Source organism: Eubalaena glacialis, chromosome 6 (genome assembly GCF_028564815.1).
Source record: "Eubalaena glacialis isolate mEubGla1 chromosome 6, mEubGla1.1.hap2.+ XY, whole genome shotgun sequence".
Classification (NCBI taxonomy): Eukaryota; Metazoa; Chordata; class Mammalia; order Artiodactyla; family Balaenidae; genus Eubalaena; species Eubalaena glacialis.
In genome coordinates, this window is record NC_083721.1 from 91,216,899 (window position 1) to 91,361,077 (window position 144,179).

Sequence of the window (144,179 nt, forward strand, 5' to 3'; positions counted from 1 at the left end):
TCTTCCAATACAAGAACATGGTATATCTCTCCATCTGTTTGTATCATCTTTAATTTCTTTCATCAGTGTCTTATAGTGTTCTGCATACAGGTCTTTTGTCTCCTTAGGTAGGTTTATTCCTAGGTATTTTATTCTTTTTGTTGCATTGGTAAATGGTAGTGTTTCCTTAATTTCTCTTTCAGATTTTTCACCATTAGTGTATAGGAATGCAAGAGATTTCTGTGCATTAATTTTGTATCCTGCTACTTTACCAGATTCACTGATTAGCTCTAGTAGTTTCCTGGTAGCATCTTCAGGATTCTCTATGTCTAGTATCATGTCATCTGCAAACAGTGACAGTTTTACTTCTTCTTTTCCAATTTGTATCCCTTTTATTTCTTTTTCTTCTCTGATTGCTGTGGCTAAAACTTCCAAAACTATGTTGAATAATAGTGGTGAGAGTGGGGAACCTTGTCTTGTTCCTGATCTTAGTGCAAATGGTTTCAGTTTTTCGCCATTGAGAATGATGTTGGCTGTCAGTGTGTCATATATGGCCTTTATTATGTTGAGGTAGGTTCCCTCTGTGCCTATTTTCTGGAGAGTTTTTATCATAAATTGGTGTTGAATTTTGTCAAAAGCATTTTCTACATCTATTGAGATTATCATATGGTTTTTATCCTTCAATTTGTTAACATGGTGTATCACATTGATTGATTTTGTATATTGAAGAATCCTTGCATCCCTGGGATAAACCCCACTTGATCGTGGTATATGATCCTTTTAATGTGTGGTTGGATTCTGTCTGCTAGTATTTTGTTGAGGATTTTTGCATCTATGTTCATCAGTGATATTGGGCTGTAATTTTCTTTTTTTGTGACATCTGTGTCTGGTTTTTGTATCAGAGTGATGGTGGCCTCATAGAATAATTTTGGGAGTGTTCCTCCCTCTGCTATATTTTGGAAGAGCTTGAGAAGGATAGGTGTTAGCTCTTCTCTAAATATTTGATAGAATTCACCTGTGAAGCCAGCTGGTCCTGGGCTTTTGTTTGTTGGAAGATTTTTAATCACAGTTTCAATATCAGTGCTTACGGTTGGTCTGTTTATATTTTCTATTTCTTCCTGGTTCAGTCTCTGAAGGTTGTGCTTTTCTAAGGATTTGTCCATTTCTTCCAGGTTGTCCATTTTATTGGCATATAGTTGCTTGTAGTAATCTCTCATGATCCTTTGTATTTCTGCAGTGTCAGTTGTTACTTCTCCTTTTTCATTTCTAATTCTATTGATATGAGTCCTCTCCCTTTTTTTCTTGATGAGTCTGGCTAATGGTTTATCAATTTTGTTTATCTTCTCAAAGAACCAGCTTTTAGTTTTATTGATCTTTGCTATAGTTTCCTTCATTTCTTTTTTATTTATTTTTGATCTGATCTTTATGATTTCTTTCCTTCTGCTAACTTTGGGGTTTTTTTCTTCTTCTTTCCCTAATTGCTTTAGGTGTAAGGTTAGGTTGTTTATTTGAGACTTTTCTTGTTTCTTAAGGTAGGATTGTATTACTATAAACTTACCTCTCAGAACTGCTTTTGCTGCATCTCATAGGTTTTGAGTCGTTGTGTTTTCCTTGTCATTTGTTTCCAGGTATTTTTTGATTTCCTCTTTGATTTCTTCAGTGATCTCTTGGTTATTTAATAGCGTATTGTTTAACCTCCATGTGTTTGTATTTTTTACAAATTTTTTCCTGTAATTGATGTCTAGTCTCATAGCATTGTGGTCGGAAAAGATACTTGATACGATTTCAATTTTCTTAAATTTACCATGGCTTCATTTGTGACCCAAGATATCTATCCTGGAGAATATTCCATGAGCACTTCAGAGGAAAGTGTATACTGTTGTTTTTGGATGGAATGTCCTATAAATATCAGTTAAGTGCATCTTGTTTAGGGTGTCATTAAAGTGTGTGTTTCCTTATTTCTTTTCATTTTGGATGATCTAACCATTGGTGAAAGTGGGGTGTTAACGTTTGCTAGTATTATTGTGTTACTGTCGATTTCCCTTTTTATGGCTATTAGCATTTGCCTTATGTATTGAAGTGCTCCTATGTTGGGTGCATAAATATTTACAATTGTTATATCTTCTTCTTGGATTGATCCCTTGATCATTATGTGGTGTCCTTCTTTGTCTCTTGTAATAGTCTTTATTTTAAAGTGTATTTTGTTTGATATGAGAATTGCTACTCCATCTTTCTTTTGCTTTCCATTTGCATGGAATATCTTTTTCCATCCCCTCAGTTTCAGTCTGTATGTGTCCCTAGGTCTGAAGTTGGTCTCTTGTAGACAGCATGTATATCGGTCTTGTTTTTGTATCCGTTCAGGCAGTCTGTGTCTTTTGGTTGGAACATTTAATCCATTTACATTTAAGATAATTATTGATATGTATGTTCCTATTACCAATTTCTTAATTGTTTTGGGTTTGTTTTTGTAGGTCTTTTCTTTCTCTTGTGTTTTCTGCCTAGAGAAGTTCCTTTAGCATTTGTTGTAAAGCTGCTTTGGTGGTGCTGAATTCTCTTAACTTTTGCTTGTCTGTGAAGGTTTCAATTTCTTAGTCGAATCTGAATGAGATCCTTGCTGGGTAGAGTAATCTTGGTTGTACCCTTTCCCTTTCATCACTTTAAATATGTCCTGCCACTCCCTTCTGGCTTGCAGAGTTTCTGCTGAAAGATCAGCTGTTAACCTTATGGGGATTCCCTTGTATGTTTTTTGTTGTTTTTCCCTTGCTGCTTTTAATATTAGTTTCTTTGTATTTAATCTTTGATAGTTTGGTTAATATGTGTCTTGGCTTGTTTCTCCTTGGATTTATCCTGTATGGGACTCTCTGCACTTCCTGGGCTTGATTGACTATTTCCTTTCCCATGTTAGGGAAGTTTTCAACTATAATCTCTCCAGTAATTTCTCAGACCCTTTCTTTTTTTTTTTTTCTGAGACCTCTATAATTCGAATGTTGGTGAGTTTAATGTTGTCCCAGAGGTCTCTGAGACTGTCCTCAATTCTTTTCATTCTTTTATCTTTATTCTGCTCTGCAGTAGTTATTTCCACTCTTTTATCTTCCAGATCACTTATCCATTCTTCTGCCTTAGTTTTTCTGCTATTGATTCCTTCTAGAGAATTTTTAATTTCATTTATTGTGTTGTTCATCACTGTTTGTTTGCTCCTTAGTTCTTCTAGGTCCTTGTTAAATGTTTCATGTATTTTCTCCATTCTATTTCCAAGATTTTGAATCATCTTTACTGTCATTACTTTGAATTCTCTTTCAGGTAGACTGCCAGTTTCTTCTTCATTTGCTTGGTCTGGTGGGCTTTTGCCTTGCTCCTTCATCTGCTGCTTATTTCTCTGTCTTCTCATTTTTTTTAACTTACTGTGTTTGGGGTCTCGTTTTTGCAGGCTGCAGGTTCGTAGTTTCTGTTGTTTTTGGTGTCTGCCCCCACTGGGTAAAGTTGGTTCGGTGGGTTATGTACGCTCCCTGGTGGAGGGGACTGGTGCCTGTGTTGGTGGTTGGGACTGGATGTTGCCTTTCTGGTGGGCAGGGCTGCGTCTGGTGTTGTGTTTTGGGGTGTCTGTGAACTTATTATGATTTTAGGCAGCCTCTCTGCTAATGGGTGGGGTTGTGTTCCTGTCTTGCTAGTTGTTTGGCTTGGGGCATCCAGCATTGGAGCTTAATGGCCGTTGGGTGGAGCTAGGTCTTAGTGTTGAGACGGAGATATCTGGGAGAGCTCTCACTGATTGATATTACATGGGGCTGGGAGGTCTGTGCTGGTCCAGTGTCTTGAACTCGGCTCTCCCACCTCGGAGGCTCAGGCCTGAGACCAGTTCAGAGCAACAAGACCCTGTCAACCACATGGCTTTTAATCTAGCAATCTCACTTGTAGGAATCTTTCCCTGAAGATACACAACCACAGAGACTGAGAGTAATGAGGATTCGAGGCTGGCGGAAGGACCAGAGAGTAGGAAGAAGGCCGAAGCAACCAAAAACATTGCATGCACAAAATGAACACAGTGCCCGGCCACCTCCCATTGATTCTTAATACTAGATTTGGAGTTGAAATTTGGACTCCTAATTTATCTTTCTGCATCCAAGTGTACTACCTCCTCACCTATCCATTCATTCTCTGTCCATAAAGCAGCAGACAAATCACCTTGAAACAGAAATCCGATTATTTGATTTCCCAGGACTCTTAGGATAAAGACCAACATTCTTGTCTAACTATAGAGCCTAAGCTCTTAACTAGGACTGTTAACTTTTCTCCAGATAATAGTGTTTTTTTCACTATTGGGGAAGTTACAGATGGTTTTTATATTCTTTTTAATGTATTTCTATATTTCCCTAGTTAGTTAACATATATTGTTTATAATGGGAGACAGGGTGTGCCTGAAAGCAATGGTGGTGATGGTTTCTAAGAAATAATTTTTATTTTTTAAAGAAAGAAAACCGAGCACCACAGCTGTGCCCTAGGAGGTCCAGGAAGGTGGTGTTGAACCAACTACCAGTAGATGGGGGTACAAATTACAAACATTTCACTGGAGCTATAGCTGAGGCTTTACCTTTGAAGCAAAAAAAAACCCAGCATGAACTGCCTGTTCCAGTCCTCTTGCTCACTAGAACAGCAGCTTCAGGGAGGCCTTTGTAAGAGCATGCACTGGAAACCATGGATGGAAACACCCCTGAAAGAGCAAAAATTGCGTTAGATTAAGGACACCTCATTGCTGAGTTCACTGCTCTCACGTGCACTCTCTCTGGAAGAGGGTCCACTTCCATTAAGCTTAACTTCCTGGCAGTGTTGCAGTGTTCTCAGATGTGCAGGGATTTTAGTAATCACCCCAAATGACTCATCTTCTTCCAACACTTTACTCACTCGACACATATTTATTGAGTGAATTCAAGTCTGTCCCAAATACGCAGGTATTTACCTCTTCGGCATCTCTTGGATCCGTGCATTAGTCTCCATCCCATGGTCGCCATTCCAGCCCAAGTCACTTCTACTGGATGCTGCGGTCTTCTCCTCATCGATCTCCCCACATCCAAATGTATCACCTCCCCACCCAGCCACTCCTTCTCTGTCTGCACTGCAGCAGAGAAATCATCTTGAAACATCAGTTTGATATTTGATGATGTGTTTCCTAGTGATGTTAAGGTAAGGGATAAAATTCTTCGTTCTGCAGAGCCTCTTGCAGGATCTGGTCTCTGCTCTCTCTGTCCTCTGCTCATACTGTTCTCCCCTTGCTGGGTCTGCTCTGCTCGCTCAGCCTTTGTGGAAGACACATGCCATCCTCTCTCCCACCCCTGTGCTGGAGGTGTTCTTCTGCCTGGAACACGCTTCTGCATTCTTCCATCAGAACTTAGCTCAATGGCTGCTTCTTCAGGGAAACCCCCTGATTTTTTTCCCTAAAAAAGTGTGTCTTTATTTGATTTCAGTTTTCTCTATTATATACCCTGAGTACTACTTATTGTGACAGTCATCCTTGTTATATTTTGACATTGGCTCACTTTGCTGTGATTATTTGGTTGATCTGTGTTTTCCCCGCTAATTTATAAGCTCCATGAAGGCAGGGATCACGCACGGTTTTGTTCACCATGGTATACCCAGTCTAGCATAGCCCACAGCACTTTAGACACTCAGTACACGTGTGTTGGATGAAGAAACAAATGCCTACCATGTGGCAGGCACAGTATCCCGATCCCGGTAAGGAAACCTGAATAAGACGTGGGACCTGCTCTGGTGAGCTCAGAGTCTAGAGAGATGGCTGTAAGTCAGTGGGTTATTGGACGTGGACATGCTGGTTGCCGTGACTCAGGTGTGAACCAGTTCTGTAGGAGCTCCTAGGAGGTGCATCTCCGCTGCAATGATGGCTCAGGAGAAGGTGCTTGAGATGAGTTTTGAAGAACAAGGGGGGTGTCTAATGAGGGAAACAGCCTGGAAGGGGAGTGTCGGTGGGTGAGTGGCAGGCCCCTTAGAAGGAACTACACAGGAAACCTGTGTAGACCAGTCCTGAGAGGGGATGTGTATGGAGTAAGTGGCATCGGTGCCTATTATCAGGAGTAGAAGGCTCAACACTGCTGCCCACTGCATCTTAGTATCAGAGTCTGCAAAGAAAACACACTGCAGTCAAGCACTGGGTAGAACATATTTTACTCACGTAGAGAAGAGACAGAGCAAAATCAACTTCAGTGCATTGGTTTCCTGCAGCCAGCAGGTCCCTCTGGGTGGCCAGTGCAGTGCGGTTGGCCTGCCTGGACTCCTCTTGTGCTGCTGCACTAGGAGCTGTCCCCTCCTGAAGGGGACAGATAAAGCAGTGGGGTTGGCCACGTGCCATATGGTGTGCTTAAGCAGAACAAAAGAGCACAGGGAAAGGTCTTTCCACACAAGGTGACAAATTCAGCAAGGCTGTGAGGACTCATCTCTTGGTGAGGAAGGTCCCAGGCCCAAAGTCTATACTTATTTGGCCCAGTGGGGTCAGAAGACTGCAAGCAGAGGACTGCTTTTCCCAACAGAATGATGTATCCATCCCATATTGATCTGTTACATCATTCTTGAGGAGAATTCACTATCTTTCCAGGAAAACTCATATTTTTCAAGGAGCAACAATTCTGGGAAGATCTTGAATTCTGGCGAAATCTTTAATTCAACTGATTTCTAAGTGTTAGAAAAAGGTCTTTATGTATTTCTTCGGTGTAATTAAAGTTTCATTTTTATTCAGAAATACATGTTGGTATTCAAGTAAACAAATGTCATTCTCATAATTAACTGGCCCCCTCAAGCTTATAAATAATTGGAAGTAATTGGAAACTGAATCAAATCTCTATCCATTAAGCTTGGTGTTGGTGTACTGCAAAAAGCAGGGTCTACCGTCTCTAGTTTTGAACTCCCAGGTCCTGACCTCAGCTTTGCCATCATTCACAATTTCAAATAAACTAGTTTTTCCAGTGTTGATATCTGAGGTTCAGAAAACTTGACTCCTCCATCTGTGCCATGATTGAAAACATAGACTCTGAAGCCAGATATTCATGGTTCAAAGCTTGGCTCCGCTGCTTACGAGCAGCGAGAACTTTAGCAAATTAATCTCTCTGGGCATATGCATTGCATTATCTTTAAAGGGGGAGCAATAGTATTACCATAGAGGGTTTTTATGAGGATAAGTGAATGTATGTAAAGTTTTTACAACAAATCATGCACCAAATAAACTTTATTTATAAATATTTAAGTAAGCAAAACCTTTTGGTAAATTTTAAAAGTTGTAGACATCTCCACAATCCCAAATTAAAGGCTAGAGTGTCAGTTACGTGTCTGATATTTGAATGGATTTTAGGTTGGCAGTCCTCTAAAAGAAGTTAGTGACAAACTCACAGGATTGAATTGAAATGTCTCAGGTTACTAGAGGTAGCTGTGGGGATGGAGACTGGGTAGGGGCTGAGAGAATACCAGCCCTTCCTGGAAAAGGGAGTGCGAAGAGTCGCAGGCTAGTCTCATGCGTACATTGGTCAAGATCGCAGGGCTCCAAGTTGTGCACTGCCTGCGTTTGTATCATGTGTGTGGTTTGTAACCATAGCAACGGGCACTGTGCTCCATCAGCGTGCTCACCGCCCGGCACTCGGGATGAGTGAGGCCTGGCATCTGCCCTCACAACCCATAATTTGGTGGGGGGGCGCATCTGAACGTTTCCGCAAATAACAATTCTAAACCACGTACGCTGTGCTAAGTAGTTAAAAAGCAGTTTCCTGGAGAGATGGATTCCAAGTGGCAGAATATGAGAAAGCTCTTTGAGAACGTACCACTTGGGTTCACCTTTGCTCGGTTGAAGGAGGGAGATTTCAGTAGGTGCTTTCGTGACAGGAGGATCTGGCAGATAGAAGGGGCAGCTGAGAGAAAGGCCCGGTGGCAGGGAATTGAACAAATTAAGGGAACACAGGGCAGATATCGGCAACAAGACTGTAGGGTTGAATGGAGTTACAGTCGTTTGTATGTGAGGAGAGCCTGGGACCTTTGTTTACGTTTATTTATTCCCGGCACAGGAGTGCAAATCTAATTTGCAGAATGAAATATTGACTCATCTCCTCCTTCTTCTCAGCCACCCCATTCTGTTTGTCCTTTCTCTCCCCTCAAGTTTATGCTTTCCTGGTATAAAGACTGAATGTAATTCTCCTCTAATAGGAGACAACTGGGAACTGACAAGGAGGGACTAAAAGACTGTGTAATCAAAGGCAATAAAAAGATTAATTTGAATGGGTGTCTAGCTCAGAATTTCCAAAGTGTGCTCTTCTGCAAATACAAAATAATGTGTGGCTCCTCTAACGTGCTGGGTGATGTCCATTAATCCGGTCTTCCTTTATCACTTAAGTTCACTCCGTGGGTAAATCCATCTTTCTTTCCTAGAACATTTTCTCTTTAACTGGGACAAAGGAATCTAAGCTGATAGCTTCCTGTGAACTGCATGAAAACCTTTTAAGTTACACAGCGTTGATGGATTTTCACCCCTTCCTCTAAATACAATACATATGCTATCCCTGGGGTTCACTTAATGCTTCCTTCTGATGATAAAACTGCTGCCTTGTGCAGACGAGGGCCCGGCACACTGCATCGCTACGCACTCTTGTTCAGATTGCATTCTAACTGGTGAAGCCGGAATGGAAAGTCGAAGCTCCTGATCCTGGAGGCACAGAGCATATTAAATGTTGTGCTCGCTAATGCTTCTCCTCTTGAATGTGAAATACATTTGCTACAGCTTCCAGATCCCAGTGTCCTAAGTGGTCGGGTGATTCTGAATCGTGTACCATGAACAAGCCGCACAGGGCTCAGGGGAGAGGCTTTCAAAGAAAAAATGATGCGAATGCTCAACTTCTCCACCTCTGGGAGAGTCATGAACAAGAAAGGCTGCCTGCTTTGGGCTACAATGAAGTTACCATTCTTTGTTTGCCCTTTTGGAAAATAATCCTAGCAGCCAGCCTGCAGTTCTTGCGCTGGTTGCATATACAACTTTATGTATGAGAAGTTTGACAAGAAGTGTTATTAAATGAACATAAAGGACCTTGGATTGGATTGCTCAGAGCCAAGAAGATAAAACAAAACAGACTGAGCAAAATAATGTTTCATGCCACAGACTGTTATGTGTACCTGACTCGACCACTTCCTCTAGTGTTTTCACATCTGATAGTAGAGTGATTTATAATTTAGAAAATGCTTTACCCACTTTATCTTGACTTGAGTCTTGCAAATATGTGAGGGATAGAGGCCAGGCAGAGATATTATCTCCAGGGGACTGGTGCAGAAACTGGGGCATAGAAATAATTGAGTGGTCCAAAGTCACATGGCTAGTAAGAGGCAACACTATGCCTAAAACTTAGCTCTTCTGATTTAAGTCCAGTATCCATTTAGCACTTTGCCTCCTAGTTGAAACACTTCTTGCCCCATAGGATCCTCTGGGGAGAACGAACCCTTCCCAGGGGCTTCTGCAAAAACTCCCCTGACCATAGCAAGCTCCACGTCTGGCTCCTATATTCATTATGTGAACCACCAAATTTGGCAAATATTGTGGATTCTCTTATTCCTTATTTTTAAAATAGTTCTTTTTGTGTTGATTTATTAGAATGCAAGCTTCTCAATATGACATTGTTGGACACAGCAAGCATTTAACAGACACTGACTGACATATATTTCCGTTATTCTAATGAAAGCTGTGTATAAGTACATAAGGAATGTGACTTTACATTGAGTAAAGTGGTGCATTAAAGTGATCGTTATAATTTTCAACTATCACTTTGATTCTCTTAAATGTCATCAACATGATGGAATGCATTTCCTGGGATGTCGAAATCTAAAAAAAAATATTTGGATAGCGGTCTGTAATCTTTTTTGGGCTTTGAGCATCTCTGAGAATATGTTGCAAATTATGTGTTTGCAAGCAAATCCAGGATGGGGACAGAAAGAGATCCGTGGAAGCCCTTCTTGGACCGTAATCAGGGACTCCAAAATTAAAAAGATTAATGTTGTTATGTTGCCTGATAGTGGCCACTTCCAAGCATAATGCAACTGCAGCCAAAGAAAGGAAAAACTTCAGCTTTCCTGAAATTCCCATGGTGTTCAGTCAGATAGCTATTCCTCTACCTCCGCTTTCCTTCTTGTAAATTCTGCAATTCCCCCCTCCTGTGTTTTTGGTAAGAAGAGATAATAACATTTGTCTAAAAATTCTTCATCTGACAGTCCTTTATTATGTACCTACCCCATGCCAGACACTCTGATTACAATGGAGGTGCAAAGCTTTTGGGGTGTGTTTCCTGCCCTCAAGAGGCTTGCAGTCTAGAATGTGATTTTAAAAGTCTGTAAATTCTGCCTGGGGGAGAAGGGTAAGACTTCTAGGAAACCTTACAGTTGGGGGAATAAAACAAGTGAGCGTCCTCCAGGTGGATAAGAGAAGAATGGATGGCATTCTAGCAAAGCACGCACTGGCTCATGCTTAGGTTCAAAGAAACTGCAGAGTACAGCCCACTCAGGGCACAGTGACTGGTTCAGTGTGCACTTGGAGTCAAGTGCTGGGTGAGCAAGTGGGTCATGGAAGGGCAGTCAGGGCTCAGACGGTAAAGGGTCTTGAGACATAAGATGTGTGTTCTTTGTTCTACTGTTGCAAGTACCCAGATGGGGGAAGCTAAAATCTGTTTGGAGATCCTTTGTGTTATGGCTGGGTTAGACACACTGCCACTTGCTACCACTGCCTACACAAAAGGAATGATTGGCTTTTGTCATAACCCAGATGATAGAAACACAGCCATCTGAACAAAAAGACCTGCCTGTCCATTGCTAGATATATGAACTATAAAAGCTCTTCAGTGCAATAAGAACATTTCCTTAGAGTCTGAGGATGTTAACACAGCTGTTTATAAACACTGTCAATCCACAAGCAGCAGGGGAAAGCCACAGAGCGATTTATCTGGCTGCCTGAGCATTTTGAAAAAAATGTTGGTGATGCGGTAGACACACTGTTGATATTTTAAGTGGCAGCCAGAATCTGTTTCCAGCTGAATGGACATGTAGTCTCTGTCTCTGATTATTTATGCATCGTATAGCTCTATGCCGAATCCTTGCCATTTGCCTGTTTAATTCAGTGAATGTAGTGGAACTGTATTCTTTGCATTCATTTATTTATTCTCCAACATTGGTGGCAGGTCCAAAAGGCCAGTGCCTGCATATTAAAGTCTTGTGGGTATGTGGGTCGCACTTCACTGGAATCATCCTCGCCAGGGCTTCTCTGTAACCAGCTCTAGTACCAGCTCTAGTACCTGCTGTGTGTATTCAGAGAGTGAGCTGTATTCCCTCATCATTTAACTGCCTTAGGATTTGGGGGATGCACATTACAACTGTACCCCCTCTGCTTTGAGGACACAAGATTATTAAGTTGATTTACCATTGCTTCTTGGAGACTGTAAAAAATGTCCTGCAAAAATCAAGTCTCTTAGTCTTGTCAACTGATTCTGGGGTTACTAGAGATTTTATGGGTGAGGGAAATGATGAAATAAGATTAATGGTCTAGCTTCTTTGGGAAAGTATAAGAGTGAAACTTTTAAACTCGCTTTGCCTAAGAGCCTGAGAATGCTCTCTGTGGCAGATCCCCAAACAAGGGGCCATGGTAGAGAGACTGCTCTACATTATGTTTTGGATGAGTCTGTGCAGCCAAGGTAGCGCAGATGGCAGGGTAGACAGTGAGCACAGTCCGGGTCAAGCTGCCACTGTGATGCCTGTGCTATTTAAATCAGCCCTACCAAAAATTAAAAAAAAAGCCCTATGGTCAACCTGCAGGTGTCAGGACTTGGTTCAGCTGTCTGGGTGCAGCATAGGGAGGCATGCTGTCCTGCGTATCTGCTCTCGATTCGTTTGTCAGACTTATCTGTAGGATTGTAAGACTCGGAGGAACCTCAAAAATATTATCTATTCCATTTTTTCCCCCATCTTCCTCTTTTTTGGACCATATTTAAACCACATTAAAAAAATGGGATGCTCTTCTTTTCTGCAGCTCAACAGAAAACGGCCTGCCTTGGTAACTCATTCTAAAATCTCCCTAGCACATGAAATGTTTGCTTCGATAGTTTGTGAAAACTCCTCTTGCGGCTGCCCCTCCCTCCCCCAATATCTTGTTGAAGTTGGCCTAAGCCAAATTACTTTTAATTTTCATCTCAATTCTTGTTTTCATTCCTTTGGATAGATTTTTTAGAGTTTAATACTTACTAAGTACTTATTGTATGCTTTGCACTGTAGTAAATAATTTAACATGCATGATCTCTTCTACTCTCCCAACAGGTAGGAACTCATTTTTACCATTTTCAGTATGGGGACATTGAGGCTTAAGGAGGTTGAATAACTTGTTCAGGATTAGATAGCCAATGAACGGTGGAGCCTGAATTTAAATTCAGATGTGTCTTATTACAGACCCTGAATTCTAATCTTCATGCCGTATTACCTTCAGCCAGGTGATATGATACTTCACCAAGTATCCTTCACCAAATATCATTGCACGTATTTTGCTAATACTTTGTAGGTCTTTAAAAATTTTTTTTGAAGTAGTTTTATTCAAACCATGGGCTATAGCTCCATTAGAAGGTGATGACCAGCATATGTGTATGTATGTGTGTGTAGGTGTGTTTGTTTATTTAAATGAAATGGACTAGAATAGAATATTACAAAATAGAAAACACTAGAATATACTAATGTTGTAATGATAGGTATATTTTTATGAAACATTTGTTGTAGGTGTATATATAAGTATATATGTGTATATGTCATTGAATCAATGCAAAATGTATTTATTACTGTGAGTCATGGTAAATTTAAAGAAGCAGTGCATGATATAAAAGCAGTATAAGTTCCTTGCTATCTAGAAACTTAGATTTTGGCGGGAAGGGAATATATGTATATATAAATGTTGGCAAGATACACAGCAGTAGATTATTCAAAGCCCAAATATGCATCTGTAGATAATATTAAAGTCATAATCCTTTTCTGGTTCTCACCATCTACTGATTATCTCTAAGAATGTATGTGATGCTCTTTGAACATCTCAAGAAGCACAAGGACACGCCTTGTTGTTTGGAGTCCCCAGCACCTTGAGCAGAGAGGGTGCTTGTTGAATGAATGGAAGGAGGAACGAGGACAGCAGCCTCCTATGTAAAGGTCATTATTTTCAAGTAGCACATCTTGAGTTTAGAGGGACTTCTAACCAGCTCTCTCATTTTATGCTTATTTCTTCCTTTTAAAAATGAATCGCTTTCTACAATATGTGAAAGGACCTGAATAAGCCACAGAAATTTCCCGAGGAATCGTGTAAGATGGGAATTGTCATGGTGGCGCCTCGTCTATCTTGACTCAGCTGGGGCCCTCTTCCATCAGCTTCTCTTTTCTATACAATATAGAAAATGTATTTATAAGTGAACTGGGTCAAGTTTACCTAAAAGAAAATATGCTAGGCACATGTCCCTTGGTGTTTTAGTTATTTAACCTTACAGCTTTGTGTCAATCGCTGGAATTAATTTAAAAACAGAGCTAACACTTTATGAGTCAAAAGACTTTTTGAAAAAATGTCTATTTCCTCTTTAGCAGAGTTATATAAAGGTGTTTTTGTAATGTTCTCATAGTCTTCTCAGACAATATCTTATGCAGTTTTTGCCTTAATATCTGCTATTTAAATTTGTGTCAAGTGAATGATTTAATCAAAGTTGCATAAGAAAGAATTTAAATTTTAGTTTTTCAGGGGTCCAAAGGTTGCCTTTAAAAAACTAGTGTAAAAATAAGCAAGAAGAAGTGAGGTGTGACTCAAGAACCACAAAATCTGGGCATACTGAGAGATAGCACTGAGAAATTTGATTTGAGATTCTTTAGTTTGTTTCTTGATACCTAAAAATAATCTTTATTGACTTTATTTTTTTAAAGTAAACATATTCTCTGAACAAATACTTAATTGGTTGCCTGATGTTTACCAAACATTGAGCTGGATGCTGATGGGTCACTGGTACATGAGAGGCAAACCTGCCCTCATGGTGCTGAAGAGGAAGCAGACATAAGAGGTGGTCCTGGTACAGACGTGTGCACGTCACAGCAGGGGTGACACAGCATCATGAATACCTGGGTGGTGGAGGGGCACTCCCTGAGATTGAGCGTTGTCGGGGGGTGGGGGGGGCTGTTTCTCAGAGGAATTGGGGCTTAGGTTGAGAGCTGAAGAATGAGTAGGAGAGTTTGCTGCGGCAAGAGAAGGGGAACCCAAGGTGCAAGGAAGAGGGGAGAAAGGGCAACTTGTGTATGTTGCTTTCTGAGAATTTCTGAGTGGTTCCAAATGACCAGCACTCAAGAATGTAGGGGGAGGATGTGGAAAGATGTGGCTGAGAGAGGAGGGTAGGGATAAAGGGTTTTCTCAACCATGTTCTGGAGTTTTTACTAAATCCTGAGGGAAGTGGGGACGCTTTGAAGGGTTTTCATTAGAGGAATGACATGACAGTTAACCCAAAAGAAGGTAATGGTGCTTCGCAGCAGCCCGGAACCGCCTTTCCCCTTTTACTCTGTAGGAGGGAACAGAGCCACAATGTTTACCTCCACCTCCTTCTTCAGCTGCATTTTCCCGACAGTGGGCGGAAGGGAAGGATCAGACATCACATATGCTAGATCTGGAGCCTCTGTGGTGATAGGCAGAACGACAGTCACAACAACACTTCCAATTGGATCTCCTAGCGTTTTATAAAACTCTCTGACTACCTGGGAAAAATGTTTTTTTTCACTCTGATAGAAGAGGAAAAATGGTAACTGAGCAAAAATGTTTACAGTCCTGTATAACACATGGGGAGCATTAAGCCCACTGGCCTTTGCTTAAAAAAAAAAATAGTGCTGTGATTAACAAGTATTTTCTCCACCTTCACTGAAGGTGGAATAAAAAGAAATGAGTTTATACAGTGAGCTCTTTCTTTGTTATACATACCTGCCTAGTGTTTCTACTTATTTCTGCCTGTAGGTTTCGTATTAGTCATCCTAGACTTATGCCCCAAAGAGAAATATATAAAATCAGACTCCAGTACAGACTTTTTCATCTTCTGGCATCCCTGTTGTGGCTTTCTTTTGCTCTGTTCTGCCTTAATGCACCTCTGGATCACTTGGTTCTTAATTATTCTCATAGGCCTTTGCATTTCTGCTTTCATCCATCATTCTTTAAAGGTCTTAGAACTTTTCAGAAAATGATTTTCATGTTTATCTTAAGGGTGCTTGAAAAATCATTAGAAGACAACATTCTCTCTTGAGCAGTAAAATGCTCTTTCCCTTCTATCTTTCTGCACTTGTTTTTGTGAATCTGCTTGAAATCTTAGGCACATACAAACCACTATGTGTAGGTCAATGGATGTTACTCGAACAACAAAACAAAGAAACACTTCTCAACACATGTTAAGGCAAAAGTACAGCAATACATTATCTATCTGGGGAACAAGAAAAGGTCTGGGTATATCATTCTCGTAGAAACCATCACATAGCGACAAATATAGTATCTTAAGAAAAAAGAAACACTTTGTTGAATGAGTAAGTTACTAAAAATTTCTGGTTTGTCTTACCACTCAATGTCTGACCAGCTGCTTGCCATGTCTCCTGATACTTCTATTTGTCCTAACATCAACTGTCAACTTGCTTTTGACCTTTTGACTTGTAGAAGGTGGATATTTCTCCTAGAAGATGCTGAGGTCATCAGATTCTGGTTCTTGCCTTAGGTCTGGCCTGTGCCTGGGCTTACTTTTTATTCTTCATCTTCAGCTTTTCAAGCTCTCCATGACCTAGCTCCTAGCCCTCTGCCAAAGGTTTACTAGTACCTGTGGTTCTGGTGTTAATGTAGGAGATGGATCTTACCAAGATCATGGCTAGGCATTTGCCAGGCTCTTTCCGGATGCTATTAGTGCTGGCTCTTCCTCACTCTCACGTAGTCATGTGGCTAACTCCTTCCCATTATGCAGGCCTTATCTCCTAAATGCCATCTCCTGTGCTCATCCCAGTATTTCTGTCCCAAGCCCCCATTGCCTAGTTTGGGGAAGCTAAACTGCTACTTAAAAAGGACTCATGATGGTGCTTATTTTTTTACATAATAGTATTGATGTGCTTGGTCCAGGTTACAGGAAAATTCTACTCCATGAGGTCATTCTTGTATCCAGGATCCTTTCATTTTATTCTGTCTGTTATGCTCGAAGTACTGTCATCATCTGAATAATTACAGCTGGGTTGTTGCTGCATTCAGTTTCTAACCAATGAGAAGGGGTAAGGGAGCATGGAGGAGGTCTAGAACCCAAAGTGGTATACATTATTTCCTTCCCTATTTCATGGATGAGGACATAATCACATGACCACATTTGCTGCAAGGGAGGCTGGGAAGTGTACTTAGCTGGGCATCCGTGTGCTCAGTACAACTCTACTTTTATAGTTGGATGGGTTCTCTTGGAGAACTAGTAGTCCTTGCACCACTAAATCACTCTGTTGTCACATGACCCTGTTTTATTTTCTTCAAAGCACTAATATAATCAGAAATAATTTTTAAATTAATGAGTTAATTCATTTTTCTTGTTTACTCTCTCATTAACATATAAGATCTATAACAGCAGAACCCTGTTCCATTTTTGTGTTACTTCTGCATCTTTAGTGCATTGAACAATGTTTGGCATGTAGAAGGTATTCATAAAGGTTTGAGGTTCCTGAGACTAGGAGAACCACTTACTAAAGCTGAAAGCTACAGGTTTTCATAAGTAGTGTCTCCTGTTTTTACATCAGCTGAGAAGCTCACACATCAGGGCAGTCAGGGGGCCAAACTTGAGATTGTGTGCTGGAGCTGCATTTGACTGAGTTCTTGCCCTCTTAGAAATGACAGACCCCGTCTTGAGCTGGAAATGTTTGATCGCGGACTCCCCAAACGAGCAACATCTAGGTTGTTGGATTAATTCCATTTATCTTGCATTACTTAAATCAGGGGAGTGACTAGTGGCCCAGTGTATCGCATAATACTGATGTCATGTCTCTGAAAGATGGGGGCAGGATCCCAGTTTCCACCATGGTTCATTCTGCTTGCTAGGACATCCACCTTTTTAGCAATCAGATCATGCTATTTCTGTTTGAGGGCCGCCTCAGGCCTTGCCTGACAGGTACAGATCCTAAATAAATGAGAACCCTTTTTTAAGAGAGGGAGGAAAGTTTTAATCAGATCCTTTCTATTAGCATCTCCTCTGATTTCCATACTTCTGTCTCTTCAGCCTTACCGTGACCCCACCTAGGTCAGCACTTCTAGTTCCTTGCCTTATACTCACCTACATCTTGTCTTCTGGTTTGAACCGATTTCATCTGGTCTTAACTCTTCATTTTATATTCATTCTCTACTAGTGTTTATGATTCTGGTGTTGAAATAAAATTGCAAAAAGGAGATTAATCTAGACTCCAAGCTCTATGTGAGTAGGGAGACGGTCTATCTCAGGCATTATTGTACACCCATTACCTAGCAGTGCCTGTCATATAGCAGGTAAGCAAAAAGGTAACCGAACAACAACAATGAAAAAATATGCATTACTTTGAGAAAATTACTTTGAGAAAAGTACAATGAAGGAAACACTAAAATGCTCAGATGAAGTAGAAAGGGTACTCCGAGAAGACCTTGTCTAAAAGACTAATCTGAGCCTGCAGAAGAAAAGAATCCAAGGTGATACAGTACAGTTGCTTAAAGGGCAGTTTGGATTCAAAACCTGGTTCTATCAATTATGATATATACTAGTCTGCTCAGTCTGTTATAACAAAATACCATAGACTGGGTGGCTTAAAGAACAGACATTTATTTCTCATGGTTATGGAAGCTGGGAAGTCCAAGATCAGGGTGCATGGTGATCTGGCTCCTGTAGAGGGCCCTACTCCTGGCTTACAGATCACTGCCTTCTCGCTGTGTCCTCACATGGCAGGGAGAGAATTGACCCCCCCCGCCCCACCCTTATAAAGCCACTAATACCACCATGAGGACCCACACTCATGACCACATCTTAACCTTAATACCTCCGATAGCCCCATTCCAGATACCATCACATTTGGAATTAGGGCTTCAACATATGAATAAGGGACGACAGAATTCACTCTCTATAGCATGATCTACCTAAAATTGCTCAATCGTTCCACATGGTTAATACTCTTTTTTTCTCCTCTATTATAGGAAGATAATAACAGAACTTACCATAGAATTGTTGTGAGTATTAAATGAGTCAATATTCTTAAAGCTCTTTTAAAAAGAGCCCAGACACTTAGTAAGGTCGATCTGAGGATTTGTTAAATAAATAAAAATAAAGTGCCCGTCAAACAGATGAAAGAGGCAAGAGGGAAGAGATATGGGAACATATGTATATGTATAACTGATTCACTTTGTTATAAAGCAGAAAGTAACACACCATTGTAAAGCAATTATACTTCAATAAAGATGTTTTAAAAAAAAAAAAACAGATGAAAGAGTATGGACACAACTTCTGAGGAAATAATGGGTCAACAGTTTCTGAGCACAGAAAGGAAGCTGGTGTGAGCAGAACAATGAGTGAGGGTGGAGAGAAGCTTAAGGTGAAGTGGGAGAGGTGGCCAGGGGCGGGACCAGCTCGGACCTTGAGGTCCTGATAAGGGACATGTATTTTGTTGTAAATGAGATGGGAAGTCATTTTATTTTAATCAGAAAATTTACAGACTAGATTTATGTTTTTTTTAAAGAGTAGCTTGGATAATCTGTGGAGAGCAGATTGTAAAGGGGAAAGAAAGGAAGTACAGATAATGACCAGGAGGCTATTGTCCTAGCCCAGGCAAGAATAATTAAGTTGACTGGAGCAGAGTAGTGGTGACAATCTGGGGAAAAATCCAGAACCTTGATTTGTATTTTGGAGGTCAAAGCGGTAGAATTTATTAATTGAGTAGATGGAGGAAGAGGGTGATGTGAGAATCAAGGATGATATCCGGATTTCTGACTCAAGTTTTTGGCTGTAAAAAGGTGTTAAATAATTAGTTGAAGAATATGAGGAGGTGAATAGATTTATTGGGCAGTGGGAATCAGGACTTCACTTTTAGATCTGTCTAACGTGACATGCATATGAGATATCTAGGTGGAATGCTTAATTGGCTCTATTATCTATACAGGAGTTTGGTGGTGAGGTGTGAGCCAGAGACGATTTGGGGGCATGAACTATATGTGGCTGGTATTTAAAGTTAAGGAATGTATGAGGTCACCGAGAAAAAAATTTTGACGGGTTGAAGGTTTGGAGAGGATTGCGGGACAGGGGGTTAGAATGCCAAAAGATCGTCAACTTAAATGATTTTTTAAAACTTTTTTTCTATTTTTTATTATAAAACTTTTCAAACATACAAAAGTTTATGCAAGGTTACATGGTGCAATGAACAGCCACACATCTACTACCTGGATTTAACCATTGTTAACATTTTGCCATATTTTGTTCATCTATCTACCTATCTCTGTAAATACATCTACAGTTATATTTATGTCTATCTATACCTGTTTCTCTAAACTATTTCAAAATAGGCTGTAGATATCATAACACTTTACCCCTAAATATTTCAGCAGGCATCTCCTAAAACTAGACATGTTCTGGGTGACCACAATACCATTATCATATATAAGAAAATTGGCAAAAATTTACTAACATAATACAATACCTAATTCATATTCATATTTACTCATTGTTCCCCAAAATGTCTCTTATGCATTTAAGATTGCCAACATTTAAAGATCAGGTAGGCAAACAGAAGCTATGAAAGGGGATAGAAAAGTAAGGGTCTAGATAGAAAATAAGGCAGGAAAGCCTGGTTTCAGGGAGGCCAAATGAGGAGTGATTTCAAAGATGCTAAGTCTGTAAATACTAATGGCCTTCAGCAGTTAGCTCTTTGTTCTAGAAAAGTTGGGTCTAAGGCTATTTGAAAAACATTGAACAGCATGACTTACTGATATCCTTTCAGACTAATGATTTATGATAAATTATGAGTATTTGATTTGATAAATAATTAAAGATAAGAGAAGATAAAATCCAACGTTATTTAGTGAAGGACTGTAAATTGAACTTTGCCTATTGACTTGTACTTTATCATTCTATTCGGTAGTTTTATAATGCTTTTCTTCTGTCAACTGACCCAATTTCAGTGAGTCCTGTCCTCTGTAGATTTTTCACTCCCTGCATGTCCCATTAAATATGTCATTCATTTCATGTTATTTATAATCCCAGTTCTTTCCTCCTCTCACCAATTAGAATGGCCATGTAATTTACCTCTCAAATTGGAAAACTTTTTAAAGTAAAAGGGGGCACCATTAGTAGTTACGCAGAGCTAGAGGTATAAAGTAGACTTCTATACAAGCTAGTTTTTATGGTTGCCCTATCTGTGGATAAAGTGCCTTCTCCCTTTCTTTTTCCTTCCTCTCTCATTCTCTCCTTTATAACTGAGGCTTCTTAACATATCAAGAATGGAAGACCCCCAGGAACCCTTCATTGAAAAGCAAACTCTTCATATAGCTTTCAAGAAGTCCTAGACTAAAATGCATAATCATAACCTTTCAAAATTTTAAGCAATTTAAAATGGTTTCTAGCCATACCTTTCTTTTTCTAATATTTCTGATTTCCAAGGTTTTCCTCCATTACAAATTTCTATTTAGTACATCATTTACGGAATTTCTTTGTAGTTATTTTATTTAGACTAATGTGCAAGAGTCTCTACTAAGCCCTTGACTAAAAATACACAGGTTAAGGTATACTTTAAATATCTGTTACCCTATTTCATGTAATTGATGGATTACATGCTTGCAGTAAGGGGATTATATTCCTGTAGTAAAAAAGGAAGTCAAGTTAATGGAAGCACAATTGCCAAACGTATTTGAAAAAACCTTGTACATGATAAGCTACAGATAGCTACTTGCTGAATGAGCAAATAAATGAGTGAACCAAATTATACTGTTTTAGTTTTCTTAAGTTTGTAGAATACTAGGCTAAACTCTTTAATTTTCTTATAAGCAAAGTATCAGAAGGCAAAGTTGAACACAAAGGAGATTTATTCTTTCCTTCATCCCTTCTACTATGATTACTCCTTTGATTTGAAGCAAAATAAGTATATGGTAAGCATATACTAAGAGTTCCAAAAGCAGTGGATTTGGGGGTTTCTCCTCAAAGTAGGATTAAAAATGGATCATACATTCTGGTTTTTTTAATTAAAAAATAATTTTATTGGAATATAGTTGCTTTACAATATTGTGTTAGTTTATACTGTACAGCAAAGTGAATCAGTTATATGTATACATATATCCCCTCTGTTTTGGATTTCCTTCTCATTTAGGTCACCACAGAGCACTGAGTAGAGTTCCCTGTGCTATACAGTAGGTTCTCATTAGTTATCTATTTTATACATAGTATCAATAGTGTATATATGTCAATACTGATCTCCTAATTCATCCCACCTCCACTTTCCCCCTTGGTAACAATACATTTGTTCTCTACTTCTGTGTCTCTATTTCTGCTTTATAAATAAGATCGTCTATACCAATTTTTTCAGATTCCACATATATGCGTTAATATACAATATTTGTTTTTCTCTTTCTGACTTACTTCACTCTGTATGACAGTCTCTAGGTCCATCCATGTCTCTACAAATGACCCAATTTCGTTCCTTTTTATGGCTGAGTAATATTCCATTGTATATATTACCACATCTCCTTTATCCATTCCTCTGTTGATGGACACTTAGGTTGCTTCCATGTCCTGGCTATTGTAAATGGTGCTGCAATGAACATTGGGGTGTGTGTGTCTTTTTGAATTATGGTTTTCTCTGGGTATGTGCCCAGTAGTGGGATTGCTGGGTCATATGGTAGTTCTACTTTTAGTTTTTTAATGAACCTCCATACTGTTCTCCATAGTGGCTGTATCAATTTACATTCCCACCAACAGTGCAAGAGGGTTCCCTTTTCTCCACACCCTCTCCAGCATTTATTGTCTGTAGCTTTTTGATGATGGCCATTCTTACCGGTGTGAGGTGATACCTCATTGTAGTTTTGATTTGCATTTCTCTAATAATTAGTGATGTTGAGCATCTTTTCATTACATTCTGTTTTGAAACATGATTTTAGTAGGTCAGTATAACCTGAGGTTTTTTTTTTTAATTTTGTAGTTTTCATTTTCTTCTTTGTCTTTATAAAAAAGCTTTTATTTTTTAGAGCAGTTTTAGGCTTACAACAAAATTAGAGGAAGGTACAGAGATTTCCTACATACGCCCTGACCTCACATATGCACAGTCTCTCCCATTATCAACATCACTCACCAGAATGGTACATTTTTTACCAAGGATGAACATACATTGACACATTATAATAATTCAATGTCCATAGTTTACCTTAGGGTTCACTCTTGGTGTTGTACTCTATACATTTGGACAACAGTATAACTACATATACCCATCTTTATAACACCATACAGAGCATTTTCACTGCCCTAAACTCCTCTGTGCTCTGCCTGTTCATTTCCCCCCCACACCACCCGCCGTAACCACTTTGGTTGTCTCCATGGTTTTGCCTTCTGAGTGTTTTTAAAAAATTGTCAACAATAGTTCTTCTCCAAAATAATTTTGAAGGACTTTAGTTTTGAAGTCGTCTCCTCTCAGGACTCAGTATCCATCCCCATTGTCTTCTGTGTTCTTTTTTGTGTTACTGGGGCCAGTAAGCTACACACTACGTACCCTAAATTAGATTTCTATTAGCGTTCTGGGTATGATTTAGATTCTAGCAGTAAAATGGACACACATGAAATTTAGGAGACAGAAGGGAGGCGGAGGCCGTCTTCTTGCTGCTGTGGTGCCTGCAGCAAGTCAGATGGGTGTGTTTCCTGTGGCCAAACTCCATGTGCCAGTGGGGAGCTGCCATCTTTGTGATGTAGAGGTGGCAGCAGCAGCAGCAGCAACAGTTTTCTCATCCCTGGTTTCTAGCCAGGCTCGTGTGACCTTGGAGCTAGTGGTCCAATGGTGGCTCCTTGACCTCTCTGCTCCTTCCAACAATTTGTAGGCACTGAATTTCTATGTTATACCCCTTTCTGAATGAGATACTGAAAGGGTTTTTGTTTTCTTAAACTGAGTCTTGAATGATTATAGTATTCAGTTTTTGTATATAGCACGATTTAAAGAAGTACTTCTCTATTGAATATGTAAGTTGGTTATAAGGTTTATACACTTTTAGTTTATACATTTATAAACTATGCTGTGAGGACCATTTCTTATTGTTAAATGTTTCAGTTCATAATAGAAATTTTATACTTGGCCCTTAGGGTACATTTCTGGAAAAAGAGTGTGTATAATTTACAGCACACACACATATACACATATGCATATCTATATTCCTTTTGACTCTATTTCATATAGATATAATTTCCTAAATTACTCTCTAGGAGGGTTGTAGAAATGAATAATTGCAGCAACTTTATATGAGAGTTGAGACAGTTTTATTCTGATGGAGTAAGGGAGGTAAATAAATGGTGGATCACAGAGGAGTGGGTTGCTAAGTGGCATCCAGCGTAGGGCCAGTTAAACCCGTAACATCCTCAGACATTGAAAATAGGATGGCATCTCCTCCCGTTTTTATCTATCTATCCACCCATCCATCTGTCTGTTAATCTATCAATCATCTATCTACCTCTCTCTCTGAATATATGTATGTGTGTAATATATAGGTACATATATATGTCTAACTGTCTCTCTATATAGATAAATAGGTAAATATTTCTAAAAAATTTTGCTTTTCTCCCTCCGTGTTGACTGCTTTGATGCTTAAAAATATATCAAGGGACTTCCCTGGCAGTCCAGCGGTTAAGACTCCACGCTCCCAATGCAGGGGTCCCAGGTTCGATCCCGGTCAGGGGACTAGATACCGCATACCTCAACTAAGACACGGCACAGCCAAATAAATAAATAAAATTAAAAAAAAAATCAAAAATCAAATTCTTAACTTTTCTCTCTTTTAGGCCCCTGCTTTGCCAGTACGCTGAGCAGATGCGTCAGACTGGGAGTACTCAGTGCCTCGATTAAGGGTCTAATAAAACAACTTGTGTAGCTGATGTGAGGGAAGAATAATGGTATCTTGAAGAGAACTTTTTATCAGGTTCACATTTTGCCTGAGTCTAGCCTTGGCCAGCTGGGCGTGAGCACATGAGGAAAGAGGAGGAGGATCACAGATCAGCTCTATCAAAGCTCTGTTTGCATCAGCTGCTTCTGGAACAGTGGTCTGGCTGTCTTTTCCCTGTTAGTTAATTGTATGCATCCCTTTCTAACTTGTACTTTAGTGAGCTCTCTCTCTCTGCCTTGCTAGGTTCTCACAAAGTTCACCCCCAAGCAGTTGACAATATGCTGATATCTGTCTCTCAAAACGGGTTTATTGAATAAAGAGAGAAGGGATAACTGAAGTAATGGAGATAATAGACGCTACCCTAGCACCCTGAAATTCCTCCTCCCCCATCACACATGTATGTATGAGATAAAATATATTAGCTCAGTGTGTCCTGAACTAGGCTCAAAGATGTGTGTGTTCTATTCTGAAAAATGTCCTTTTCTGAATTTCCATTGTTTCATTTCTTGTTTTATGCAGGTGGAGTTGCAGATAGATAGGAGTGTATTTAGAAGGTAGCAAATACCAAAATTATGTAAGACATATCCATTTTCTCATTGTTTTAAAAAATCAGAAGTTGTTCTAGTTTCTTGGCATTCGTGAAAGCCGTTCCTTTGGGGTAATTTGATGTGATCTTCTAAAGCTTTTTCTTAGCCATTTATCTCCACGATTTTCTACTCCATCTTTTGTGAATTAAACTCAGCACATTGTTTTTCTTAGCTGAAAGGTCAGACTTTCGATCTGGTTATTTCACTGGAATTATTAGCCAATGACATCTCTATTTCCCTACAAATATTGATTTCTCTAATTTCCTTTTTCTCTAAATATATCTCAAAGCTAGTAACTTTTAAGGTAGTCTTTCTCTTAATGCCAGGATTGTATTTTGATGATTTTAAGGTATACTGGGAAGATTTAGTTGACTCACTATTTGCTCGTATTTATTTAACGAATGAAATTCTTTGAATGCTTATATAGTAAGAAACATTTACGATGTGTACTTCCAAAATATATTACAATATAAGTTTCTAAAAGATTTGTAGAACTGAAGGAGACACAGAGGCTATTTCTGCACATTTTCAAGTATCTGGATATGGAACAGAGACTTTGTTTAGTAGGTTTTAAAAAATATTTGCCAATTTAATCAGGAGGGAATCTGAAATTTCCACCAAATTACCATATAATTCAAGATTTGCTAATTGGTGCTTTGTAGTTCAAGGTTTTCCATGGTATGTTCTAAGGGACAGCAGTTTTGAGGAATGTTAATAGGTGCTACTCAAAGAGATGACTGTGGTCAAATAAACTTTTAGGCAGAACAAAACTAAGTGGGCTTCTTTACTTAAGAAGTCTCAGAAACTGAAACATGCTTCTGTGCTCTGCGTTTCTCCAGGAGGGGCATAAAGTTCACAGATTTTCTCAGGTATTTGACCTCAAAGGACACCCTATTTACACAGAGCAATTTTGTGGAATTACATTCTACTAGACATGTTTTACAAATAGTGTAGACCAAAAGATTGAGATGGACAAAATAAATTTTTGATTTTTAAATCATTTTTCAGGATAATAAATGAGTTGAACTGATGTTTCTCATCTTCTTTGAACCCTTTGAAAGATCAGTTGGATCACTCATACATACTCCTCCCAAGTAGCCACGGGCAGACAGCCACTTCCCTGAACCTCACAGAGGTTCTGAATCAATTTCCCAGTGACTTGTTGCTGCCTTCATTTCTTAGAGTCAATAGTGGGCAGGAAATTAATCTCTTATAATGTTGGACACTGTTAACAATATCAGAGAGCCTTTCTTACTGGGCTAGCATCCTGGAGAGTGGAATGTAGAGTACAGGGGTCTTTGTGGAATGAAGACCTCCCTAAATAAACTCTAAATTAAGTAAGCATCCATCGAGTGTGGGTGTTGTGTCAGTGCTTTGTGAAGTGGGTAAAAATGTGGATGTCGAGTCCTCTTTTTTATCACCTCCTTCACATGAGCCTTACTGTTCCGTAAGGAAATTCGGATTATATTTTCTACTACTGTGAAATTTCCCTAACCATATACTCAATCCTTCACTAATATTCTCTTAGTGTTAGTTAATTAAAAAAGAAGCAGGCATAGGGATGCAGGAGAATAAAAACTTCTGTTCTAAACATATCAAGCATCAGTGCTCTATTAGATGTTAAAATGGAGATGTTGAGTAGCTGTTGGACAGAGGTGTCTAGAGTTGAAGTAAAATTTGGGGCTGGTCATATACGTTTGGGAGCCATCAGTGTAAAGATGATGTTTAAAGCATGTGATGGGGGCTTCCCTGGTGGCGCAGTGGTTGAGAATCTGCCTGCCAATGCAGGGGACGCGGGTTCGAGCCCTGGTCTGGGAAGATCCCACATGCCGCGGAGCAAATGGACCCGTGAGCCACAATTACTGAGCCTGCGCGTCTGGGGCCTGTGCTCCGCAACAAGAGAGGCCGCGTTAGTGAGAGGCCCGCGCACTGTGATGAAGAGTGGCCCCCACTTGCCTCAACTAGAGAAAGCCCTCGCACAGAAACGAAGACCCAACACAGCCAAAAATAAATAAATAAATAAATAATTAAAACAATACAATTCCTGAGCTTCAAAGAAAAAACAACCTACATGTAAATGATAAAATATGAATATATAAAGCATGTGATGGATGAAATAACATAGATACGTAATATAGGTATAGGGCAGAGGAAAGGCTCAAGGGCTGATCCCTGAGGGCAAATCAGCATTCAGAGATTAGGAAGAAGAAGAGGATGCAGCAAAAGAGGCAGAGAGAAGTGACCAGAGTCTTGGAAGGAAGAATTAATAATATGCTATACTTGCGAAGCCAGGTGGAGACAGTGTTACAGGAAGGAAGAAAAAAGTCATGTCAAGTGCTCTGGAGTCAAGTAAGATGAGGTCTAAGAACTTTCCATTGGATTTGGCCATGTTGCGGTCATTAGGAACACTGAGGAAAGCAGTTTCCATGAAGGGGGTATCCTCTGTATATTGCCAGGTGTGGATGATATATAAATTGCTTTTCCAAGGGGGTCACTATATTGGCTTCAGCCATAGATTGACCCCTTATTTCATATAACTCTCTTTGGATCAGAAGCTACTCATTTAGTCCATATAAACATTTGGTTCCTTGTTTGGTGACTGCATGTATTGATAGATGGACTAGAGACAAAAGGAATTTATTTTTGTGGCTAAGATTTTTTTTTTCCTGTAATCTTTTAATTTAAACTTGGTTCATGTACCCAGAGGATATGCTGGGTATGTGATGAAAAGCTGTAAAGTAAACATTTGAAATGAAACCCTGATACTGAGTTTTTCAAATTATTTTTTCATTTTAATGAGGCCCTTCCTTTGGCACCAAAACACCACTATTTCTTCCTAGACTACTTTCTAGTTAGTATTGTGATAGCAAAGTAAACTTAATTTTGTAGAGTTTTATATGATTTTTTATATTGAGATGGCTTTAATTTATATTATTCTAATTCTTTATCCTGGGAGTTGATTTTAAAAAATCACAGGAAAGTAGGGTAATATGGATGCTATCATGTCCATCTCCTAGTATATTATAGATGAGCTACAATTAAGAAATTAGAGTGAGCTAATTATACATCGTAATATTAAAGATCTCCAGGAAAGGAGATTAGAAAGGTACTAGGAAATTGGGGTAGAGTCAAAATGGCGGTGTGGGAAGATGTGGAGTAGCGTCTCCCCATAACTAAGGTGCCTGCCGGCTGCTGTTGGGGGACTCTGACACCCAAGGAGATGGGAGGAACCCCAAAGCGAACCGGCTGTTTGCGGGATCTTGGTTCACGAGCCCGGGGTCGGGCCGAAGCTGCTGCGGTGGGAGCGCTGAGTCTGAACCACTGGACTAGCAGAGAACCTCAGACCCCAGGGAATATTCATCAGAGTGAGGTCTCCTGGAGGTCCTCATCTCAGCACCAAGACCCAGCTCTACCCAATAGCCTACAAACCCCAGTGTTGGAAACCTCAGGCCAAACAACCAGTAAGGCAGGAACACAATCCCATTCATTAAAAAAAAAAAAAAAAAGAGACAGCAAAAAAATATGTCACAGATGAAGGAGCAAGTAAAAACCTACAAGACCAAATAAATGAAGAGGAAATAGGCAATCTACCTGCAAAAGAATTCAGAGTAATGATAGTAAAATAAAGATGATCCAGAATCTCGGAAATAGAATGGAAGCATGGATTGAGAAAATACAAGAAATGTTTAACAAAGATCTAGAAGAACTAAAGAACAAACAAACAGAGATGAAAAACACAACAACTGAAATGAAAAATACACTAGAAGGAATCAATAACAGAATAACTGAGGCAGAAGAACGAATAAGTGAGCTGGAAGACAAAATGGTGGAAATAACTGCCAAGGAGCAGAATAAAGAAAAAAGAATGAAAAGAATTGAAGACAATCTCAGAGACCTCTGGGACAACATTAAACACACCAACATTTGAATTATAGGGGTCCCAGAAGAAGAAGAGAAAAAGAAAGGGTCTGAGAAAATATTTGAAGAGATTATAGTGGAAAACTTCCCTAACATGGGAAAGGAAATAGTCACCCAAGTCCAGGAAGCACAGAGAATCCCATACAGGAGAAGTGTACTAGGAAATTGTAATAGCTTTTCCTGAAACATTCAAGCTTTTTCTAATAAATATTGTAATTCCAATCTCAACACAGTTGAGTGCCACAGTTGTGGCACAGTAGTTGAGTTCACACTGAGCAGTCAGGAATAGCTTCTCAATACCGTTTGTATATTTTATATTTTTCCTACCTCATATTTTAGTCTGTGTGTCAAATGGAGAAAATGAGTTATGATGTTTCTCCCTTTCTCTCATTTTTTTGAAAATAAGACAGCCTGAAAATGAACTAAGCTTTTCAAAGTCACCACTGTCTATGCCTGTTTCTTCATTTGCAAAGTAGGCTAAGAGTTTCCCCTTGGTCCTGTCCTCTGAGTGTTAGGAAGTCTGACTAGATTATTAGAATCAGTAGGTACCCTCCCTGTCAGTTGTCTCCTTGTATTAGGAGAAAGTCAGTTTGCTCTATTTGTGATTTGAAATCTGTAAAAGAAAGCCTGTTTGTTGTATCTGTTATTTGAATTTGTGAGGAAGTTTAGGCAACTTATATCCAGCTAACTTCAAGAGAATTTCATATTAGATGCAAAGCTTGATCCTTAATGTAACCAACTAAAACCCTCATACTGATACTAGCTTTTCTTGCTCCTTAACATTTATCATGGTAGAGCCTTTGAGCAAACTTCTAATGCCATTTCCAAAGCTCTTTATTGCTTCAAAGTCGACTTGATGCACATTTTTTTTTTTTTTTTTGGTGAGTTGTAAGATAATTTGCAAAATAGCAGTGCCTGGCAGGATAATCAAATAGGACTGATTTTGGACACATACATTTTCAAACTCAGTGATTTCTAGTTTTGATTACAAACATGTTTTTAAAGGAGTGGTCGAATTTTGTCATTTCATATCCTGTAGATGGCAATATTGCACTTGAAAAATAAACAGATAAATGCGTAAAGAAAGTCTAAGTTTCCCAGATGCAGCATTACTTAATAACCAGTGAAAGGGAGCTTTGATGCCAACTCAAGGTATACTGTTCAGAAAATATATTTCAAATGTAGAGTATATATGGAATAGATAAATATCTATAAGTGCCAGTATTTACATTTTAAATTGTGTGTGGTTTTAGAGAATGTTTTGTTTAACTGTGTTATTTTTTCTAAGCTGTTTCACTTTTCTTTAACAACGCTTTATTTCAGGGCTCACATTTAGGTTGCTTTCACATTGCTGAAAGATGAATAGGAATCATCATTTCCAAAACCTACAGACTTTAAAAATATACACGATTCAGTGAGCCGCTGTGCAACCAGGCGGACAAAGAACCTGGGGATAAACATGTGTGGCCTTCTCCTGGGGTTCAAGGGTAGTACCACTTGCCCTGGGCCCTGAGGAGTCGGCAGGCGGTGAGGTGGTAGGGGAATGCTTTCTCAAGCACCTCATTTTGTTATTCTCATTCAGTGGATTTGATTTCAAAAGCAGCTAAGAGAGAGCCAGATGAGAATGTTTTAATTAAAATATAAACCCTCAATAAGGCAGATATGCTAAATCACTTGCGTTTAAATGGAGATGAAAAATTCAAATGTATGTAAAGGCATACTGCAAACTTAGAGCTGGAAAATGTAAACTGAGAATATCATCTCTAGAAACCTAATTTCTTGCCACTTGGACCCAAAGGTACCTTTTTTCATGACCATAGACTGAAGGCACATGAACAAACAGAATCATGGTCTTGTTCTGGACCATTTTCGTCCTTAAACCATGAAATTCTCAACACTATTATTGTTGCTCACAATATAAATTTCTTGGTAAATTTAATCCAGACAAAGGAGCAATTATATACTCTTTGATAAGAATGGGAGAGGAATAAAAGTAGACTGGGATTGTGGAAAGATTTTGAAAATGTGATTTAAAAATTTTGATATAGTATCAGATTGAATGAGAATGACCTTCTTTAGGAGTAGAATATAGGCTAGCCTAATTTTTTTTCTAAAACATGTCTTTGGTTACTGAATATGAATTTGAACTGTTAGGAATTTCTGGTCATATTCCATTTTATTGTGCATTTATGCTCCAGCTTCCCTTCTTTTATAAATTCATTGCCAGCGCATGAGAAGTTATGCAGAGCACAGGTGTCGAGTTTGGGCAACCGTGAGGTGACAGACACTTGGCTGTTCCCACCTCAGCCTGGTGACTTGGTGTAAGTCACTTGATTGTGATGAACTCAATCTTAATCAATAAAATAGTAAAAATATCTGTACCCATCTCTTAGGTATTTTGGCTCATAATACCTATTCAATAAACAATGGTTTTTATAGTTTTTCTTTTCCTCTGAGAAATAATCTTTTCTCTCATCATTTTCCCTCCTTTTGGCAACAGAAACATTGCATAGAAAGTATTCAATAAATATTTGTTAAAATGAATAGCTGAAAGAGTGAATTAATTAATTATTGAAGAACGTTTTTTCCGTGACATTCATGTCAGAAAATTCCCTTCAGCTTCTCTCTCTAGACTCAAGCTTAAGCAAGGAGTAACCATATCACAAAGGTCTGTGATTAAATCATACAAAGAGGGGAAGCAAAGCAAAAGAAAATCAATATATTTAAAATTTTATTATGGCATGTCAAGTGGAATCATAGAATTTCCTATTCAGGAGAATTTCTAATGAAGTTCATACAGGACTCTGAACTTTTCAGTTTATGAATGGGAGCCCATTCTGGCTTTTGCATTATAACCAGGAAAATAAGCGAGACCTCAAATTCCACATCAAAAGAAAGGTTAATGATTTGTTGTTTGCTCGCTTACTGTATGTATATGTATGCTTTCACTTTAAAGCAAAGAGACTACTGGGGTTCTGTTCTATACACAAGTAAGTTCAGAGAGCTTTACAAAACACATAGAAAACACTGCTGAAGTCTCTCAAGGCAAAACATTTGGGTCTAATAAGATTTTAGAGGATGCAACTCCTTGTAAACTAGTTTTTTACTATGAAGTGAATGCTTCAGCTAATGATCACAAATAAATCTAATCCTACAAAAAGTGTGGCCCATCTGAGAAGTCTGTGATTAAAAACTGGATTCTGGATATAAACTCCTCTTCTTTTCCTGGGTTCAATGTGTTTTGTGAAACAGCCTGCCAATAAATAATAATGCATTTGGATGACTTGCTTTTAAGTCAAAACCAGAAGGCAGGCTTTCAACTTTTGAAATAAAACACTGTCTCAGGTACATGCTTGATATCTAGAACGCATTAATTTCTATCAATGAAGAACATCAAATGTCCCTAATATTGAGGGAATCTCAATACCCATATCTGGTATTATGTTAGACAACTTACATGGTTGGTCTTTCCACGGTTACCTTACCCTAATAGGTGAATGCCATTGTCATCAACCTTATTTTAGAGAGGAATAGACTGCTGGTGAGGTTAAATAAGGAGTCTGCTGCTTCCCAGAAGGAAGTGATGTGCTTGGACCCTGAACCCAGGCAGTTTGACCACAGCTGTAGTCTAGAGACTGGACTCTTGATGATCCTATCTCTCTAGCAAACACGTTTCTGTGGAATACTTGTCAAAACTCTAGTTGAAAGAGAGAATCTTAAACTGAAGCAGTATAAGTCTATGTTTCTTAGTCTGGGGTATGTTTGTTTCTCTGGCTATGTCTCTTTTCTCTCTGGTCCTCTGTTCCTTAGTCTGGGATGTGTTATGTTTCTCTGGAGGTTCTATTATGACACAGAATGAATATAACATGCCTCCAGCATGAATCATTTTACTTTCATATAGTGGCTCATAACATTATTACCATTGCATGTTTGTGGCATGAAATTATTTCCAGTGGAAATGATTGAAAAACACTTGTAATTTAAAAAGTTTTCATCTTATTCTCTATGTTAACATAAGCTTGAAGGCCAAAAAGTAGCACAGCTTAGCTATATTCCTCTGGTTCTTTTTAGAATTTTTATTATTGAATTCTGTTGGAGTATTGCATGGTCAGCTTTCATGGTGGTCAGATATAACAGGAAGTTTCTGTAGCATTAAAAAATACCAAAACTGCCGTGAGGTCTTCATACATTACCTGTTCAAAACCGCTTGTAAAAAAAAATTCTTATGACAAATTCCTCCAAGAGCTGGGAACTTTCCCATTGAGTTCAGTGTCTACTTGATGACGTTGTGCTGTCTTTGACCTGGATTGCTAGGAATTTAGTATTAAGGTTTGAAATCATTCTTATTTTTCATCCAGTCAAGACTTCACATAATTTTTCTCCTTAGTTCTCCTGCTACAGTTTTTTAAAAATATTTTTTCATGAGGTAATAGTCTTGGGTCTCCTTATATGCTTTTATTTCTAATTGCCCCATATTCTGTTTGGCAATGAAAAGGCTACAAAATAAATACACATAGAAAGAAACATTGTAAGGTGTACATTTGTTTTGCCAGTGCATGTGAGTAGAATTTTCTTCAATAGGGTAAACAATATAATAAAATTTCAGTGTATGCCTGGCAACTTCTTTCTTGCTCTTTTTTTATTTTTGATGCATGGATATTATGGTTGTGAAATGACCTTCTACAAACCATACTTTAAAACAATTTTTATCTGATTCTATTAAGATTCTGACTGATGTTTTTTATGATCATGTAGATGATACTGAATGTTTGAACAAAGTAAGCATTAACTAGACATAGTGATCCTAACAAATATTGTAAAACTATGGTAAAAGGAAGAGAGATTGAGTATTTTGTATTCTTTATTAATTGTGAAGACCATGTCTCATTCTATTAAATGTTCTGTCTTTTTAAAAAAAATTTATTAATTTATTAATTTATTTTTGGCTGTGTTGGGTCTTCGTTGCTGCGTGCAGGGTTTCTCTAGTTGTGGCGAGTGGGGGCTACTCTTCATTGCAGTGTGCGGGCTTCTCACTGCAGTGGCTTCTCTTGTTGCAGAGCATGGACTCTGGGCACGCTGGCTTCAGTAGTTGTGGCACACGGGCTTAGTAGTTGTGGCTCGCGGGCTCTAGAGTGCAGGCTCGGTAGTTGTGACTCATGGGCTTAGTTGCTCTGCGGAATGTGGGATCTTCCCAGACCAGGGCTCAAACCCATGTCCCCTGCATTGGCAGGTGGATTCTTAACCACTGCGCTACCAGGGAAGTCCCTAAATGTTTTGTCTTAAGAAGAAAGTATTCACAACTCAAGGGGGTAACTTAGCTTTCTATGTGTTTTCTTTAATTAAAATTTGCATTTTCCCACTCAAGCTATGGAAAATATAACATTTTTACAGTAGTATGCAGATCAGTTTCTACAACTATGTGTGAGATAAAGGGAAAAGCTTTTTGCCTTTAGCCAAGTTCCATTCTAAACTCCTCATGATTCAGTTATTATTTTCCCTTTATTTATTTATATGTATATGTATTCAATTTGTAATTAAATCCTACTGATTTTCCAAAACTCTTAAAGGTAGTGATGTCCCACCTGTTGCTCAAATTGTATAAGTGTACCTTGTTTAGAAAAAAGTTATACATATGCAAAGCAAGATAATTTCAAAAGGTGCAACAGAAACCAATTCTAAAAGGATCATGACACTGAGGATGCTTGAAATAAGTTGGTATGTGTCTGGGTCATCAATGCTTCATGAAACTCTCATTTCATTAGTAGAAATATCTATCCAGAAAGTCAATAAAGAGTGCTGAGAGCATTTGTGAAATGCCATTGACTTTTGCAATTGGAAAACATCCACCTCCCTAAACATGAATTGTGCTATGTATGTGTGTCTTCCAATAAACATCTCCCTATCAAATAATTTCAATGTCAGTAAATAGAATGGGACATGAAAATCCCTTGTGTCTGTTCTTCCTTTCAGAACAAAAACTCTGACCTTGCCACATCTATAGAAAGTTAATATACCTGGGAAAATTCAATACAGCTCTTTTGGCTAGAACTGTAGCTTTAGTTTACATTTTGGAAACTATTGAAAGGTAATTTGACCCCTTTATGTAAAAAAACACATTATATTAATAATTGCAGGAACCATGTGAATAAAGTAATCCTTTTCAATCAAATTCTTGTGCTTTTATGGAATGACTATTGTGTCTTTAATGACTTGGAACCATTTTCCTCTGCCTGGAGAGGGCATTATGCTTTTGTTAGACTGTGATTTTTTCCCCCTCAGTTGTTTCTTCCTCTCCTAAGTGCCAGAAATCTTCTGAAAAGAGGAAACAGGGCACACTGAAGCAATTTTCTCAGAATTATATTGTCTAGAGCATTTTTGTCATTTTTTTGTTATTATCTTTACTTAGGACAATATTCTTTTATGTTTATTATGTATTATTCCTTTCAGTACCTTTGGAAATTGGGGGTGTTATTTTCTTTATTTTACAAAGAGAGGATGTGAAGTTACAGAAAAAGTGTTTAGAATTGTCTCCTATTACCTCAAAGAACACATGGGCAAAAGCTTCAGAGGATCATTGGTTCATTGTAAGAAAAGATTTTGGACTTGACTCTTGGCATTTCCAGTCTTCGAAAGGACACAGTGTAGGGAATCCAAGTATCAGATTGGTGATATGGAATGTTCTACTCCTATGCCTAGAAGACTCTTTCACAAATTTACGTTATAGCTAACTCGTATTTTTCCTTTACGGATCAGCTTGAATTTCACTCCCACTGGAAAGTTTTTTTTCTTGGAATGACTTCTCTCCCACCCGCGGTAATATCTCTGTGCTGCAGTAGTACTGTGTGCTTGTCTCTATCACAACATGTGTTACTCTTCATCCTTACTGTTAAATTACTTGCTCATATTTGCCACTAGTCTTAAGTGGCTTGAAAGTAGGGATCATCACTTATTTGATTTTGTATCTCTAGCATCCAGCACAGTTCCTGACATTAGTCAAGTTGAATGAAGGTATAAATATTTTTGGACTCTTTCAAATATGTGATTTGGAAAGATATTTGAAGGAAATCTATTTGTGATATTTTAGTTTCTTCGGCTTCATTTTTATACCTTCTCCAAACTCGTACAGAATATCATGTTACATGGTATAATATGTGTACAATTGCTGTAAAAGATAATTTATTTGAAAATCCTTTATTGACTATAATAAATGCATCTCTTAGGATCACAGGAAAGATACTTTGCAAGTTTATTGTTGTTGAAAAATTATTGAATGTCAGTTTCTACATCCATTTTATTTCTTGTAGTACCAAATGGTACTTGAGTGGTAGTAATATTTATTTTTTTCACTTTACTGTTTCCATGGAGGTTGTAGATAAGAGCCTGACAATCGATTGAGCTAAAATGAAAAAGATAGAAAATGCCAAGTGTTGTTGAGGGTGTGGACAACTGGAACACTCAGGCACTGTTGATAGGAGTGTAAATTGTTATAAAATATTTTGGAAACCTGTTTGCTAATATCTCTAAAGCTGAATATAGGCATACCCAATGACCCAGCAATGTCGCCGTTAGGTATGTGACACATTGAAACGAATACATATATTCATCAAAATATATACATATGAATGTTCATAGCAGCCCTGTCTGTGATAGCTCTAAATTAGAAGTAAGCCAAATGTCCTCAATAGTAGAATGGATGACTGCTGTATATAAATACAGTGAAATGCCCATATAGCAATTAAAATGAATGAAATGAGCCTACATGCAACAACATGGATGACTCTCACACACACAACAATAACAGTGTTGAATGAAAGCATCCAGAACTGAATGAGTACATATTATATGATTCCATTTATATAAATTTCAAACACCAACAAATCTGTGGTGGTGGAAGCCACCGTAATAAGAAGGGGGACATGAAGGGGCTTTTAGGGGGTTGTCAATGTTCTATTTAATAAATTGGCTAGTGACTATCCAGGTGTGTCTAATTTGTTAAAAGCTTTTGAATTACACAACTATAATCTGTGCACTTTTCTGTGTTTATTGTATACCATTAAAAGCTTAAAAATGACATAAAGTCAGAATAAAACATCAAAATCATGATCTAGCAATCAGTATACTCCAAATGGATATTTTGTCTTGAATAAAAATTTCAGAATTCCATCATTCTTTTATTAAATGGGAAAAATTTGGCCATGTTAATGAAGCCAGGGTTTCCTAAACTTTAGGCTTTTGGTATATTGCTATTCTATTGACTGGCATGCAGAACCCCTTGGATAGTCATGTTAAAAACAAAACAGGCCCTGGGACGTCCCTGGCAGTCCAGTGGTTAAGACTCTGCACTTCCAATGCAAGGGCCGCAGGTTCCATCCCTGGTCGGGGAACTAAGATACCACATGCCGTGTGGTGCGGCCAAGAAAATATTAAATAGATAGACAGACAGATAGACAGATAGATAAATAAATAAATAAATAAACAGCTGTTTAAAAAAAACAAACAAAACAGGCCCAAAATAGAATAACTTATGCTAAGCCCCACATCACCAAACTGAGACTTAATTTGATTACAGTTTCAGCTTTTCCAGAAATGGAGTCTTAAACCAATTAATTAGGAATCACCTGATCAGCACTAGTTAGGTCATCTGCCTGAGAGACCCCTGCCATCCCCTAAAAGAAGATAACCTTGCCATAATCAACCTACTTTTTTGCCTATTATAACTTCCTTGTTCTCATTCCCTTCTGCCTATAAAAGCCTTTCATTTTGTACAGCTCCTCAGAGATCCTTTCTACGTGCTAGATTGGATGCTACCCGATTCATAAAGCCAGTAATATCTTTAAAATTTACTCAGTTGAATTTTGATTTTTAACAGTAGTGATAAAGTTTCCCCTCCCACCACTCTAAAAAATTAACAGAGTAGGCATGCATCATTGGACTATCAAATAATTTCTGATCTTTTTGACTCACCATTCCTTCAGGAACTCTTCAAGATGCTACACAAGTGATATACTATTTAGGCCATGCTAATAAAATGGCTTCATTAGTGATGACACTTTAACATGAAAAACCATGGAACTTTGTGTACATTGTAAATTGATTTTTTTTGAGAATGTGCATATTATTTATAGGGTTTCTTTTTTAAAAAATAAGAAATTATTCCTAGTTAAATAGAGAAATGCAGGTAGTTTTTCCTAAATAAATTCAAATTTCTGTGTTCATATTTTATGGCTAGGTAGCAACTAAGAAAAATTTGTAAAAGACTGACCACCTGCAGAGAAATTTATAATATTTGTACTTATTAGCTATAAAAAAAGAAAAATAGATAATAAATCTGTTACTTCTTTAGGGTCCAAGGAAAGAAGTGTTTTCATTAGCCTACTTGTAGGTAGACGTGAAATGAGGCAGAAAACACTACTATAGAGCAATCTAGAATATGAAGTTCTGACAGGAACTTGGATGGCTTCTAACTATGAAAAGTTTTGAAAAGCAACTTCTGACAAAGAAAACAACAAAAAAACAAGTTAGGGAAAACTATGAAAGTGGTAGTGTGAAAAATGATGATACAATCTTTGCAATTTAGCTAGGCCTTTGAGATGTGCTATATTGCATAGTTTAATTTTGAAAGGTCATTTAAGTAGAGTTAATCACCTCTTTTAAATTGGTTGGCCAACAAGTTTTGTTCAAATTTTTGGTGTACTTTGGGCCTCAGAAATAAAACAAAGAATTTAATCCTCCTTACAACTGGCCTAATAGGCAAGAGTCATAAGTGTTTCCAAGTATTACAATACCAGATAGAATAAAAATCTAACAACCTGACCAGATAAATATTGTCAAGGGATGTGAGTTAGAAATACCTAGCATTATAGTAATTTGTAAAGGGAGGAAGAGAAAAAATAATTACAAGTATGGGTTCAGACATCAACACAAAGTATTAGATATACATAGTATTATGTTAGTATTACTTAAAGAAATTCTCTGTTCAATTTAGGTTAAATTGTTGGAACTATTATTTTGATGGCTATTGTGTCAACGACATGACCCTTGAGTGGAAGGTACATGCTCAGCCCTGTCATTGGTTAGCAACACAGCAATTTATATATTTGCCTATATTAGGGACAGTTAGGATGCCTAATGTGCATTAAACACATTAAATGTATTCATAAAAATCCTTAGTGATGGTAATATGGAAATTTCCAAAATCAGTTATAGGAAAATGTGGGCTGAATAGAGACCACTTTCCATTATCTGTGATAATGAGGATTTGGTATAACATAAAATTCATGTTTTAGTCTATGGTCCCAGTCTCTTTACTAATAAATTTTTACTACAGGCACTAACAAGTGACAGATGTGGTTGACTTGCCTCCTTCCTCTTTCCACTCTCTAAAGAGCAATTAAATAGCCTGAAGCAGAACAATCAAACGTCTGGAAAATTCACACGCCAGGTAATCGGTTTCTAAAAAATGAGGGTTAATGGTATTTAGCTCTGTGGTTAGTCAAGAATTCCCCAAGCATCTTTCTCAGAATGGCTTTGAAAAAAGGGACACCCCATAACAGCATAATTTTTAGTAGTGGTACCATCTACCCAGTCTATAATTTACCAGCATCTTTTCAAATAGTATTTTAAATGAAGGTAAGAGGAAGACATGCAATCATCCATGCTGTGCTATTTGGGAGAACCTGGTGAAATTTTGATATGCCAAGGTAGCTTTCCTACTCAAGTATTACAGTATTACAGTTTCTCCCTCCCTCCTTCCCTTCTTTCCATTTTCCCTTCACTCTCTCCTTTCCTCTACACATATTCATTGAGTGCTTGGTATGTGTCATACACTGTGCGCCTCAACTAGAGAGCCTGTGTGCCGCAAGCTACAAAGCCCACACGCTCTGGAACCTGCGCACCACAACTAGAGAGCCCACGCACCCTGAAGCCTGTGCACCACAACTAGAGAAGAGAAAACCTGCACACCACAACTAGAGAGAAGCCCGCACGCCCAATGAAGATCCTCAGTGCCGCAACTAAGACCTGACACAGCCAGAAACAAATAAAATGAATAAATAAATAATAAATAAATCTTAAAAAAAAAAAAACCCAAAACAAAAAAAATCCCAAGCAGTCCAATGTTTCTGGACTATGAAGTGCAAGGTAAGGTATGGTGAGTACTAAGATGGGAAAATGAGGTAAGTGACATGATACATGCTAATGAAATTAGGGTTTTTCTTAAAGATTTCAGGGACTTGCTGAAGGTTTTAAAGCAGGGTAAGAATATGATCACCTTTACATTTCAGAGTAGCACTCTGGCAGTATTGAGAAACTATAACCAAAACAAGAATGGTTGCTGGATTGAGGTTACTGATGCAGGAGTGCAGGTTCTGACAGACTCTGACATAGAGCCATGGGAGTAGGGATAGAGGACTGGGCTGCTATAACGCAGGTTTAGGAGCTCAAATGAAAGGCACTTGGTGATAGATGAAGCATGAGAATGAGAAAGGTGCAAAGAATAATACTCATGTTTCCGTGCAGACTTTGATGTCGCCAATTGAGTTAAAATAAGAGGAGGGTAGCTTAAGGATGATATGGACTGAGGTGTGAAGGTACTGCTTGCAAGTTGCATTTAGGATAAACCAGTGGAATGTTTAGCAGAGAAGAAGCTTTACAAGTCTGTACTTTTAGGGGGATATTTGTGCAGAAAACATACATTTGGGAATAGGGAGTGTTTTCATTTCAGGTGAAACAATGTGAGTGGATGAAGTTTCCCAGGGATTGAAAGGTAGTGGTGTCAAGACACATGAGTCCAGGAATCTCCTAAACACCAACATTTTGAGGGCAGACAAAGGAAGAGCTACACAAAGAAAAGAGAAGGTAGGCAGAGAGGAGTCAGAAAAAGTACACTTAGGCACTAGTTACTTTTTAAAAATGAAGAGAAGTGGGCATCAAGAGAATGGAGAACTTCAAAGATAGTGCTTAGTGGGATCAAGTATTGCAGGAAGTCATTTTATAGGGGACATTTGGTTGAGACCAAGGATGCTGAGCAAGTTGGATTCTGCTCTGTTACAACAACCTAAAGAAGTTCTGGAAGAATAAGTATGAAAGACAAGACCAGGCCATACCAAACCCAAACAAAACCTTTTATTTCCAGGTGGAGAATTGGTTTCAAACTGCAGTGTAGGAGTCTAATTTAGGAGTTTGTCCATGCTTACAAGAGCCTTGAAGACTCATATCCTTAGAATAGACAGGCCCAAGGCAGGATTTTTTTAGTCTTTTTTTTTTTTTTTTTTTTTTTTTTTGAGTCTTAGACCCAGTTTCGTCCTTCTGTGTTTTATCATTCAGATAATGAAGAAATGTGCATCCAGGGAAAATAAGTAAAGAAAAGGAAAATTTCAGTTCTTCCTTAGGCCTAGGCTTCCTGTGTCTCACTCCAGGTCTTCCAGATGAAGACTTTGTAAACTAGAGGTAGTTGCAGATAATCTTAAAAATTTTTGAAAGAGAATTCCAACTAAATCTAATGTCTGAGAAAAAGAGAGTAGAATTCACCATGGCTCATCATGAATGTACACTCTGTGCTCTAAATAAATGCACTAGATTTAGATGCACTGAGCCAGGAGTATCTCCTATTGAATGACATCTTTCCAGTAAGAAAACCTCTGAAATATATATATTAAAATTTATAAAAATTGGACTGTCATAGAATTTTTAAAATAAAGTTTTAATTTTAGATGAGTTTTAGAATTGCAGAATTATTATGAAGATGATACAGGAAGTTTGTTAACTAAAATCCATGCTTTATTCAGATTTCTTCAGTTTTCCCCTACTGTTCTTTTCCTATTCCAGGATCCCACCCAGGATACCACATTACATTTAGTTGTTAGGAATCCTTAGCTCCTCTTAGCTATGAGAGTTATTCAGAATTTCCTTTGTTCTGATGATCTGGAGAGTTTGAGGTGTATTGGTAAGGTCTTTTGTAGAATGTCCCACGGTTGGGATTTGTCTGATGTTTTTCTTCTGGTTAAACTGGGGTAATATGTTTTTGGAACATTGGAAGCCACAGAGGTAAAGGGCCATTCTCATCACATCACATCAATATAACTTATCACCATTGATGTTAACCTTGATCACCTCACTTGCAGTAATGTTTGTCAGGTTTCTCTACTGTATAGTCACTCCTTTTTTCTCTCTTTCCATACTATACTCTTTGGAAAAAGGTAACTGTGTGCAGCCCATACTTAAAGGATAGGGGGTTATTCTCCATCTCCTTAAGGGTGGAATATCTATATACATTATTTGGAATTCTGCTGCACAGAAATTCCCTCCCTCCCTCCCTCCTCAGTTCCTTTTGCCTTTATTCTTTCTGAAGTTGGTTAGGTTAGCACTTTATTCCTCTACCCGCTTCAGTGAGGATGACTCCATCTGACCTAAATGAATTTTAAAAAATTTGAATACATTAAAGTTCACTCTTTATGCTGTAAAGTTCTTTGGGTTTTGACAGATGCTCAATGTCTTGTACTGAACGTTATAGTATCATACAGATAATTTCACCTCTCTAATAGAGAACCCCTGTGCTTCACTGCTTCAACCCCCTCTGCCCACCACCACCAAACACCTGACAAATGCTGATCTGTTTACTGTCTCCATAGTTTTGCTTTTTCCAGAATGTCCTAAAATTTGGATCATACAGTACAGTTGACCCTTGAACAATATGGGTTTGAGCTGCACACATCCACTTATACGCCTTTTTTTCCTTCAGTAAATATACAGTCTGGGTTTTGTGTCTACAAATCCAACCAATCTGCAGTTGGTTGAATCTGTGGATGTGAAACACGCAGATACGAAACTTGTTTTTATTCTTGGATCATGCTAATGATGGTGTTTCATTTAATTTCTTATCACCAAACCCAACGTTATATAGATTTTTCTGTTATGTTTTCTTCAAGAAATTCTATAGCTTTGAATTTTACATTTAGGTATATGATCCATTTGGAGTTAATTTTTGTGAAAGGTATAAGGTCAGTGTCTGTATTCGTTTTCTGGCTTGTGAATGTTCATTTGTTCCAGCACCATCTTTTATCCTTTTTCCCTTGAATTCTTTACCCCTTTGTAAAAAATCACTTGACTATATTTGTGTGGGTCTATTTCAGGGCTCTCTATTCTGCTCCACTGAACTACGTGCCTATTCCTTGGCCACCATCACACTCTCTTGACTGCTGTAGCCTTATGTAAGCCTTGAAATTTGATAGTGTGAGTCCTGTAGGTTTATTCTTCCTCTTCAGTATTGTGTTAGCTATTCTAGGTCTTTTGCTTTTTCATATAAACTTTAAAATCAGTTTGTTGATTTCTACAAAATACTTCCTGGGATTTTGATTGGGATTACATTGAATATACAGACCAAGTTAGGCTGGACTGATATCTTTTAAGATTGGATCTTCAAATCTGTAAATATGGAATGTCTTTCCATTTATTTAGATCTTCTTGTTTTTCTTTCATTAAAGTTTTGCAGTTTTGCATATATAGTTCTTACAATATTTTGTTAAACTTACACCTAATTTTAATTTTGGGGGATGCTATTGTAAATGCTATTGTTACTTTAACTTTAAATTATAATTATTCATTGCTGGTTGTGGTAGGCAGAATAATGGCTCCCTAAAGATATCGATGTTCTAACGTTCAGTTCAGACTTGTGAATATTTAACCTTACATTGCAAAATGGACTTTGAAGATATAATTAAGTTAAGGATCTTGAGATGTGGAAATTATCCCGGATTATCTGACAGGCCCAGTGTAATCATTAAGATTCTTTGATTCTTATGTTATTTAGAAGTATATTATTTAATCTCCATGTATTTTGTGATTTTCCAGTATCTATGTGTTATTGATTGCTACTGTTTATATTATAGAATTTAATTCCATTGTGGTCTGAGAACAGATGTTGTATGATTTCTTTATTTTTTTTAAAAAAATTATTAAGGTGTGTTTTATGGCCCAGAATGTGGTTTAACTTGGTGAATGTTTCATGTGAGCTTGAGAAGAATGTATATTCTGCTGTTATTGAATGAAGTAGTCTGTAGGTGTCCATTATATCCAGTTGATTATTGTTGTTGAGTTCGACTCTTGTCCTGACTGCTTTTTGCCTGCTGGATCTATTTCTAGTAGAGGGGTGTTGAAGTCTCCAACTGTGATAGTGGATTCATCTGTATCTCCTTGCAGTTTTAAGTTTTTGCTTCATGTAGTTTGATGCTCTGTTGTTAGGCATGTACATGGTAAGAATGTTTATGTCTTCTTATAGAATTAACCTTTTTATCATTATGTAATGCTCTTCTATATCTGTGATTGCTTTCCTTGCTTTGAAGTTTGCTTTGTCTGAAATGAATATATCTACTCCTGCTTTCTTTTGATTAGTGTTGTCATGGTATATTTTTCTCCATTTATTTTTAATCTATATGTGTCTTAATATTTAAAGTAAGTTTCTTGTAGCAACATACATTTGAGTCTTTTTCCTGATCCACTCTGACATTATCTGTCTTTTCATTGGTGCTACTAGAAACCTCTGCCATAGAAGTTTGAACTAAAGTATACTGGAAAAAAGATAAGAACTTAAGGATCCTTCTACTAGGAATTCTGGGGTTAAGATCCAGTTCTGTGGATTTGCAGGGGTGTACATATTTATTTTTACTAATCTCAAACTGAAATTTAGCATATCTTTCGATTGTAAACATAAGCAACAAACCACAATAGAACTAGCAGTACCTATGGCATTGTTACCTATAGAACTCACACATATTTTTATATCACATTTACAGTTTTTGCCAGTATTCGCAATATCATTTATGTGCAACACTTTGAAAAATACACTAGTTCGTAGACTCAAAACTTGATCCTGTTATTTACTGCATCAGTGAAGAAGCACATATGTAACCATATCAAAAATTTGTTTTAAAATTCTTTTAGAAACTATAGGTAAAATTGATTTCCTTTGAAAATCATATCTATTTTTATTTTATGGAACAAAAATTATTCTGAGGAGGCATGGTAGGCAGAATAATGGCCCCGAAAGATGTTCACACCCTAATTCCTTATACTCTTGAATTTGTTACATAGCAAAAGGGACTTTGCAGGTATGATTAAGGTTAAGGACCGTGAGATGGAGAGATATCCCAGATTATCCAGATGGGCCCAGTCTAATCATACAAGTCCTTAAAAGTGGAAGAGAAAGGAAGAATATTGGGTTAGAGAAGGACTGGACCTACTATTGCTGGCACTGAAAGTGGAGGAAGGCAACCATGAATGAAAGAATGTTGTGGGAAAGATCCTCAGCTACAGGCAGCAAAGAAAGGGGATCTTGTTCCTAAAACTGCAAGGAACTGAAATCTGTGAAACATCCAAATGAGGAGGAAACATTATCTCCTAGAATCTCCACAAATTGATTTTAGTCTAGTGAGACCCATACTGGACTTCAGACCTACAAAACTGTAATAAAATATATGTTGTTTTAAGTCATTAAGTTTGTGATAATTTGTTACAGCAGCATTAGGAAACGAATACAGAAAGAATCTCCATGCTTCATCAACATTCCAGTGGTGTTCATGTACAAGAAGGTTAAGAACTGTGCTGTAGTTTAACTCAATATCACGGTTCCAAAATCTTTTGAAAGGTGAAAATCATGGAATAAAATAACTGATGGTCATTAAGACTCCCCAAATTTTGGCACTGAAAATGATAATTCCATCTATGCTAATAAAGGCAAAATGGTTGTACTAACTTTCTTCTTTACCCCTTCCAATTTGGTTCCTTTATTTTCTAACTCCAGGTTTGTGCTTGATTATTACAGTTCAGTTTTTCCCCAGATGTTATGCTGTACATGTAAACTCAGGCATCCAACTTAAGAATAGCTTTTAAGAACTTGGTTGCCACAAGCAATCAATTGAATATAAACTTACATAATTGAAGAATGCATATGGGCGGGAAGGTTGTGCCAGCAGACTCTGAGGAGGAAAATTATGTATAAGAAATACAGAAGAGTAACGGCTTGTTCCCAGTATGCTTCTCAGGTTGGAATAAATTACATTTTGTTATAATCTCAATATCCCTTGGTAAGAGTAACTATAAAAATGTGTATTGGTGCTAAAACTGCATCACTGTGTATTCTTTGTGAGAATACATTTTTTTTAAAGCAATAATCACAGGACCATGAAACTCTTTAAGCACCCATTAAAATTAGGGAGTGGTAAAAATCTAAATTATAAGGCTGAGGGAATATTGCAATATTCCTACCAGATAACAGAAAGTCCATAGGCAGTTATGTGAAAGGAGACAATTCTTGAAAAACAGATTGCAGACTTTTTTTTTAATATACTTTTTAATTAGTTTTACTTTAGCACCTTTCTTTCTTATAGTTTGCCAAACTGTACTGTATCTTTTATTCATAGCTTCTTTTCCCAGGCTTGTTCAACTCAGCTCCTATAAGAAAACAATATTGCCTTGTTAAGTATTTGCTCCTAGAATTGGCAAGTTTTAGGTGAGAAGAGATGACATGCCATTAAAAGTGACAGTCTGTCATCTTTCAATCAGTTCTTATCTCAGGGTAAAATTCCATTCACTGTAGATGATCCAGATGAAGACCTGCTTCCTTAAGATACTTTACTGCTTTATCCCTCTGTGGTTCTCTTCTTTCTCTGAAAATCTGACAGTGTTTGGCATATATAAATGCTACCTTGTATCTCAAGCATTCATTCATTCATTCCTTCAGCCATCTACTCATTCAACACTATTTGAATATCTGCTGTGTGCCAGTCTCAGTGCTAAGCACTGCAGGTGTAATGGTGAATGGGACCCTGCCACATCCTGAATCTAACAGGGAAACTTATGTGAAAATAGATAATACACTGTGATAGCAGGTAATAGAACTAGTAAGATTCTATTACATATTGACAATTGACAAATAGAGATATGTCTTTTCTTTAGCTAAAGTGCTTTTTTGCTTTGTCTCCTAGTGTTTATTATACTGATCTGCACAAGATCCCTGTTCTTAATTAAGTCTTCTTGGGAAAAAGTTGTTTCTCTTACTTTGCTCTTATTTTTCTCTGTTCTTCCAGCTCCTTACCGTGCACAGTGTGAAGACATTTCTTATTAGTCAGCCCAGTACTATTATTTTGAGTAAGCAGAGGGTGATGGTTAAAAAATACAGGCTCTGGAGTCAGATATCTGGGTTTGAATCCTGACTTGGCTGCTGGATATCTTTGTAACACCGGGTAAGCTATGCAAATTCTCAGTGCTCACATGTCCTCATCTGCACATGAGCAATGTTTAGACATACTGTAGGCATTGTTAGTGTGAAATAGTCTAAGATGCTTGACTGTTGGGGAGACCATACTCAGTATTTGCTTTTAAATTATACTGTGCTGATATTCCACATTTATACTGTGGGAGTTTCATACAGTTTTGCTTTTTCCTCTCAATGTTGTGGTAGCACATTGTCTTAAGTTCAACTATGATACTGGTGTTTTAAAATAATAGCATGCTATTTAGTATTCACAGTAATGGAATTTGTTGTTGTTAAGGATCACACACAGGGATGTCAAGATAAGGCAGAATTCTACACAGTGCACTTTCTACACTGCTCGGGAGCCTTGGTACAGGTGTCACCTTTTTTTTTCTTTTTTTTCCACGAGAAAAATAAGTTTATTGTTTAAGCCACTATTTATGAAGTTTCTGGTAATCACAGATAAACATAATCTCAAATATAACATCCATACTGGTTTCTTTCTATCATGTCGCCTTCTTACAATTATTTTATAACATTTCTCTGGATCAGAAGAAGGTGTCACCTTGCACTCCCACGGGCTGGACTCTGAGAACCGCAGGACAGACAGACTTCCGTGTGGCCAAATTTAAGGAAAGTCAGACAGCCAGAGTTCTCAGTGTGATGAGACTTGTGTGATGGGTCGTAAAACCTAGATATGGAATATATGATTCTGTAGTTAAGGATGTGAGGGGGCTTTCGTTTAACTATTTTAATCCCTCAGAGAGGTTTGAAAATGAATCGAGTGCTGGTTTGTTATTTTTCCCTTATGGTTCTCTGTATGTCTTCCGTCTTGCATCTCCCTCCCTCCCACCCTCCCTATCCCACCCCTCTAGGTGGTCACAAAACACCGAGCTGATCTCCCTGTGCTATGTGGCTGCTTCCCACTAGCTTTCTATTTTACGTTTGGTAGTGTATATATGTCCATGCCACTCTCTCACTTTGTCCCAGCTTATCTGTATGTCTTTTTAACAAGCACAGTGGCTTTAGAAATCCTTTCTCTGGTGATGTTTATTTCTTTTCTATTTGAGAAACATCCTAAGTCTCACAGTGGTACTGTGGCATCCTGTCGCATCTCCCCTCTTCCCTGAATTAAAAAGAGAGAAAAACACCTGTGTGCACCTGAAGCTTTGTCAAGACTCTTTGGCACAATTAAGTGCCTGCAAATGTTACAGGATGGTGTGCAGAGAGACGCAAAACGGCATTTGTCAAAACGGGAATGCTATTCAACCGAGACTCTCATTTCCTGCTCTCTGCTGTGGAGTTGCCTTGAGAATCATCATGAGCGAGCACTGTTTGATCGGGTGGTGGCCTGGCCATGGGAAGAAGAGTCTGGGAATAAACAGCAGCTCAGTAGCACAAGTGCCAGCTGTCTGTTTAAATAATGCTCTGCAAATATCTGTAGGTAGCCTGACTAAACTTGAGGGTTTCATTTTATTCAGGGCTGCTTAGCACCTCTCTGTACCACTGAACTGTGGAGGAGAAGCCTTTGGGGTCTTGCTTTTTAAAGTCTGCTTCTCATCCCTCCCCAACCACCAAAGCTTTTAACTTATTATCTCTGGCTCGTTTACCATTTGTTATGTGATTAGATTTCTTTCATTATTTACGAGTCATAAATGAATCTGGAGTCTTTTAAATATTTATGTACATTATATAAATGCATATAAATACATTAGGTCTGTTTCCTAGACAAAGCTCTTATTTTTCAATCTGAGTAACTCCAGCTACCTTGTTCTTGCAGCACTCTAAATTCTAATCTCAATTTCCTATTTTTCTAATTGAACTCTTCTCCTTAAAGAAAAACAAAAAAGAGAGAGAAAACATTCTTTAGGTGTTCCCAGGGTAAGCTTGTACAGTAGGAAAGTGCAGGTGTTCACACATATTTGCCCAAATTAGAAAAATTTTTGACATACTCTTGTTTTTGAAGGAAAAGAAAGAATTAATATTTTTAACTTTCAGGAAGAGAGGACAGGAGTGACAAATCTTACTTGCTAATGGAAGATCTCCCTTATCACACACTCTGGGGATCTTGTCTGCCAGATTTCAGTGGTACATGGACCTTCACTCTCCATGGTCCTTGACTCTCTGTTCTCTTTCTTGGCTCTGGAAGATCGTGGAGTGGTTTTCCTCCTACTTCTCAGCGCTTTTCTGTCTTCCTGGATGGCTTCTCCACTTCTGTTCACTATCTTATTTTATGTACTCTTCAGTGTTCACTCTCAGGTGCTTCCTTTTCCAATATGTCATCAACTTTGAATGTACCTATATTGTGGCTTCAGAGATCAATTTTATATCTCCTGCCCTAACATCTCTCTTAAGCTCTGAGTGTGCATTTTCACGTACCTGATGGAATTTCCACCTCAGACCCACCCAGTCTAACACTGGGCTCACATCTCCCTGCTCCAGCCTTTGATATTTTTGCACCAAAGTTGTTATCCCATGTACTCAGGGTCCAGAGAGCTTTGCTAAGCTTCCTACAGTTTATCTTGACTTGTGCTCAATTAAAGAAAAATGATAAGAAAATCTTATTTTAATTCTTCCTGTGTAAGTTTGAGTACAAAGGGTTTTGTTGTTGTTGTTGAATTTTTTAAAAATTCAGTGTCAAAATTGCTTTGAACTTCTATGAAAAAACTGCAAAATACTTCAAAATACGCACTTTCTAAATGCCTGAAAAGATCTTGGAGGTCATTTAGTGAAATTATTTATTACATAGATCAAGAGTATGATGCAGATAGAAGTTACCTGTGTTTCCGGGCCTTTCATGAGGCTATGCTTCTGCTAAATATAATGAGAAAAGTATGGTTGTTAACTAATGATATATTCCACATCTTTCTAAGTATGTTCACATCCATTTCTCTATTCATAACATTTCAGACCTTCAGACCTGCAACAGTAACACCTGGGAATTGCATGCTTTATATTTGTAAAAGTCCATGTTCAAAAGTCTGCCTTAGTTTTATCTGACTCAGGTATATTGATTTCATCCAGGGAACTTGATTATGTGTCTTTGTGGTGCTTCACACTTTGTTTCCTTTGGATAGAGTTACGGTCTCAGACCTGTCACATGGCCAGTCTCAAATAATTAGCCAAGTCCAATTTTTGCAATAATCAACCCAAGAATAATGATGTGGTAATGGGAATTTGGCAGCAACATAAATTATCTTAGATTTAACACATCCCATACTATCAACATATTAAGGAAATGCTGTTCCATTTTTAGAACGACTTTATTATGTGACAAAAAAGGAACTGAAAAAATATGTAACTTGTAGAAGTAAGGGACGTACACTTAGATATAGGCATAGCTTTGGTGAAGGGAAGTTTCTGTCAGTAAACTAATAAAATGTGATTCATTTCTCTAGACAAACATCTCTAAATAGATCTATACAGTAGTAAATACCTACTGGCTTATGTGTCTGTAGTTCCTCATAGTCATCTGAAATGCACCTGTGGTGATGGTTTGCGGCTAATATAATTATTATTCTTCCACTATAGGCAAGGCATAGTTCCTTTAGGACTTCTGAAATGCCCTTTCATACTCCTTTCAGGGAGGTAAAGTGATTGCTTTATCAAATACATGTCCACAGGAAATGCATTCTCTTATTAGATCAAATAACACTTTCTATGGATCAACTTGTCTCGGTCTTTGCTTCTCCTAAAAGGAAGGAGTTATAAAGACCACAGTAGAGATTTTTCACTTGGTTTGCCCACTATTGATAAAGGATAAATGTTGAAAGAGGATAATCATATAATCATGACTCTCATACAAATATGAGATGAATATACATCAGACATTTTACTTAACTCATTAATTATTGAGGGAACTAGAAAAGATGGTAAAACTAATCAGGACAAAGGAGAATCTTTGCTTAATAGAAGCAAAACTGGCTTCTTCAATATGGGAGATGGAAGTCAGTTGAACCTCTAACTGGACAGAATTTATCTGTGTGCCTGGAACCAAGAATTACTTGTATTGCTATCAGTGTTCTGCAAGTTACTAAATATCTCTATGGAACTACCACAAATTATTATATGCCAGAATGCAGGCTAAGTACTTTGTACTTGTTATCTTATTTAATCCTTATAACCATGGAGTAGGTGAGAAGTTAGGGATTATGACTGCAATAATACAGCCAGTGGGTGGCAGGGTGAGGACAGAAATTGAGGTCTGCTTGCATTCAAAGGCCATACCCTTTGCCACTAAACTGTGTGGCCTCTGTATCTAGAACTGATGTGATGAAAATAGGGTGGAGTCTGTGATAAGTGTCTGTGGGTAAGTGGGTCTGTGTGTGTGTGTGTGTGTGTGTATGTATGGGAGCAGCTGGGTGAGGTTTCCCCTATATCATTGCACAATCAAGAAAAAAAGTGCATTTTCCATTTTTGCCCAGCTTGGATTTCTTCCATCTGTGCTTCTGTACGATAAAAAATTGCAGTGACTCTGACAACTAAATCAATACTTCTATTAACTGCAACATGCAATTTGAAGGTTCAGGAGGTGATTGGATTATGCTTTGTAGAATTATCATCCTCCACTGGTGGAGTCTGTGCTGCCATGGAGGGACCGAGGGGTTTCGGAAATGTGTCTTGACTGCAGAGAGGTCATTTAGCCTTTCACACAATGGCATTTTGGCCCTTTAACTTGCCCCTGGCCTGAAGAGTTCAGAAATAGGTGCTCTCCGCTCATTATCCTTCAGACCTTTGTGTTTGCGGGACAGCTTGGCATTTTTCTTTTCCTTACCTTTCAGAACTTCCAATACCCTTAACATTTGGTTTTTTCTCAGAAATTTTTCCTCCTAAAACGTCTACATCTCTACTTTAGTTTTGCTTCCAATTTTGAACTCAGTGTGCTCTTCTGAAGTCGTTTCCCTCCTTCTAATTAACCTGACTCTATTACACACACGTTCCCTATTCTTAGCTTCATTGTATCATCTACATAAATTATGAAAGGTATTTCAGCTTTATCTCAGACCTCCTTTAACACCTACTCTTCAGAGTTCTTGGTTTCTTGCCATTATCCCTGATTACTGTCACATCTCTTTTTTCTAGCAATGACCTGGCAAGAAAATAATTTTTTTTTAATGTTACTTTCATTTAATTTAATTCTTTTCACCAACGGACCAATATGCTCAGATCACAGTGCCACTCTGAATTCTTTTGATTGTCTTTCTCTAATATCCCACCAATGTGAACTGAAAGTAAAAGAAAATTCAAATGTGTAGGAAACTAAAATAAATGCTATAAAGATTTAGATGTTTATTTAGTTCTTAAAAATGTACTTCATCCAGTTTTGTTGGTCTAAGTTCTGAAAGGTATCTTTCTGGTAAGAAATAATTACACATATAGCATAGTACAGCAAAATAACTATTTTCAGGAATTTAATTTTTAATTTGTATTCATCTGTGATTACTCCAATAGAATAGTTTATGCCTTTCTTTTTGATTTTAACTTTTCTTTGTGGAAAATATCAAGCATTTGCAGAAGTGGTATAGTGTCATTAGCTCTCATGTAGCCATCACTCTGTTTTAGCCATTTTGAACTCATGACCAGTCTTGTTCTATCTGCACTCCCAACCACTTCATCATTCTCCTTGGAGTGTTTTGAAACAAAGTCTAGATGTCATGTCATTTTAAATGACTACTGGAAAAGACAATACAATACCATAACCACAACTAAAATTTTCTTAAAATCATGAATAATAGTCAGTGTTCCAGTTTCTTTATCTCATTTCTTTTACAGTTTGTTCATTCAATCAAATTGAAATAAGGTCCATAAATTGTATTGGTTGCTATACTTCATGTATTCTTAATATGTAGTTTCTCTCTCATCACTTTATTTCCACCAATTTATTTGTTGCAGAAACCAAGTCATTTGTCCTATAGATTTCCCACAGTCTGGATTTTGTGGGTTGCATTCATGTGGTGTATTTAAACATTTCTTTGGCATTTGTATTTTCTCTAAATTACTAATTAGATCTACAGTTTTGGACAGTTTCAGTTTTGATTTTTTCGGGAAGACTACTTCGTAGGTGGTATTGGGTCCTTCCATTGGGATGTAACACAATGACTGGTTATCTCTCTTTTTGTGATGTTAATGGCTATTGGTTGTCACAGTTGGATCCATCAATTCATAGTGGTTGCAACAGAATGATATTTTATTGTTTCTTCTTCATTTATTAGCTGACATTTTTGTAAAGAAAAACTTCCCCTCATCTACTGTTTGAAAACCCAAAGAGGAAAGTTTCCTATGATAACGCTCAATTTTTCCTTTTAGTTGCCACTTTCTAAATAAAGAAGTTGTTCCCTAGCATGATGTGGAAGTAACGTATGAGACTTTTTCTTTCTATTTAAAAAAATTATTATGAACTCGTGAATTTACATATATTTAATGTATATCAATTCATTGTAATTAATATTCTTATGGATATTATCAAATTTTCATATCTTCTGCCAATGGGAGCCTATTCCTGAGTCCTTTTGATTTGCCCCAAAAGTCTTTTATAGTTTCCTTAATTTCAGGTATAACAATATGTTCCATGTTCACGTTATACATTACCTTCACTGGGTCTGCAATCAGTCATTTCTCCAAAAGTCCAGGCTGCTTTTAGAGACAATGGTAATTAAAGACTACTTGTATTGGGTCTTCATTCATAAAAGCATATTTGTTGCGACATTTATTTCATACCTTTTCATTTGACCCTATCTATTTTAGATAAATCAACACCTACACAGTCAGAAGATATACCTAGTCATAGAAGCAAATTTTAACAACCGTTAGTGTCAGATTTCATCTGAACACACTTCTTTAGATTTCACCAACATTTAGATTTTTCTTTGATCTCTGTCTCTTATTCTAGATTTTCAGACTTGCTCAGAAACTTCTTGGGTTGTGGATTCATTTTAAACCCTTTCTATTGTATTTCAGTTTTGCTTACTCCTTGGGTCTTGGTAGCCCTGTTGCCTTAGCCTGAACCTCACAGAATCCCAACCCAATAGGTTGGGATAAATCTATATAAATTTTGTGAAGAGTCAGTTTGGACAGTATCAGAAGGAAATGTTTGGGGGGTGGTGGTATTTCTCTGTTCATTAATATCAAGCACAAGTTTTTCTATTTTTTCCAGGATATGCAAAGTAGAGCCTTCTTTGTCAGGAATTATTTATTAGATTTTAATATAGCTAAGTTAAGCAAATAGACATTTACTAACAAAGACAATTGTAGAATGACCAGTAAAATAAAGGGCCGACAGTGGATTCAACTCTCTTACTCCAGTTCAAAACAAGCACTTCTAATGTTTTTACTGCAAATCCAGGACCATTAATACTACTAGGAGTAAGAAGAAGCAACAAAAATTATTCTTGGCTATGAAATGAATTAATTATACATAGATAAAATCCTTACATAACCTGTAAATATGTATTATTGTTATTTACATTTTTTTACAAATAAGATAATGAGATCAGAGAGGTTGAGACAGATTCAGTGTCTCACATCTAGTAAGTGGCAGAGTAGGGAAACAAACCCAGGCTTGCCTTTTCACTATGCTGTGCTACTTCACAAGATTGGGAATTGGCTTCTAACTCAAAGCTTTGTAATTAAGTTAATTTTGGCTATGATTGTACAGTAACTGCCTATATATTTTCCTGGACAGATTCTCCTAATTCTAGTTCTCTCCCTTATTTCCTGTTACTCAGTCACACTGCCTGGGTGTCCCATTTCCCTGCCAGGTGATCTCTGTCCTGACCTGATCCACTGGATCCTCCACCACCTTCATGATCCCTCTCCATCTGGCAGGAGCTGTGTGCCATGGCTTATTCAGAGCCTGGATCGGCCCCAGCAACTCACCCTTAAACTTCATTTTGCTAACTCTTTTGGCATGATCTAACAACTTTGGCCAAATTGCCAAAAGTTCCTCCTTGACTTTATCAAGAGCCATGTCCTCTTTGAGTGGATGTTTTATTTGTAAAGGTAGAATGGAGTACTCTGAGCAGGGCTACTTATATGAGGGAAAAATCTTATTTTCTTAGCGTGGGGATTTTTAGTTGGCTTCCACTGCAGTGAGAGGGTAGGGAATTGGCAGATGGAAAGAAGAACATAGAAAACTCAGAATAGGCTTCAGTGGGGGGAACAGTGTTTTATCATTCATTTATCCTTGTCTACTGATCTATATAATTTTATAGCTTTATTATTTATTTATATATTTTTTGGAGGAACTAAAGCCATTTGCAATAAGAACATAAATAAAATAATGTTAGTGCAGAAATAATAAAGGCAAGTCCAGAAAAAACATAAAATAAAAGTAGAAAATCAAGTCAAGGGAAAAAAGAACATGCATATGCAAGTAATAAGGATTTATAAGGTTGTTATAAATTACCTTTAAATTTAGCTCTTGGTTTCTTAGAAGTAAATTTGGAAAGATGCAGTCAGTAGCACAATTCTTGTTATCAAAAAAGAGGATGTCTACCACTTGCTTAGGGGAAGTCATGTTTCTCCCAGCAATAAGTTAGAAAATGTATTTCTCAGTTCTTTATATGAGGAATGCTGAGTGATTTAGTGGATAGTATTCAAAACAATATTTTAATAAAAAGATAGATAAGATAACTATTTCCTTTAGCACTAAGATACACATTGACCTTGTGAGATTACAAAGCAACTAGATGAAGATGATTTAGTGAATGGTTAAGGCAATAAAAAAGCTCAAATCTGTAATCACCTCATGTCTTGCTTGATGTAAGCATAGAAATTAAGATTGCGCAAAGATGGTAATACATTTTACCTCCTCCAAACAAATATCCCTTTGTTCAACCAAAGTTTCAAGGACATGGATAATTTGGGATTGCTGTATTGTCCCATGAGGTCTTGAAATGCTTGTATTTGGAGTTATCGGTTGAGGGTGCATGTGCTTACTTTAGAAAGCTGATGAGCAAGTTGGCATTCTCTAGGTAAATCTCAAGAACCTAGCTAGATGTACAGCAAATTATTGTTGTTTTTTTGGGAGGGTGAGTATGGTCTGGATATAAACATAGTAAGCTGTTAACAATGATTAACGTTAGCAAGAGAGGGGAGGGAGGAAACTTTCTAATTTCATTTGATACCTTTGTCTACCTCTTGAATTTTCTCCATCGCTATCTAGGTGGTGGGATAGTGTTCACTTTTGTTTTCTTCTTTGTTTTTATGTAGTTAAAAGCCTAGTAAATGCTAAAATGAATGAATGAATAAATTGAATAAAATAATGAAGATATTTGACACTTATCTGGATGGCACCACTTCCCATTCTCAGTAGCAGACATGCTACATAGGCACCTGTCTGGTGGGGAGAAAACAAAACTAGGTCATAACACTTATAAAGCTGTTTCACCCTGGGAAAGTGACATAAGTGTACAGTAGAAACAATATAAACTTGAAGGGCATTGTCTCTAAAGAAAGTTCATTTCAGTTTACCACAATGATTGTGTGTTTACTAGGCACTGAGGGATACAAGAGAGATAATCATATTCCATTTTAAGATTTCCCACAGGGCTTTCGTGACTCCTATAGAGAAGGAGGGCCTCCATTCATGCCCCTGAGCACAGCACTTACAGGCTGTCAAAGCCCTGAGACCTCAAATGGCTTCTTGGAAGCTGTGAATCAGCGACCTCACACCCTAATCTAAGCTGAAGGTGTCCTGCTCTGTGATGCTCTCTCCTGTCACACTGTTCCCCTGCACTGCTCCCTTTGTTCTGAACTGTCTGCAAAATCTCTGGAACGTCTGAACGTTGCTTTTTACCTCTTGCCTTGATGAAGCCAATTCCCCCAACAATATGGCTCTTCTTTTTGGCCCCATCACGGGAGAGACTGCTCTTACTTCTTTGATAAAATTCCCCTTCAGAGAATGGAGGCTCCTTCTAACTCTGAACTTATAGGTAATGATTTTTCTTCTCTCTTGGAAAAAAAAATTTATAATAGTTCTGTTAATTATTCTTTTTAATAAGCTATACAAATATTTGTGTGTACCCTTCCGTGAAAGATACATTTTACATTATTGCAAAGAAGGAAACATATGTTTTCAAAGTTGCTACAAGAATTATCTATTCCCAGATTGTTCTAGCTGGATGTTTAATGTGGGGCCTGACCAAAGAACTCACTTCAAATGAAGTAGGTAGTTGTGACTCTCCTTACTGCACTCAGTAACTTATGCCCTGAGGAAGGAAAGGGCTAGAACAGCCCTTAAAGCTGGAGGAACCCATCCTCAGTGCTGCCCTCCGTAGGGTGTTGAGTGAGGAAAGGTGTGAATTTGCTCAGACAGTTGAAAAGAAAAAATAGAAAAAAAAAATCTAAAAATGTAGAGTGCTAAAATCAAGGTGACAAATGTGAGAAAATAATAAAAGTTGCATCACTTGTGAATGCATTTAGCTTCAAATAATAGAAAATCCACCTGAAAGACCTATATCAGTAGACATTTATTCTTTTCATAAAACATCCAGAGATGGGGTTTTTATGGTATGGGCTCAGTTGCTCAGGTTATCATCAGAGACCTGGATGCTTTCTCCTCTTCTGTTCTGCCATCTGACGGTGCAAGAATTGTCTCTCCTTCTTTGATCCTTCTTTCTATACTTGTTGCCTCTTGACAACAAGATGGCTGCTTGTGTGCCAGGTAGTGTGTTCATCTTGACAGAAGAAAGAAGAAGTGCAGCCAATCTATCCTCTTTCACCAGGAAAGCAAAAATTTACCGAATTCCTCAAGGAAACTTTTATTTATGCCTCATTGTCTCTAGCTGCATCTTGGGGGCACCTCTAAATGCTAGAGACGCTAGAGATCAGGGGGCAGTCATTGTCTCCCCTGGGACTAGGCACATGGCTGAATTACACAGTTATCTATTAGCAAGGGCCAAACAAGCATTGGGGGTTGGGATAGAATTAGAGGTAGGCAACCATAAAGGACGGCAGAATAACTGTGTGACTCATCTCTAGGCCTTTGGAATCCTAGAATGTCTACTGTTGGTGCTTGTTTTAAAAGTTCCTAATTTAGGTTCAGACAGGAGTATGGAGTCACCATTGGTTTTCACATGTGCCTATGATTATCTGACAATGAGGATTTTAGAAATGTGTGGAGAGCAAATTTTTTATTCAAATAAACTCTCTTGTGTTGAGCTGCGGGGTTTCTTGTCTTGGGAACTGTGGAGAAAATTGATGTGTGAGGTATTAGAGAGAGCTTCTTTCTTTCTGTTTTTGGAACTTCCTAATCCAAATGCCTATTTCCTCTTGCCATGGGAGTGTGGTGGGCAAAGTAACTCATTCATATGTTGTCAGTTGTAACTATAAGCTTTGTTTTAATGTATGTGAGTTAATTTTACTGTTTTTATCTGAGATTCTGAAGAAAAATTTGTGACCTTGCAATATTTTACCTTATACAAACATAAAAGCAAATTTAGTTAAAATTGTGCTTATGAAGATCATGGTTAAAAAGTGTAGTGTGGAAAAGTCAACTCCTAAACAGATAATTTAAGACAGTTGATTAATAACACGGATCATCTAAGGTTAAAACAAAATTCTCTTTTAAAGGTTTTGATTGAAAGATGAATGGGTGTTAGTCCCTGAAAAGATAAATAAATCTGTGTGAAAGGTTAGGAAGTTGAGATCTTTATCATTTGTAAGATGCATTCTCACTCAGTAGACTAAAATGCTGTTATGAATCCCATCTTCAGTATCAGAATATTTTTTTTTTCCATGAATGTTTATAGCAGCTTCATTTGTAACAGCCCCAAATTGGAAACAACGCAGATGTTCTTCAATGGATGAATGGTTAATGAAACTGTGGTATATTCATACCATGGAATACTACTCAGCAACAACAAGAAACAAGCTATTGAGTATCAGAATATCTTTAAGGAAACCTGCTGAGACCAGGGAAAATGCGCTTTTATTTGTCAGGATCTAATTAATGAATTGGGTATGGTGGAAAGTAGTGAGACACATTCAGAACTCTAAGAGGTGGAAATCAATTAAAATATAAATTTGTTTACTATTCAGGTTTTCAGTAATTCCATAAATTGGAGCTAGTGTGATATTCTCTTTCAAACTCTAGATGATTAACTGTGAAGACATCCAATCATAACTGTTCTTATTTGGAGCATTCAGATGTGTGGGAGATTTTTTTTAATGCTTTTTCTTTTTCTTTTTCTTTCATTCCTTATTTTTGGCTGCATTGGGTCTTCGTTGCTGCGCGGGCTTTCTCTAGTTGCGGTGAGCGGGGGCTACTCTTTGTTGCGGTGAGCAGGCTTCTCATTGTGGTGGGTTCTCTTATTGCGGGGCACGGGCTCCAGTCACGCGGGCTTCAGTAGTTGTGGCACGTGGGCTCAGTAGTTGTGGCTCGTGGGCTCTAGAGCTCAGGCTCAGTAGTTGTGGCGCACGGGCTTAGTTGCTCCGTGGCATGTGGGATCTTCCTGGATGAGGGTTTGAACCCATGTACCCTGCATTGGCGGCGGATTCTTAACCACTGCGCCACCTGGGAAGTCCCGGAGATTTTTAAAATAAAATAGTTTAAGTAGTAAGCATATATATATTTTCCTGATATAAAAAATATACAAAATTTTCAGAACATAAGTTCTGAAGTTGAATAAATCATGTCTTGTGATGAAACAGGGCGTTGTGTAGTTTCATGGGTCAGAAACAGTTTTCTGAGGCTGACTGAGTGTTTGTAGATTGGGTAGCAGATTTATTAACCTTCCCTGCACATTGCTGTGCACACCGTTACTCCTCACTCGGGTGAAAAACTACTGCCCCGTGAGTCTCATGCCTCTGGTCATAGTCTCTGGTCTCTGCATCATTGTCATCCATGAACACCCGGATGCATCTTAAGCGCTAGACTCACAGTTACCATCTCCATTCCATGTCCTGTCACCATTCTGGCTCCATCTCACTGGCCTTTCAATCCTAGGACGTCACTGGTGCTTACCTCTGCCTTATTTTTATCAGTGTTGGGTCCACATTCTAACCACATGCTCCTTTACAGCTCCTTTGGGCATGTTGGACTCCTCTCATTCTAGAATCTTCTCGTCATCTGTGACATCTCCTGGTTTTCTCCCCATCCTCTGAATGGTTCTTCTTAGTCCTTTTTAAAGTTCCCATTTCTCCACATTTCCCTTGAATCTTGTTTCTCAGACCATCTCATTCTACATGCCTTCCTTGGACCACCTCATCCCTCACATGTCTTCAATAAGCATCTAGATACTGATGAAGACAAAAATCTATAGCTCCAGAACTTATTCTTGAACTCTAGGCCTGTATCCCTCAATTTGGAGGTCTAAGAGAGGTCTCCAACTCCACATGCCCTCATTGCTTCATTGCTTTCTGCACCACCATTGCCCCATTGCCTATTCTATTGCTCTAGGGGAATTTAGTGTTTTATCCTTCTATTTTTCCTGTCTCAGTATTGGCAGCTGGTTGCTCAAGTCATAAACCTGGAAGTTATCTACACTTTTTCCTTTCCTCCTCATTTCTTACATAAAATCAATCAAGTCCTGTTGATTCTCCCTTCTAAATATCTCCACAGTCTTTCTCAAATGTGCTTATTTTTTCTGTTCCTCCTGCTATTACCCATTTATAGTTGACTACTATTTCTAAACAAGACTACTGCAATAGGGCTCAGTGCATCCAGGCTCCATCTAAACCTCTCTACCCCCTAAAGCCATTATAATATAGTTATGCCACCATCTTTAAACAGTGTCCCATTTTTCTTAGCCTAAATTCCTAATTACCTTATTCATTTACAACTACCTTCATGACCTGGCCCTTGTCTACCTGCCTTATTTCCTGTTATTGCTTTCCTTGGCAACCTCTAAGACTCAGCCCATGTTATTCTTTCTGCTTGCAAAATTCTTCCATTATTCTCTCCTCCATGCTGCTACTAGGTGTGCCCTCAAGTGGTTGACTTCTACTTTCCTTTCACTTGTTTTTAGACATCATTTCCTCTGGGAAATCTCTCTTAACCACTCCCTGTCTCCATAATCAGTCACCTGTCTTTCACTTACTCCTGGTTATGGCTCTTACCACTCAGTAACTGCCTGTTTATTTGTCTTTTATATCCACTATGCAGTAAGTGGTTCAGGTTCTTTTCTCACCTCATTCATATTGTTTTCTCACTGCTCTGAAAAGTGATTGGAATGTGGTAGTCACTCAATAAAAAAGGATAGAATGAATACTTTAAAAATAAATTAATAAATGCTGTTGCTGGGAATCTGGCACCTTAGGTATGGAGTCAAGTAATTATGTGTTAGAATTGCTTCTCCACTCTTATTAGCTCTGTGATATTTGAAATATTTATTAATTCACTTAAATATATATTAAATATACATTAAATATATTAAACATATGATTTATATATATATATGATTTCTTCTTGTCATCCACCACCATCATGGAATGACTCTGCTAATGGGGAAGGCAGATTATGAATAAATAAATAAACCCAATGATAGCATGTGAGGAAAATGCTGTGAGGAAAATGGGTTGGAGTATAATAACTATGTGGGGCTCGGAGAAGGCCCTTGTGAGGGGGTGACATTTAAGCTGAGATTAGACAGAGGAGAAGGAGACAGCCATGTAAGAACCAGTGAAAGAGCATTCTAGGAGGAAGGCATAGCAAGTGAGAGTTCCTCAGAACCTGGTTCTTCCCTTCCCTCATATGCGAATTATTACAGTAATAGCAGCTCTCACCCAGGATGGCTTTAGGGTTTGAATCAGATCAACCATATAAAGCATCTATCCCACTCTCTGGTCGATAGTAAGCACTAAACAAATATTTCTTAGTAGTATAATTAAGAATAAACTAGGTCAAGTTGGCCTTTTTTGAAGGGAGACTTTAGTTATAGGTATTTTACTCTACATACTGACCCAAATTTACTTATTCTCTGTCAAGTCAATTCAAATAAATTGTTGTTGGGCACCTACTATGTGTAAGCTGGTGTGCTGGATGCTATGGAAGGCTAAGGAAATATCAAGGAACTGAGAGCTCTGTTTTATTTTTTTAAAGATTTTTTATTTTGATGTGGCCCATTTTTAAAGTCTTTTTTGAATTTGTTACAATATTGCTTCTGTTTGGGTTTTTGCCCGCGAGGCATGTGGGATCCCAACTCCCCGACCAGGGACTGAACCCGCACCCCCCACACTAGAAGGCGATATCCTAACCACTGGACTGCCAGGGAAGTCCGGAGAGCTCTGTTTTATATTGTATGTTTCACTTCTATTTTTTTTTTTTTACTGCTTTGTCTCACTATCCATTCTAGAAGCTTCTTCCCCAAGTGTATGTATGCATGCACATGTGTGCACGCACACACACATGCACCACCTTACATTTTCCTTCCATTTGACTACTTGGAAATTCAGTATACATGACTTTTCTTGGGTGATGACCTTATAAATCATTTGAATCACAGTTGGTATTTCTGAACATTTGAAATGCTTGCGGCAAGGAAGCCTTCACATTTCTGAAAGAAAGGCTGTCACAAATACTGAACTTTATTGGAAAAGGAGCCAGATGCTAATGGAAAATATAAATGTTATCCAAGAAAAGTTTTGCATTTGTATATTCAGAATTTTTTGTACCTAGTAGCTACATGCAGGCTATATTTCTTTTCTTCATGTAGGTGTCCAATTCCAAGGAAATATGACTGAAATATTAGAAATGTAAAATTAATTAACACCTTGTATAGTTCATTTGGCTCCTGCAGATTCAGTAATGGTTTTATTTGTATATAACTGTGTCTGTTGCTTATTTTTGACAAGTTTGGGCACAATATCTGCTCTGCATAATTTCTGGGTTTCTGATGCTGCTGAGAATAACTACAAGGGTAAGAGATAATGAAAGGATAATGAGAGACTATGAAGTGTTACTGTGAGGGATTATGCTTTTATTTACACTGATTATGTGTCAATCCTGTGTTTTTATTAAAAATGAGAGTATATTTTAAAGTTAATGCTTTCTTTGATAGAAACAAAGTTAAAGAAAATGACTTATTTTAATTAGAGCTTTTAAAAACGTAAAGATGGCACCTTTAAGTATGTTTTTGATTGCCCTGAAACTTGATTGCTAAAGACAGCGTCCTTCAATAATAAAAGACTGATCGAAACATAACATCTGAAAAAAGGGCCATGAAAGTTTACCTTTACTTTGTTATCTATTATTCAATTGTTCTTTTGTTTTCATCTCACTTCTTTCTTTTTAAGACAAAGCCATAGCCTAAACTATCCCAAACTGGAGGAACCTATTCTTTTTTTTTTTAAATAAATTTATTTATTTATTAATTTTTGGCTGCGTTGGGTCTTTGTTGCTCCACGCAGGCTTTCTCTAGTTGCAGTGAGTGGGGGCTACTCTTCATTGCGGTGCGCGCGCTTCTCATTGCGGTGGCTTCTCTTGTTGTGGAGCACGGGCTCTAGGTGCATGGGCTTTAGTAGTTGTGGGATGTGGGCTCAGTAGTTGTGGTTCGGGGCCTCAGTCGTTGTGGCACATGGGCTTAGTTGCTCCGCAGCATGTGGGATCTTCCCGGACCAGGGATCAAACCCGTGTCCCCTGCATTGGCAGGTGGATTCTTAACCACTGTGCCACCAGGGAAGCCCAGGAACCTATTCTTTAAACTTGAGTTTTTCCTGATAAAACACTTGTTTGTTATATGTATGGAATAAAATAAAAGAACATTTTTAGTAGATAGTTGTCGGGCAGATTGAAAAACAATTTTCATCAAGTTTATAGCATGGTGGTGACTCTACATTAAGACTTATTTCTCATGTTATAAAGCAGAAACTAACACACCATTGTAAAGCAATTATACTCCAATAAAGATGTTAAAAAAAAAAAAGACTTATTTCTCTGATATGAGAAAGACCTCTTTTTATACCTGCATATGTGTGTGCATACATATAAATGTGTGTGTATATGTGTGTGCATAAATATAAATATATATGTTAATGTGGTATATTTAAATCTTGAGAAGGCTTAGTGATTATAGAATTTCTAAATAATAAATAAATTTAAGTGGCATTACTATTAGATTTTCAGTCGTAAGTTGGAAATATCTGAGGAACAGGTGGTTCATGAAGTATCAGAATTTAATGTGAAATCTGAGGTTAATTACTGTGGGTAATTGTCTTTGGAAATGCAATGTGTTGGTAAATCTGTTTTTAGATCCTGAGAGCATTAGTAGGACATAGGAGAACAACTAGTGTTTATTTATTAACTCAATATTTATTTAGCACTTATCAGTGCTAAGCACTGTGCTAAATTCCAGAGAAGCAAGCTGTAGCTGCTCTGGTTTTCCGCGGCCCATCACATAGCCAGATCCCCTCTTTCTCTTAGTATCAGCATACCCTCTCTGCATAGCTGCCCCCTCTCACTTTTTGGTCCTGGTGAGGCAATGGTCATGAAGCCAACGTCTTCGGAGCCCATGGTGATAGGTATTTGACTTAGGTTGAGCTAATCATAGTACTTGGCTTAGTGGTAAATTTGTCGATGAGCCTATGACTCATAGGGGAGTTAATCTGTGGATGTTTGGGAAGAAAGATTTGCTTTCCTTTGGGGTTGGTCATCTGAGATGCCACAGTCCAGGACGTGTGAGTTAGTGAACGACAGTGGCCCATTAGTTCCTTCGTTAGAACTAGGTTCCTAAGTTATTTCCATGTCCTGGCTATTGTAAATAGTGCTGCAATGAACATTGGGGTGCATGTGTCTTTTTGAATTACGGTGTTCTCTGGGTATATGCCCAGTAGTAGGATTGCTGGGTCACATGGTAGTTCTGTATAAACGTGTATATGTGGAATCTGAAAAAATTGGTATAGATGATCTTATTTACAAAGCAGAAATAGAGACACAGACATAGAGAACAAATGTATGGATACCAAGGGGGAAAGTGGAGGTGGGGTGGGATGAATTGGGAGATTGGGATTGATGTATATACACTATTGATACTATGTATAAAATAGATAACTAATGAGAACCTACTGTATAGCACAGGGAACTCTACTCAGTGCTCTGTGGTGACCTAAATGGGAAGAAAATCCAAAAAAGAGGGATATATGTATATGTATAGCTGATTCACTTTGCGGTACAGTAGAAACTAATACAACATTGTAAAGCAACTACACTCCAATAAAAAAATAAAAACACACACACACAAAGAACTAAGTTTCTATCTCTTGTAGTCACAAGTCTGGGTTAATAAAATTGTGGATGCAGAGGTATAGAAAATAGGGGTCTAGCTTTTAAGTAATTCCATCTGATTAGACAAACTTATAAAGCAATAGTTCAATATAATATGAAAAGCACTGTTTGTGGTGTGTTCACAGTATAATGAAACCAGAGAGGAGAAAGAAACTTGGCCTAAGAGGACTAAGGGCTTGTGAAGGTTTCAGAGAGTAATATTTGAGCTGGGTGTTAAGTTATGCATGGATAGTTACCAAGGCAGATGAGAAAGGAGAGCTTATTAAAACCAAACACATAGCATGTAAAAGCATAGAAATCAGAAAATATATAATGTGTCCAGGGATTGTAAGAAGTTCTCTATTTCTGCTGTTCGTAAATTGTGAGAAGTGGATGATAGATGAAGATGAGGTCTGGTGGTCCGTTGGGTGGGTTTTGATAGAATTTGACTGGTATGTACCTAAGGAAAAATCTGCCCACCCCTGGATATAACAATAATATTGGAATTTTAAAAATCCAGATATAATGAAGATTTAAAAAATAGTTAATATTTGAGTGTTAAAACCTCTCTCCTCTTCTTTTTGTCTTCTCCTGTATATGTTTGCCAGGTTCTCAGACCTTTCACATGCTGACCAGAGTAATGGACGAAGCAGAGCATTGCTAAAGGCAAAAAGGATGAGTTATAAAGATAGATAATTGGGGGAACAAAGACTATGTTGTAGTCAGTTCAGGCTGCTGTAACAAAATACCATAGGTGGGTGGCTTATAAACAATAGAAATTTATTTCTCACAATTCTGGAAGCTGGGAAGTCCAAGATCAAAGCACCAACAGATTTGGTGTCTGTGAGAGCCTGCTTCTTGGTTCACAGACGACCGTCTTCTGGCTGTGTCCTAACATGGTGAAAGAGGAAAACTCTGGTCACTTTAGCCCCTTACAAGACTACTAATTCCATTCAGCACCCTTGTGATCTAATCACTCCTATAGACCCTACCTCCTAATACCATCACATTGGAGGTTGAGATTATAACATATGGATTTTGAGGGACATAAACATGTAGGCCATAACAGACTACTTCTGGAAAAGTGAAAGAATGAAAAGAAAGAGAGAGAGGAAAAAAAAGAAGCAGGGAAAGTTGAGTTTTAAGCTTTTTTGAGGATTTTAAATACATGAGCCTAGAAGCTAGAGACCAGAAACTGTGGGTAGTAGCTATGATACTAGGTTAGAGAATGAAAAAAAAAAGAATTGGGAAACTGTGTTTAAAACCATTGCTGTGTGTTTTGAATATAGTTTCCCTTTGCTGCCTTTTCCAGACATATTAAGTATTTTTTCAATGATTTTCTTTCATTGTTACTGAATGAATTTTTTTTTTGATGAGACACCAGATAAGGCTATCCAATTTTTATCAGCTTATGTAAAAATAAAGGACTTCTCTACATATCTTCAGTTTAGAAAAGGTTAAGTATACAGTTTAAAACTCTAATGAGGCTAATTATATGGACATGTATGATGGTTAATTTTATGTGTCAACCTAGTGAAGCCAGGGTACCTAGATGTGCTATGAAGGTATTTTTTAGATGAGTTTAACATTTAAATCAGTAGACTTTTGAGTAAAGCAGATTATCATAATGTGGTTGACCTCAACTAAAAAATTAAAGGCTTTAAGAAAAAAAAAAGGACTGGAGTCCTAAGAGAACTTGTGTATTTTCTCCAATGCCTATATCCTAAGCTCAGTCTTCTTGGTTTTATTACTCTGATGGTGAGAACAATCAAGATGAAAATTCCAAGGAAAATCTCTTTAAGGAAACATGGGAATGTTTCTTCCCTAGGGCCTTGGTAGTTGGTCTAAACACCTTTTGAAGATGGAGCCTCTTCTGAGCAGAAAGTAGACCAGGCCCATCTAACAAATTTAAAGGAGAATCAAGATGAGTCCAAAACGAGGACAAATCCCAGGGGAACAAGCTACCTGAATTAAAATGATTTAAAGGTCTTCTCTCCAAAGAAGAAAAGTTTATATCATTGGCATCAGCACTTTAGTCCAATAATGTGTTTTTAATCTTGATCACTATTACTGTTTCTTTCAGGTTCAGAGTTTATTGGTGGGTTCAGGAGGGTGGGAGAAGGAAAGCGTTTTGTGTTCCTTCCAGAATTCAAAGTAAATTTTAACCTGGAAAACTGTATGTATTGTATGTATCATCTGCTTTCCCCCAAATTCCACAATTCTATTATATTCTTAAAATTTCTTTTGGTCTATAACAAATTCTTCTGCACTGCCATTTACATACAATTCCCTTAACGACATTGGCAATATAGAATGGATCAGAAAGAATGTAACTAATTTAGGCACAAGAATAAGGACTGAGCATTCTTCTTGAATTCACATGAGAGCTTAAAATTTTTTAGCTATCTCAAGTCTTCTAAGGAACTCAAATCAGTAAGTTAACATCACCAAACGTTTTTGAGATAGTTGCTGAGACATACCCAAGGCTATTTATAGACACATTTAAAACATAAATAGAGAACAATAGGCAAACTCTAGTTTGTGGCAATCAAGCTGAATCCAGTGTTAAAGAGTAGAAACAGAAAACCTTCCAGCTAACCTTCCAAAAGTTTACATTATTCATCCTTACATCTACCACTACACTTAATGCAATCTTATACCCATAGTAGACACTCAGATATTTTTGGAATGAAATTTTAAAATGGTTTGTAATTTCAAGATGATGGTGGTAGTTTTTATACTGATAAAGAGAATTATCTTCTGAATAGCACTGTGTACACACTCAGAATTTTACAGTATGCTTTTTAATGAAATAAAAAAACATGTTCTGTACTCTTTAATGATATCAGCAGTCAGTGCTTATTTGCTGTGTCCTCATGTAAGCACTTTCCTGTGCCCAGCTGGGAATGAGTGGCTTATTTAGGCAAGTTCCTGAAGCATTGCTGACCCTTTATGACCTCTTTAGGAGGGAGGAACAGCAAATCTCTCTGGTATTACTGTCTGGGAAGAATACTGGTAAAACAATGCAACAGGCTTTCTTTTCAAAGAAAAAAATAGACTCATAATTGGAAAAACGTTTTGTGTGTTGCTGACCCTATGAAAGATTAAAATTAAACTCTAAAGTAAAAAATGACTCAAATCAGATGGTACTTTAAAACACTTGTTCTTGCCATTTGCAATCAAAGTTCTCATAGACACACTATAAATACTGCAATATAATTATGTAATATATGACAATAATATCATTTAAATATATAATACAATCAAGGTAGATATCATAATCACTGTCATTATTCAGTGCAGACAGACTGTGTGTAGGGAAAGGTATTAGGCCCTTTATGTTTGTTATATTATTTATTGCTCTAAACAATTATATAAAGTGAATTTTATTATCTGCATTCAAAAAATGAGGAAACTGAGGCATAGTGAGGTTAAGTAACTTACCTACAGCAACAGAGCTAGTAAGTTTATGGAGCTGGAAATTTGAACCAGGTCTGTGTTTTCAAAGGCTGTGCTCTTTATTCAGTAGCTATGTATCATCACCACTAACTTTGATGACATGCAAAGTAAACAAAGAAAAACAAAAAACCTATGTGCAACACAATGGATACAATCAAGTAAACAAAAGAGAATACATTTTTCTGAAAGTAAAAGTTTACTGGGTGTGTCAGCATATATATATATATATATATATATATATATATATATATATATATATATATATATATATATAGCAAGCTACATAAACCTAAGTTTCTGACTTTGGGTTCATTGCTGATGACTTTTGTTCTGGAAGCTGACACAAAACACACGAAAGATCAGCATACTTTATTTTTAGAAATCTGCAAACAAAGGATACTCATACTCAGATTATATTTGGTGACTTGTTTCCATTTTTACTTGATTCTTTTACCTTCTGAATCAAAGAGGAGCATTTTTCCAGAAATATGAGAGTCTACTTTTATTAATCCATGCTGGTCTTCTAAGTGGGATCAGATATTGTGTGCTGCTACTGTATTTGAGATGCATGCTGACATTCACTTCCTGTTATTCACTTCCCTGTTGTGCAGTTGCAACTATATACAGTTGGGCAAGTTATATGACAACACTGCGGATGGATATTACATATAGACTTCCTTTATCGGAATATATTTTAAATTCCACAGAAAATAAAGACCATACCATGGCAAGAAGGGTATTGATGAATAGGTATTTTAGGCTTGCAGAGGCTACGATGTGTTCATTCATTCATTCATTCCCATGTGCTCATTCATTTAATAAATACTTATTCAGCATCAACTAGGTACTAGGCACTGTCATAGGCACTTGGGATGCATTAATGAACAAACACATGTGGGTGTCTGCCAATAAAACTTTACTTACAAAAAACAGGCAGTGGACCTAAACTGTATGTGATCTGGTCTAGGCCTGTGACTCTGATAACTTGGGAAGAGCACACAAACGAAGCTACATAGTGTGAGAAGTTACTTTAGGAGTTAATCAAGTAAACTTCATTTTGTAGATGAATTAGGTGAGGTACAGAGAGGTTGAATGATTAGCTTAAAGTAACAACCTAGTGGCAAAACCAAGACTCAAACCTGTAGCTCCTGACTCCTAATATATTTTCTTTTTACTTCACTTTATTGCCTTTACTGTGCTGGGAGTAATAGAATTTATTGTTAAATTGTTGAAATATGTAGAAAAGAACATTTTTCTTTTGTTTCCTGGGGTCCTGATACTACCAGCGTTAAACACCGGCCCCACCACCTCTATTACCACCCCACCCCTACCCCATCACCATCACAGCCATCCACCACCACTACCAACACCATCAAGTCACTACCAGCATCACCGACATCACTTTCACCACCATCATCATCACAATGCCAGAAGCCACCTAAAACCACCAGGAACACACCCATAGTCCCAAAGCTGGGTTTAATTACCTGGTGCAGCAGGGTCTGAGAATGCCTTCAAGTGCAGAGATGAAAGCATTTCAGGAAGGGAGTCTTGGGAGGACCTTCTTACAGGGTTTGGACTTCTTGTGCTGATGATTCTAAGGATGGATTATAAAATGGAAACTCATTCTGGATTTGATGCTATCAAGAAATAGGGACAGCTGGATGACTGGATTTCTTAATCCATTTTATCCAATAAGTGAGAGGATTAAAGCAGTGCTAGAAGTAGCACTGGTAAAGGAGCAGCCATCACTCAGGTTACTCAGAAGAGGGACCGACAGTGAGTGGCCTTGTCTCTATCTCATTCCAAGCATCTTTTTTTCACGTTCTTATTTGCATTTTTTTATTTCCATAAAAATACAGGTCCACTGTTGAAAATTATAAAATTCAGACAGGAGAAAGAAAATTAAAGGCGCCATCCAGAGATAACCATAAAGAACAACTTAGTGTGTATCACTTTTCTGTCTGTAGATGCATATGCATACATTTGCACCGAAAATGGGATTACACTATACATTCCAGTTTAAACTAAAATTTTAACTTAATAAATAATGAGCAAGTTTCCCTTAAAAGATAGCATTCTTTTTTATGGTCTGAAAAATATTTCGATGTGTGATTGTCATCATTTATTTAACCATTTAGTTTTTATTATATATTTAGAAGATAATTTCCAGCTTTTTGCTATTATTAAAAAGATAGGCAAATCTTTGTGTGCATCCTAAATACTTTTCTTGGGATTAATTTCTGGAAAAGAGAATGTTAGATCAAAGTGTATGCACATTTTTAAGTCTTTTAAAAAATCTTGTTAAACTGCCATCAGGAAATATGTATAAATATTTACTCACACATGCAATATACGAGAATATTCCCACCCCACCCCATCCTATTTTATTTAAAATTGACTCCAGCATAATGTCCTAAGAGCATAATTTTGTTCAGTTCTTGTTACACAGAATTCATTCACGTTTCCAGCCAGTTCTGTACTTTTACTGAGTATGTAGCGTGGGTCAGTCACTGTGCTAGGTGCTAAATGTACAAAAATGAATTATCTGTGATTTTCCGTAAAATCAGCATCTTGTCGCAGCCTGGATACATGGCCATCAAATGCTTTTATAGAAAAAGATGAGAAGATAAGTAAATATGGTTAGATGAGCTTTTATTGGAGGAAAATTGTCTTTATTTTGTGGCACCTACTGCAATCAATTTATTGTGAATAATTTATCATCATCTTGGATGTGTGACACAAAGATTAACATTTTCTCCAAATATTTAAAGCCTTTATTAGAGATAAGTTAATATAACTTTTGTTTGATCCATTCTTACTGCAAATATTTGTTGGACTCCTAGGAAAGTAATCACCGTAAAATGCATTGCTGGCTCAGGGGCAAACACTGAACTAATTATTCTGGACCAAAAAAGTGTGTTGGATTTAAGTCCCATATCCTTGTTGCTGCACTGTGCAAGTAGCCCCATATGTCAAGTTGCTACCAAAAGAAATAGCAACACAAGTATTATTGAGTGAGATTGCATTGTATATCTTGAAAATTAAACTGTGAGTTGCAAGGCAAAAAAAGCTGGGGTAGATAATTGCAAAGTAAGACAGTTTCTTTTTCTTAAATTTCATTCTCTGCTTCACTTTCTGAGATTGGGGTGTGGCTTCATTGTTAATCTGATTATTTCTTTCTACAAAACAAAGGTTAGCTTGGGCAGTATACAACTGTCTTCAAATTGAATCAAATGTGTGCACTTTCCATTTTGCTATAATATCTTATTTTTCCAACTCAGTGCATGTCAATAAATGTTATTAGACTTTGTGCTAACAGCTGAGGCTGTTTTTTTTAAATTGAAATAATCCCATAAAAGTTTATACTTTAAAAAGATTATTCATTTGACATTTATCTATATTCAGAAGTAAAATATCTACTAATATCACACTTAGATTGTTTTCTCAATACTTTCTTTTGCTTTTTCAATTGTAGTTGATTTCCTTCAGATGAAACTTACTTAAGGTGTAATGGCCTGTTTTTAAAACAAATCATGATAATGACTATAATTTGTATTCTTTACAGTTTATTTTTTAAAGTAGCATTGAATCGTTCTACAAAAATTTAGATTAAAACCAAAATATAAAATGGACTCAGCATATGAAATATTATTCATTTGATATACTTTCGTGTGCCCACATTGTTCTAAAGTAATGTTCTGTATTATATATCCAACAATTATAATAAAGATGAATTCTAACATGTCCAGAAAATCATAATCATACACAATATGTATGTCTTCTTCTTCTTTTCCACTGTTATGCTTTATAAATTGCTACTTTATAACTCCAAGTGACAACAAAAATTATCATTGTCCATCCTGAATTTTAGGTATGCTAAGAAATTAATTGAACTGACTTTGTTGATTTTATGTACTTTTCCAAGTTTTGTGTATATACGGTGGTAAAAGTTCAAGATCTTGATCTGAATCATTACTGAGACAATTAAGAATGGCATTAATGGTTTAATTGTGGTATTTATAGTTTGCAAATGAAGTTAGTTTGAGGTAACTTGTACACTCTGCTATTCTTTTGGTTATTCATTTCAACTTACAAATACTTTTTGGACTGCTCTGTGAGAGACACTCTCTGGGGGAAAGATCCATGCCTCCCATGCTTTCATATAGGATCCGTCTTTTGGCAAAATCTCTCTCTTTCTCATTCTGTCTTTCCCGTTTTCTCTTCATACACACACACACACACACACACACACACACACACAATTTATTGTGCAAAGATAAATATATAACCGCTTTTTAAAGTTTTTTTTTATTTTTAAATTTACAACAAACCTTCTTTCCTTCCCTCCTTCCCCCTTTCCTCCCTTCCTTCCTCTCTTCCTCCCTTCCTCCCTTCCTCCCTTCCTTCTGTATAGTGCTATAAGTTTTGCTAATATATAGAATCTGTGGCCACGGCCACAATCAAGATGCGGAAGTTTTCATCACCAAAAAAAAAAAAAAAAAAAATTTTCTTCTGTTGCCTCTGTAATCAAACCCTCTTTCATTCTAGCCCCTGGCAACTGATGATCTGTTCTCTGACTGATGGTTGTTGCCTTTTCCATAATGTCACATACATGAAATCAGCCAGTATGTGGTTTCTGGGTCTGGCTTTTTCATTAAGCATCTTGCATTTGGAATTCATTCATGTTGTTGCATGTATCCGTAGTTCGACCCTTTTAATTGCTGAGTAGTATTGCACTGACTGTACAACAGTTTTTATCAATTGAGGGACATTTTGATTGTTTCCAGTATTTTAGCAATTATGAATAAAATGCTTTTAAATGTTAGCTTACAGCTGTTTTTGTGAACTTAAATTTTTGTTTCTCTTGTATAAATATTTACAAGTGGGATTGCTGTGTCATGTGACAAGTGTATATTTACATAAGAAACAATCAAACTGTCTCCCAAAGTGGCTGGACCGTTTTACATTCCCACCAACAGTGTTGTGAGAGTTCCAGTTGCTCCACTTTTTTGCCAGACTTGGTATAGTTAATTCTTTTGCTTTTAGCTATTCAAATAAGTGTGTAGTATTATCTGATTGTAATTTAAATTTTTGGTTTCCCAATGACTAGTGATGTTGAACTTGTTTTCCATTTGTATATTTCCTTTGGAGAAGTGTGTACTCAAATTTTTTTGCTCATTCGTAAAGTTGGGTATTTTTTGTTTTAATGTTGAATTTTGAGAGTACTTTACGTATTCTGAATACAAGTCCTTTGCCAGACATGTGATTTGTGAATAAATTCTTCTAGTATGGCTTGTTTTTTCATTCTCTTAACAGTGTCTTTCAAATTAAAAGTTTTTTGTTTTTTTTTTGATGAGGCCAAATTTAACTGTTTTTTTTTATGGTTCATGCTTTTGGTATTATATCTAAGAGCTCTTTGCTTAATCCAGGGTCTCAAAATTTTTCTCCTATCTATTTTTGTAGGTGTTTTTTAGGGTGATTTAATGTTTAAATCAATCTTGCTGATCTGTTGGATCCTTGAACACTGAGTCTCATATCTAGGTTTCTATCTTGATTCTAAGACCATGCCTCCAAATGAGAGTACTTTGTAAATTCTAGAGTGTTATAGATTTTTTTAGCAGTGTAATTTTTCACAGGTCGATTAACCTGTCAGGGCCCTAATTTTCTTATGTATAAATCATGTAAGCACAAAATATTATACCAAAATGTTATGACTGCAACCGTGTTCCCCATTCCCCAAGTTCTCTGTACCTCTATTCTTTCTGGCACTGTAGAATAAAGCACGGTGCTCAAGAGTTCTGGAGCCAAGTACATCTGCTTTTGGATAAATCTGGCTCAGGCACTTACTAGCTGAGAGAATTTGGGAAGACTGAGTAATCGAAATACCAGTTCCCTCACCTATAAACTGCAGCTAGCAATTCATGAATGAGATGATTTTCATAATGTGTTAAGTACAAAGCCTGGCCCCCTGTAGTCTTTTAGCAAAACTCTGTTGTGGTTGGTGGTTGGTCATGGTTGCCATTTTTATTGGAACCATGACTTGCTCCTTCCACTTTCCTTCAGTCACTAAAATCACATCACTACGAAACAGTCCAGGAGCTGAGGTCCTCTCCTTATTGCCAGTCTTACCTGCCATTGACCACTGTCCCAGATGCCCCATCGCAGTGCACCCTCTACTTGCAGGAACTTCCCCCTATCAACTATCTCTCTGAAGACAGTCATCACCAGTCCTGCTGCCAGATATTATAGACACTAAACTCTACCTCTCCAACCTGCCCCTCCCCGCTACCAGCTTTGCCCTGACATTTACTCCAAGTTAGTGCTCATGCCTGATACCAGGTCCTAGCTCCCCCTGGGGTTGCCTGAGCTCCGCATTCCGGATCCAAAGCTGTCTAGTGTACACCTGTTTTGCCCTTTGACAAGGCTTTTATTTAAGTTGTCAATGTTTTAAAACTTCTTAATTAAAAGACAAAACATATCATAAATTCATCATTGGTTTCTGCTTACCCAGAATAGCGAATCTATCACTTAAGTCTAGAAAGTTCTCAATAGACAATGTATGTAAACTTCAGCCCCTCTTGATCTAAATGGCTGCTCTGAAGGAAAGTTAGAGCTTAACTTAGGGTACCTTCACCTTCAATTTGCAGTTGAATGGGATAGAAAAAATTAGGAGGTGACAATAATTTGAACACAGTGGGTATTGAAAAGTTTCAAATACAAGATTTGTGGGTGTGAGAAGGCGGAACTTGACTATTTTAGCTATAAAACCAACTGCTGAACTGTAGAGAGGTTTGTTGTCTCAGGTCACATAAAATTTCTTTTGTGAAAGGTCTTTTATTTATTTAGGAGTTGGAGATATTGCTTACATTGCTCTGTAGTGTTTTGAGTGCCACCATTTTCCTCCTTTGTAAAGACAGGAGTTTTCTGTGTGTTTTGAAGTCTGTTTTCATCTTCTTTCATCTTTTCTCACTCTCAACACTGAACTAAGGATGTGAGAGATGTACCATTTCCCTTTGCCTCCCCACCTGAGAGCTGTGATTTTTCAGAGGAAGAGATAGAAGTACCCTTTGATTACTGTGAAGGGGCAATTGTGACATCTTCCTGGAAAGTTAAGCACAGGGAAAGATCAAATGCTCTGTTTTGAAGACCATTGTGTGTGTTCACAGCACACGTGAGAAAAATGTAGAACCAAAGAAAAACCACCAGTATAGAAGTAAACTAAAATCCAAATGATAATGGAGCTGGAGCAAAATTTTCTAGATACTTAAGAAAAAAGTTACATGCCCTAAATTGTTGGAAGATGGATACTTATTTATCATCAAGCGTATTGATACGTTAGAAAGCACCAGCTGGAATCCAAAGTATTGGAACCCAATACTTTGGCTCTTGGACTACCCTGCAGTTAGCTTCTGCCTGCAGTTCTCCAGAAAGTCTCTTTTGGAACCACCTGCTGCCTTGTGGGTTAAGGTGGAGTCAGTGGGGGTGCCAGCCGCCTTGAGTCAGTGCTTATGGAATGTCAGGAATTCATATTATTAGCCCAAGCGCTTGTTAAGTTCATTCAGTCAATATCCTATCCTAGGGAGGACTAAAAAGTGAGATCTTTAAACAAGATTGTGCGCAGCGCATTCAAGTCTTTGGTTAGCTCAGGGTGGCCCATGTTGTACTTCTGTTTGTTCCCCCCGGGCAGGGCTCTTGTCACTCTTCAACATCTTGTGTTCTCTTTTACTTTGGGCTGCTTTTGTCTGTGATACCATTTGAGCTGTGATTTTTTTTATGATTCATGTCACTTGGGTGTTTATCTAAGTTGTCTGTTGGGGAGATAATAACCTGGTGTATGGATGAGCAGAGCACCTAGCTCTGTCTTGGAGATTTTCCCATTGCTAATGACCCAGGACTCTATGATACAAGATACCAAGAGCCCTGAAGGAAATAAGATACAGAATGAGAACCTTCACACCATTAGATAAACATCTTAAAATTGAGATGAAGGTCACGTCACAGATGCTTGTTCTCACCTCTTGCGTTGATGCTTCCGCTCCTTAGGATAGATCTTCAGTTGTAAAGGATTTGGGAAATATTTAACAGTATGTATGGTGTGCTTTACATTTTTTTCTTTTAACTTCTCCTGAGTACTGTGTGCCAAGTACTATCTAAGTGCTTTATATACATGAAATCAAATAATTTCCTTAAGAACTCCAAGAGATTAATACTATTGCCATTTTGCAGACAAATGACTTGAGATACTGTATTATTTATCTCAAAAGGCCAAGAAGGTCTTACAACCTCCTAAGGACCTACAGTCACAGTGGCTCTAATCTCCCTACTTTTTACCCCAGCACTCCAGGGAGATAGTGCCTGATGAGTCCCAGTATTAATAACACTCCACCCTTGATTGTCACTTCCCTGAATCTGTTGAGATGGCAGAGCTCTCATCTATGCTGCTTAATAAATATGTGCTCAGAAGGACAGACTGAGGGGGATAGTATCAAAGACAAGACGTATCAAGATAATCTTGTTGTATCCCTGGAGCAAGAATGTCTCATTTGTTCTAACACAATGATTAAAGAAGGGACCACATACTGAAATGCATTAGAACCATCTATGCCTTATTCCTCTGTCTCCTACCCCCACACTCCATTCTTAACTACCATATTTTGTTTCACCTTCTGACTCCCAACCTTTCTTTGGCTCTCCTCTTTCTCTGGTCTAGATTGATTATGGACTCCTCTGGCCCTCAAGTTGGCTTTAACTCTTGACTTTATTTATTATATATATATATTAAATTTTTATTGGAGTATAGTTGATTTATAATGTTGTGTTAGTTTCAGGTGTGCAGCAAAGTGAATCAGTTATACATATATCCACTTTTTTTAGGTTCTTTCCCTGTATAGGCCATTACAGAGTATTGAGTAGAGCTCCCTGTGCTATACAGTAGGTACTTTTGATTATCTGTTTTCTGTATAGTAGTATGTATGGGTCAATCCCAATCTCTCAATTTATCCCTCCCCCCCTTACCCCCTGGTAACAATAAGTTTGTTTTCTACATCTGTAACTCTATTTCTGTTTTGGAGATAAGTTCATTTGTACCCTTTTTTTAGGTTCCATATATAAGCAATATCATATGATATTTGTCTTTCTCTGTCTGACTTACTTCACTCAGTAAACCATAATTTGAAAAGATACATGCACCCCAATGTTCATTGCAGCATTATTTACAATAGCCAGGACATGGAAGCAACCTAAATGTCCAGAGGAATGGATAAAGAAAATATAGTAGATATATACAATGGAATATTACTCAGCCATAAAAAAGAATGAAATAATGCCGTTTGCAGTGACATGGATAGACCTAGAGATTGTCATACTGAGTGAAGTAAGACCCTTGACTTTAGATATTTGCCTCAACTAGGTAATGGCTTTAGCCCCTTGTCATCTGATTGCTCTTAGCTGATCCTGCTGCCCTACCATGTGGCTACCCCTAGAATATGGGTCAAGCCTGGCGTCCAGCCCTGTGCTTTTAATACTGGTCTGGCATGAACAATTATGTTTTATGGTTTTTGCAAAAGACCAACCCATTTTCCAACAAACTTTGCCCATTACTATTAATCTGGCTTCACTGTTGTGAACTCTAGAGGTGATGTGCCTTCCTATGGAAGGAGAAATGGTGCCATGAAGATAAGAGTGGTGTTTGGCGAGTGAAATCATAGCTACCTATCTGGTTGGCCCTAGCCATATACCTAACCTACTCTCTGAACCCCCTCTCTTTCACATGGTTTTGTGGGGATATCAAGTAGCATACAGAAATTCATGCCCCCTTAGGAATTTATATTCAGTAAAGGAAAGAGGGCAGTAGTTCTATCATGCAGCTCAGGACCAGATTAGCTTATTAAGCAACTGATTTTAGGACTCTGTCACTTAGTAGATGTGTGACCTTTGTTAAATTAATTTTAATTTACCTTTATTTGCTTCAATTTGGGGAAGTATGTAAAGTATCTTGTAAAAAAAATGTTCATATCTACTACTTATTAAATATCAGCTTTTATTGAGTCAGTCAGGAAGATTGGAAGTCCTAACAAGGACTGGGAATATGATATCATGGAAAGATCCCAGGCAGGAAAACAAATGGATTTGGGTTTGAATACTGGCTCAACTCTTGGTAGCTATAAAGCCTTAAGTTATTTTATGTAGCTTTAATTTCAATTTTTATAAAATAAGCATAATGCTACCAGTGTTGTCACATTTTGACAAAGATTGGAAAGCTAAGATATGCTTAGCATATCTTACATGTTCAGTAAATATTAGTTGTTGTAATTATTGTTGTTGATAGTAATGGCCTTTCCAAGGAGTTCTGTACTTTATCTTAATAACACTGGAAAATCACTGAAAGTGTTTGAGAAGGAGCATGGCATAATCATAATCCTGGTTATATGACCACTCTGACTGTAGTTTGAGAAAAAAAATCAAGGGGAGGGGGCACTTGGACCAGATGGGGGGCTTTAGCAACATGAGAAGCCTTGGCTAGAAAGTGGCAGTGCCGATGGTGAAAAGCAGACTGATTTGAGAGGTGTTTTGGAGATGGGATTATAGGATTTTATTTTCCTGATTGGTGAATGTTTATATATTACTGGGAAAGAGCTAGTATGGGGTGGAGGTGGGTTAGAAATTTTAGGGCAAATATCACTGAGTACAGGTTGGAACTCACAGAGAGCAGGGTCTGCATAGAGGTGTCCTCAGCGGGACACAGTTGGCCCTACAGTGGGGCAGTGCTCTCAAGAAGGGGCTCTAACTCTCCTATTGCTATCCTTTGTACTAGATGGAGAGAGCAAATGATATGCAGTCTGGACTTGGGTACAAACTACTCCAAGGAGTCACAGACAGATATCTTCCAGGTGGCTACTGACTATCATGGATATCAAATTCCTGGTCTGACAGAACCTGGACACCTTGTGTGAAGTTGAAAACTAGAGAAAGCTCTCCCATTGGAGAATGAGGAGCCACTAATCTCAACTAGCTTCTTGCCAAGAATTATGGAGGGAGCCTCTAGCATCATTCAGCTCAAACTCCTGTTCATCATGCAAAATAATACATGAAAAAGGGAATAATGGAGTGAGCACATTTTCTGCAATTATTCAGAATTCAGTGAATATTCAGAAGCCGATAAGTTTGTGGGTTTGGTGGAGGAATTGAGGTAAATCCAGACTGAGGATTTCTGTTTTCTTTATGAGTAGTAGGTCAGGGCCTTGGCTCAGAGGGAAGGAAGTAGCATCAGGTTCAGAGTTTTGAGGAGGCGGGAGAAGTTTAAAAATGGTCACTGTGGAGAATAGGAAGGAAATTTGCCTGGAGAAGAGATGTAGGATTGCTGGACAGTTAAAGTTTGAGGTCATGAATTTTTTTTTTTTTAACATCTTTATTGGAGTATAATTGCTTTACAATGGTGTGTTAGTTTCTGCTGTATAACAAAGTGAATCAGCTATACGTATACATATATCCCCATATCCCCTCCCTCTTGCGTCTCCCTCCCACCCTCCCTATCCCACCCCTCTAGGTGGTCACATAGCACCGAGCTGATCTCCCCATGCAATGCAGCTGCTTCCCACTAGCTATCTATTTTACATTTGGTAGTGTGTATATGTCCATGCCACTCTCTCACTTCGTCCCACCTAACCCTTCCCCCTCCCTGTGTCCTCAAGTCCATTCTCTACGTCTGCGTCTTTATTCCTGTCCTGCCCATAGGTTCTTCAGAACCCTTTTTTTCTTTTTTTTAGATTCCATATATATGTGTTAGCATACAGTATTTGTTTTTCTCTTTCTGACTTCCTTCACTCTGTATGACAGTCTCTAGGTCCATCCACCTCACTACAAATAACTCAATTTCATGTCTTTTTATGGCTGAGTAATATTCCATTGTATATATGTGCCACATCTTCTTTATCCTTTCATCTGTCTATGGACACTTAGGTTGCTTCCATGTCCTGGCTATTGTAAATAGTGCTGCAATGAACATTGTGGTACATGACTCTTTTTTAAAAATTTTTTTTCTTTTTAAAAATTATTTATTTATTTATTTATTTATTTATTTATTTATAGCTGTGTTGGGTCTTCGTTTCTCTGCGAGGGCTTTCTCTGGTTGTGGCAAGCAGGGGCCACTCTTCATGGCGGTGCGCAGGCCTCTCACTATCGCAGCCCCTCTTGTTGCGGAGCACAGGCTCCAGACGCGCAGGCTCAGTAATTGTGGCTCACGGGCCTAGTTGCTTCGCGGCATGTGGGATCTTCCCAGACCAGGGCTCGAACCCGTGTCCCCTGCATTGGCAGGCGGATTCTCAACCACTGCGCCACCAGGGAAGCCCCATGACTGTTTTTTGAATTATGGTTTTCTCAGGGTATATGCCCAGTAGTGGGATTGCTGGGTCATATGGTAGTACTATTTTTAGTTTTCTAAGGAACCCATACTTTTCTCCATAGTGGCTGTATCAATTTATATTCCTACCAGGAGTGCAAGAGGATTCCCTTTTCTCCACACCCTCTCCAGCATTTATTGTTTGTAGATTTTTTGATGATGGCCATTCTGACTGGTGTGAGGTGATACCTCATTGTAGTTTTGATTTGCATTTCTCTAATGATTAGTGATGTTGAACATCCTTTCATGTGTTTGTTGGCAATCTGTATATCTTCTTTGGAGAAATGTCTATTTAGGTCTTCTGCCCATTTTTGGATTGGGTTGTTTGTTTTTTTGATATTGAGCTGCATGAGCTGCTTGTATATTTTGGAGATTAATCCTTTTCCATCCTATTTATCATTACACTTGGACTGCTTTTACTATTCCTTCTCCTACCTAATTATTTTTGGCAACATAGTTTAGGAACAATACTACTAATGACTAACATTTATTGTTCATTTTCTTTTTTTTAAAAAATTAATTAATTAATTTATTTTTGGCTGTGTTGGGTCTTCGTTTCTGTGGGAGGGCTTTCTCTAGTTGTGGCAAGTGGGGGGCCACTCTTCATCGCGGTGCGCGGGCCTCTCACTGCCGCGGCCTCTCTTGTTGCGGAGCACAGGCTCCAGACGCGCAGGCTCAGTAATTGTGGCTCACGGGCCCAGTTGCTCCGCGGCATGTGGGATCCTCCCATACCAGGGCTCGAACCCACATCCCCTGCATTGGCAGGCAGATTCTCAACCACTGCGCCACCAGGGAAGCCCCATTTTCTTTATTAGGAAATTTTCTCCAGTGTTTTCCTCAGATAAAGTACATAGGTGATATATTCTCTGAAGTTTTCTATATCCTAAAATGTTTTTCTTTAACCTCAGCCAGTAGTTGATGTATTATTGGGGTGTAGAATTCTCGGATTATAGTCTTTTTTTTTTTTCAGTGGTTCTGTGGATGCTATTCTACTGGCTACTAGTTACCCCAAATTGAAGATGAGATGTTTCGTACTGGTCTGACTTTAGTTTCCATTTTAGCTAAGTTATTCTTTCTGCTGGAAAGTCTGTAATTTAAAAAAAAAAATGTCTTAAGAGTTCAAGAGGTTTACTGGGGTGTGCTTAGCTGTGTATCTTTTCTCATTAATACAGCCCTTGGTGAGCCCTTTGAATTTGTAGACTCAGGTTTCTCCCCATCATAGGGAAATTTTCCTTCCAATATTTATTTATTTGCTGTTCCTCCATCTGTTCCTGTTTCTCTTATGGAGCTAGTAATATTCTCATATAAGCTTTTCAGAATCTACATGTATCCTTTAATTCTCTTATTTAATTTTCCCTTGTGATCTTCATCTCTGTAGTTTGCTCTGTACTTTAAGATAATTTGAGATTTCTCACACTTGATCTCCCAAGTCACTAATTTGAGTCTCAATAGTACCTTATCCTTCAACTCACGTGTTAAATTTTTACATTGGGAAATTGTATCTTTTGGCTCCAGAAGTCTTTATGCTTTACTTGAAAAATGCTGAAGTGCGTGTATTTTTATTCAGATCTTTATTTATCTCTTCTCGCAGTTCTCTGTCACAGGGTATCTGTTCTGATTGTTTTGCCTGATCATCAACTCTAGATTTTCAGCCCTTTTAGCTGAGTTGACATTTTGAAAATCCAAGTTTGCTTGGATTTTCTGGGCTCAGGCCTATTAATTACAGTATTTTAAACAGCAGGAATCTTACTGGAATACCTGCATTATTGATGCATAATTGTGTAGGTTGTCAGGCTCTGTTGGATTACTGGTAGAAATTCTCCTGATTTCTGGTTTCTCTGCTTCAGGGGTTAGGCTTTTCATTTCCTGGCCCTCTGGAGTCAGAAACCCAGCAAGCTTGAGTGAGCATATGTAGATACTTCTTTTTAGAGGCATCTAATTTCTGAGAACCAGTCTCTTCTCAGGACCACAACTTTTTGTCCTTGTTTCTGAGCTCTGAAGCTATTTTTCAGTTGCTTGTCCAGGCATAGGGAATAAAGTTTCTCATTAATTCTTTCTACTTGGAACACAGTGGAGTCCCGATTTTATTTAAGCAAAGCTATCTGTAAGTCTAAACGGGCCAGAGACCAACTTAGACATGATTTGGAATTTCTGAAAAACCAGTGAATATAACGTCATTATTTGTAGAACATCAACTAATTTCTCCCCATTCTGTAAGACTTTAAAAATGAATCAACTCTAAATGATGTAGAGTTGAAAAGAGATGAGAAAGGAAAAACTGTCTTGTTGTCCTGTGTTCAAATGCCATATCCGTTGTTTTGTTGGATTTTCAGAAACATCTATGACCCGTAAAGTAACTGCTTCTCTAGATAATAAGTACCTAAACAGCGAAAAGCCATGGATTCTCCACGTCTTCAATGCATTTGTTTAGGAATGACTTCATAAATACAAATGACTATTTGAAATTTATAGGACTGTTATCTGTCCATCTGATGTACCAGACAGTGGGTTGTAGTTTCTACCTATTGCAACTGATTTTTTTTCCTATAGGGCAATACGTCATAAATCTAGTTTACTATATGGACGCTTTCAGATTCTTATCCTTTTTTTAAGGAAAAACAAGTACATCTCAAGCCCTCCATGAGTCTTGATCTTTTTTAAAAAATTTATTTATTTATTTATTTATGGCTGTGTTGTGTCTTCGTTTCTGTGCGAGGGCTTTCTCTAGTTGTGGCAAGCGGGGCCCACTCTTCATGGCGGTGCGCGGGCCTCTCACTATCGCGGCCTCTCTTGTTGCGGAGCACAGGCTCCAGACGCGCAGGCTCAGTAATTGTGGCTCACGGGCCCAGTTGCTCCGCGGCATGTGGGATCTTCCCAGACCAGGGCTCGAACCCATGTCCCCTGCATTGACAGGCGGACTCTTAACCACTGCGCCACCAGGGAAGCCCGAGTCTTGATCTTTAAAAGTTTCTGTACCTTTATTGCATAGCACAATAAAAAAGTCAATGAAAAAAATTGATGAAAGGTTTCCTATCTGTTAACACATCTGATTGTTGGAAATAGACTGATTTTTAAAAAACTAAATTAAAAAATCTTTCCTGTGTGTTAACATCCCACATCTCAGAATTTGAGGGAGTTTTAAGATCTTTCAGTCCACTTTCTCATTAGTGCCAAGGGATAAGTTGGATTCTGTCTTAATTCCCTGGAGGGGGTAACCCAGTACCCTGTGGGCAGTCAATCTGTTTATTGGAAAACTCTAACTGTTAAAAAGTTCTTGATATATTGAGCATGGATCTATCTCCTTGCAAACATGACCATGGGTCCCAGTTCTACCTTTAGAACATCGGTTTTTCAGATTATTGCTACTTTTATAAAAACAGCACTTTTAATCTAAAGAAAAGTATATATGCTTACAAAGTTGCTAAGGAGGTGTCTGTGCTTAAATTCTGTATTAAGTGGAAGCTTAAATGCTATGTTGAGATTTCAAGTAATGTTAACTTTGACTATTCTGAACCAGTTGGCTAAGATAGGCGTATGTACTGAATCTTGTCTTAGAAAATTTTATTATAAAACTTTGGTTTTTAGTGCTAGAAGGAGCTTTATGCATACGCAACTAGCCAATTACACTTATTTTACATAGGAGGATATTGAAGTCCAGATAAGAGATATTAAATTTCTTTTAAAAGTCAAGGACACTGCTGCCTGAAATTCAGATCTCCTCATCTCTCATGTAACAGTTGAAGAGACCACTAAAAAACAACTAGAGATTCAATAGATGCTAAAAGGTAGATATCAACGAGTAAAGGAATGATCTATAAATATCAGAGACCAACCTACACACACTTGAGATGCTGAAGAAACAATACATATAACATCATTATTTATGGAAGACAAACTAGTTACTGCCAGGTGCCATGCTACTTTAAAAACAGGTCCATTCTGAATAAATCCTGTCTGTAAGAAACTTGCAAACTTCTTGTGGAAATAAAACCTAAGTAATTACCTAGTATTTGGTGCTATGTAGACCTAGCCAAAGATGAAAAATGACAGAGAAAATAATTTTTAAAATTCACCATGGCTTGAAAATTTATAATAGTGCTAAAATGACTGAGCTGCTGAGTTATTTTTTTTTTTGACAAGAAAGAAAATCTAATGCTAGAAGTTAAAAAAAACTAATAAAAAAGCTTCTATTAATAAAAAAAAATGGGTAAGAGACATTTTAAAATGTAAATGAATCTTAATTAATGACTCCAGATGACATGTACCCATGTCATTAAGGGAATTTACCTGTTGGATTATTTATGGGTGAAAAACCCAGAAGAACCAGAAAAGACTCCAAAGGAGATTGGAGGGTGTAAGATAAAATGAAACTCATCTTTTGCTTTGGGAAGTGCTAAAGAAAGATGATTCAAAGTCTGTTTTCCTTGATGAGGATGTGACTCCTTTGAAGATGCTTATGGGACAGCTTTCCTGCTGATGGCTGGATATGCATGCAGTGGAACACTTGGCCCTTCAACAACATTGTCCTTTTTTAATGGACTGTGAATTATGTCCAGTCTGTCATCCCACACAGGGTGACATGCAATAATACAAACTCAAAACTATTAAAATAGAAACACACAGCAGACTTTTACCAAAACAATTCTTTATTTTGATTATTTATGTCATTGCTGTAGGATATAACTACCTCTGCATTATAACTCCTTGGGGGCTGAACCCATGTTTTATTTGTCTTTGTGTCCCTACTGAAGCACCAGGCTGAGGTCATACTTTATTTTCAGTCTCCTTTTCTAGAAACATTTGAAGAAGCACTGGCCAGGCAGTTCAATATTTATTGAACAATACTAAAAGAAATCAAAATGAGCAAAATACTAGTATAAGGTACATAAACAAGCTTCTTCCCTTAGTGAATGTAATATCTTAACTATGAAGAGGTAACCAATTGCAAGTCGATTTCTCTGGTATGCTAGTGGGTATAAAAATGCCGTGTGATTTCATTTCATCAGTGCAGTGGACAAAGAAGAATTATTGTTTCTTTTACTTTGTGGCTCTGGTGAGTCCTCAGGAAGTGTAGTTGAAAAATCAATTTTCCAGGCTGAAGTCTTTGCTGGTCGCAGTTCAGGGATTAGAGAAATCCAATTTGAGGAAAATATTGGTCTGCCTGAAGGCACCCTTACAGCTTATCTCTTTGAAGTGCTAAGATGGCTTCCCTTCTAGGTGAATATACAAGCAAGGATTTTCATCTGTCAATATAGAACTTTCCCCCTTGCTTCTTATACTATAGGTGATCAAACCTATGGATTTTTTCCTTCATTCAGAAACAAAGGGTATCTGTGCTTCACCAGAGGGTTAAAATCTGTCCCAGTTGCTATCTAGGTCCTGCTAAGACCTGCTGCTAAGACCTTAAAGGTTCTGTTTGAAGAACCTTGGTCTAATGGACATATTCTCCATCCACTTGTCTGGGTAAATTAATTTTTAATCCTTGTAGTGTAGTTTTTTTGTTTTTTGTTCATTTGTTTTTTGGGTTTTTTTGGCCATGCCACGTGACTTTTGGGATCTCATTTCCCTGACCAGGGATTGAACCCAGGTCACAGCAGTGAGAGCCTGGAATCCTAACCACTAGGTCACCATGGAACTCCCCCTTGCAGTGTAATTTTAAATGTAGCCTACTTGATCATAAGTAAGTCTTGGTAAGACCAAAAATTCTGTAAGGGAGTCAAAGGTAGGGTTGACTTACTATCTTTGATTATTCTGAGCATCAAAATCTTTAATAGTTAGGGTCCATTTCATAGAGGATTCTATAGATAACTATGCCTGGAGGGACTGGTTGATCTCAACAGAACCCATGTTCTGAATGCAAATTATATGTAGGTTACTCTTCACATAAGCTGTGCTGTCCTTGCTAAGTAACTAAAAATTGTGCAAGTTCCATCCTGAATAAACAGAGCTTCCAGTGGTAGCATACTCAGGCCTTTATCAAGACTAAATTGTTAGCACCTAGCACAGTGTCTGGCAAAAGAAGTTGTTCAATAATTATTTGTTGAATAAATAAAGAAATATATACTAGAATTAGCTCTGTAAACACTTACCACATAATTTATGCAAGAGTCTTTTATTTTCTTTGCATATACTATCTCCCTAAGGAGCAATTGGTTCACATTCCTATCATGGGATACTTGAATCTAATGCAAGAATATTAGGAACAAGTGTGTAGGAAAGGCAATGGCATCCTAGCATAGGTTTTCTCATGACTATAGGTTTGTTGAACTGATCCAGGTGTACAATAAAGCACCGTGAAGAACAGTACAGCATTTTTCTTCTCTTAGTTCAGAATCCCTACTACCTCAGGTGAAGGGTAAAGTTACTAGCCACAAGTGCTAGGGCAGTATTGCAGATCCTCTTCTTTTTGGGCTTTATGGATTCTCTGTTGTCTTGTCTTGCCTGACCTGCATTGTAACTGTTTTGAGGTCCAGAACAGACTGAACACTTTCTAGTTTTACTCAACCTGTATCGATTGCTGTGATTTCTTTACTTCTTATCCTGAAAATGCTTGGCCCAGTCCTTAAAGAATTTGATGTTTCCATTAGAACATTCACAATTTGAAGTCTTTTTCCTTTTGATATTGGAGGAATTTGGGTGAAGTAGGCATTGCTGTGTAGCAACATCAAATGGCGCCTCTGGGCTCTGTCCACGTGACCGCATGGCAAGCATTTTTTTTAGTTGCCCATGGTTTCAGAAGGAACATGAATATCTTCTGGGCTAAGTACCCTCTAGAAGGCTTTCTCCCATTGCTCAAACACTGAGTGAACCTTTTCCTCAAATAGTTTTGCCCTGTCTATCACCATTACATCTCCAAAGAAAAGAAATGTTGCTCTTGGGACTGTGGCTTAAACAGATACATGACAGATTGTTTAACTCTTTTGTTCCCACATGTTCAGTTTGCATGTATGTATTCTTGTACATGTGTGTATGTAAGAAATAAGCACACTGCTTATAATCTACAGTTACTAGGAGGATGAAATTAGTAATCATAATTGAAATCCACTTTAAGGCTGGGCATCACACCATGGTCCTCCATTCCTCAGTGTTCCACAAGATGTATTACTAAAGAAGAGTGGGAATCTCTCTAAGATTTTTCCAGATGGAAACCATCTGGAACTTTGCCTTCTGTAGATTGTACCTATTTACTGCCTTCATTTCCTTTGGTTTCTCACTGGTATGGATTTGCCTTCTCAACTCTTGCTTCTGCTGCCCTCTGCAGGAAAAGCCTTAAAGCCCAGTTCTGATCCCTCCAGGGGTTAGTTTATTTATTAATTTTTTTCTGTAGCATTGCCTACAGAAACTGTGAATTACACTCCAAGGCCAAGGAGTTCTTCTGGAAGCTCAGTTGCCTCTGATTACATAGAAATCACCTGGGAGCTTTATAGCTCCTCACATAGTGAGATGCCCATTCTCCTTAGCTTTAGACATCACTCCTGCTCTGGCCATCTTCTTGTTTCTTAAAAGTAGGTTAGGGCATTTCTTCTCCAAGGAGGCATCTGTATTCCTCAGTCTGACAAGGCATACCAGTTTATTTTCATGGATCATTGGATGCTCATTGACAAGCACTGATATTTCTCTGGTTTCAGGTAAAGCTGTGGTCATAGGAGCCCATAAAGTCTGTATGTCTTCATCCTGCTTCCAATTTTCTGGAATCATTTTTTTCTTCACTCCAGACTTCCCAAGGACACATAGCTGGTTACTAGCAGAATAACAACTAGAACTTTATCAATTCACAGAATAAGATCTAAAACGTTATCAGTCCACAGAATAAGAACTAGAACTTTATCAGCCCACAGCTCTTTCCACAGAAAATAAGGTTTGGCTGCTGGTAACAAAATTTATTTAATATATAGATATAAATTATACTTTCAGGATATGTGAGTCATAAAACAGGAAAGTGACAGAAAGCATCTGGTTTATTATGTTTCCTTACTGTTCAGTTTCACTGAGGACATTCAGGCTTATTAAAGAAAGAGGCGACCTAGAGAATCCACAATGAAGAGATAATTTTGTTTTGTGTTTTGATTGAGCCAAAATATTCATCTACCTTGATTTTAAGCTCAAAAGCTCCTAAAGTGATCAGCAGCTGTTCATTCAAGAGTGCACTGCCTCTCTGAATACAGAACAAAATATATTTGTCTTTGAAATTTCATGAAGGTAATAGGAGAAATGATGGCTTCTTTGTGATGAAACAAACACATCCTGGCATGAGAAATCTGATCGTTACAGCTTGCTGAGTTGTCTTAATAATCAATATGCCCTGTTTTATAAGTGGTATGGCTCCTGAAATCCATTTTGTAAATTGTTCTCAGTTCACCTTCTGACCAGTTTTATCATAATGCTTTGTCGATACTGATATTGACCAAAACTTGCTTTTAAAAACAGAGAAAAATCTAGTATTATATGCCGTGTAATAAAGGGCAAGTGTAACTGGCTTCTTTTCTTCTCATGTCTAGGCTAGTAAAATAAATATTTGCTAAAAGGAAAAATTAATTAGCTTAAATACCTGATGAGTAGATGAAGAATTGTTTAAAACTGTGTTATCCTTCTAAAAAATGAGTACAGCCTTCATAAAATCACCAATTTCTAACCACTGAATAGTATAGACAGGAGTTGCCAAACTATAGCCAATGGACCAAATCTGGCCCAATGCTTGTTTTTGTAAATAAAGTTTTATTGGAACACAGCCACATTCATTGGTTTATGTATTGTCTATGGCTGTTATCATGCTACAATGGCAGAGTTGAACAGTTGCCAACAGACTATATGGAACACAAAGTCAGCATATTTATTATCTGACCCTTTACAGGAAGACCTTGCTGATCTCTGGTACAGAACAGTGGTTTTTATAAAGACTTGTGATTTTAATGACATTAATACTATTCTTCCTGTCATTCTTTTAACCATCATTATCTTTTCTTTAAACTGTTAAATTATTCCCTAAATAGAAATGACTTCATTAACCATTCCCAGCTATAAATATGCCTATTAACTGTTTTGTATATTCTTTTGACTAAAAATATAGGTCTATGTAATCACAATAATAATAAGGCACATGCTGTGCTTTTTCTTTACTGATCAGGATAAGTAAGAAAATACATATTTAAGGACTGATTTTCCTAGATTTTGGACAAAATCTTTTAAGTGATTGAAAATATACCTTGTGGTACACTTTGTGTTTCTTGAGGTCCAATGAGGTTAGTGATTCACCTAAAGTCACACAGATGGCAAGACCAATACAAGTACACTGTCTTCCTAGTTCATTTATGGGCTGAGTCATCAGGCAACTGTGATTTCCTTCACTTTGTGCTCTGCAGAGATAGACATGGTATTTTCCTTTATGGCTCTGAGGATGCTGTATGAAATACAGCTCAGAAATCTAGGCATGTTTATTTAGAATGTTACTGCAGGGTTTTGGAACAGGCTCAGTGTTCGCTGTGTGGCACCCTCTGCTATGCCAGAAGGACTCAGTGGGCACTGATGGAACAGTTAGTTGTTTGCCAAAGATGTTTACATTAGTTATTGGATATTTATTGTACATATTGAATATCTACTCACTTTCTCTTTGCCAATAAATTTAGAGTGTAACCAATGTCTTGGGTCTGCAGATGTTATATTTCTCAGAGAGCATTTAAATATGTGTGGGAATAAAATAACAGATAGCGATGTCCCAGCTTGAATGTGATTTCCTCTAATATTTAATAATTAATAAATACTAGAAAATATAAGATTCTGTATATTTTTGCAATGGTTGTCTATAAACAGGAAATACAATTTAAAATTTGGAAGCAAATTTAAAGTTTACCATATCTAAACTCTACATCTCAGTTATTCAGCATTGTATTTTGAAATGAGGATTAAATATTTTAGCACCCTAAAAATTATCCTAAGCATTTGATGTTTACTAAAAGCAGCAGTGCTTTTTAAAAAATAATGTATATGAGAAATAAGGAAAAACACATATTGACTTAGGTGTGGTTTTTGAATGTCCAATACATGTACGTTTGTGATCTAGGACAACTGAAGATAAAAATAAAGTAGGAAAAAGCAGTGCAATAGACTAAATGTTTGAGTCTTCCCCAAATTCTTATGTTGAAACCTAATCCCCAATGTGATGGTATTTGGAGGTGGGGCCTTTGGAAGGTGATTTAGTCATGAGGGTAGAGCCCTCATCAATGGAATTAGTACGCTTATAAAATAGACCACAGAGAGATCTCTTGCCCCTGCTGCCATGCAAGGACGCAGAGAAAAGACGACCTGTCCATGAAACAGGAGGCAGACCCTCGCCAGACACCAAGACTGCAGGAGCCTTCATCTTGGACTTCCTAGCCTCTAGAATGTTAGAAATAAATTTCTGTTGTTTATAAGCCACCCAGTCTATGGTAATTTGTTATAGTAGCCTGAATTGACCAGGACAAGCAGTAAAAATGCTTAGGTGTGGAAAACATGAATTACAGTTGATGACAATGATAACAATTCTAAGCTTTGAATTCCAGTGTACTAAATCTTCAATATTCTATATGTAATTTCCACTTACAGAGCATCTTCTTCCAGTATGAGTTTTGTCTTTTACTTTTGGTTTTGTGTCTTTTGTTGAGTAGAAGTTTTAAATGTAATGAAACTAAATTTATCAGTAGTTTCTCTTATGGGATAAGTTTTTGCATCTTGTTTACTAAATACTTTTTCACCTCAGGTTCCCATCTTTTCTACTGAGTTTTAAAATTTTGCTTTTACTATGTTTTCATCTTTAATACACCTGGATTTAAAATTCTTGTACACTGTGGGGTAGGGATCTGATGTGTTATTTTCCAAGGGAAACCAATTATTTTTCATGATTTATTGAAAAATTCATCATTTCTCCACTGATCTATCATGTATAAAATTTCCATGTCTTTTTCTGGTTCTTTCTGAGCTCTTTATTCTCTTCTACTTGTGTCAGTGTCTAGTTAACAACTAATGTAGTCTGAAAAATTTCAATCTGGTAGGCCAACTCTCTCACTTTATTCTTTGGTAGAGTCTTGACTAGTGCTGGTCATTAGTTGTCCACGTAAATTTTTTTTTTTAATAAATAAATAAATTTATTTATTTATATTTTGGCTGCATTGGGTCTTCGTTGCTGTGCGCGTGCTTTCTCTAGTTGTGGCGAGTGGGGGCTACTCTTCATTGTGGTGCGCGGGCTTCTCATTGTGGTGGCTTCTCTTGTTGTGGAGCACGGGCTCTAGGTGTGCAGGCTTCAGTAGTTGTGGCACATGGGCTCAGTAGCCGTGGCTCTCGGGCTCTAGAGCACAGGCTCAGTAGTTGTGGCACACGGGCTTAGTTGCTCCTCAGCATGTGGGATCTTCCTGGACCAGAGCTCGAACCCGTGTCCCCTGCATTGGCAGGCGGATTCTCAACCACTGCGCCACCAGGGAAGTCCCTGTCCATGTAAATTTTTGAATCAGCTTATCAAGTTAAATGGAAGACCTTATTAGTATTTTGATTGTAATTGGATTAAATTGATATGTTCATTTATGTACAACTGATATTTTAATAATTTAACAATATTTTATCCATGAATATGGTATCTATCACTATTTTAGATCATTAATAATGTGTTTCAGTTAGATTTTAAAGTTTCTCTCAGTAGTGGTCTCAGAAATATTTTATTAGATTTAGTCTTAGCTACAAACATTTTTTGGTCATTATTATAAATTATATACATATTAATTATATTTAATACAATTTTATCCTTTTAGGAAAGGATTAGATGTCAATAAGCAATTGCTTTCTTTTCCTGAGGAAAACTTTCCAAAACAGTGAGATCAGAAGGAAAATTGGTACATAGTTAAGAATATAAAATGAAAGTTTCTGTGTCCTTGATGGGGGATTTGGAGCTCAAAGAATATTAGTGGTTAAAAAAAAATCACTCAGAGATGATTCAATTTTTTCTCCATTTTATAGTTTGAGTTGATAAAACAAAAGCTCTACATAATTAAATGCTGATAGTTGTCTTCATTTATGGACATTAACTCTTGAACAATCCTTGCCTGATAGACACACAAGATACAAGTAGACTAATACATAGAATCAAACTTATGCACATATTTTAAGGACACAGTTAAATACATAAAGGTTCAAGCTTTATTTTTCCTCTGATGGAGAATCTTACATTGTAGTTTTACATTGACCTGCTTTTTAAGGAATGTGGAGGAGAGGCAAATGGAGGTTGATTCTGTCTTGTGGATGAAATATTGAAGATATAGGTGATGAGGCAATTCTGAGAAATTCATCCTAAAATAGAGGCAGAAGATAGCAAAATATGGAGCATGAGAGTTATGACACAATTAGTTTAGCCATAGATTCTAATATCTGTGTTAATAAACATAATGAAAACAGGTGCTATTTTAGAAACTATTAACCAGGCTCATGGGATTCTGATCTCTTCAAGGTTACAGTAAAATTATTATTACTGTAGGTCCAAGGTGAGGTCTTCTGTCACTAACTTACTAAATCTGGCCCCTGGCATTGACTTTCCCTCAGGTAATAATCACCTCTGTAGATGGTAATGATGTTCATTTCTTATAAGAAATGTGGCTAACTGAAATTTGATCTTGGTATAATTTTATAGTATAACATTTATTTAAGAAGTCAAATATCATAACTAGCTTATCTGGTATCAGAACTTTGAAATTTTTTTACTACACTTAGTAATTTTGGATAGGGGAAGGCAGGAAAGAAGAATACATTTCGTGAGAATGTTGGCTTCATGAGGACAAGAAGCTTTGGGTGTTTTATTCAGTGATATAACCCAACCACTTAGGATAGCACCCAGTGCATCATCAGTAATTATTTGTTATTGGTTTTACCGGAAACCAGGATGCTGTTCTTTATCTTGTATTCTAGTTACAATGATTCCATATATAGAGTCATAGAATTTCAAGGCTACCTAGGACATGATGGGACAGGCTCATACAGTCAAGTATCTTTATTTTACATTTAAGGAAAATGAAACCCACAGTGGTTAGTACCTTGGTACAGATAACTTAAAAATTAGTGGCAGAACTAGTATTAGTACCACATTTTGTTTGTTCATTAACTGATGGACATTTGGGTTTCCATTTTTGACTATTATGAATAATGTTGCTATGAACATTCATGCACAAGTTTTGTGTGGACATATGTTTTCAATTTTTTTTTGGTATATACATAGGACTGAAATTTCTGATCATATGGTAACTCTATATTTAACCATTTGAGGAACTGCCAGACTGTCTTCCAAAGTAGCTATACTGTTTTATACCCCCACCAGCAGTATATTTTTGTTCTAATTTCTCCACATTCTTGCCACATTCTTCCCCGTCCTTTTAAGTTCTTTGATTAGTTTGCTGTTTGTTTTCACTCTTAACCTCCACCTCAGCAGCTGTAATGTTAAACAGTGCCGTTGATTGTTTTTGACAAACTTGCCCAGGAAAAAGGCTGTTTTCACTGGGTGAGCTGTAAGTCAGATCAAATGACACACCTTGTGAGTAGGATTTCTCAGGGAACTGCGGACAGGTCAAATAATTACAATTTTCTGAGATGAGGCTTTGAAGGACCTCCACACCCATTCTGACCCTTCCAGAGGCTGTTAGATTGCTGGTTTACACTGTAATTGTGGGTTGTTAATTTCTGAGACTACCACAGAGCTAGGGAGAGGGTGATGAGACTAGGGCAAGTTAAAATGTCACAAAGCTCACTGTTCTTACTAAGATTCAGCAATTTTTCTTGAATAAATTCTTGAATATATTGTTACAAGGCTTTGGTTAATTTCCAGAGTTCTGAGAAGTTGATTTTGACATTTTTGCCCCCAGTGTTTTAGTTGGTTTTATAAGAGAGTGGAATGTTAGAGGTCCTTACTCCATTATTCTCACTGACATCATCCCCCAACTTGCTTTCTAATTACTGAGAACTTAAGAAGTCCTACATGCAGGAAAATAGAGAAAAGAAAGACAGAAGGGGATGAAAGAAAAAGAACAGGGAGAAGGAAATAGGGTTGTTTGGGAAATCTGAAAGAAGGAAAATGTGTGCATATTTTATTTACAGAGGAGACCAAGTACACATTCTTTTACGGATCTATGCCTGAAGGAATGCTGAAAAATACAAATGGCGTATTTTATGACTCTTTAGCAGATTCATACAGGGCAAATCTTCCTGTAACAGCATGTGTTGAATGTGTGAAAAGTAAATGCAGCCAACCTTTTTCTTTCTCTTATTTTCACAGTTTTGTTCTAAGGAAGAATAAACAATCCAAATAAAAGTATTGACCAAGTTTAAACTGATTTTTATATATTGAAATCTCAGCAAATGAAACAAATGAAATTCAAAGCTATAGCTTAAGGACAATTGTTTTAGGGGAAGAGTCTACCTTTAAAGGCTAGACTTTACCAGAATTCATAATTTCCACATTCTTTCTGTATTTGAACTGAAACAGTCTAGGTCTCCCAGTGGCGACAGTTTACAACATAAATTCCATTTTAGAGCTAAGCTCACCACCACCTTAGAAAGTGATCTAATAAACTAATTCCTACTGGGTTTTTAATTACTGATAATTGTCTGATACAAGGCTATTAAAGGCATAACCCTTATGCCAGTACACCCTCTGTGAATCATACAGGAAATTAATTTCAAGGAATATTGCCCTTGATGACATATCTACTCTCTCCCCACCCTGTCCTCCCAGGAGTATTTGAAATATGGAACAAATACTGTTGATACTTGTTAGCATTTTTGTCACGAGGTTATAGAGCAGCAAAAATAGCAAAGCTAATAGAAAGAGCTTTGAATTCACATAATTCAGATCTAACACTTAACTGCTGGGTGACTTTTAGGAAATTTCTTAACTTCTCTGAACCTGTTTCCTTGCCTTGGATTGGCAATGTTTACTTCATGTGGGTCTAGAGGGAAGACTAAATGGCATATCTTGTACAAAATACTAGAATAGTAGCAACTAAAGAAAGAGGTTTTTACTGGGGCAGTGAGTATGGTTGTAGTCATGGCTGCAGTCCCATTCAGTGGCATATGGAGGCTGAAATTACACATGGGCCAAATGGCATTAGAATGTCCTTCACCTCAGTTGCAGAGTTAAGGAGTCAGGCCATCCTCAGGATTCCTCTGTCACAAGGGACTTGGTTGTGTGGATGTGTGCTTGTCCATGCCCAGTGCTCTTTCATAGTCTCCAAAAGTGCAAGAGGGGGAAACACCCATTCTTCTAGGAGTCCGCCGTTAATCCAACAACTCTAGAGTATCTTCAACTGAGTTCTTGAAAACTTAAATCACGTAAAAATCCACCACCATTACTCACTTCATCTCAATTAATAGGCAGATGCAAGAGGCCGTAGTTGCACATATGCACACGTGCATGTGTGTACACACACACACACACTTTTTTCTCTCTCTGCAAGCCACTATTTTTATATATCAGGGTAGGGGGAGAAGCTGGCCTGAAAGAGTCAGTTCCAATTTCCCTTAATGTTTCTCCTCCCCCATGCCACATTATGGTAGTTATGACAGCACATGATGACCTGACAGTGACAAGTTGAGGCCGCTCTGCCAACGCTATAATTTTAACATGGCACAATTAGAATTCTGTAATGGAAAGGTATTTATATTTTGGCAAATAAACTCTACAGCTATAAAGCCTTAAATTAAAGATTTTCTTCTTCATTGAAACTACTTCACCCTCATAATTTTCTTTGGTTAGGGGGATATTCCCCACATTTCTCTGTCATGCATGTGGCATTTGGCCTTTTCTTTGGGTGGGGAAGGGGGATAAGTTCTAGGATTCTTCTCAGGATTTGAGATCTGAACCAAAGATATGGGGGTGAACATGTAAAAGAAGGTATGGATTAAAAAGCTAATTGTTAGTAGAAGATAGGGCAAAAATCAAACAGTGCGGGGGTGACATGGAGGATAGGGCAGATTTGAAGTGAGATACTCAGGTGTCTGGTTTGGGGTAGTAGGTGGATTTTGCTATACCTTTATGTGTAAGATAGGTACTAAAGAAAGAGAAGCAGGTATAGAGATAGGGAAGAGTGTAAAATTTGGACATTCTCATGAAATATTAGGTAGAACACCTCATTAAGTAGGTGGAAATAGAGATCTGCTGTTCTGAAATACTATAAATTTGTGGGGCAGCAGTGTGAAGGTGGTATTTGAAGCTAAGGGAGTGGATGAGATATTAAGGAGACTCTACAATGAGAAGTGGACTTTATACACAACCTGGTGGAATATTGACATTGAAAGAGATGCCAGAATGAGAGGACAAGCATGAAAGATTCAGAAGGGCAGATGCAGATGCGGCAAGAGGATCAAGAGAGAGTCATGCCTCAAAAGCCAGGAAGGAAGATGGTTTCAGGAGAGAGAGGTTAATAGTGGCCACTGCAATAACCTCCTAACTGGTCTTCCTGCCTCTAGTCTCTTCCTCCATGCTCCCTAGCCTCATTCTGCTGTCCAAATTATCTCTCCTAATACACAAATCTATTCACATTCTCAGGCATGCAGTTATTAGATGTCTATAGCATTCAAAATTTCATATACATATAATAGAATCACCTAGAAGCCCATCTCATCATCTAAGCCTAATGGGCTTATTAAAAGGCCAATCCTGGGCCTCATACCCAGAGATGCTAATTTAGGATGCTTGGATCCAAGAATATGCCTTTAAAAAAGGTCCCCATATGGTTCAGATGCAGATGGTTTATTGACAGTTTATGAAACAGTGGCCTAGGGGATGAAGTTCCTAGAAAAAGATTCATGGCCTTCTGTCTTCTGGCTCCAGTCTCCATTTTTACCAGCCCACCTCCATCATGGACTCTCTATTTTAGCTTTGTCAGAATCACAAAGATGGGTTGGTGAGGGGAAGGGGTTGGCAAGTCCTTCCTAGAAAAGGGGCAAGCCTATGCAACGGGGCCAAGGTGAGGCAACATAGGATCTAAGAAAATAGGGAATAGCCCGATTTGAATGGTTATAGCATACCTGCAGAAATGGGTCTGGAAAGGCAAGATAGCGACAGATTGTGGAGACCCTTGAATGTCAGATTGGGGAAATTTATAATTGTTCTGCAGTAAACTGGGATGCTTGGCTCTTTCATGCTTTGCTTATTTTGTTTGTTTGTTTTTTTCTGTCCTAGATATAAGTATCAGCCCCTTCTTATTTCTGAAACTGTGTCTTTACTGCTGATTTTTTTTTTTTTTTGAGCCTGAACTTCATGAGGAGGCCTGAAATGAAAGTCCTGAAAAGAAGATTTTGATCTTCTTAAAAAATGAAGAATGAACTTATTTACAAAATAAAAATAGAGTCACAGATGTAGAAAACAAACTTATGGTTACCAGGGAAGAAAGGGGGAAGAGGGATAGATTGGGAGATTGGGATTGACATAAACATACTACTATATATAAAATGGATAACTAATAAGGACCTACTGTAAAGCACAGGGAACTCTACTCAGTACTCTGTAATGACCTATATGGGAAGAGAATCTGAAAAAGAGTGGATATATGTATATGTATAACTGATGCAGTTTGCTGTACAGCAGAAACTAACACAACATTGTACATCAACTATACTCCAATAAAAATTAAAAAAAAAAAAAATGAGTCAGATCATGAAAAAAAATGAAGACCTGAGTCTTAGGGAAGAAAAATTTAAATTTCTGGAATGATTAGAGAGTCTTGAAATAGCCAGACTTAAATTTAATCACAGTCACAAGGCAATTAATCAACTTTCAGTTTTCCTAAGCCTGGTTAAGAGGCAGTTAAGCCACTGTGACTGCGCTCTTAACCTTTGTGAAAGAAAAAAAGCAAGACATAGCTCAAATATCCGGAGTTCTGACTCATCACCATAAAACTGAACACTGTGTATTTTTCTCTAAGGGAAGATTTCAGCCCAGCCGGGTCCAAGAGAACATACGAGCACCTTATGCTGAGCACACACTTAGAAAACTGGATGGGTTTTGCCATCTGCTAAGTCTCACTTTGCCTCCAGTTTGAAGTTGAAGCAATGTCCGAAGCTGATTTAAGCAGCTTACATATGTTGCACTGCAGGAAAAACATTGGACGTTGGGGACTCTGAAAAACAATGCTAGGCATTAGGGATCCATAAATGCTTAGTGTTTGTGACAAATATGCCCAGTAGCCGTAGGGCAACTCTTTCTTCCCCTTAGATTTAAGTGTTTTTCTCCTTTGCTTAGTAACAGAATTCTCACATTATCTTGTGTGTTTGCTAGAACCATGATCATCATTCATTGCAGCAGGTAAGGTTATTTTAGTTAATCACAACCTTCTTTTGTTGCTTAAAGTTTGACAGAAAATGTCAGTACTATGGCGAACTTTAGAAAGTTATTCTATGGATTTGCCATTATTGATTATGTTTTTGGAAACTCTAGATGCTTAAAAAATGAATAAATTTATAGTAGCTGACCTTTAAAATTCTTTAAGTGTTCCATATGCACACTGAACATTGCACAAATCACTCATCTTGTCCTCCAAGGCCTTCGATGGTATGATTGTACCCACCTTCATATAGTCTTATTTTCCCTCCTTCCTTATGATTTTCCACCCAGTGAATCTGTAGACTTAAAGTCTTCAAACATGGATTTTTAAAAAATCTCTAACTGCATCTACTACTGCAGTTTCTTTTATCTAGATATTCCTTCCCTTCCTTTTCTGCTTTTCCCCATCATATCTCCCTGTTGATAACTTACCTATTGCTAAGGACCAGTTCAAGTTCTCCTTTTCCATGGAATCTTTTATGATCACTTGTTACAATTTTATTATGGCACTTAGCATGGTCTGCCTTGTTTCATATTTGTAATAGGAATATATTAAAGCTCTGCTTTTAGTGGCCCATCCTTCCCTTTATCATATAAATAATAATCCATGTCCCTGTCATGCGCATTTCAGATCCCCCTCGTGTGTCTTGGGAAATTCTGACAATTTCCAAGGCGTGAGAATCAGCATTTGCAATAAGGAAGGGTATTAATTTTTCCGTTATTTTGCAGCTTTTAAGAAATGAGTATTTCTCACTTAAACTCAGATTTTGTAATTCCTTTAGAAAGCCTGTAGATCTAGACACTTGTGTACACAGGAGGACAACTGAGTAGTGATGAGTATTGCACGGACTTTTAGAGAGACATGAACTCTCCTGGTTCCCCTCAACCCTTCATAGTTTCTTTTCTACCACAGTCCTAGAAGGCATATAATTGGGATTCCCAGGCTTACACATTTCCCACACCCATCCTTCTTGTTCCTAGACACTTTGCTGCAAATTTCTCTGAATTTCGTTACTAGTAAACTTTTGCCACCTCATAGTTGCTACTCCATGCTTCTGAAGGTATTTATCCATCCCTCTCAACCTCTATGTGACATGGATTCCCTCCTATAACTCCTCAAATGGCAACTAATATTAGGCTGCAGTGTTTTGACAAAACTTTCCTGTAGCATGGAGTAGGAAACTTAAAAACCAGACATTTGACACCACAGTTTGTGGAGTCTATCTTCTATGCCCCTTACCAGCATTTTACCTAGGCCTGGCAACAGCTTATCCCTCCTCTACTGGAGAACCTTTTCTCTATTTTCTTCCTATATCCCATCCCAAACCGAGCTAGCAGAAACAGTTGACGGAATAATCTCCACAGAATTTCACACTTTCCCCAAAGAAGTTAGCTTTTACATTATAAAATGGAATATCTTAACATTTCTACCTTAATTGAGGGATTGCCCAAGAACCATTGGTAAATACTTGTGTTACTAATGACTAAAACTATTTGTCAAAGTGGTGGTAAACAAGGTCTAAGACAGGGCTCTCCAAAGTCAAATTGTAGCTTCCACCTTTGAAATGTAGCAGTTTCTTAGAACAAGTGGCATAAAGGTAGGTTCACCCCAACAAGTGAGGCTGAATGTTTTATCACTGACATTGTTTAAAATTGCCAGGGCGTCGTGATAATGAAAAGAAGTCTGACTTTCTTTAAAATTGGTTTTATTACTGTTTTAAAATTCTCTACAGACAATACACCCTCTCACTGATGGCACGGGGGGGAGAGCAGGGATAGCGAGGGGGGCTGGTTCCATTACTTTCCCCCTCCTCTGCCACTGCTTGGAGCCTCTCAAAATGCCAACTGTCCTTGACTTATTAACTTTAAGAACCAGAGTCCCATCTACAGAAAGAATGGAGAAAGTGTTGACAGCACTTTTGGGGTGAAAGGGAATGACCAAATACTTGTTTATATACTTTTCTGATGTCTATGAATATATAAATATTTTTTTTTGTTCCTTCAAGACAGAAATTCTTAATCAACTGGATTTCTGTACAGAGTTGCATCTAGAAAGCACCTGGCAAAAATGCATGCTCACAGAGTGTTTGTGTTCAAGTTGTATGTCCTAATTCTCTTATTTGCAAGTTGGAGAGAAGAACACGTTGTTTTTCATTAGAGTTATTGTGCAGATTAAATAAGTCAAGTCAAGCACTCAGCAGGATGTGGGGACTAGGAACGCTTGTGCACTGGTTGTGGGTATGGAGCCTGGTACAAACCAGCCTGGAGAGCGAACTGGCAGCACTTAATGAGATTATTAAGAACACACACGTAAGAACCCAGTGGTTCTACTCCTAAGAACAGATCCCAGAGAAATTGCCACATAGCACCATAAGAAGACAAATTAAGTTTCCCCAATTGTTAAGTGGGGATAGAAACTAACATTAATGGAGTTCTTACCAGGTGTCAGAGATTCTACACAGGTTGCCTCATTTAATCCTCAAGATATCTTTGCAGGGTTATTATTTTATCTTTTTAATCATTGAGAGAAATGATTCTCCATGAGGTTTCATAACCTTCCCAAGGACACGCAGCTAATAATATGCAAAGCTGGGATTCGAACTCAGGTGTATTTTTTACTCTATTCCAATATCTCATGCAGTGTCTAAAAAGGATAATTATCTCTCTTCTCTTCCCCTCACAGAGTGCTGTGTGGATGAGTTCATATTTTATATCACATGATTTTCCAATGTTGTCTTTCAGTCGTCTTCTCTTTTTCTATTTTTACATATTATCTCTCTTTCATCCCATACTTTCCTCCTCATTCTTTATAATCTATGCTTTTCCCCCACTTCACTGAATATATTCAAAGTTACTTTGGATATATATATATACTAATAGCAGATTGAAGGATAAAATAATTCAGCTATACTAATAGTTACAAATTAAAGAGATTGGAATGTCAGCTGTTACTTAAAATGGAACAAATCAACTGCCTTTTCAGATGTCAGTCAGGTCAAACTATTCATTTCCTTCTTTTATTAAGTTGATTCAGCTGAATAGAGCATTCTGGTTTTTAATGAGAGGGCTTTAGGACAAGGTCCAAGTTCATTGATTCCTGTCCTATCCATCCATTTTCTCACTTACTATCTTAAAGAATAAACTGTTTGCAGATGACATGATACTATACAGAGAGAATCCTAAAGATGCTACCAGAACTACTAGAGCTAATCAATGAATTTGGTAAAGTAGCAGGATACAAAATTAATGCACAGAAATCTCTTGCATTCCTATACACTAATGATGAAAAATCTGAAAGAGAAATTAAGGAAACACTCCCATTTACCACTGCAACAGAAAGAATAAAGTACCTAGGAATACCTACCTAAAGAGGAAACAGACCTGTACCCAGAAAACTATAAGATACTGATGAAAGAAATTAAAGATGATACAAACAGATGGAGAGATATACCATGTTCTTGGATTGGAAGAATCAACATTGTGAAAATGACTCTACTACCCAAAGCAATCTACAGATTCAATGCAATCCCTATCAAACTACCAATGGCATTTTTCACAGAACTAGAACAAAAAATTTCACAATTTGTATGGAAACACAAATGACCCCGAATAGCCAAAGCAATCTTGAGAAAGAAAAACAGAGCTGGAGGAATCAGGCTCCCAGACTTCAGACTATACTACAAAGCTACAGCAATCAGGACAGTATGGTACTGGCACAAAAACAGAAATATAGATCAATGGAACAGGATAGAAAGCCCAGAGATAAACCCATGTACATATGGTCACCTTATTTTTGATAAAGGAGGCAAGAATACACAATGGAGAAAAGACAGCCTCTTCAATAAGTAGTGCTGGGAAAACTGGACAGCTACATGTAAAAAAATGAAATTAGAACACTCCCTAACACCATACACAAAAATAAACTCAAAATGGATTAAAGACCTAAATGTAAGGCCCGACACTATAAAACACTTAGAGGAAAACATAGGCAGAACACTCTATGACATAAATCACAGCAAGATCCTTTTTGACCCACCTCCTAGAGTAATGGAAATAAAAACAAACAAATGGGACCTAATGAAACCTAAAAGCTTTTGCACAGCAAAGGAGACCATAAACAAGACGAAAAGACAACCCTCAGATGGGAGAAAATATTTGCAAATGAAGCAACCGACAAAGGATTAATCTCCAAAATATACAATCAGCTCATGCAGCTCAATATCAAATAAACAAACAACCCATCCAAAAATGGGCAGAAGACCTAAATAGACATTTCTCCAAAGAAGATATACAGATTACCAGCAAACACATGAAAGGATGCTCAACATCACTAATCATTAGAGAAATGCAAATCAAAACTACAGTGAGATATCACCTCACACCAGTCAGAATGGCCACCATCAAAAAATCTACAAACAATAAATGCTGGAGAGAGTGTGGAGAAAAGGGAACCCTCTTGCACTGTTGGTGGGAATGTAAATTGATAGAGCCACTATGGAGAACAGTATGGAGGTTCCTTAAAAAACTAAAAATAGAACTACCATATGACCCTGAAATCCCACTACTGGGCATATACCCTGAGAAAACCATGATTTAAAAAGAGTCATGTACCACAGTGTTCATTGCAGCACTATTTACAATAGCCAAGACATGGCAGCAACCTAAGTGTCTATCGACAGATGAATGGATAAAGAAGATGTGGCTCATATATACAATGGAATATTACTCAGCCATAAAAAGAAACAAAATTGAGTTATTTCTAGTGAGGTGGATGGACCTAGAGTCTGTCTTACAGAGTGAAGTAAGTCAGAAAGAGAAAAACAAATATATGCTAACGCATATATATGGAATCTTAAAAAAAAAAAGGCCCTGATGAACCTAGATGCAAGGCAGGAATAAAGATGTAGACATAGAGAATGGACTTGAGGACACGGGGTGAGAAGGGGAAGCTGGGGCGAAGTGAGAGAGTGTCATTGACATATATACAGTACCAAATGTAAAATAGATAGCTAGTGGGAAACAGCTGCATCACACGGGGAGATCAGCTGGGTGCTTTGTGACCACCTAGAGGGGTGGGATAGGGAGGATGGGAGGGAGACACAAGAGGGAGGGGATATGGGGATATATGTATACATATCGCTGATTCACCTTGTTATGCAGCAGAAACTAACAACATTGTAAAGCAATTATACTCCAATAAAGATGTTAAAAAAAAAGAATAAACTGTGCCTCTCTAAATTTGAAAATGGAATAAAGACGTTAAAAAAAAAAGAATAAACTGTGTCTCTTTAACTTTGAAAATGGAATTTAAATTTTCACTGAGGTGAATAATTTCTACCCTTAGGTAAAGGACATTTGTCATATATGTTTTACTAATGGATTGGTCAGTCTGTATTGAGTTCCTAGGTGACATTAATGTTCCAAACATTAATTTGTCATATATGATCTGATGATGACTCAGTGTTGCAAGAGCCCTATGGACTGCTCACAAACACACACACACACACACACCCCATCCTTGGACGTGTTTTGTTACATAAAGATAAATTAGACATTTCATAACTTGCAGATAATGGCACAGGAGAGCACAGAAAGTGGTTCACAGTGCGTTTCATTATAGAAGAATAATGCTCTGGCCAAAAAAAGAGGGATGAATTAATAACAAATGTTCTTCATTTGTATTTGGTGCTGGGCTCTGTGAATTATTTATGTTTCTGGGCAAGGCCTGGGAAGTATTTCAATGAAGCCTAATTTGTCAAGGTTACTTACACTTTACCATATTTTTGCTAACTATATCTTTCTGGATAGTACCACACATAAATATTTTCATTGTGTTGTGCATTTATTTGCAGTATTGATGGCACTGTAAAATGTGGGGTATTAGCAACTCTTTAACCAATGTCAGACCAAGAATTAAGATCGGAAACACCAGTGTCTTCCTTTTAGAAATATGGAGGTTAACTCTGATTATTATTCAGCTTTTGTGGCTGATGAGCCAGCTATAAGTCATACTGTGGGAAATTTATTGTCTAGAAATCATGCTACTGAATATTTTATCTTATTGGAAATGTGCTATAAAGGGGCTGCACCTTTAATCAAATACATGATGATGTTGCAATCTCTTAGTTGTACTGTCATATTACAAAGTGGAGGTTAAGCAAAACTAAAGGCATAGCTTCTGGGGAGAGCGGTGATTGTGGATGTGTATATAGATATTATTTCTCTAAGATGTTAGGTATTATTTCTCTAAGACATTGTTTTGCGTTTATTTTAAACCTCTAACTATGTTAGAAATGAGAACTTTGGCTCATTGTAATGTTCAGATCCCAGTGACACCAGGTAGAGAAGCATGAGTGGCACAATAGTCGGGGGAAATAAAGAGGAGAATCAAGTAACGGTCGCTCAAGTGTTTTCAGTTTCAGTCTCTGACGTATGTTCAAAATCTCACAGAAAATCTGAGGAAATTTCCTGTTCATAGGAAAGCAGTTATTCTAAGGGTGGAGATAAAATGCCTGTTTTGTGTGCAGAGGTGCCCTAAGTACTGACTTTGTTCTAAATGCCTGGTTGCAGGTGGTCCCATATCCTTTCCCCTCTACTGTCCCGCAGGGATGCTTGCTGAGCTTTGCTGTTGTTGTGTTGTGTTTGGTTTTGTTTAGACACTGGGAAGAGGAAATGATTGTTCATTGTTAGATCTGACTTTTGGTTCAAGCCTCTTATGACTATTGGACACACTCTATCTTGATGCTTTTATTCCTTTTCAGTGACTAAAAAACATAAGAAAGGGGTCCTGAAGGAGCTTTAAGAACAGCTGAATCTGAAAAGACTCCAGCTGAGAAAAGACCTATAGGAAGGTTGAAAACACTACTGAAATATGATCAAATCAGCCTCAAGCTTGTCTTGACCTTGTTTAGCTACTTTTAGTATCAATCTTCCTGTTCTTTTATAATTTTTTTCCCCATAGCCTAATTCCTCTTAAAAAATCTTTCTCCCTGTACCCCTCAAAAGCTGGAAGAGCCTGTTTGCTTACTGCACAAGATTTAAAACCACTTTATTGAGCCTCACAGTTGCTAGATCATTCTAAATAATTGATATATAAACCAGTGCTATTCAATAGAACATTTTTTTTAAACATCTTTATTGGAGTATAATTGCTTTACAATGGTGTGTTAGTTTCTGCTTTATAACAAAGTGAATCAGCTATACATATACATATATCCCCATATCTCTTCCCACTTGCGTCTCCCTCCCACCCTCCCTATCCCACCCCTCTAGGTAGGTGGTCACAAAGCACCGAGCTGATCTCCCTGTGCTATGCAGGAGCTTCCCACTAATTATCTATTTTACATTTGGTAGTGTATATATATACATGCCACTCTCTCACTTCATCGCAGCTTACCCTTACCCCTCCCCGTGTCCTCAAGTCCCTTCTCTACGTCTGTGTCTTTATTCCTGTCCTGCCCCTAGGTTCCTCATAATTTTTTTTTCTAGATTCCATATATATGTGTTAGCATACGGTATTTGTTCTTCTCTTTCTGACTTACTTCACTCTGTATGACAGACTCTAGGTCCATCCACTTCACTACAAATAACTCAATTTTGTTTCTTTTTATGGCTGAGGAATATTCCATTGTATATATGTGCCATATCTTCTTTATCCATTCGTCTGTCGATGGACACTTAGGTTGCTTCCATGTCTTGGCTATTGTAAATGGAGCTGCAATGAACACTGTGTTACATGACTCTTTTTGAATTATGGTTTTCTCAGGGTATATGCCCAGTAGTGGGATTGCTGGGTTGTATGGTAGTTCTGATTTTAGTTTTTTAAGGAACCTCCATACTGTTCTCCATAGTGGCTCTATCAATTTACACTCCCACCAACAGTGCAAGAAGGTTCCTTTTTCTCCACACCATCTCCAGCATTTATTGTTTGTAGATTTTTTGGATGCTGGCCATTCTGACTGGTGTGAGGTGATACCTCATTGCAGTTTTGATTTGCATTTCTCTAATGATTAGTGATGTTGAGCATTCTTTCATGTGTTTGTTGGCAATCTGTATATCTTCTTTGGAGAAATGTCTATTTAGGTCTTCTGCCCATTTTTGGGTTGGGCTGTTTGTTTATTTGATATTGAGCTTCATGAGCTGCTTGTAAATTTTGGAGATTAATCCTTTGTCAGTTACTTCATTGGCAAATATTTTCTCCCATTCTGAGGGTTGTCTTTTCGTCTTGTTATGGTTTCCTTTGCTGTGCAAGAGCTTTGAAGTTTCATTAGGTCCCATTTGTTTATTTTTGTCTTTATTTCCCTTTCTCTAGGAGGTGGGTCAAAAAGGATCTTGCTGTGATTTATGTCCTAGAGTGTTCTGCCTATGTTTTCCTTTAAGAGTTTTATAGTGTCGGGCCTTACATTTCGGTCTTTAATCCATTTTGAGTTTATTTTTGTGTATGGTGTTAGGGAGTGTTCTAATTTCATTCTTTTACATGTAGCTGTCCAGTTTTCCCAGCACCACTTATTGAAGAGACTGTCTTTTCTCCATTGTATATTCTTGCCTCCTTTATCAAACATAAGGTGACCATACGTGCCTGGGTTTATCTCTGGGCTTTCTGTCCTCTTCCATTGATCTATATTTCTGTTTTTGTGCCAGTACCATACTGTCTTGATTACTGTAGCTTTGTAGTATAGCCTGAAGTCAGGGAGCCTGATTCCTTCAGCTCTGTTTTTCTTTCTCAAGATTGCTTTGTCTGTTCGGGGTCTTTTGTGTTTCCATCCAGATTGTGAAATTTTTTGTTTTAGTTCTGTGAAAAATGCCAGTGGTAGTTTGATAGGGATTGCATTGAATCTGTAGGTTGCTTTGGGTTCTAGAGTCATTTTCACAATGTTGATTCTTCCAATCCAAGAACATGGTATATCTCTCCATCTGTTTGTATCATCTTTAATTTCTTTCATCAGTGTGTTATAGTTTTCTGCATACAGGTCTTTTGTCTCCTTAGGTAGGTTTATTCCTAGGTATTTTATTCTTTCTGTTGCAGTGGTAAATGGGAGTGTTTCCTTAATTTCTCTTTCAGATCTTTCATCTTTAGTGTATAGGAATGCAAGAGATTTCTGTGCATTAATTTTGTATCCTGCTACTTTACCAAATTCATTGATTAGCTCTAGTAGTTTTCTGATAGCATCTTTAGGATTCTCTGTGTATAGCATCATGTCATCTGCAAACAGTGACAGCTTCTTCTTTTCCGATTTGGATTCCTTTTATTTCTTTTTCTTCTCTGACTGCTGTGGCTAAAACTTCCAAAACTATGTTGAGTAATAGTGGTGAGAGTGGGCAACCTTGTCTTGTTCCTGATCTTAGAGGAAATGCTTTCAGTTTTCCACCATTGAGAACCATGTTGGCTGTGGGTTTGTCATATATGGCCTTTATTATGTTGAGGTAAGTTCCCTCTATGCCTACTTTCTGGAGGGTTTTTATCATAAATGGGTGTTGAATTTTGTCAAATGCTTTTTCTGCATCGATTGAGATGATCATATGGTTTTTCTCCTTCAGTTTGTTAATATGGTGTATCACATTGATTGATTTGCGTATATTGAAGAATCCTTGCATTCCTGGGATAAACCCCACTTAATCATGGTGTATGATCCTTTTAATGTGCTGTTGGATTCTGTTTGCTAGTGTTTTGTTGAGGAATTTTGCATCTATGTTCATCAGTGATATTGGCCTATAGTTTTCTTTCTTTGTGACATCTTTGTCTGGTTTTGGTATCAGGGTGATGGTGGCCTTGTAGAATGAGTTTGGGAGTGTTCCTCCCTCTGCTATATTTTGAAAGAGTTTGAGAAGGATAGGTGTTAGGTCTTCTCTAAATGTTTGCTAGAATTTGCCTTGAAGCCATCTGGTCCTGGGCTTTTGTTTGTTGGAAGAGTTTTCATCACAGTCTCAATTTCAGGGCTTGTGGTTGGTCTGTTTATATTTTCCAATAGAACATATTTTATGATAGAAATATTCGTGTTATACTTTCTAATATAGTAGCAACTAGCCACATGTAGCAATTAGGTACTTGAGATGTGGTTAGTGTGCCTGTAGGGTGAAATTTTTATTTAAATTTAAATAGGCACTTAAGACTATTGGCTACCTAATTGAACAGCAGAGCTATTAATATATACATATATTCAGGATACTGTTGACCCTTGATTTTTGAGCACGTTTAATAATAGTCATTTACAGATATTTTTTAATAAACCATTTTTTATTGCAATAAAAATTAATCTAAATACATTCATTTTTGTATATTTTTAGTGTCAGGGCAGGTGGGTAGTAGAAGGGGAGATGGAGGCAACTATATTTCTATGTTTCTATATATTATAATTAAGAAAAACCCTGCATGGCAAGCTCTTTTGTAGGAAATATGTCTTACCAGTAAGAATATGGGGATTCACTATTAAGGAAACCAGTAAGTATTCTAAGAGGAATTATAGCCACACTTTACTTGTCTAGTAGTCAGTGTTCCATTAACTGTGTCTATAAGGAAGGAGGCTAAGAAGTCAGAAATAAATAAAGGAGACCTTTGAGTGGCCTCTGAAAAGTACTGGAGACCCCAGGATGTTGTTGACAGCCTTAATTTTCTGTGCTCCCATGTACCTTGCCCAGTCACACTAGACTATCATTCCTCCTCTTACAAAAGGTGGACTTTTTCATCCTTTGACTGGATTATTCTCTCTAGGCTCCTCTCTCTGTCTACTGAAATTCCATCTACCCTTGAAAGTCAAGCCCAAGGTCATTGTACCCGCGCCTTTGGGCTTCTGCTTTATAAACACTGTGCCTGGGAGTTCTTTCTCTGCAGCTAGCAATGCAACCAAACATGAATAGACCCAAAATGGAGGAGGCTGGGCAGGTTTAAAGTAGAAAGTTGCTGCTCCAAAACTGCTTTCCAGTTAGAAGCATCATTGTCTTTGGCAGACGGGAGTTATAGAGGGTAATGCACTTGGAGACACAAGGAGGCTCAGGCTTCCCAGAGTCCCCTGGCACTTCTCAGCCCTCTCCACTCCCATTTCCAGTATTTACAGGCTCCTACCTATAGGGTGGGAGATCTATTTTCTTCTCTTATTCATAAAAAAATATATGATTATCTGATAGTCATTGATCTCAAACATGTAGATAGCAAGCATTTCTCTTAAACTTAGATTCCTCCTGCAGTTATTCTGTCCTGCTTTCAAGTGGATCAAATTGCAGTGGCCTTTTTTTTCTTTCTTTCTTAACACCATACTTCAGTTTATAAAAGTTAGCCAACATTCTCCAGTTTCTTTAAATCTGGGTCTCTTGTCCTTAGTTGCTCTGGATTTTGTGAGCACATAGTCTGCACTCAAAAGACAATCAGTGATAGCTGAACCAACTGCTTTGCTGCTAAGGAATAAGGACTGCCATCTGCTCAGATCCTGAGCTGCCACTGCAACAGCTCATGTCTCAAAGTGTGTGTATAAGTTAGGATTGTTTGGATTTCAAGTGACAACATCTCAAATGGACTCACTTAAGCAAAAGATGGGAGTTATTCAAAATATACGGGGCCATTTCCTAGAACAACACGGCTGTGGGAAGCATCACCAAGCAGTAGGCCACATAAATATGAGTCCCCGACTTAAATACCTTCAGAAATCTCTCTGCCTCTCATTTTTGCTTTTCTTTGTTTGTTCATATCATTCTTGATTCCTACTCTAGATGTGGTCTGCATTGCGGGAAATACGGCCAACAACCACTCCACCTACTGGGTCACAAGTCCATATATCCTGGGAAAGGCTCTAATCAGTCCAGTTTGGATCATTCAGCTGTAGCCAGGATGGCAGGATCATGACTAATAATATGCTGTCTTCACAATAACTGCAGGCCTGTAGGGCAGAGCAGGGACATAGTCCCCAGAATACTAGGGTTGCTAGGTGGACGAAATGAATATCTTTTTTAGCTCAGTTTTTTTCCTCCCTTTTTCCCAGCTCTAATGACTGCCGAGTCCAGCTCAAATGCCAGCATAACCACAACATTGTCCCTTTAATAAAACGCTCTAGAAGTGTGGGATGGACATAGTTTAAGTTAAAATCCTGGACAGACAATATTATGACATAGTATGAGTGTGTTTCATGTTTGGTAATTGCAATCGTTGCTTTTGTTGTGGTCATCCATGTTAAAAAAAAAAATCTTCTGGAAACTGCAAATGTCTTATGAAAGCAGAATGGTCAAACAAACATACTGTGGAACACTACTCAGCAATGAAAAGAAATGAACTTCTTAAAAAATTATTAAACATTATAATCTATTAAAAAAAAAAATCCTGGACAGAGTATTTGCTGCTGCTCATTACTCTATGACTTTGGCTTCATTTTCCTCACCAGTGAAAATGAGGAGGTGAAAGGTAAATTGGGGTTAGTCTGTAGAACTTCAAGACTCAGCAAAGGAGGATTTACGTAATTTTTTGAACAAAAAATTTTAAGTGGTATTTTAGGACTTTGTCATGTGGCAGCTGGTATAGATCAGGAACCTTATAGCCAAATTCAATGGCTGTAGAGATGATCAAGGCAACGTTTAGCATGGGAAGATCTAGCTAGATAAGAAGGAAGCCCCAAGCTGACATAGGAAGTCATCTGATCTTGACAGTAGGCTGGTGGTTAGATGGTTGTCTCATTTCTTAGCACTCACATCCTCTCTCATTTCATGCACTATACTTAACATCCGTTTTTTGTTCACTAAACCAGCAATTTTTCACTTTTAACTCCAGAGCTTTGTACATGCTTATCTTTTTATCTAGTCACTCTAGCTTATTTTTCAAATCTTGGCTAAACTAGGATTTTTAGAGAGAAGATAAAGTGAATGAGACAAAGCTTAGAAAATTATGAATAGAAAAAATGGAAATAACAACAGATTACTGGAAAACTATAACAGAGGAAATAAATTCAATTCCATAAGTATTTTTTCAGTATCTACTATTTTTAAGATTGTTTTAGTCAAAGGGACTACAAAATTTCTGGATTTGGAAGCTGAAATCAAGTAGGGGTACAGATTAATGAATTAAGGTAGTGCTTTCTATGTTGTTTAGAAGGTAATATATCTGCAATTCATGGTACTTATTAGGCAACAAGCAAAATAATAAAATATTGCTATACTAAATTTAAAGGAAATAAATAGAAAATGTTTTTCTTAACTAGATATCATCTTATGCTATATTTTAGCATAGATGATCTCTAACATCTGTCATATATAGAAATGATTATAGAAGAAAAACTTTAAGTGGAGAACATGATATTCCACTGGCTTAAAATTGTTTTCTGAATTAAGAGAAGAAATTGAGTATTTGATTTTAGTAACAGCACATTTTGATGGAGGTCACTGAGAGCGGTCTGAGAAGCAGTGAATTAGGGGTCAGACTTCAGGTATGCTCTCCAGGGGGCAGTAAGATAAACTTCATCACAATGTATATTCCTCACTCCCTGCCTTGTGCCTCCAGTTACATGGAGTTAAGGGTAAATAGCCTAGTACTACATACAAAATGTGTTCTCAACTCTGGCTATATATTCGAATCACGTGGGGAGATTTAAAACAAATGTAGATGACAGAGCCCATCCTAGACCTATTCACTTAGAATCTCTAGGGTGACACATGGGCATGGCCATTTTAAAAATGCTTCCTAGTTGATCCTAATATGTGGCTAGTGTTGAGAATCACTGATGGAAGAGATGAAAAAGAATCACAAATCTCTTACTCTAGCAGTTAGGAGTCTTGAATTATTATTCACACTTAGGGCAATGCAGTGCAACTATCTTATATCTCAATTTCCTTAGCTGGAAATGAAAGGATGAGACTAGAAGACCTTATGTATTTTTCTAGTTCTATGAGTCTTTAGATGTACTCCTGGAAATTTGTACATAAATAAAATGTTACATACTAGACCCAATATAGTTAAACAGATTCTACAGTGAATCCTTCAGTAATGCAAATAATACATGTATAATGCCTATAATAATGTTTTTGTATATAATTCAGTAGAGACTACATTCAGAAATTAAATCATTCAGTATTTCCCTGCTAGAGATACTTCAACAAATTAAAAAAAAAAAAAAAAAAAGATTTCACCCAGCAGACTACTCTCTCCCTGGTTGTCATCATCATTATGTAGAGAGGATTTTTATCAGTTCTTATAATTTTCCATTACTCAATGTTTCTCAGTGACTGCCTATTAATTCCTTAATATTTTTCTTGAGAATGTTGAAGATATGTCATCACACCAGCTTACTGGGCCACCTGAACAGTGTTTCACTTGTCAAAGGCCAGGAGACCCTTGAAATCATTTCCCCATTCTTTTCATGGATTTAACCAACACACATCAATGAGTTCAGTATAGATTTCATACTATTGCCCGTGTGCATGACTTCAAAGAGTGAAATAGTGGATAGAATTCTTGCTTTACTTGAACTGTTATTTTTCTTTCTCGCACTTTCTCGTACACAACCCATTTCTGATTTAATGCAACTATACTTTATTGTTCCCATTTCTAGATGAAGAAAGTGAGAGTCTGAGGGCTTTGTTATTTTCCTAGGTTTCACAACCAGTATAACAGGAAATTGGTATTAGGACTCTTACACTTACACAAATTAGGCAGCTTTGTATGAGCTCCCAAGTGTTCATTCAATAAACATTTAAGGAAAATCATTTGTGTGCATGGAGTTATGGGTGATAGAAAGGTAATGAGATTAAGTCTCAACAGGATTCCTCTTGAGAGGGGAGAACCTGTGAGTTTTTGGTAACATGATTTGATTTTTTCTCCAGATAGAAGCTGAGACCTGAGAACTGAGGGGCCTAGATGTGGGTGGAGCTACACTGCTGGGTCAGAGGGAGGTTTTGCTTGTTGCTCCTGAGGAGGAGTGGGAGATGAGTGATGATGGAAAAAAGAGACTGGGTAGAACAAGGAGAGGGCAGGAGATCGTGACCTACCTCAACCCTAGTCAAGTCTAATGAGTCCTGAATACTTAATGTGAGTAGATTCCGTATGAAAACTAGTAAAGAAGTTTGGTTCTTCATCAAGAATGGAGGCAATTGGAGATGGAGGGCAATTGGACATGTATGAGGGAGACTGTGTGGCATAGAGATGCATGAGGAAGAAGGCAGTTAAGCACTCATAGTTCAAACCATGGAACTGGGTTTAGGACAAGTTTAAAGACATGTCTGCCTGGCAGCAAGTGGGTATAGGGGAAGGAGGAGTCATTAAATGACATGTATTATCTCAAAATGAATAGGATAAGCCCCACCATCCTCAGCCAAAAATATAAGACCGAGTAATTTTAGGGAGAACAGCAATGTGAAAATGATTTACTTGTACTCTATTAAAAAGTAATTGCCAGTGGTAGAATAGCCCCATGTGTTTCAAGATATGTAAAGGATTATCAAAATAGAAAAGTCCAGAAGTATAACAAGTCATAGTGACATCCTACATTATTTCCTTAGCTGAGCAACACAGAGCTGCAGTGGTAAGAATGATGGAGAAAGTCAACATTTGTATAGTTATGAAAGATTTAAAATTCAAGGATTTAATTAAATCATTCTTTTTCCCTTAGACACACAATGTTTCGTCGTGGTAGGCTTGTGTGTAATGTGTGTGTGAATCCACCTAATTTCTAACTCAAAATTAAGTTTTCTCAGTGTAGAATTGCTGAAATGGGCTTTATTACATTTACTGTATTTGAAATAACTACTGTGGCCTGCTTTATTATTTTTGGTGTTGAAATATTACTAAATTTCTTATAATGTACTAAGACAATGATTTAAATAATTGAATCACATATTTACAAGATGCTGTTCTTTTAACGTGAAAGGTAATCTTAAATTACTTTAACAGAGCATATGCATCTGTAATGTCAGTCTCCAAGATTTAATTGTTTACAATGAATATGCCAGTTTCTTTAGAAGCTATATTGTTGTACTGGTTAAAAATATTAAGCAGTTCCCAAAGCACTTAAATTCAGTTTCGTTTGATTAGTTCATTACAGTTCTTCATTTAAGTACAGACAACAGTCTTCAGAATAATGATTCCAGCCCCCAAACTTTCATTCTAAATTTAGGTCAGGTAATTAGTGTGTGTTCCCCATAAGAAATAGGTAATTATAATGGTAAATACCCATTGGATAAATCTACCTGGAAGAGTAGATGTCTTATTTATGTGTTTTAATGACATTAGAATAACTCTGAAAACCAGGATTGAACTGCAACTTGTGTACTTTCAAAATCTGGTGTTTACTGCTTGTATAATAAATTTGTCATACCTGTTTCATACCTTCTTACAGAAATGGCACTTGGGCTGAATGCTACTTGTGTTCACCTTAGAAGAAAATCAAGTGGGTATATAATCTGTCATGAAAGTACAATACCGTACTAAATTGCATTTTCTGACTAAGGAAGGCCAGGAAGGATATTCTAAGCATCAGTCAATGAGAAACCTGCTTCAGGAGCTTGTGTTCTGCTGGGTCTGCAATTGTATAATCACTGGGGATCTGATTAGCTTCTGTGTGTCTTTTCTCATTTATCATCTACCTTAGATCCATATCCAAATGAGAGTTAATAGGGGCATGATGGAGAAGTTGTCATACTTTTCTTTAGCGATGTGACTTCCCCCACACAGAAATGTAGCAATATTTTTTCCATTTAGTTTTCTGGTACCTTAAAAAACATATATTATCTTCTTTTATGGACCATTGAAAATGAATTGGTTCAATACAGTAATCATTTTAAGCAAAACGAACAATAAACTGGTCTTCTGGTTTGACACACAAGTCTTGGAGAACTTTCTTGTATGGAAAGCATACATAAACTTCTGAATTTATGGTGCTGTGGGCCAGAGCCTGGACTTTAGTGAATTTCCAGAGTAAATGCTTCCCAAGAACTAATTTTTTGAAGATAATTATTTGGTCTATGCTTGGCGACCTCTCTACTTCATCACACATCATTGCATGTTTTGCTTTTGAAAAATCTCCACATTATTCATTCCAGGCTACCTTTATCAGAGTTATTCATACATGAACAAACATAAATTACAGTCACCTATTGTCTCTGATCCTCAGCATCATTTCCCTCTTGCCTAGAATGACTACATTGCATTTTCACATTCAGCTAATTTGATTTAGTTAAACAATACATGCTATATCTATTACTGTAAGAATATTTTATATTGGTTACTACCTAGATCCAAAGTAGAAAGCAAATGTACCTTAAGAAATGAATTAATTTATTATTCGAAATCTTTCTGTTCCTTTTCTTTCCCTAATATATAATCTGCAAATGAACTTTTTCTGCCAAATCCAGAAGTAGGAAGTTCTCAAAAAAGGGATAAAGTAGGATGGAATTTGTTCAGGAAGAGTGCTGTAAAATCCAAATTATTCATTTAGTTAGGGATTTCCTCTGAAGATCATGTACAAAATGACCCCTGTTTCTTTTCTTTACATCTAAACCATTTTCAGAAGATGTTTTTTCTAGGGTTCCACTCGTGATAGATCTTTGATGGGGCACATAAAGAACTGATGTAGGTAGACTGATATTTCAGATGCCATCAATAAATGCTTTCACAAAAATACTTACCTGTCACAAGTTACTTTGATGCGGTATTTTCTGTCATGTGGGTGGATTAATTTTGTCCGTTTTCTCCTCTTGTCGTAATTCTTGTCATGTGAATAAGAATGCATTATAAAGAAGAACATACTAGACATTATAATTCTGTGATAACTCATTTTTGTGACAAAGAATATAATGAGACCAGACAATAGTGCAAATTCATCATATTCTTATAGTGAACTTAATATTGACTTCCTGGCTTCTCTTCATGATTTCGAGGGCACGTCACTTATGGTTTTATACCAACCAAGTGGTTAAAGAAACCACCATTGAAAGACTTATACTGATTACAAAAGCCTTTTCAACAGGGAAATAATGGAACCATTTTGATTTTCTTTCCTTTCCAGTTTAAATGCATATTTAATGTATACCTGTGATTTCATTTTGCTGAAGAAAGGTTCATTGATTTCATAAAGTTACTCAGAAAATGTTATAAACTTGAAGATTGGACTGCATTTGTCATTGAGGAAAGAGTGAATTTTCTCAATAACTCACTATTATAAGTCATAAAGGAAATTTTGTAATAAAGAACCTTTCCAAAATACTCCTCATATTTTCCCCAGTGGCTAAAGCAAAGCAGTCACTTTGAGTGTGGTCTGCAGCTGCAGCCAGGAAGCTCTGATTCAGGATCTACCTTCCTGGTGAACAGACTGGTTGTTTTTAATCACCCTCTGTCTCTACCACCTCCATCCTAACTCCATGGATTCTCACATTTCTTCTTTTCATGTTAGAACAAAGAGGGAAGCAATTATTTACAAGCAACCACTTCTTTTGTACAACTTCAGGCAAGCATTTAAACAGAAACATTGGAGGTAGAATCTGTAGGGAATATTGGAGCTGGAAGAATAGTCCTACAATAGGCATGCCATCTCAGTAACATATTTGCTACCATTCCTATGCACATTATGGTCAGTAAAAATCGTATATAATCACTCTTTTATTCTCAGTTCAGACAGCTCCTCAGAATCCTTCTTAACACAGCATTAGAAATTAGCTGCTGATAATTGGTTTTGTCTCAAAACCTATTTGTGATTTTTGCCATAAGATTCACTATCTTTATGCCTGGCATACAAATAATGTTAAGTAAAATGCTCATTGAATGGATGATTAAATGTTTCAGATTTACAAAAAGAAAAATTCTATATCTATGTAGCTGGGGTCTTCCTGTGACATAATGTAAGAGTGTTTCTGTTAACAAAATCCTTTACTATTTGACTCTCCTAACTACGGAACGTGAGGGTCACACATAAAAATGCATGTGAAGACCTATTTAGAGGTCTGTGTTTATGCACATGAAATCTATACATATCGTGAGTAAATACACCATCCTAAATTCACTCAGAGTATAGTATAGTGGAGAGAATGTTAGGCTTTTCTTCTGCTTCCTGCTTTGTATGACCTTGGGTCTCAATTTCGTCAGTTGTAAGATTTAAGCACAAAATTTTTCTTTTAATTCTAGCTTTCTGTGTTTCTAAACACATGTGCAAAACGAATTATAGAATAAACCAGTAACTTTCACTTGACCTGATTTCATGGATTATTTTTATCTAAGAGAAAAAATTAGCCATCCTACTTGAGTTTTTTGCCAAAGGCCCTTGATGAAGTTGTCAAAACCCAGTGTTTGATTTTTCTCTTCCTAATTACAATTACCTGTAGGAAAAACATGTGATAGTATTCTTTTCTTGTTAGAACCTGGAGATTCTATTCTGGTATCGAAATTGGAATGTCTCCAGTCCCTTGTGAAGTGAGTACAAAGAACACATTCTGTGAGCGAGGCAGAATTCATCCAGTCTAGAGACCTGCTCCTGGAAGCTCTGCTGCCTTCTGAGAACAAAAGGCCCAATCTGATGTGGATTCTTGCAAATGGTGCTCACACAGGGAACCTGAGTCACCCAATAGGGAAGCAGCTAATTGGCCAGACAGTCTTGGAATGAATTTAGCTGCTGGTTGGCAGGTGGGGTACACTGTAAAGCATCACATCCATGCTACACAGTAATTTGTTTTTAATTACCGTGTTTGCTTGGGAAAGGCTGTAAGGTCTACTCATTGCTCATACTGGTCTGCTAATTGACCGTTTGGAGATTTACAAACTGGGTTTTACAGCATCCTTCTCGATCGCCTGTGGTGATCTGAATAGCATGTTATTCATTTAGTTTTTCTAAAACTTTGTCTCAATATCTCTAATAGAGATAAAAGAGCAAACCGCTCTGATTAAATCTCTTAACTTCAATTTGTAAAGAATGTAAGAATGTATTACCCTTTAAGCCTGTCTTTGGCGTCATTTTGTTTCCTGGCTTAGAAAATGGAATATTTTTGTGCAAAATGTTCATGGATGTCAACAAATGAACACTGATTTATATGCACACTCTTCCAGCCCAGCGAGGTGGGAGAAGGAGGAGAGGTGGGTGTGAGGAGAGTAGCCAGGCTGCAAGGGAAGCCAAGCAAATGGTAAGCCAGGTGCCTGCCCAGCGGGAAGCGTGCCCAGGAGCAGAGCCTGGATGCCCACGGTGGGTCAGATGGGGTTCAGAGGAGCACATGTACTGGGCGAGTCCATGCCTACAAACCTAGGAGCAGTCACGGATCAAGCTGGGCTGGATGAAAATAGGCACAGAGATGACCTACAGGAGTTATGAAGGGGCAGTCAGAACTGGGCCAATCAAGGACGTGTTGAAAGTGGTGAGTGAGAAGGTGGCATTCAAGTAGAAAGTGCTGTGTGAAATTCTGCCAGCCAGAAAGGGAGTCCCCTCCACATGTTCAACTGAGAGGAGAGATTGTGTTGCTTATAACTGTGTCTCCAGGGTCTCAAAGCTGTTGGAGCAGGGGGGGCGGCAATGAGGGACTAATATAAATTATTAGCAATCTAAGAAGGGATTCTGTTGTCAGTGTTTGTTGCATTTGTAGTGATGTAAAATTCCTGATACACATTTTAAACATAAAAATTCCATGTTAAATAGTTAGCCTGGCTGTACTTAGGTTAGGGATACATTTGTTTGTTTGTTTGTTTTAATCAGGCATGCTGTAGTTCAGTCCTTCAGGGTCTATAATAACTCCTGACATACAATTGGTGCCTAATGAGTTTCATCTAATATTTATTGGCTAAAAGAATGATTTTTCTTCCTGCAGTATTTTGGCCCCAGATCTTAATAGTATAAACCATGGCTCTAGGACCATAAGAACTCAACATAAGCACAGCGAAGTTTAGACGTTTCTGTGGAATTTAGGTACCAATTTATCTTGGTAATCTAAATATTTTTACTTTGCTTTTTAGGAAATGGGTATTGGTTATGCTTTCTGAGTAATTGCCTGAATTTTCAAGTTTGTTTAGTCATTGTCAGCGCTGTTAGAAGTCATCTTTGTATTGTGGTGCTATTAATATCATATGGCAGGGATGCAGGAATTCCGACCTGGACCACAAGTCCCCAAAGTAGAAAGATTAGAGTCTCCACTCATGTGTTTGATAATACTTATTTATTTTTTCAAAATTGCACTCTTAAAAACATGGCTAAATCACTGCTCCTCAAACTGGAGCCACACCCTCTTCTTTGGCAGGGTCGGGGTGGTGGGGTGGGATTGATAATGTGTAGGGCTGAGAGCAGCAAGTCAGATTTCTCTGGCTTGAGCTCACAGCTCTGCCACTTATTAGTTCGGACAAAGGCCAAGTGATCTCATCTGTACAATGGGAACAATAATGGTACTTAGGGTTGGTGTGATGACTGACTATGTTCATATGTGGAATGCACTTAGAATGCTGCCTGACCCAAAGTAAGCAATTACAGGTGTTAGTTATTATAAGTGAAATTCTGATTGCAATAAGTGTTCATTATGATTCATATTTGAGAGGAGGAAGGTGTGGAGAATAGAGAAACTTTAACTGCGAACAAAGGTCAGCAAATATGATAGTAGATAGAATGGAAATGGAAACATTCATTAGAATATCTGAGCAATTTTCTCTTCACCTAGATGTTTAACAGGTTTTATTTTCTGTTCAGGTGTTTGATAACATGGTGGGTATAATCTATACCTTTTTTTTTAAATGAATGAATATAATACAGTCATAGGCTACACTAAAAAAGAACTACTTATGTACAGATTGATTAATTCTCTGTGCTTGTTTTAAATTGTGAGAATAATAACTAGGCCGTGCTTTCATGACAAGCATAATTATGAAACAATATTGACTGAGAATTCAAGCCTTGTGCAATTAATACAAAATGGTAACAACCAAGCATATTGTACTGTACTGACAGTCATACAGCAAAATTATTCCACTAAAACAAGAAAAGAGATCTGACATGAAAATATACACAGAGGAGCCTCAAAGGTAAAGCAAAATTTGGATAGCCAAGTGATCAAAGTAGATCTTCCTAGAATAATCATGGCTCTAATAAAGCTGTTATCAGTAGATCTTTGCTGAGGAATATTAACCCAAAGCCTAATTGTGACATGATAATCAACACACCCACCTGTGTAATTTCTTCCTGGGATTGCTTCTATTGTTTGAAATCACATTTAATCCTTCCACAATAGGAAGCTGATATGCAATTGTGAATGCCTGAATCACACTGGTTTACTCCCTAATTTCATTTGAGAAAACCATTTTATAAACTAATATCCTGCTTCCAAGCAGAAAATAGATGGAATACACAATAAAGTGTCCACAGGGGGTTTCAGCATTTTCTTTGGGGTGTCATGTTGAACATTAAAATACAATGTAATAAAAAGATGTGTAGAAGAGATGAAATGATGGTGTCCTGCTGAATAACTTAAAGACAAAAACACTGCTTCAGCTCTGAGTGCTACATTTTATTTATAGCTTCAACTGATATCTTGACTTCAATCACAGAACCTCTAGTTAGTTTGCAGAGATGGTTTTATAAGCCTCCTGGGTGAAGGGAAATAGTCCGTCCTGATTGGTCCACCAATAGGAGGCTAGCTCAAGGAAACGAGGGAAGATGAAGAAAACTAGTCAGCAGTGTGAAAGGTGGAACAGAAGTTTCCCAGAGGAAACGTGTGTGAGTGGAAGATCAGTTTCAAAATCTAAGAACTTGGAGGACAATGGAAGGGCAAGATAAGCTGAGCCTACAGAAGAAAAATAGAAAGGGAGGAAAAACTGCTTCACTGAGAGCAAAGAGCTGGTTTAGAGGAGAAAAATTCAAACTGGATGTTTAAAAAAAAATGTATAGACCAAGAAAGGGAACGTGGCAAAACCATGTAACTATTTGTTAATAGCTATATTTTGGAGCTTTTAGAATACCGTGGTTTTAAACAAAACTGAATTTGGTTAAGTAAATTTGAGAGTATACCTACCTAGCTTATATTGGGCTGGCCAAAAAGTTTGTTCAGTTTTAAGTAAAAAATAAAAGACATTTTTCATTTTCATCAAGAACTTTACTGAACAACATATTCACTCACTGAACGAACTTTTCGGCCAACCCAATAATATGCTTGCACTAAGAACATGTGTAGACTATATATTTTCTTGCATATGTAAATAGATTATATGTATTTTTGTGTTGATATAGTTTTATATTATGCTGTATTATATTGAGCATATGATACATATATTATGTAATACTGTGTTAATATACATTTGTTAGGTTCTAGCCTCCATTTTTCTTTAAGGTTAAGGTTACTTCCTTGAAAAATAAAAGTTGTTAAAAAATGTTTTGTAGAACAGAGTCATTTCCATTTGGACAATGCTCAGTTAAATTGACTTTGAGGATTAAATCCTGTCAGCTCTACCTTTTAAATATATCCAGAGGCTGATGGCTTCTCATCCCTTCCCCTGCTGCTACCCACCATCTTCCACTAGATTATGGAAATAGCCTTCGAACTGGTCTCCCTATTTCTACCTTCGTACCAACATCACAGCCAGCGAGGTGCTGTGAAAATGAAAGTCACGCCCCACTGCTCCTCTGCACACTCTAAAGTCTCCATCTTATTCACAGTCCGAGGCCGGGCATGCTCAGCGCCTACAGAAAGACCCAGAAGCTCTGGAGCCTAGCCTACATGATACAGCCTTTGTATCTGTATTCTATTCAAAGCACTTCTTTTCACTGAATAGTTCACTTCAAAGAAGCTGCTTTGCTTTCCAAGTTCCACAAACCTGGGCCTAATTTCTGGCACTGTGTTTCCTATAACCCAATTCTATTAGAATATAACCATGTGGCAGTTTTATGGAGTTTGTAATAATTGGGTTTCACCTGTTATACTTATTATAGTTTGTGCTGTGGTTTAATGATTCTTATCCAGGCCTCTCGCTGCCCAAGGGTTGAGAGTTCCAAACTGACTTTTAAAGGAGATGAAATAAATATTAGAATTATCATTTCAAGAGTGGAAAGTTTAAGATGGAGATGTTTGGTTGTAGGAATTTGAAAGTTGTTTTTTAAATTGTGAGGAGATATATCAATACTTAGAGTGACCCAAGGAGCTCAAAATAGAGGGAAATATTTTGACTGAACTGATTCTTTTAAGATGTTTTTCAAGTAAAGGAGAGAATTAACACCTATAATTGATGAGAATGCAACATTGTGTAATATTAAAAACACTTTTGGACCAGATGTAGTGGTTCCTTCCTAAACTTAGTGTTCATTGTTAAAATACAGATTCCAGAGCTTGCCTATAGATATTCTGATTTAGAGCCGGAGTGGGGCTTAAAAATAATGTGTTTATTTAAAAATAGTCCTTGGACCTCACTTTGAGAAACTTTACTAGAAGCTAGAAGACAAGAAGACGGGCTCTTCTCTTGACAGGACACTAAATGGCTTATCTGGCCTTTGACATGTAAGGTTCTGTCTCTTTTCAGTATCTCTATTGATGATATTAGCAATTCATAGTCATATATACATATTACAGGATATAAATATTTTCCCCATGCATTATATAATTTAATATTCCTGGAATATTGCAAGGTAGTTATTATTTTCTCCATTTTATAGAAATAAATCCAGGGTTCAGAAGGGTTATCTGTTAGCTGTGATAAACAGCTCAGTGACAGATCAGTGACAAAACCAAGGTGAAAAATCATGCTACTTTTAACCCTATACTATGCCTGTTACTGTACTTCAGATGCAAAAGAGAGAGTGGATTCAGCCTATGTATGCTTCCTACTAGTTAAATTCTGTGATTTGGTCAGCCAGTATGGATAGATACAGAGTTATTTTCAGCCCACATTTCCACTACAATGGAGTTCAATCCCAAGCAGTTATTATTCTGGTTAAATTGATGGCTGAAACACATTAAGTATGAAGCTAATCTTTTTCTGGTCTAGACTATTCTGTTTTTTTAATCACCGGGTTATACAGATGGCTTCCTTAATAATCAATCCCATGGATTAGCACATGGCTTTGGGTGAATAAGAGGCAATGGGAAAGGAAGGAACCAACAGAAATGAGTTGACTCTTGCAGAAAGAAATGGCTGAGGACGTTGTAGCAGATTTCCCACTAGAATGTACATCAGTCAAATTTTATGACTGGGGAGAAGCAACAATAACTCGCCCCTCCCCACCTGTGTGCTGAACAAAATGTGAAGTAAGGCAAACGAGTAGGAAAGATGTGTTCATTGCACGTAAAATGGTGGAGAGTGTGGCTTCTATCTGCCCACATGCAGGCTTCCTGATGCTGAAGTACAGGGTCAGACAGCCTCCCCTCAGGGCAGGGGCCTTTCAGCAGAAGCAGAAGTCCTTCCTCTGTGGGAAGGCTGCTCCCAAGACAGGGCATGCAAGAAGCTGAGTTGTGCATGCTGGATTCCTCTCCCACTTTCACCAAACAGATCACTCCTCCTTGGAGATGAGAAAAGGTAGGGCAAGAGGCCAGAAGCTTTCGGGGGAAGTCCCTCCTCCAGGGAGCCGGAGGAGTGGGGAATAAACGTGCCCTCCTAGCAAACACGTTCCATCTAATAAGACCTGTGTGGAACTTGCAATGGAAACGTGAATCCTGAGTGGAATTTGGAGGGGATTCCTGTTGGTAGAAGAAAGGGTGGAAGGAGAATGGACCATTTCTCTTGTCTTCTTTGTTGTTGTTCTCATATACAGACTTCAGTGGCTGCTTTCTTTTGCCTGCTCTGAGCTGAGAGATTCTGCTTTCCTCCCACACTGTATTTCTGTCTTTGGAGGCTCCCTTGAGGAAACCTGCCTCCACTCTAGCTTGAGATTCTGGCCCATTACATCCAGCATATTACTCCCCACCCCCTCACCCCCCACACACATGGCTTCATAATAGGAAAATACATCCTCCTGTCTTCAGCAGACAGAAATAGAAGGGCTATGTTTTTGAGAGGTTACTAAGTTGAAGACTTGCCTAGAAGCACTGTAGATATTTTATTTTTGGGAATTAGGAGAACGTCTAATTTGAAAGGGATAGGGAGTCAACAGCATTGCCCAAAACTTGTATCCTATTAAGCCCACACAGTCAAAACTCACTGAGTGACATCGGCTAAAGAGAGCTCTATGGTAACCTAGGAAATAAGAATTTAGAGTGTCAGACAACAGAGAAAATCAAATCATTGTCAACTTGCTATAGGAACTCTGTTCAAGCACATATGTCACGCAGTCGGTAGGCAGACATTTAAAAAACCATGCCTCCAAGCAAATATATTGCTTGGTTACTCCCCTTAAAGCATTTTCATTTGTAATCTCAGCTCCAAGATTGTCTGTCCCTATTTTTGGTCCTGCTCTCCCGCCACAGAGCTTTCTTCTTACCATCACCAGAACAGATCCCACGTGTAAGAAGCAGAGCAGAGCTGAAAGCAACCCGAATAGTTCTATTCCAACAGCCTCACTTTACAAAAGGAAACTGAGTCTCAGTGACATTCACTGACTAGCCCAAAGTCTCCACCCCGCGCCCCCGTAAAGCAGCAGCACAGCCAGTGGCAGAAGGCAGCTCCCGAAGTCAGCCGCTGACAATAAAAGGTCATACAGTTACCTTACCGCAGCTGTTTTCTATTTGTTCCCTTCTACCGCTTTAACATTTGAAAAGCAGTCTAATTTTTTTTTAAACATCTTTATTGAAGTATAATTGCTTTACAATGGTATGTTAGTTTCTGCTTTATAACAAAGTGAATCAGTTATACATATACATATGTTCCCATATCTCTTCCCTCTTGCATCTCCCTCCCTCCCACCCTCCCTATCCCACCCCTCTAGGTGGTCACAAAGCCCCGAGCTGATCTCCATGTGCTATGCGGCTGCTTCCCACTAGCTATCTATTTTACATTTGGTAGTGTATATATGTCCATGCCACTCTCTCACCCTGTCTCATCTCACCCCTCCCCCTCCCCCTCCCCATATCCTCAAGTCCATTCTCTAGTAGGTCTGTGTCTTTATTCCCGTCTTGCCACTAGGTTCTTCATGACCTTTTTTTTTTTTCCCTTAGATTCCATATATATGTGTTAGCATACTGTATTTGTTTTTCTCTTTCTGACTTACTTCACTCTGTATGACAGACTCTAACTCCATCCACCTCATTACAAATACCTCCATTTCATTTCTTTTTATGGCTGAGTAATATTCCATTGTATATATGTGCCACATCTTCTTTATCCATTCATCCGATGATAAAAGCAGTCTAATTTAAAAGTAACGCATAACCCTTTATAGCAGCTTCTAGGGTTGGTATTTCTGGCGATTCCGTCCTTATAGGGACTACTTGTTCTAATAATGTTGTTGCTACTGCTGCTAACGATGTGCTTGACACTATGCTAAGTGCTTCACAAATCTAATTTCATTTAACCTTCACAACTATATTACCAGAATCTCATAGAGGTTAAGTTCTTCAGGAGATAACATGTCAGATCTCATCGAATTCATTTCCAGCCTTTACCTTAGTATCCCAATGAGGACAACGAAAGGATCATCCTTACCTTTAAAGCACAGACCCTGACTAATCATAACTGAACCCATTAGCGTGTCAAATAGAGTGCTGCTCACCCTGTGGGTGCCAAGTGATATTTCTAATGAGTTGTCCACGGGGGTGAGGGAGAGGGAGGATTCTCTTGTTAAGTACAGCTATCACAGAACTTGTCTTGAATGCAGCAGGCCCAGGCTAAAGTGAATTACTGAGCCTATGACCCTGGGAAAGGTACTTAATGAGGAGTGGGGCCGTGAGTCTTTGTTGAGGCCATGACACAGGCGCTTACTTTCTGCACCAGTCTGTTGGAAATTTTGTGGAGTAGGTCTGTAGGCAAACCTTCAAATATCACCTCATCCTATTGAGTTAACCGTACACAGTGCTCGTCACCCAAGTTCCACACAGTACCCTGTGCTAGGTGCTTTAGCAACTTATTTTTAATTTTCATGACAACTGCATTATTGCCATTTTATATAGAAAAATGTTGAAGTTTAAAGAAGGCCTAATGTCAAGATCCTAGTAGACGATGGAGTTGGGATTTGTGCTTGGTGTGACTGGCTCCAAAGTGTGTTCTCTTTACATTATATCACAGAACCAACACCACCTCTACCTCTGTTTAGCTCTGCCCCTTCCCACCCTACCCAGGAACTGCTCTGTCAATATAGTTTGTTTGGAATCTCTTGGACATGACTTATATTTTGAAAGAAAAAAATTTAGGAATTCCACAACTGCTGGTGAAATTGATTTCCTAAGATCTCCCACTTGACTGATGGGGGACTGGCATTCCTAGTCATACAAGTTATTTGAGTACTTCATTGCAGGAACACTTACCAGCAATTGCTATCTGTAAAATGTATCAAGTGAGTGTTATTGCTGTGACAGCTCATGGGTTCCAAACCGCTTTTATAAACCCAGGGTTTGACAGAGCCAAGATGGTTGTTACCAGTTCAAATAGTTTTTCATCAGTAATTTCTGCAGTGACTAATATTGTAACTTGGATGCATCTAATGGGGACAAACGAGGACAGATAAAGAAAATATCGTGCAGAGGGTTCACTTTATATTTTTACAGAAACTGGTTGGGTTTTAATCATTTAGTGTTTATTTAGTGCCTACTATGTGCTGAGAAATGTGCTAAGTGCTAAGGAGAATACAAACAGTTATTAGATATTGTTCCATCTCTAAGTGTATATCCTAGATAGAGTGGAAACACACACAAACACTAACACAAACTGTATGTGTATTGTCATTCAGCAAAATTTTCAAGGCACATATATGTATATAATACCATTCAGTCCTCATAACAGCCCTACAAAGAAGGTATCACCTTCCCTAAATTATAGTGAAAACCTAGAGACTGAGGGAGGTTAGGAAATGGAACCAAAATGTTGGAGAGCCAGGATTTGAATCCAAGTTTTCTGACTGTAGGTCTACGCACTTTCCACTATTCTACTTTACCACAAAATAATATGACCTTCAAGTGAGTGGTATAGAATTAAGTACTATAGAATTTCAGAAAAGGGAGAAATCCCTTTAGGCCAGAATAGTTGGTCTTGAGTGATGGGCAACACTCAAACAGATGAAGAGGGAAAAGAAAGGTGACTTCCAAGAAGAAGATGTGAGAAGAATGTTGAATAGAAATATGAATAAGGTGTGTTCAGGGCAATAGATAAGCTGAAGTAAAAGAATAGAGAATTGTTGTTGAGCAGGGGTCAAAGACAATGATAAAGGGGCCAGTGGGGCCAGACCATGGCGAGCCATGGATGTCAGCTTATCAAACGCTGATCTTCACCATCCTAGGAACTCCCTGTGGGGTGAGTCAGTGTCTTCTCTGTGCCTCTCCTTTGCTTTCCCTCAGTGTATATTCTTGTTTTAAAGATCACTTGAAGTCTTCAGGAAGTTTTTACTGACTGTTACAGTTTGGATATTCCCCCTTCAGGGAACTCCAAGAACATCGATTTTTGTCCTGCAAAATTTATCACTAAATAAGATTCTATACTTTGTTTTTCCCTAATAGTTTTCAGTGAGTTTGTCTTATGACCTCAGCCAGACAATAAACTTCTGGAAATCAAGGACCATGTCTTATTTATTATAAGCTACTGAGACTACCTTCAAATATGCATATTATAAAACAATGATCAAATATATTTAAGAACAGAGAATCAAGAGCAGGGAAAATATAAATGGGAATGGGGGGCACAGTAGGCACACTTTAAGAATGATAACATGAATTCCAATAGATGCCAAATTCAAAGGGAGCAAGGTGAATAAGTCTTACCTTCAAAGAAGAAGAAACATACTATGTCCTCAGATTAGCTGCTCTTTTCTTAGCAGTTACTTTTAAAAGATTTGTTTTGACTTATATCAATGCACATTATCTAACAAATTATAAAAAGTAATATTCCGGTTATCAGCGTATTGCCTCTAAGTCCACTTTTCATTGCCTGCTATGCAAAAACAGAGCTGGAGTAAATATTTCCCCTTTGCACACAAGCATGAGGTTAATACTTATCAGTGGAGTGCTCTGGAAAGACACTAGAGGAGGAAGTGGCTTCCGTCTTCCTGGTCTGACCTGCTCTTCTCCCTGGGCTCCTGCAGAACATGTCATGTCTCTACGGGCAGCTTCTCACAACATTCTGAGATCAGAATCCCAGTAACTGGCATTACTCCTCCGGTGGATGGCTTTCCTTTTACCTCTTCATGCCAAAGTTCTGGAACTTTGGTAGCAAGTTCCAAAGAATAGCACATCCCCATGGACAGCTTCCTTGGAACACCCTCGGGTGGCTTCAGAGTGAGTTATGAGGTCTGGCACTTCTCTGTGGATGCCTGTTCCTAGCACTGCCCCTCAAGTGACTTTCAGACAAGTTCGGAGACACCTCCTCATGGGCACGGCTTCTGGCACCCCAGAAAACAGTTTCTTGGTGAGTGTCACTTCTGTGGCACCTCCCTGCAGATGGTTTATTTTGGCACCCCAGAGGATGGCTTCCCAGTGAATCCTGCCAATGCAGCCCCTCATGGACCTGTTACACCATGCAGTAGAGCCCAGCTGCACCCTTGAAAGCAAGGCTTAGAGTTCAGCCCTGGATGGGGGGTGTCTTCCAGATTTCTTACTTCCTGGGTTCTCTGCCTTGGCCCTAGGAATAGTGGCTTCTCTGTACATCTGCTATTTTTATATTCTCGAGAGTCTTCTTTACCCTTTAGTAGCTAATCCCCCATTAATTCATTACCTTGTTATAGTTAATATTTTTTCAGTATTAAAGTTTCCTTGCTCAAATCACTGTGCAGCTTCTTTCTCCTAAGTAGACCCAAACTAAAACAAGTGCTGAAAAGCTTAAGAAAAACATCAGTTCCTTGTTCCAACCATCTTTTACCACCCACTCCACTCTCCAGATGCAATATTTTAAAACACTTGTATACTTATCTCCACATTTCTGCATAAGGTATTTATACTGTTATTTCTAGGTTTGTCAATTTTTTAAAAGTAAATTTATTTATTTTGTTTATTTATTTTTGGCTGCATTGGGTCTTCGTTGCTGTGCGCGGCTTTCTCTAGTTGCGGCGAGCGGGGTCTACTCTTCCTTGTGGTGCGCGGGCTTCTCACTGCAGTGGCTTCTCTTGTTACGGAGTACAGGCTCTAGGCGCACGGGCTTCAGTAGTTGCGGCAGGCGGGCTCAGTAGTTGTGGCTCACGGGCTCTAGAGCGCAGGCTCAGTAGTTGTGGTGCCCAGGCTTAGCTGCTCCGTGGCATGTGGGATCTTCCCAGACCAGGGCTCGAACCCATGTCCCCTGCATTGGTAGGCAATTCTTAAACACTGCACCACCAGGGAAAGATTTGTCAATTTTTGACGTTATCCATTCTTACGTTTCTTCAGTCATCCCAATAGTAATATCATCACTTTTGGTTAAATTAATAATTATTGCATACTTTTTATGACTATATTAATATTGCTTACCATTCAGCCAAGTAATGATTATATTTACTTTCTTATATAATTTTTTAAAAAAAATTAGTTTTAGATCTAATTAATAGCCTTGGTTATTATGTTTTTAGAATTCAGAACACCTGTTTCTATTTTTGAATTCTTTGACAGATCTGCCAAATAATATCTATGAAAATGTTTTCCACATGCACAAATGTATGTGTGAATCTTTTAAAATCCACTTCCCTATAGAATCAGTACAGATTTAACATATAGAAACCATTCAGGAATGTCTAAATATGCTATTTGGCCTCCAGCTATTTGACCCTCAACAGGGATGTGACCATGGACATATTTCTTAAGTTTGTGGGACTTAGTTTTTTTTCCTGCAAAACAAGCGAATGAAATTGTACATCTATGAAATATATTCTAACTCTTAGATTCATGGATCCATAACTTGTCTATCCAGTTATAACCCCTGCTCTAGGACTAAATGTAATTCTTAGTATTAGTTGATCTTAAGTAAGTACAACCCAACCTCTCAGAAACTTTGTAAAGGCACTCTATGTTGTGCCCTTTAGTCAGCTACTCTAGGTAGGAGAACTGGTATTCTTTGTCTCTGCTCTTAACATACACACCGATCAAAGCTAACTATTGTGAACATTTTTCTGATCTATATATAAATACAATTCTGCCTATATGACTTTAATTCTATTTCTTAAACTTGCATTAAGCAACTGAATGTTTTAAGCATTATGCTAGATGATATATTCATTTTCTTCATGGAGGATAGTGGCTTAACAATGTATAACAGAAGTTATGTAATCAAAAATCTCTGAAAATATTCTTACCTCATCTGTTTGTATATTTAACAAATACTTTTCATGCCTATGTCTCAGGCACTTTTCCAGGTTCTGGGGAAAAAACAGCAAAAAATACTGAGCTTACCATTATTGGCAGAGATAAATAACATCAAATAATCACAGGAAGGAGTCGGTTTGCAACAATGAAAAGTGATACAAGGTGGTACATGAGGGTACGAATCTGAAAAATAGGATTTCACTTAAGGAGGTCAGGGAAGGCTTCACTGAGAAAATGTTCCTTGAGCTGAGACCTGAAGGGTGAGTAGGAGTTAACGAGGCAACAGGGGAGGGAACAGTCCTCCATTCAGAGAAAACTGTGTAAAGACCCAATGGCGGAAGACAGCCCAGCAAGTATGAGAGGCACAAAGGCCTGTATGACTGGGGAGCGAGGGGAAGGGTGAAATAAGATGGGGTGGAGAGGTGGGCGTTACAGGACCTCATAGCCTCTTGAGTGTTGTATTTATCCCAAGGGAAAGGGGAGCCATTGAAAGATTTTAGGCTGAAGGGTGAACTCTGTCAAGCATTGTTGAAATTCACACCTTGGAGAAGATCTCTCAGGCAGCCTTTACAGAATAAACTGGAAGGGGCCAGTGTGGATTCAAGTAGGCCAGTTAGGAGGCTGTTAAGATAGAATTAAATATTTTAACCATTAAATATTTTGCCTCAATTTTAACTAGAGACTGTTGGATCTTTAAAGGAAGTAATTACTTCCCAAACTGAACTTTTGTTGCAAGCCTCTGCCCTTGTCATCTCCCAAATATTTGTCCTTCCTTATTGGCTGGGTCTACCGCCAGCTCTTGGATTGTCTTGCTGTAGACAACTAAAGCATCCTGATACAGGATAGTAATTGCAATGTAAGACCCAAATCCTTCCCTCTAGTCATAAACCAGACATGCATTTCTAACAGCCAGGCAATTGCAAGAAGTATACTGAGGCACAGTTGAACCAGGATTTTATATCTCCTTGATGAATAAATTGGCTTACCACACAGGCGGTCTGACGGTTAGCCTTGCAGCCAATTACTAAGACAACAGAAATTGGAAATCCGCTTAGCCAGTGAATTTGGCCGTACCATGTAGACTTGGTAGTAAACTCTATTTCCAACTGTCTTCATAAAAAGTAAACATGTAACGTTTAAAAATCACCCTGTAGGATGTAGCAGGCATTTTTCAAATTTGTTCTGATGATACTGATGTTGGTGTATTAAAAACTCTACTTCTGTCACTTAAATTAAACTTAATTTATCTTGAGTTGCCTTTTGCCTTGCTTTTCCTCAGCTACAAAAATTGGGATTGGTCTTTTTTCCCTAAAATTTTCAGTGGTGTATATAATGGCAGGGAGAATGATCTATTCACTAATTAAGCTAAAAACAGATATATTCTTTCTACTTACATCACTATAGAGGCCCCCTTTAAACTCTCAAACTTGCATTGGTATATAAGCCTTAATAAGAACGAGTGCCTGAGGCATGCTTGCTATATAGGTAAACGGATTTTCACAGTAGTGAAAACAAGAAAATAAGTTGCTACGTGCACTGCTTTATTCTAACTGGAAAACTCAAATAGAAAATATTTTGTGTTTAATTTAGTGAATACACAGGTTCACTATGAGCATGGACTATCACATGAAAAATCCTGAGAACTAATTCACAAAAATACTTTAGCCATTTTCCTGGAGATGCCCCATCTCAGATGTTTACTAGTAGAGAGATTTGCTAAACAGTGCTCTCTTTAACAAGTTAAGAATAAAAACCATAGGTGTTACCTATTTTAAGTTCCAGGAAAAATGGGACTTGGAGAAATTGTGATTTGGGAAAATGCTATCTAGAAGAAGTTTTACAGGGACTTCCCTGGTGGTGCAGTGGTTAAGAATCCGCCTGCCAATGCAGGGGACATGGGTTTGAGCCCTGGTCCGGGAAGACCCCACATGCCGTGGAGCAGCTAAGCCCGTGCGCCACAACTACTGAGCCTGCGCTCTAGAGCCCACAAGCCACAACAACTGAAGCCCATGTGCCTAGAGCCCGTGCTACGCAACAAGAGAAGCCACCGCAATGAGAAGCCCGCACACCGCAACGAAGATTAGCCCCCGCTTGCTGCAACTAGAGAAAGCCCGTGAGCAGCAACAAAGACCCAACGTAGCCAAAAAAATAAGTTATACATACTTTCTCTCCTGTGGTTCAACCACAGCTAGAGGTTCCTAATGGTTCCTTATTACTTACTGCTTATAGAATCTAAAATTCTTAACATGATGTCTAAGATATTTCTTCAGCTCGTACCACACTAGATCATAATCTTTTGTTTAATGTATCCATTAACTTACCATTATCTATTAATTTTTTATTTCCATAATAAATTACTAAAAACTTAGTGGCTTAATATAGCATATATTTATTATAATTGTGTAGATAACTCTTACTGGGCTAAAATCAAGGTGTAGATGGGCTGTGTCTTTTTCTAGAGGCTCTTCCGTGGGAGAATCCTCTTCCAGGCTCATTCAGGTCATTGGCAGCATTTAGTTCTCTGCAGTTATCAGACTAAGGTTCTCGTTTCCTTGCTGGCTATAAGGTGAGGACTATTCCCTCCTGTCTTCTAGAGACCGCCACATTTTTCAGTTCCTGGTCCCATTCCTCCATCTTTGAAACTATCTATGGCAATTCAAGTCCTTATGTCTCATCTCTCTGACATACCCTTCTGCCTCTATTTCCATGTTTAAGGACGATTAGACTGGATCCATCTAAATAATCCATAACATTTTCATTTCCAAGTCAGCTGGTTAGCAACTTAATTCCACCTGCAGTTTTAATTTTCTTTTGCCAGGCAGTGTAACATATTCACAGGATTAGGATATGGCCAACTTGGGGGTTGGGGACATTTTTCTACGTAACACACACTACAACTTTTTTTTTTTTTTTAAATTGAAGTATAGTTGATTTACAGTGTTTGTTAGTTTCTGGTATACAGCAAAATGATTCAGTTATATACATATATATATTCTTTTCCATTATAACTTATTAGAAGATATTGAATATAGTTCTCTGTGCTATGAAGTAGGACCTTTTTTTTTAAAAAATAAGTTTTATTTATTTATTTATTTATTTTTGGCTGCATTGGGTCTTTGTTGCTGCACGCGAGCTTTCTCTAGTTGCGGCAAGCAGGGACTACTCTTCGTTGTGGTGCGTGGGCTTCTCATTGCGGTGGCTTCTCCTGTTGCAGAGCACGGGATCTAGGTACACGGGCTTCAGTAGTTGTGGCACGTGGGCTCAGTAGTTGTGGCACATGGGCTTAGTTGCTCCGCAACATGTGGGATCTTCCCAGACCAGGACTTGAACCTGAGTCCCCTACATTGGCAGGCGGATTCTTAACCACTGTGCCACCAGGGAAGTCCAGGACCTTGTTGGTTAACTGTTTTATATATAGTAGTTTGTATCTGCTAATCCCAAACTCCTAATTTATCCCCTGCCCCTTTCCCCTTTGGGAGCCATAAGTTGGTTTTCTATGTCTGTGAGTCTGTTTCTGTTTTGTAAATAAGTTCATTTGTTTCCTTGTTTTAGATTTCACATATAAGGGATATGATGTGATATTTGTCTTTCTCTGACTTACTTCCTTTAGTATGATAATCTCTAGGTCCATCCATGTACAACTGTTTATTTTCATGGCTTTGCTCATTGCTGAGGGAGGAAACTATGAACAGTTTATCTATGTATCTGTAGCGCCTATAGTGTAGTGTCTAGCCTTCAGTTGTCATTCAAAACATGTCTAAATAATGGGTAAAAAATTAAGTTTTTAAATAATTAGCTCCAAATATAGAATTTCAATTACCATCCAGCAAGGAGTCTTACTTCCACTAATTAATATGGTAGATATGAAGATGCTTTGAAACATAAATATTACATAATAATTATATGGTATCTTTATTTTTATTTATTTTTTTAATTTATTTTTAACATCATTATTGGAGTATAATTGCTTTACAATGGGTGTGTTACTTTTTGCTTTACAACAAAGTGAATCAGCTATACATATACATATATCCCCATATCTCCTCCCTCTTGCGTCTCCCTCACACCCTCCCTATCTCACCCCTCTAGGTGGTCACAAAGCACTGAGCTGATCTCCCTGTGCTTTGCAGCTGCTTCTCACTAGCTATTTTACAACTGGTAGTATATGTAAGTTGATGCCACTCTCTCACTTCGTCCCAGGTTACCTTTTCCCTCCCCGTGTCCTCAAGTCCATTCTCTACGTCTGCGTCTTTATTCCTGTCCTGCCCCTAGATTCTTCAGAACCATTTTTTTTTTTTTTAGATTCCATATATATGTGTTAGCATACGGGATTTGTTTTTCTTTCTGACTTACTTCACTCTGTATGACAGACTCTAGGTCCATCTACCTACCTACAAATAACTCAATTTTGTTTCCTTTTATGGGTGATAATATTCCATTGTATATATGTGCCGCATCTTCATTATCCATTCATCTGTTGATGGACACTTAGGTTGCTTCCATGTCCTGGCTATTGTAAATAGAGCTGCAATGAACATTGTGGTACATGACTCTTTTTGAATTACGATTTTCTCAGGGTATATGCCCAGTAGTGGGATTGCTGGGTCATATGGTAGTTTTATTTTATTTTTATAAGGAACCTCCATACTGTTCTCCATAGTGGCTGTATCAATTTACATTCCCACCAACAGTGCAAGAGGGTTCCCTTTTCTCCACACCTTCTCCAGCATTTCCGGTTTGTAGATTTTTTATGATGGCCATTCTGACCCGTGTGAGGTGATACCTCATTGTAGTTTTGATTTCCATTTCTCTAATGATTAGTGATGGTGAGCATTCTTTCATGTGTTTGTTGGCAATCTGTATATCTTCTTTGGAGAAATGTCTATTTAGGTCTTCTGCCCATTTTTGGATTGGGTTGTTTGGTTTTCTGATATTGAGCTGCATGAGCTGCTTGTAAATTTTGGAAATTAATCCATTGTCAGTTGCTTCATTTGCAAATGTTTTCTCCCATTCTGAGGGTTGTCTTTTGGTCTTGTTTATGGTTTCCTTTACTGTGCAAAAGCTTTTAGGTTTCATTAGGTCCCATTTGTTTATTTTTGTTTTTATTTCCATTTTTCTGGGAGGTGGGTCAAAAAGGATCTTGCTGTGATTTATGTCATAGAGTGCTCTGCCTATGTTTTCCTCTAAGAGTTGGAAGGTGTCTGACCTTACATTTAGGTCTTTAATCCACTTTGAGTTTATTTTTGTGTATGGTGTTAGGGAGTGTTCTAATTTCATTCTTTTACATGTAGCTGTCCAGTTTTCCCAGCACGACTTATTGAAGAGGCTGTCTTTTCTCCACTGTATATTCTTGCCTCCTTTATCAAAGATAAGGTGACCATATGTGCGTGGGTTTATCTCTGGGCTTTCTATCCTGTTCCATTGATCTATATTTCTGTTTTTTGTGCCAGTACCATACTGTCCTGATTGCTGTACTTTTGTAGTATAGTCTGAAGTCAGGGAGCCTGATTCCTCCAGCTCTGTTTTTCTTTCTCAAGATTGCTTTGGGTATTCGGGGTCTATTGTGTTTCCATACAAATTGTGAAATTTTTTGTTCTAGTTCTGTGAAAAATGCCAGTGGTAGTTTGATAGGGATTGCACTGAATCTGTAGATTGCTTTGGGTAGTATAGTCATTTTCACTATGTTAATTCTTCCAATCCAAGAACATGGTATATCTCTCCATCTGTTTGTATCATCTTTAATTTCTTTCATCAGTGTCCTATAATTTTCTGCATACAGGTCTTTTGTCTCCTTAGGTAGGTTTATTCCTAGATATTTTATTCTTTCTGTTGCAGTGGTAAATGGGAGTGTTTTCTTAATTTCACTTTCAGATTTTTCATCATTGGTGTATAAGAATGCAAGAGATTTCTGTGCATTAATTTTGTATCCTGCTACTTTACCAAATTCATTGATTAGTTCTAGTAGTTTTCTGGTAGCCTCTTTAGGATTCTCTATGTATGGTATCATGTCATCTGCAAACAGTGACAGCTGTAATTCTTCTTTTCCAATTTGGATTCCTTTTATTTCTTTTTCTTCTCTGATTGCTGTGGCTAAAACTTCCAAAACTATGTTGAATAATAGTGGTGAGAGTGGGCAACCTTGTCTTGTTCCTGATCTTTGTGCAAATGGTTTCAGTTTTTCACCATTGAGGATGATGTTGGCTGTGGGTTTGTCATATATGGCGTCTATTATGTAGGAAAGTTCCCTCTATGCCTACTTTCTGGAGGGTTTTTATCATAAATGGGTGTTGAATTTTGTCTAAAGCTTTCTCTGCATCTATTGAGATGATCATATGGTTTTTCTCCTCCAATTTGTTAATATTGTGTATCACGTTGATTGATTTGCATTTATTGTAGAATCCTTGCATTCCTGGGATAAACCCTACTTGATCATAGTGTATGATCCTTTTAATGTGCTGTTGGATTCTGTTTGCTAGTATTTTGTTGAGGATTTTTGCATCTATGTTCATCAGTGATATTGGCCTGTAGTTTTCTTTCTTTGTGACTTCTTTGTCTGGTTTTCGTATCAGGGTGATGGTGGCCTCGTAGAATGAGTTTGGGAGTGTTCCTCCCTCTGCTATATTTTGGAAGAGTTTGAGAAGGATAGGTGTTAGCTCTTCTCTAAATGTTTGCTAGAATTTGCCTTTGAAGCCATCTGGTCATGGGCTTTTGTTTGTTGGACAATTTTTAATCACAGTTTCAATTTCAGTGCTTGTGATTGGTCTGTTCATATTTTCTATTTCTTCCTGGTTCAGTCTCAGAAGGTTATGCAATTCTAAGAATTTGTCCATTTCTTCCAGGTTGTCCATTTATTGGCATATAGTTGCTTGTAGTAATCTCTCATCATCCTTTGTATTTCTGCAGTGTCAGTTGTTAGTTCACCTTTTTCATTTCTAGTTCTATTGATTTGAGTCTTCTCCCTTTTTTTCTTGATGAGTCTGGCTAATGGTTTATCAATTTTGTTTATCTTCTCAAAGAACCAGCTTTTAGTTTTATTGATCTTTGCTATCGTTTCCTTCATTTCTTTTTCATTTATTTTTGATCTGATCTTTATGATTTCTTTCCTTCTGCTAACTTTGGGGTTTTTTTGTTCTTCTTTCTCTAATTGCTTTAGCTGTAAAGTTAGGTTGTTTATTTGAGATGCTTCTTGTTTCTTAAGGTAGGATTGTATTCCTATAAACTTCCCTCTTAGAAGTGCTTTTGCTGTGTCCCATAGGTTTTGGGTCATCGTGTTTTCATTGTCATTTGTTTCTAGGTATTTTTTTATTTCCTCTTTGATTTCTTCAGTGATCTCTTGGTTATTAAGTAGTGTGTTGTTTAGCCTCCATGTGTTTGTGTTTCTAACAGATTTTTTCCTGTAATTGATATCTAGTCTCATAGCATTGTGGTCGGAAAAGATACTTGATATGATTTCCATTTTCTTAAATTTACCAAGGCTTGATTTGTGACCCAAGATGTGATCTATCCTGGAGAATGTCCCATGAGCACTTGAGAAGAATGTGTATTCTGTTGTTTTTTGATGGAATGTCCTATAAATATTAGTTAAGTCTATCTCGTTTAATGTATCATTTAAAGCTTGTGCTTCCTTATTTATTTTCATTTTGGATGATCTGTCCATTGGTGAAAGTGGGGTGTTAAAGTCCCCTACTCTGATTGTGTTACTGTCAATTTCCCCTTTTATGGCTGTTAACATCTGCCTTATGTATTGAGGTGCTCCTATGTTGGGTGCATAAATATTTACAATTGTTATATCTTCTTCTTGGATTGATCCCTTGATCATTATGTAGTGTCCTTCTTTGTCTCTTGTAATACTCTTTATTTTAAAGTCTGTTTTTTCTGATATGAGAATTGCTACTCCAGCTTTCTTTTGATTTCCTTTTGCATGGAATATCTTTTTCCATCCCCTCACTTTCAGTCTGTATGTGTCCCTAGGTCTGAAGTGGGTCTCTTGTAGACAGCATATGTACAGGTCTTGTTTTTGTATCCATTCAGCCAATCTATATCTTTTGGTTTGAGCATTTAGTCCATTTACATTTAAGGTAATTATCGATATGTATGTTCCTATTACCATTTTCTTAATTGTTTTGCATTTGTTATTGTAGGTCTTTTCCTTCTCCTCTGTTTCTGCCTAGAGAAGTTCCTTTACCATTTGTTGTAAAGCTGGTTTGGTGGTGCTGAACTCTCTCAGCTTTTGCTTGTCTGTAAAGGTTTTAATTTCTCCGTCGAATCTGAATGAGATCCTTGCTGGGTAATCTTGGTTGTAGGTTTTTCCCTTTCCTTACTTTAAATATATACTGCCACTCTCTTCTGGCTTGCAGAGTTTCTGCTGAAAAATCAGCCATTAACCTTATGGGGATTCCCTTGTATATTTTTGTTGTTTGTCCCTTGCTGGTTTTAATATTTTTTCTTTGTAGTTAATTTTTGAAAATTTGATTAATATGTGTCTTGGCATGTTTCTCCTTGCATTTATCCTGTATGGGACTCTCTGTGCTTCCTGGACTTGATAACTATTTCCTTTCCCATATTAGGGAAGTTTTCACCTATAATCTCTTCAAATATTTTCTCAGTCCATTTCTTTTTCTTTTCTTCTTCTGGGACCCCTATAATTCGAATGTTGGTGTTTTTAATGTTGTCCCAGAGGTCTCTGAGACTGTCCTCAATTCTTTTCATTCTTTTTACTTTATTCTGTTCTGCAGTAGTTATTCCCACTATTTTATCTTCCAGGTCACTTATCCGTTCTTCTGCCTCAGTTATTCTGCTATTGATTCGTTGTAGAGAATTTTTAATTTCATTTAATGTGTTGTTCATCATTGTTTGTTTGCTCTTTACTTCTTCTAAGTCCTTGTTAAGCGTTTCTTGTATTTTCTCTATTCTATTTCCAAGATTTTGGATCATCTTTACTATCATTATTCTGAATTCTTTTTCAGGTAGACTGCCTATTTCCTCTTCATTTGTTAGGTCTGGTGGGTTTTTACCTTGCTCCTTCATCTGCTGTGTGTTTCTCTTTCTTCTCATTTTGCTTAACTTACTGTGTTTGTGGTCTCCTTTTCACAGGCTGCAGGTTCATAGTTCCCGTAGTTTTTGGTGTCTGCCCCCAGTGGGTAATGTTGGTTCAGTGGGTTGTGTAGGCTTCCTGGTGGAGGGGACTAGTGCCTGTGTTCTGGTGGATGAGGCTGGATCTTGTCTTTCTTGTGGGGAGGACCACGTCTGGTGGTGTGTTTGGGGTGTTTGTGACCTTATTATGATTTTAGGCAGCCTCTCTGCTAATGGGTGGAGTTGTGTTTCTGTCTTGCTAGTTGTTTGGCATAGGGTGTCCAGCACTGTAGCTTGCTGGTCATTGAGTGGAGCTGGGTCTTAGCGTTGAGATGGAGATCTCCGGGAGAGCTTTTGCTGTTTGATATTACCTGGAGCTGGGAGGTCTCTGGTGGACCAATGTCCTGAATTTGGCTCTCCCACCTCAGAGGCACAGGCCTCATACCCAGCCAGAGCACCAAATCCCTGTCAGCCACACAGCTCAGAATAAAAGGGAGAAAAAAAGAAAGAAAAAAAATAAAATAAAATAATTAAAATAAAAAGTGACTATTAAAAACAAAAAAAATAAAAGGTAATTAAAAAAATAGAAAGAAAAACTAGAAAGAAAGAAGGAAGAGAGCAACCAAACCGAAAAACAAATCCACCAGTGATAACAAGTGCTAAAATGTATACTAAAAAAAAACAAACCAAAAAAACGGACCGACAGAACCCTAGGACAAATGGTACAAGCAAAGGTATACAGACAGAATCACACAAAGAAGCATATACATACACACTCAGAAAAAGAGAAAAAGAAAAAAAAAAATATATATATATCGTTGCTCCCAAAGTCCACCTCCTCAATTTGGGATGATTCGTTGTCTATTCAGGTATTCCACAGATGCAGGGTACATCAAGTTGATTGTGGAGATTTAATCCGCTGCTCCTCAGGCTGCTGGGAGAGATTTCCCTTTCTCTTCTTTGTTCGCACAGCTCCTGGGGTTCAGCTTTGGATTTGGCCCCGCCTCTGCGTGTAGGTCGCCTGAGGGCGTCTGTTTCCCGCTCAGACAGGACAGGGTTAAAGGAGCAGCTGATTCGGGGGCTCTGGCTCACTCAGGCGGGGGGGGGGGAGGGAGGGTACGGAATGTGGGGCGAGCCTGCGGGGGCAGAGGCTGGCCTGACATTGCAGCAGCCTGAGGCGTGGCGTGTGTTCTCCCGGGGAAGTTGTCCCTGGATCACGGGACCCTGGCCGTGGCGGGCTGCACAGGCTCCCCGGAGGGGCGGTGTGGAGAGTGACCTGTGCTCGCACACAGGCTTCTTGGTGGCGGCAGCAGCAGCCTTAGTGTCTCATGCCCGTCCCTGGTGTCCGCCCTGATAGCCACGGCTCGCCCCCGTCTCTGGAGCTCCTTTAAGCAGTGCTCTTAATCCCCTGTCCTCGCGCACCAGGAAACAAAGAGGCAAGAAAAAGTCTCTTGCCTCTTCGGCAGCTCCAGACCTTTTCCCGGACTCCCTCCCGGCTAGCTGTGGCGCACTAGCCCCCTTCAGGCTGTGTTCACGCCTCCAACCCCAGTCCTCTCCCTGGGATCCGACCTCTGAAGCCGGAGCCTCAGCTCCCAGCCCCCGCCTGAGATATCTCACAATATCTCTCTCCTTCTGTGTGTGTGTGTGTGTGTATATGTATATGTATAGTCAGCGCTTGGTATCCGTAGGGGATTGGTTCCAAGACCCTCTCAGATACCAAAACTCATAGGTGCTCAAGTCTCTTATATAAAATGGCATCGTATTTTCATATAACCTACAAACATCCTTCCCATATAAATCATCTCTAGATTACTTTTAATACCTAATACAATGTAAATGATATGTAGATAGTTGTAAATACAATATAAATGCCATGTAAATAATTGCTGGCTCTTGGCAAATTCAAGTTTTGCTTTTTGGAACTTTCTGGAATTTTTTTTCTGATTATTTTAAACTGCAGTTGGTTGGATTTGCAGATGTGGAGCCTGTGGATGTGGAGCTCAGACTATTATATATATGAACACACATACAAACTTTCTGCACATGCTTATGTTAGGGTTCTATCAAAACCCTATGGCCTCTGAGAAAAATCTTTGGACGACTTTTAAAGGAGAGAATAGTATTCAATAATTTCTTTTCCACTATTAAAAGTCAAGAAAGCCTTTTGTTACAAGGCCTTCTTCCTTATTCTCTAGAACTAAAAGTAAGAAAACAGTTATCTATCTTTGATCAAAAACCAAGACAATTTATGCAATAACTTTCTTCTTTTCTGCACTGCTTTAATTTTCTTGAAGAAATCAATCCACTTGGGAAATTCTAGTTTCAATCTATAAAAAATCTTTTGGAGACTTAGGCCGGCTAGATTTAAAGAAAGGCCAAATGCATGAATAATTATAATTTTTTGTTTTATTGATCAAAGTATCTAGAGATCAAAGCTTGAATTGATATTTGTTAATTTCAATAATAATAAAAATCTAAGGCTTCTCTGAAACATATGGTTATCTGTAAAATTTTGTAACTGTTTTTTTTCAGATGGAAAGAAAGGATATAATAATTTAACAATGCGATTCATCTCTTCTGAAGTTTAAGCCTGCTATCTACCAGCAGGATAAACTCTACATAGAATATCAGTCATGTTATACTACCAGCAGCATCTGGAAAAAAAGACTGTAGAAATCATCAGGCACAATTCATAGGAATAATCATGTTATTATTGTTATAATAATAATTATTATTATCTAGGAGAACTGAGCCAGCCTCTGTATGGCGAGCCTTTAAAACCAAACATATTGTTAAAAACTGTAAATTTTGGTCAGAGGGGATCACCATGAAGCTGAGGATGCTTATGCTTCAGGTTTTCTCTCTTGATCTGGACCCTTTCAAGGTGCTGTACTTGATTTTGTACTAGTAATTTTGTGTTCTTTACCCAGGCCCTCCTGGGATCCCCTAAACTGTCCAAACTTCAGGTTCCTAAAGACTGAGTCTACCTCAGGTAAATACATTGTTTGCATTCAGGGCATTATTAAATAGTTTTAAACTATCTTAGCAATTTGGAAAAATTCAGGCCAGTAAAAAAATTTGTCACAATCTCATCTAGTAATTATCAAATGTTTTGTGGCCTCTCCTTAATCATAGCAGGTAAAGTAATTGGAATCCACGTTATTAAACTGAAAAAGATACCATCAGTTTTAGTATTAATCAGGCTTGACAACATTTTGTGTATCCAATGTGAGATGTAAGTTACTATCAGTCATTTTTACACAAAAATGGCACTGGTGCTGGATTCTGGTATTATTCTTACCTCTACATATTTATCTAAATCCTTTAATCTTTCAACTTGAGAGGTAACAGGTGTATTTTAGTGGATTTTATGTCACAAATAATTCTTCCCCTTAAAAATCTATCTTACTCGGCAAAGCGCTGGTGATGCTTAGAAAAATAAATTGTTTTGCATCTTCCTAATGTAACATAGAGATTGAAACTTTAAAAGTACAATTAGAAAAAGCAAATAAAGGAATTAAGACCACACCACTTGTTACCCCAAATGGGTCTGGGTCTGCTAATGATGAGTCAATAAACAGCTCCAAACCACCCCCAA